The 110,024-nt window shown below is 37.0% G+C and overlaps 4 protein-coding genes across 11 annotated transcripts; 2 read left to right on the top strand and 2 right to left on the bottom strand.

Moving 5' to 3' along the window:
- Positions 1–502: 502 nt before the first annotated feature.
- On the bottom strand, positions 503–17,100 carry LOC121316583. Of its 7 annotated transcripts, XM_041251626.1 has the most exons (20): positions 16,768–17,088; positions 16,539–16,563; positions 16,097–16,134; positions 15,528–15,552; positions 15,076–15,107; positions 14,810–14,834; positions 12,186–12,223; positions 11,616–11,640; positions 11,178–11,209; positions 10,912–10,936; positions 10,478–10,509; positions 10,059–10,083; positions 8,074–8,111; positions 7,496–7,520; positions 7,062–7,093; positions 6,796–6,820; positions 6,363–6,394; positions 5,653–5,692; positions 4,042–4,101; positions 1,555–1,657 (listed from the first exon to the last, which is right to left on the bottom strand). In XM_041251626.1, exons 1-19 carry the CDS (start codon positions 16,894–16,896, stop codon positions 4,082–4,084), a joined length of 663 nt encoding a protein of 220 aa, XP_041107560.1. In that variant the 5' UTR covers positions 16,897–17,088; the 3' UTR covers positions 1,555–1,657; positions 4,042–4,081. The 7 variants fall into 7 exon arrangements, with proteins under 7 accessions (XP_041107557.1, XP_041107558.1, XP_041107559.1 ...); XM_041251623.1 differs by lacking the exon at positions 6,796–6,820 and having other exon boundaries at positions 503–1,657; positions 16,768–17,094; XM_041251627.1 differs by lacking the exons at positions 6,363–6,394; positions 6,796–6,820 and having other exon boundaries at positions 1,553–1,657; positions 16,768–17,094.
- An 8,707-nt stretch (positions 17,101–25,807) lies between these two features.
- On the top strand, positions 25,808–56,050 carry mmut (methylmalonyl CoA mutase). 2 transcript variants are annotated; one of them, XM_041253366.1, is made up of 13 exons: positions 25,808–25,911; positions 26,293–26,750; positions 28,699–29,066; positions 29,480–29,637; positions 30,204–30,375; positions 30,996–31,244; positions 31,783–31,894; positions 35,410–35,525; positions 40,207–40,322; positions 46,727–46,858; positions 47,651–47,798; positions 53,380–53,547; positions 55,379–56,050. In XM_041253366.1, the coding sequence occupies exons 2-13, from the start codon at positions 26,348–26,350 to the stop codon at positions 55,505–55,507; spliced, it is 2,271 nt and encodes a 756-aa protein (XP_041109300.1). In that variant the 5' UTR covers positions 25,808–25,911; positions 26,293–26,347; the 3' UTR covers positions 55,508–56,050. The 2 variants fall into 2 exon arrangements, with proteins under 2 accessions (XP_041109300.1, XP_041109301.1); XM_041253367.1 differs by having other exon boundaries at positions 25,904–25,925.
- Positions 56,051–69,809: 13,759 nt separating this feature from the next.
- Positions 69,810–76,300, bottom strand: LOC121316581 (opsin-5-like). Its single transcript, XM_041251622.1, has 4 exons — positions 76,131–76,300; positions 72,494–72,787; positions 71,404–71,729; positions 69,810–70,611 (listed from the first exon to the last, which is right to left on the bottom strand). The coding sequence occupies exons 1-4, from the start codon at positions 76,201–76,203 to the stop codon at positions 70,276–70,278; spliced, it is 1,029 nt and encodes a 342-aa protein (XP_041107556.1). The 5' UTR covers positions 76,204–76,300; the 3' UTR covers positions 69,810–70,275.
- A 13,159-nt stretch (positions 76,301–89,459) lies between these two features.
- On the top strand, positions 89,460–107,050 carry LOC121317433 (cell division cycle 5-like protein). Its single transcript, XM_041253365.1, has 16 exons — positions 89,460–89,633; positions 92,595–92,698; positions 92,819–92,980; positions 93,372–93,499; positions 93,909–94,008; positions 95,876–96,094; positions 96,428–96,572; positions 96,923–97,111; positions 98,189–98,337; positions 98,715–98,877; positions 99,884–100,048; positions 100,241–100,321; positions 100,557–100,799; positions 101,381–101,578; positions 105,985–106,197; positions 106,290–107,050. The coding sequence occupies exons 1-16, from the start codon at positions 89,589–89,591 to the stop codon at positions 106,395–106,397; spliced, it is 2,412 nt and encodes an 803-aa protein (XP_041109299.1). The 5' UTR covers positions 89,460–89,588; the 3' UTR covers positions 106,398–107,050.
- Positions 107,051–110,024: the final 2,974 nt, after the last annotated feature.

Below are 110,024 nucleotides of genomic sequence, written 5' to 3'. Positions count from 1 at the left end.
TCTATGGACGTATGTGTCAAAAGTGGAACTTTTTGGCCAACATGGGCTCTGTTACGTCAGTCGAAAACCAAACACTGCATTCCACAGTAAGAACCTCATACTGTCTCACTCAAAGATTCCTTATAAGAATTAATGTAGAATCATTTTCCCCTCTTAGTATCTGTATCCAGTTAAAGAAACAGGCTGGTAACCTCTCGGAATCCAGTGCCTGAGCATAAAACAAACAGCAGGAACTAAGTCCTTATCAGGAACGAACGGGAGTCCACGGCATCACAGCTTCCAGATGACTGGCGATAGAAAAGGCGTGACTGACCAATGAGAGAGGGCTGTGATTTTTAGGTCCTCAATGGCTGATCCCAGAAATATTACAATGTTAATCTTCAAAAAAGATTTACTGTGATTTTAAATGACAAATACAGTTTCATAGTGACTTGACAAAAATATTTATTTAAAAAAAAAAGTTATTTATTTAATAAATTTGTTAATGACAGTAATTCTCTTAACAATTTAATAAATATCTAACCTTAAATATTTCTGGTGTCGGGAGTGGAGTGGGGCACTTGTTGCCTGAGTTCCTAACAGAAACTGCAACCAACAGAGCATTTGTAGCAAAATGTTTTGTGGTATGGTATGCCAATTTTATCTTTTTTTCATGAACCTTCAAGCGTGTCGTATAAAAGAGCAACTTCGAAGCTGTCTTTAAAACAGGGCCCAAGTTACTTCATGTGAGTCATATAATCTTGTTTTAATACTACGTTTTGTCCTGCATTAGCTATGGCAGCACACAACATTTAGATTTACTCTGTTAAAAAATATATGATCCGAGGTACAAAACACTCTTATGAAGTGCTTATCAAAGGTAAATAATGTTAATTATGGTGGGGTGTTAACAAATAGCAAGATATGAACTTAGTTCCTGATTTACTTCTGAAATATCTGTTTAGGCAAATAACTGGAAATGTATGCTTCATTGCAAAATCTGCCTTCAAAGTCATCCACCATGGAACCAAATTGTCATACTGATGTTATAAAATATTATCATTTTATCATCTCTGTCATTCTATTACACTAATCCTAGCCTCAATCGTAACTTTAACCTAATCATTATTGATAGTTGTCGCCGTGTAACAAAATTACAGGTAACACTTTTTTTTTTTTTAACTATGCTATATTTATAAAAAAAAGATAATTTGTCTCTAAAGCCTTTAACATTCAAAGTGGTCCTTCCAGGGTAAACCACAGTCTTTCCACTTCAAACCGTGGTCCTTCCGGGACCTTCCTTTAGTATGTCCCATTTTTCTGTATAGATACTGTATAGCACTAGTTACATTTTGAAGTTTCCCCTTATGTGCTTTTCCTTGAAAAATCTGTTGCGTTTAAGAACCAAAGTTAAAGACATGGAGGCATTTATTGAGACATGTTCTGATAGTGTAGCAATAGCATGCGTTGTAAACTGTGTGTGAGGAAGGGTTGAAAGTACAATACACTGTGTAATAAGAAGATAGTAAAGAATATAATCAGCTCCGAAATGTTGTGTTTAATACATAATCACTTTTGTTTTATTTCAGAATTTCATCAACAACATATTTAAATTCAATTTTTCCATTCATTTATTCACTTCCTTAAGTTCTGGGGTTGTCACATAATCTTTGTGTACCTTAAAAAAAACAAACAAAAAAACATAGTTAACAAAACAGTAAAGGATAAATTGGTTTGCAAGCAAAAAGCGCTGACAGTTTCCAAAAAATATGTAATGTTCTGAAGTAAAAGTTATACAGCTTTATAATAAGCACACTGGTATTATTATCCTGGGTTTCCTCAGCAAAAAAAAAGACGGTTTTCACAGATAACATGGCTGTGTAATCTCAATATGCACCTGATTTGGTATTCTGTAACAAACAGATTATCCAGCCTCGGCTACAGATCTGATGCGATGGCTAAAGCCCGAGACAGACAGGCGTGGTGCGCCACCGCTGTGCATGTTCACTGCACGGTACCGCTAGCCTGCACCCGGACACACAGGAGCAGTATGCACTACGCGGTACACTAGTGTCAGTAGCACACTGTAGGCTATGTACTCGAATGTAATTTACATTATGGCCAAAAGTTTGCATCACCTAGTAGAATATTAGGATGCAGACATAAATAATAATAAATAAAAAAAACCTATAAACTTAATTTTGATATTTTATTTAACATCATGCAATCTAAGAAACTACAAAATAGTATCTCAAAAGTCTACCAGAAACTACAATAGTAGTACAGTATTTCATGTTAGATTTAGAAATGTCACATTTTTCAATTTTTGGAAAACTACAAAGCAATATGTAATTTTCAATATGTCTACGTAACATTGTTAATTCTACAGGGTGTGATGCAAAACGTTTGGCCATAGATGTAATGCCCCCTATATAATCTACTAAATAACAACGCTGGTTTGTTTTTCAGCGTTGTTTTTCTGCAGGTGTATGAAACGATCGATCTGATTTTAGAAAAGAAACACACAATACCTTGCTGACAGCTGCTATATATCTTTACAGCCAGTTCAGTAAAAATACATGTAGTATTGAACTGTAGAAATAATAAAAAAGGCAGGAAGGATGCTTAGCAAGGGTGACTGTGGCAAAGTGCCTGCCTCTGTGTGTATTTTCTGTTATATGTTGTGTGTTAATGTTGGTGTATAGTCATTGGTACACAGGATATAAACGGGTCTGTGTAACACAAGTGTTTTAAATGTATATTTGTATTTAGGCACGAGGATTGCACAGCACTTCACGTGCAAGTAAAAAGTAATAATATGTGAGCACGGGGAATTGCACTTTATTAATTCACGTGCAGTTGTACCGTGACTCCAGTTGAATGATTGATTAGCAGTTGAGTCTCGGTACAGCTGCATAAAAGCAGCATGTTTTCACTCACTCTGGGTTGTGTGTTCGGTGAGTGGAGAACGGGATTGGAGACGGAGGTAATAATAATTGTAATAATACTAATAAAGTTAAAATATCTGCTCACCGTGTTTTGTTTAGTGTTAGTCGGTTTTGTATGCCTGTTTATTTTGGCTACCAGTGCCATTTTCTGACTATCTGTTCATTTATTAAATGCTGACCAAGACCATTCGCTCAGCTCCACCTCTCTGTCGTTTATTTCCTGGTTCCTGTTTCTGGTCTGACGTCGCCCACTCCGGCTGTCTTTGTGACACTGATGTATAAAATACTTACCTGCCTGTCCTTGTATGAAATATAGGAGTGATCAAACACTTCAGGGTGCTTGGACCTCCATAGAAAGCAGTTTCATTCATGATTTTTCCTGGTAAGCATGTGTTGTCAGCACTTGGCTGTGATTGGTTAATCCACTGACAGTACTGCATGGCAGCTAGAAAAAATCGTTCTGGATTCGATTTTAGCGGTACCACTCAGCGTCACTGCGGGACTAGCGGTATTGTCCCGCACTGATCTGTCCAACACAATATGAAAGCAATGGCAGCGGTACAGGAGGAAGAATGCCTTGCATGCTGTACCGTGCCACGCTTGCCTGTCCCTGGCTTAAAACATTTTTATCTAATCCCTTACTGAGCTGTCAGTCCATTTCTGTTCATGGAGGTGGAAGTGTCTTTTCTGTTTGCCAATCTATGGTTACTACAAGACTATAAACGTGTGCTGTTTAGTTCACAAACAAGTGAAAGAAAACCTATGTCCAATCACGGTCCTGGAAGTCCATTCCACTCCAGGTTTAACAGGTAAAATTATATAATGAACTAGTTTAGGGTCTGGATGGAGGTTTAATTGGTTCAATTAGCAGAAAGAAATACCAGGACCAGAAGGCCCAACTTTGGACTCCACTGGTCAGATGTGTAGATACAATAAAGTGTTTTTATTTTATTTATTATTATTTTTAAATAACCCTTAACAACGTATGGCACAGATCAACTTAATTATGCAAGGGGTAAATGTTTGTAAAAAGTCAGGCAAATCAACAAAAAGCACAAACAAAAATGCGGCAAATTAACCCTTCAGCATTTGAACACATATCCAATGTACTTACCTGTGACGTATCGGCTCTAACTGGATGTTCTTGGTGGTGGTCATGTTGTTTGTTTAGGTGCTACAGAGTAAATAAAAACAAGTAGACTTTAATTTATCAGAGAATTCAATGGATTGAATACAAAATATATTATAATATGAACAACTATAGACACCAATGTTATACATACTACTCAACGTTTGCTAGGCATCAAGATTTTCAACAATGCTGGGGTTAATACTGTGCCATTCATGGAATGACTGCTTGTATTACAATGCAGTTTAACCTGTGGAAATCGATCCATAACAAAGATTCATAAGTGTTTAACTGGCTATCACATTTCTCTGACACCCTGAAAAATCTGCAGCAGTTCGAGTAGTGCTTAGGGCTCTGGACTCTTGACCAGAAGGATGTGGGTTCAATCCCAGGTGGGGGTACACTGCTGCTCTTATAGGCCTACTTCATGTTTGGTTTGTCCAATGCAAATGCCTAAAGTGGGTATCCTAGCAACGTGCTAATCTACCATACTAGCACTAAAAGAAGCGCACCCAAGGTTTTAATGCAAACCGGCAACAGAAAACTTCAAACTGGGTTCTAATTTAATGCATCCATTCACCAATATGTAATCAAAGCTCAGGAAATTTAAGGACAGATGATCAATAATCGATGCATCGATTAATTGTTGCACCCATAGTATTGAAACATCGTGTACAGTGTGCTTCTTGTTGGTGAGTATGTAGTCAATTTCATTCTTCACTCCGTTGGGTCCTCTCCATGTCCATTTCCTAGTGGGTTTCTTTTGGAAGAAGGTTCATGATGAATACGTTCTTGTTCTCTGCAAATTTGACTAGTTTGTCATCCCTCTCGTTTCTGTCGCCATGTTCAAATTTGCCAACCGAATTCTCGTCCTCTTGCTGGGCTCCTATTTTGGCGTTGAAGTCACAGATGAACTTATAGGGGCTCTTCCCATTTTCGTGTAGTTCTTGTACTTCATAAAAATCTTCGACGTCTTCATCCGAATAGCTTGTTGTTGGTGCATATACTTGGATGATCTGAAGTTCATACTTCTTTGAAACTTCCGCTGTCAGTCTTGAGGACCTCTCTGACGTGCTGTCAATCTTTACTCCGTTATTCTTGATTCTCTTGTGGACAATGAATCCAACGTCCTACGATGTCCCATTTGATTCTTCCAAGTTCTTCTTCCAACTCTTAAAGTCTTCCTTCACCTAAAAGAGATCTGCAGTTGTACATGTCAGGGTCATTGTTCTGTAGCATCCTAAAATTCGTGATTCTTGGCACCCTCTGCCTTCATGCCTAACCGGCCGCTGCCTTGGTCGGCGGCAATCCAGCCTCTGGGGAATGAGGGCCATGTTTTTGTCTGTGCTAACATGGGTTGGTCATAATGGGTTGGCGAGTGCCCCTTCCCTTTGGTTGAGTATGTTACTCATGCTTTCACAGCATGGTTGAACATGCCAGATTGAGGGGACCCCGCTGTACTTCGTCTTGAGAACCCGTTGTCACCCTCCTGCCACTTTGAGGCAGATAGATCTGTATGTAAGTGCAATACATTCATTATAAACCACCTACACTTTAATGAAAACACAACTTTCAAAAATTACTTTAATCACAAACCTGTGTCATAATCAGGGGATCCAAGGTCATGGTTATCATGCTAGATAAAATGAAAAGGGAAGAATATATAATGATTCATAATGCAATATGGATCACAAAAGAGGAACTTGGGTTCATAGAGAGTTTTGTGATAATGCAGTAGTTATCAATCTTATATCAGTTAATATAAAGTGTTCAATAAAAAAAAAAAAAAATTTAAATATGGAGTAGATTTTTTTTTTTTTTATAACAAAGAATTACATTGAAGCATAGCAAACAACCCAATATTAAGTTTTAATAATTTAGTCTATTGGCTTTTAGTCAATCAAAATGATAATGTAACACTTAAGCACTTCTGTCAGAAGAGTCCCCAAAAAACATCTACATAAAAGGAAAAGTATACCAGTATTGCTACATGGTTGCATTTTTATATATGTATTTATGAAATGCAACCAGCTACGTAAATCACTGCCAAGGCTGCTTGAAGACCAAGGTTTTTATTTGATATATAAATAATACTTTTCAATGGAAATAATGTGACTGAATTTCAGCAGTACTGCTGCTCTCAGTTTTGCTTTGGATTGGTGAATTACAAATCCATGAAAAGGTGAAAACATTGAGAGTACATGCATTAAGCCACCGGACCTGCTAGGTAGTGTCCTCAGGCACACTGGATAATGGAGACCGTGTTATTTATTTTGCAATGGTACAGAACTTTAAAATGTGCTTACCTCAGAGTTGTCATAATCCCCAATTGTTGTGTCTATGGATAATGCAACAAATCATTAAGATGAGTATTTCACAGATAATTATATGTGTGTGTGTGTGTGAACTACTGAAAGTATTTTTTGAAATGGAAAAACATTGAGGATATAGAAAAATATTCAGCAATATTTCAACAATTCTTTTTTGGATTAAGTTCTTCCATTCATGTATCAAGAAATGCACACAACATTACAGTAGATATATAATTAGGGGTTCCGATTTTAGGGTTGAACGATGAAGTAACAATTTCTACCTTCAATGGAATGAAACATACCATATTTCATACAAAAAATATAATCTCACTCATAATGTACTGTATATAACAGTGAATTTGTGATTAGTTTTCCAAGCTAAAAAATGTAACTATTGCACTACATATACATTGCAAAAAAACTTTACCTGTTATAGCATCTGGAACATATGTCTGAAAAATACACAGAGATATTTCAACTGACTTGGATACATTTAAGTTGGGAACCACTGTTTCTATTATGGAAAAACTTGTCCAAATACTCTTTGATTTACATATTGTACCACAGATTATATAGATTATCAGACGAGGATTTGCTCAGTAGTGTCCAATAGTGTCCTCAGGCACACTGGCTAATGGCACTGAGACCGTGTTGTTTATTTTGTAATGGTACAGAACTTTAAAATGTGCTTACCTCAGAGTTGTCATAATCCCCAATTGTTGTGTCTATGGATAATGCAACAAATCATTAAGATGAGTATTTCACAGATAATTATATGTGTGTGTGTGTGTGAACTACTGAAAGTATTTTTTGAAATGGAAAAACATTGAGGATATAGAAAAATATTCAACAATATTTCAACAGTTCTTTTTTGGATTAAGTTCTTCCATTCATGTATCAAGAAATGCACACAACATTACAGTAGATATATAATTAGGGGTTCCGATTTTAGGGTTGAACGATGAAGTAACAATTTCTACCTTCAGTGGAATAAAACAAACCGTATTTCATGCTAAAAACATAGTTTATAATCAAAATGTACTGAATATAACAGTGAATTTGTGATTAGTTTTCCAAGCTAAAAAATGTAACTATTGCACTACATATACATTGCAAAAAAACTTTACCTGTTATAGCATCTGGAACATATGTCTGAAAAATACACAGAGATATTTCAACTGACTTGGATACATTTAAGTTGGGAACCACTGTTTCTATTATGGAAAAACTTGTCCAAATACTCTTTGATTTACATATTGTACCACAGATTATATAGATTATCAGACGAGGATTTCAGTTGTTCAAGAATATGAATATGTTACCAATTAATACTATTTATTTATTAAATGCAACCAGCTATGTGACTCACTGCCAAGGCTGCTTGAAGACCAAGGTCTCACTGCCCCATTAGCTTGTATTTAAATACATTTAATGTAGAATAAACTAAAACATGTATACCATCGTTTTTATTTGACATATACATAATACTTTTCAATGCAAATAATGCGATTGAATTTCAGCTGTTCTGCTGCGCGGTAGCATCCTCAGGCACACTGGATAATGGCACAGACCTTGTTGTTCATTTTGTAACGGTACAGAACTAAATGTTTAGGCCATAAAACAAAGCAATATACCATAATAGTTCTTTTAAAGTGGAAAAACAAGAAATGCTTATTTTTCAGAATGTTTTTTTTAATTTGCTTACCTCCAAGTTATCATCTCCTATTGTTGGGTCTATGGATACTGCAACAAATCATAAGATTAATATTTCACAGGTAGTTAAAGAAGCTGATATATACCGTGCCTATAGAAAGTCTATACCCCCTTTCAAGATGTTTACTTTTTGTTGCCTTATATCCTGGAACTAAAATGCATTAAAATAGTGGGCCTTTTTTTTTTTCATTTACCTACACATCCTACCTCACAACTTATAAGTGAAAAAAATATTCTAGAAATTTGTAGAAAATTAAATTAAAAACTGAAATAGCTTGGTTGGATAAGTGTCCACCCCCCTTGTAATAGCAATCCTAAATTAGCTCAGGTGTAACCAATCGCCTTCAAAATCACACACCAAGTTAAGTGGCCTCCACCTGTGTTAAATTGTAGTGATTCATATGATTTCAGGATAAATTCAGCAGTTCCTGTAGGTTCCATCTGCTGGGTAGTGCATTTCAAAGCAAAGACCATGAGCACCAAGGTGCTTTCAAAAGAACTCTGGGACAAAGTTGTTGAAAGGGCCAGATCAGGGGATGGGTATAAAAAAATATCAAAGGCCTTGAATATCCCTTGGAGCACGGTCAAGACGATTATTAAGAAGTGGAAGGTGTATGGCACCACCAAGACTCTGCCTAGATCAGGCTGTCCCTCCAAACTAGATGACTGAGCAAGAAGGAGACTGATCAGAGAGGCCAATGGCAACTTTGCAAGAGCTACAGGCTTTTATGGCCAATACTAGTCAAAGTGTACATGTGACAACAATATCCCAAGCACTCCACAAATCTGGCCTGTATGGTAGGGTAGCACGAAGGAAGCCATCATGCAAGAAAGCCCACCTTGAATCCCATTTGAAGTACGTAAAAAAACACACTGGAGATTCTATAGCCATGTGGCAAAAATTATGTGGTCTGACGAAACTAAAATGGAAATTTATGGCCAAAATGTAAAGCGTTATGTTTGCTGCAAACCCAACACAGTCCATCAACCAAAGAACACCATCCTACTGCGAAGCATGGTGGTGGCAGCATCATGTTATGGGGATATTTCTAATCTGCAAGGGCTGGGGCACTTGTCAGGATAGAAGGGAAAATGAATGGAGCAAAGTACAGAGAAGTCCTTGAGGAAAACCTGCTGCCCTCTGCAAGAAAGCTGAAACTGGGACGGAAGTTCACCTTTCAGCATGACAATGACCCAAAGCACACAGCCAAAGCTACACTGGAGTGGCTAAGGAACAAAAAGGTAAATGTCCTTGAGTGGCCCAGTCAGAGCCCTGACCTAAATCCAATCGAAAATTTGTGGCATTACTTGAAGATTGCTGTCCATCAACGCTCCCCAAGGAACTTGACAGAGCTTGAACAGTTTTGTAAAGAAGAATGGTCAAATATTGCCAAATCTAGGTGTGCAAAGTTGGTAGAGACCTATCCCAACAGACTCACAGCTGTAATTGCTGCCAAAGGTGCTTCCACCAAGTATTAACTCAGAGGGTGGAGACTTATCCAATTATGATCTTTCAGTCTTGTATTTTTATATATATATTAATATATATATATATATATATATATATATATATATATATATATATATATATATATATATATATATATATATATTTTTATATATAACTAATATATATTTGTGTGTGAACTACTGAAATTATTTTTTGAAATGGAAAAACATTGAGGATATAGAAAAATATTCAACAATATTTCAACAGTTCTTTTTTGGATTAAGTTCTTCCATTCATGTATCAAGAAATGCACACAACATTACAGTATATATATAATTAGGGGTTCCGATTTTAGGGTTGAACTCGATGAAGTAACAGTTTCTACCTTCAATGGAATGAAACATACCGTATTTCATACAAAAAATCTCACTCATAATGTACTGTATATAATAGTGAATTTGTGATTAGTTTTCCAAGCTAAAAAAATGTAACTATTGCACTACATATACATTGCAAAAAAACTTTACCTGTTATAGCATCTGGAACAGGTGCCTGAAAAATACACAGAGATATTTCAACTGACTCGGATACATTTAAGATGGGAACACTTGTTTCTATTATGGAAAAACTTGTCCAAGTACTCTTTGATTTACCTATTGTACCACAGTTTATATAGATTATCTTCTAAAACTTTTATACCAGGGTTTTTATTTGATATATAAATAATACTTTTCAATGGAAATAATGTGACTGAATTTCAGCAGTACTGCTGCTCTCAGTTTTGCTTTGGATTGGTGAATTACAAATCCATGAAAAGGTGAAAACATTGAGAGTACATGCATTAAGCCACCGGACCTGCTAGGTAGTGTCCTCAGGCACACTGGCTAATGGCACTGAGACCGTGTTGTTTATTTTGTAATGGTACAGAACTTTAAAATGTGCTTACCTCAGAGCTGTCATAATCCCCAATTATTGTGTCTATGGATAATGCAACAAATCATTAAGATGAGTATTTCACAGATAATTATATGTGTGTGTGTGTGTGTGTGTGAACTACTGAAAGTATTTTTTGAAATGGAAAAACATTGAGGATATAGAAAAATATTCAACAATATTTCAACAGTTCTTTTTTGGATTAAGTTCTTCCATTCATGTATCAAGAAATGCACACAACATTACAGTAGAGATAATTAGGGGTTTGATTTTAGGGTTAAACGATGAAGTAACAGTTTCTACCTTCAATGGAATGAAACATACCATATTTCATACAAAAAACATAATCTAACTCAAAGTACTGTATATAACAGTGAATTTGTGATTAGTTTTCCAAGCTAAAAAATGTAACTATTGCACTACATATACATTGCAAAAAAACTTTACCTGTTATAGCATCTGGAACATATGTCTGAAAAATACACAGAGATATTTCAACTGACTCGGATACATTTAAGTTGGGAACCACTGTTTCTATTATGGAAAAACTTGTCCAAATACTCTTTGATTTACATATTGTACCACAGATTATATAGATTATCAGACGAGGATTTGCTCAGTAGTGTCCAATAGTGTCCTCAGGCACACTGGCTAATGGCACTGAGACCGTGTTGTTTATTTTGTAATGGTACAGAACTTTAAAATGTGCTTACCTCAGAGTTGTCATAATCCCCAATTGTTGTGTCTATGGATAATGCAACAAATCATTAAGATGAGTATTTCACAGATAATTATATGTGTGTGTGTGTGTGTGAACTACTGAAAGTATTTTTTGAAATGGAAAAACATTGAGGATATAGAAAAATATTCAACAATATTTCAACAGTTCTTTTTTGGATTAAGTTCTTCCATTCATGTATCAAGAAATGCACACAACATTACAGTAGATATATAATTAGGGGTTCCGATTTTAGGGTTGAACTCGATGAAGTAACAATTTCTACCTTCAGTGGAATAAAACAAACCGTATTTCATGCTAAAAACATAGTTTATAATCAAAATGTACTGAATATAACAGTGAATTTGTGATTAGTTTTCCAAGCTAAAAAATGTTATTATTGCACTACATATACATTACAAAAAAACTTTACCTGTTACAGCATCTGGAACATATGTCTGAAAAATACACAGAGATATTTCAACTGACTCGGATGCATTTAAGATGGGAACACTGTTGTTTCTACTATGGAAAAACTTGTCCAAGTACTCTTTGATTTACATATTGTACAACAGATTATATAGATTATCAGACGAGGATTTCAGTTGTTCAAGAATATGAATATGTTACCAATTAATACTATTTATTTATTAAATGCAACCAGCTATGTAACTCACTGCCAAGGCTGCTTGAAGACCAAGGTCTTGCTGCCCCATTGGCTTGTATTTAATGTAGAATAAACTAAAACATGTATACCATCGTTTTTATTTGACATATACATAATACTTTTCAATGCAAATAATGCGATTGAATTTCAGCTGTTCTGCTGCGCGGTAGCATCCTCAGGCACACTGGATAATGGCACAGACCTTGTTGTTCATTTTGTAACGGTACAGAACTAAATGTTTAGGCCATAAAACAAAGCAATATACCATAATAGTTCTTTTAAAGTGGAAAAACAAGAAATGCTTATTTTTCAGAATGTTTTTTTTAATTTGCTTACCTCCAAGTTATCATCTCCTATTGTTGGGTCTATGGATACTGCAACAAATCATAAGATTAATATTTCACAGGTAGTTAAAGAAGCTGATATATACCGTGCCTATAGAAAGTCTATACCCCCTTTCAAGATGTTTACTTTTTGTTGCCTTATATCCTGGAACTAAAATGCATTAAAATAGTGGGCCTTTTTTTTTTTCCATTTACCTACACATCCTACCTCACAACTTATAAGTGAAAAAAATATTCTAGAAATTTGTAGAAAATTAATTAAAAATAAAAACTGAAATAGCTTGGTTGGATAAGTGTCCACCCCCCTTGTAATACCAATTATAAATTAGCTCAGTTGTAACCAATAACCTTCAAAATCGCACACCAAGTTAAGTGGCCTCCACCTGTGTTAAATTGTAGTGATTCATATGATTTCAGGATAAATTCAGCAGTTCCTGTAGGTTCCATCTGCTGGGTAGTGCATTTCAAAGCAAAGACCATGAGCACCAAGGTGCTTTCAAAAGAACTCTGGGACAAAGTTGTTGAAAGGGCCAGATCAGGGGATGGGTATAAAAAAATATCAAAGGCCTTGAATATCCCTTGGAGCACGGTCAAGACGATTATTAAGAAGTGGAAGGTGTATGGCACCACCAAGACTCTGCCTAGATCAGGCTGTCCCTCCAAACTAGATGACTGAGCAAGAAGGAGACTGATCAGAGAGGCCAATGGCAACTTTGCAAGAGCTACAGGCTTTTATGGCCAATACTAGTCAAAGTGTACATGTGACAACAATATCCCAAGCACTCCACAAATCTGGCCTGTATGGTAGGGTAGCACGAAGGAAGCCATCATGCAAGAAAGCCCACCTTGAATCCCATTTGAAGTACGTAAAAAAACACACTGGAGATTCTATAGCCATGTGGCAAAAATTATGTGGTCTGACGAAACTAAAATGGAAATTTAGCCAAAATGTAAAGCGTTATGTTTGCTGCAAACCCAACACAGTCCATCAACCAAAGAACACCATCCTACTGCGAAGCATGGTGGTGGCAGCATCATGTTATGGGGATATTTCTAATCTGCAAGGGCTGGGGCACTTGTCAGGATAGACGGGAAAATGAATGGAGCAAAGGACAGAGAAGTCCTTGAGGAAAACCTGCTGCCCTCTGCAAGAAAGCTGAAACTGGGACGGAAGTTCACTTTTCATCAAGAAAATGACCCAAAGCACACAGCCAAAGCTACACTGGAGTGGCTAAGGAACAAAAAGGCAAATGTTCTTGAGTGGTCCAGTCAGAGCACTGACCTGAATCCAATCGAAAATGTGTGGCATTACTTGAAGATTGCTGTCCATCAACGCTCCCCAAGGAGCTTGACAGAGCTTGAACAGTTTTGTAAAGAAGAATGGTCAGATATTGCCAAATCTAGGTGTGCAAAGTTGGTAGAGACCTATCCCAACAGACTCACAGCTGTAATTGCTGGCAAAGGTGCTTCCACCAAGCATTAACTCAGAGGGTGTAGACTTATCCACTTATGATCTTTCAGTCTTGTGTTTAATATATAATTAATATATAATTTTTATATATAACTAATATATATTTGTGTGTGAACTACTGAAATTATTTTTTGAAATGGAAAAACATTGAGGATATAGAAAAATATTCAACAATATTTCAACAGTTCTTTTTTGGATTAAGTTCTTCCATTCATGTATCAAGAAATGCACACAACATTACAGTATATATATAATTAGGGGTTCCGATTTTAGGGTTGAACTCGATGAAGTAACAGTTTCTACCTTCAATGGAATGAAACATACCGTATTTCATACAAAAAATCTCACTCATAATGTACTGTATATAATAGTGAATTTGTGATTAGTTTTCCAAGCTAAAAAAATGTAACTATTGCACTACATATACATTGCAAAAAAACTTTACCTGTTATAGCATCTGGAACATATGTCTGAAAAATACACAGAGATATTTCAACTGACTCGGATACATTTAAGTTGGGAACCACTGTTTCTATTATGGAAAAACTTGTCCAAATACTCTTTGATTTACATATTGTACCACAGATTATATAGATTATCAGACGAGGATTTGCTCAGTAGTGTCCAATAGTGTCCTCAGGCACACTGGCTAATGGCACTGAGACCGTGTTGTTTATTTTGTAATGGTACAGAACTTTAAAATGTGCTTACCTCAGAGCTGTCATAATCCCCAATTATTGTGTCTATGGATAATGCAACAAATCATTAAGATGAGTATTTCACAGATAATTATATATGTGTGTGTGTGTGTGTGTGAACTACTGAAAGTATTTTTTGAAATGGAAAAACATTGAGGATATAGAAAAATATTCAACAATATTTCAACAGTTCTTTTTTGGATTAAGTTCTTCCATTCATGTATCAAGAAATGCACACAACATTACAGTAGAGATAATTAGGGGTTTGATTTTAGGGTTAAACGATGAAGTAACAGTTTCTACCTTCAATGGAATGAAACATACCATATTTCATACAAAAAACATAATCTAACTCAAAGTACTGTATATAACAGTGAATTTGTGATTAGTTTTCCAAGCTAAAAAATGTAACTATTGCACTACATATACATTGCAAAAAAACTTTACCTGTTATAGCATCTGGAACATATGTCTGAAAAATACACAGAGATATTTCAACTGACTCGGATACATTTAAGTTGGGAACCACTGTTTCTATTATGGAAAAACTTGTCCAAATACTCTTTGATTTACATATTGTACCACAGATTATATAGATTATCAGACGAGGATTTGCTCAGTAGTGTCCAATAGTGTCCTCAGGCACACTGGCTAATGGCACTGAGACCGTGTTGTTTATTTTGTAATGGTACAGAACTTTAAAATGTGCTTACCTCAGAGCTGTCATAATCCCCAATTGTTGTGTCTATGGATAATGCAACAAATCATTAAGATGAGTATTTCACAGATAATTATATATGTGTGTGTGTGTGTGTGTGTGTGTGTGTGAACTACTGAAAGTATTTTTTGAAATGGAAAAACATTGAGGATATAGAAAAATATTCAACAATATTTCAACAGTTCTTTTTTGGATTAAGTTCTTCCATTCATGTATCAAGAAATGCACACAACATTACAGTAGATATATAATTAGGGGTTCCGATTTTAGGGTTGAACTCGATGAAGTAACAATTTCTACCTTCAGTGGAATAAAACAAACCGTATTTCATGCTAAAAACATAGTTTATAATCAAAATGTACTGAATATAACAGTGAATTTGTGATTAGTTTTCCAAGCTAAAAAATGTTATTATTGCACTACATATACATTACAAAAAAACTTTACCTGTTACAGCATCTGGAACATATGTCTGAAAAATACACAGAGATATTTCAACTGACTTGGATACATTTAAGTTGGGAACCACTGTTTCTATTATGGAAAAACTTGTCCAAGTACTCTTTGATTTACATATTGTACAACAGATTATATAGATTATCAGACGAGGATTTCAGTTGTTCAAGAATATGAATATGTTACCAATTAATACTATTTATTTATTAAATGCAACCAGCTATGTAACTCACTGCCAAGGCTGCTTGAAGACCAAGGTCTTGCTGCCCCATTGGCTTGTATTTAATGTAGAATAAACTAAAACATGTATACCATCGTTTTTATTTGACATATACATAATACTTTTCAATGCAAATAATGCGATTGAATTTCAGCTGTTCTGCTGCGCGGTAGCATCCTCAGGCACACTGGATAATGGCACAGAGACCTTGTTGTTCATTTTGTAACGGTACAGAACTAAATGTTTAGGCCATAAAACAAAGCATATACCATAATAGTTATTTTAAAGTGGAAAAACAAGAAATGCTTATTTTTCAGAATGTTTTTTTTAATTTGCTTACCTCCAAGTTATCATCTCCAATTGTTGGGTCTATGGATACTGCAACAAATCATTAAGATGAGTATTTCACAGATAATTAAAATGACTGATATATATATATATATATATATATATATATATATATATATATATATATATATATATATATATATATATATATATATATACACACACACACACACACACAACAATCAGCAATTATCTGGTGGATTAAGTTCTTCCATTCATGTATCAAGAAATACACACAACATTACAATAGATATATAATTAGGGGTTCTGATTTTAGGGTTAAACTCGATGAAGTAACAATTTCTGCCCTCAGTGGAATTAAACATACCGTATTTCACACAAAAAACATAGTTCATAATCTAACTCATAATGTACTGTATATAATAGTGAATTTGTGATTTAGTTTTCCAAGCTAAAAAAAAAACAAACTTTACCTGTTACAGCATCTGGAATAGGTGTCTGAAAAAAAAGAAAAAAGAAAAAAATATATATATAATTTCAACTGATTGTGATACGTTTAACATGGGAACCACTGTTGTTTCTATTATGGAAAAACTTGTCCAAGTACTCTTTGATTTACATATTGTACCACAGATTATATAGATTATCAGAGGAGGATCTCAGTTGTTCAAGAATATGAATATGTTACCAATGAATACTTACTGTAGTCACATTGGCTGCATACAGGACCAGCACGGCCAGGAGTCTAATTGCGGATTTCATCATATTGATTGTAATTCTGTTTCTTTGTCTTTGTGGGTTCTGCAACAGTTTTATATATAGCTTTCCCATTTTGAAGGTGTGGCTCCAAATAAATTTCCATGTCAACCAACGAACGAAAAGAGATTAAACAATAACATTTTTTGTATTTATCTTGTGGTTTTAGTAAACAACTTTCTTAACTTTTTAACGTACATGTTTAAAATGCAAAACACTTGGGGGTGGGTGGTTTGAACAACAGCAGTATTTTAAACCTTCCTTAGATAATTAAACAGATCCGGACAAGTTCTAAAAAAAGTGTTTTCTTACAATACAAAAAAATTTGCTTTTATATAGTGCTCTTCATACATCCCAGGGAGCTTTACAATAAAAACTTTTAAAATAATTATTCAGCATTTACTGAGTGCAAGCTTCAGCTAGGAGGATATGACACTAACAATTCCTGCAAGTATTGAGGGTTAATCCGAAAATAAACAGAAAACCAGTGCATTGATTTAAGAATGGGAGTGATATGTTGTGAGAGGCTGGTGTGTGTAAGCATTCTACCTGCAACGTTTTGAACTAGTTGAAGCCGACGCAGCTTAGAATTAGAGAGGCCAGCAAACACAGCATTACAATAATTCAGACGAGAAAGAACAAGAGCATGAACCAACATCTCAACATCTTTATCACATAAAATGGGTCTGTTTAGCAATGTTCCTCAAATGATAAAATATGCCTTCATAACAGAACTAATGTGGATATCCAAACACAGTTCTGAATCCATAATAATTCCTTAGTTTCTCATGCAGTATTACATGGTCAGAAGATTACCATCAAATGAGACTTCAATACTAGATGATTTAGCTAGTATTTGGAGACCACTAATGTAATACCTGTGTTTTACTAGGATTTATTTTCAAGAAGTTTTCAGCCATCCATAATTGAACTTCACTCAGGCACTGAGATAGCAAACTGCCAAATCTGGTTTTGTAGGAAGGGAAGAATACACCTGAGTGCCGTCAGCATAACAGTGATTCTTGTCTTAATTGTATTAGTAAGTTCCTTTTTGTACAACTGTAACTCTTACGATTCAGTGTTTCTGGTCTTCAACATTAACTGCCTACAGGAAAACAAACACTTGAGCAAAAACCAAATACATCAATCATGAGACCTGCTGTGCATCGATCCATTCATTTGATCTGAACCAGGGTGCGTCTGTTTAAAATAAGCAAGCTTAAAAGGTTTGTGCCTAATTTTATATTTAAACAGTAGTGGTGGACAAAGAATTGTTACAGCTTTTAACTATTTCTATATGTATATTTGCATTAGGAGATTGCAGTACAGTACAATAAAAATGAGTAATTACCATAAAGGCTTGGTTTATTTTTCCACATATAAAAGGCTTGGTTTATTTACAGTGCCTATAAAAAGTCTACACCCCCTTGAACATTTTTCACATTTTGTTGTGTCATTGTCTCAGAGTTTCATGCATTTAAATGAGGATTTTTTCCACTTATCTACACACTATACTCCACACTGTTAAGGGGAAAAAAGTTTTTATTGAGAAAAAAAATTATATATTAAAAATACAAAACTGAGACGTATCACAATTAAATAAGTCTCCACTCCCCTGAGTTAATACTTAGAACATAAGAACATAAGAAAGTTTACAAACGAGAGGAGGCCATTCGGCCCATCTTGCTCGTTTGGTTGTTAGTAGCTTATTGATCCCAAAATCTCATCAAGCAGCTTCTTGAAGGATCCCAGGGTGTCAGCTTCAACAACATTACTGGGGAGTTGATTCCAGACCCTCACAATTCTCTGTGTAAAAAAGTGTCTCCTATTTTCTGTTCTGAATGCCCCTTTTTCTAAACTCCATTTGTGACCCCTGGTCCTTGTTTCTTTTTTCAGGCTGAAAAAGTCCCTTGGGTCGACACTGTCAATACCTTTTAGAATTTTGAATGCTTGAATTAGGTCGCCACGTAGTCTTCTTTGTTCAAGACTGAACAGATTCAATTCTTTTAGCCTGTCTGCATATGACATGCCTTTTAAGCCCGGAATAATTCTGGTCGCTCTTCTTTGCACTCTTTCTAGAGCAGCAATATCTTTTTTATAGCGAGGTGACCAGAACTGCACACAATATTCAAGATGAGGTCTTACAAGTGCATTGTACAGTTTTAACATTACTTCCCTTGATTTAAATTCAACACTTTTCACAATGTATCCAAGCATCTTGTTAGCCTTTTTTATAGCTTCCCCACATTGCCTAGATGAAGACATTTCTGAGTCAACAAAAACTCCTAGGTCTTTTTCATAGATTCCTTCTCCAATTTCAATATCTCCCATATGATACTTATAATGTACGTTTTTATTTCCTGCGTGCAGTACCTTACACTTTTCTCTATTAAATGTCATTTGCCATGTATCTGCCCAGTTCTGAATCTTGTCTAGATCATTTTGAATGACCTTTGCTGCTGCAACAGTGTTTGCCACTCCTCCTACTTTTGTGTCGTCTGCAAATTTAACAAGTTTGCTTACTATACCAGAATCTAAATCATTAATGTAGATTAGGAATAGCAGAGGACCTAATACTGATCCCTGTGGTACACCGCTGGTTACCACACTCCATTCTGAGGTTTTTCCTCTAATCAGTACTTTCTGTTTTCTACATGTTAACCACTCCCTAATCCATGTACATGTGTTTCCTTGACTTGGTGGAAGCACCTTTGGCAGCAATTACAGCTGTGAGTCTGTCGGGATAGGTCTCTACCAACTTTGCACACCAAGATTTAACAATATTTGACCATTCATCTTTACAAAACTGATCAAGCTCTCAATTTCCTTGGGGAGCTTTGATTAGGGTGACCAGGTGTCCCGATAAATTCGGGATTGTCCCGATATTAGTGGCTTTGCCCCACGTCCCGATCGAGGTACTGTAGGGATGCCATTTGTCCCGATTTTTAGAGTAAACGTTGAAAACCCAGGCGTAAAATTTGAATTTCTTATTTTCTCCTCAGGAAATTTCATATATGTTGCTGCTGTACTGTCTCGCGGTGCAACAGTATACTGGTTTAGAGTTTGCTGTTTTTAGTGAGTTGTTTGCATTGCATCTATGCGGCTATCCCATCACGTTAACCTGCAATCATATGATGCGGTATGCGTCATGTGCTTTACTTGCTGAGCCTGGTTTTACTGGCGAAGTGTCATGGTGGCTGGTGTTATTGAAGAGCCTGTCACTAAAAAGCAAAAAAGACAGTGCAGGTACTAAATGTTGTGGGGGAAAAAAAAACTGGATTCAATCATATGACTTTGTGTTACAAAGGCATTTTTTAAATTGTGTAAAAAAAGAGCGCGACATCACACAGCGGCGAGTTGGATGTTAAGCATCACGTCGGTGGGATACAACAGTTGAAGCTTGCGCGAGTAATCAAAGCTAAAAAGCAGTTCTACAGTTATGCAATCTGCAAAAAGGATGTTATGCGCATGGCCAAGTCATGCAGTTAGGATTAGGGTTATAATTAGGATTTCGCTGACATTTCGCAGACCTGTTTAAACATTAAATACACCTAAATGATATTTCATAGCACTATAAAAACCTAACAGTTATGGTACTTGCTTCCTTTCTAAAACAGAGTGCTGCCATTTGTTAAAAGGCAAGCATGCAACATCTACCAACAGTGCTGTCGACAATCTGGTGTGGATTTGCCCATACATTGAGACTGCACGTCTGCATCCACTGAATTGGTTGGAAGTGTAAGGCAGTTATACAGATTTGGAAATCAATTAGAAACTCGGCTACTCAAAGGTACCTGGCATTCTTTAATAAAGTCTATATATGCAGCACGTTCGTTGTCATGTTATTTGGCCCATCCAGGAATTTATTTGATCAGTACCGAATCAAAACAAGAAAACAAGAAAACAATTCTAACTGCGTTTAAAAAGTAAACAGCAGGTTTTTTTTTAACCGAGGTAACTGTGCTTGATTCAGCCTGTAGTGCGGATTTAACTTGGCTATAACCGACAGGAATACTTTTTTGTCTGCGCTGAATCCAGTTTGGTTTCTGAAAGCTGTTGTTTGTTTTACGTTCTGTTCAGCAGTCTCTGTAGTAGCCTTTTGTTTAATGTGTGATTCTGAAGCTAAATAGTGATCGATCGTATTTTCTTTACGTCACAAGATGTGCAAAACAATTACCTCCATCTGCATGTACAGTTTATTTGGGAACTGTCGTGACTCGATCCACAGCCGAAAAATATACTTTGCTTGTTTTGCCTTGCTGTCCATTTTTGGTATTTTACGTACAAGGCTGAAAACATTGTTGTCATCTGAACAGTAAACAAAGTTAACCGCTTTGGAGTTTGTATATACGTTTTTGTTTTTGCCTAAGTGCAATGCACACAGGAGGGCGAAGGAATTAAAAAAAGAAGAAAGTTACGTAGTTTGCATGGATTGCGTTGTGCAGTAGTAGTTCATTTAAACAAGGTTTCTTTCCTCCCCACACCAACTGAAAGTGTCCCGATTTTTCACTCTTGCGATCTGGTCACCCTAGCCTTGATGGACAGCAATCTTCAAGTCCTGACAAAAAATTTCGATTCAATTTAGGTCAGGGCTCTGAGTGGGCCACTCAAGGACATTTACCTCTTTGTTCTTTAGCCACTGCTGAATTTATCCTGAAATCATGTGAATCACTACAATTTAACACAGGTGGAGGCCACTTAACTTGGTGTGTGATTTTGAAGGTGATTGGTTACACCTGAGCTAATTTAGGATTGCTATTAAAAGGGGGGTGGACACTTATCCAACCAAGGTATTTCAGTTTTTATTTTTAATTAATTTTCCGCAAATTTCTAGAATATCCACTTGGAAGTTGTGGGGTAGGATGTGTAGATAAATGAAAAAACAAAACAAAACACTATTTTAACGCATTTTAATTCCAGGCTATAAGGCAACAAAAGGTGAACATTTTGAAATGGGGTAGACTTTCTATAGGCACTGTGTATTATTCTACGTGTTTCTTGTCTTAATTGTATTAGTAAGTTCCTTTTTGTACAGCTGTACCTTTTATGATTCAGTGTTTCTGGACTTCAACATTAACTGCCTACAGGAAAACAAGCACTTGAGCAAAAACCAAATACATCAATCATGAGACCTGCTGTGCATCGATCTATTCATTTGATCTGAACCAGGGTGCGTCTGTTTAAAATAAGCAAGTTTAAAAGGTTTCTGCCTAATATTATACATAAACAGTAGTGGTGGACAAAGAATAGTTACAACTTTTAACTATTTCTATATGTACATTTGCATTAGGAGATTGCAGTACAGTACAATAAAAATGAGTAATTACCATAAAGGCTTGGTTTATTTTTCCATATATAAAAGGCTTGGTTTATTTACAGTGCCTATAGAAAGTCTACACCCCCTTTCAAAATTTTCACCTTTTGTTGCTTTATAGCCTGGAATTAAAATGCATTAAAATTGTTTTTTTTTTCACTTATCTGCACATCCTACCCCACAACTTCCAAGTGAAAAAAATATTCTAGAAATTTCTAGAAAATTAATTAAAAATAAAAACTGAAATAGCTTGGTTGGATAAGTGTCCACCCCCTTGTAATAGCAATCCTAAATTAGCTCAGGTGTAACCAATCGCCTTCAAAATCACACACCAAGTTAAGTGGCCTCCACCAGTGTTAAATTGTAGTGATTCACATGATTTCAGGATAAATTCAGCAGGTCCTGTAGGATCCCTCTGCTAGGTAGTGCATTTCAAAGCAAAGACTCAACCATGAGCACCAAGGCGCTTTCAAAAGAACTCTGGGACAAAGTTGTTGAAAGGCACAGATCAGGGGATGGTATAATATCAAAGGCCTTGAATATTCCTTGGAGCATGGTCAAGACGATTATTAAGAAGTGGAAGGTGTATGGCACCACCAAGACCCTGTCTAGATCAGGCCGTCCCTCCAAACTGGATGACCGAGCAAGAAGGAGACTGATCAGAGAGGCTACCAAGAGGCCAATGGCAACTTTGCGAGAGCTACAGGTTTTATGGCCAAGACTGGTCAAAGTGTGCATGTGACAACAATATCCCAAGACCACCTTGAATCCCATTTGAAGTATGTAAAAAAACACTGAAGAGATTCTGTAGCCATGTGGCAAAACGTTTTGTGGTCCGATTAAAATAAAACAGACAAAGTTACACCGGAGTGGCTAAGGAACAAAAAGGTAAATGTCCTTGAAGATTGCTGTCCATCAACACCCCCCCCCCCCCCCCCCCCAAGGAACTTGACACAGCCTGAACATCCCAACAGACTCACAGCTGTAATTGCTGCCAAAGGTGCTTCCAACAAGTATTAACTCAGGGGGGTGGAGACTTATCCAATTATGATCTTTCAGTTTTGTACTTTTAATAAAGTTTTTATTGAGAAAAAAAATATATATTTTTCCCTTAATAGTGTGGAGTATGGTATGTAGATAACTGGAAAAAAAATCATCATTTAAATGCATGAAACTCTGAGGCACTGACACAACAAAATGTTGAAAAAGTTCAGGGGGGTTTACACTTTCTATAGGCTCTGTATATTATTCTACATATAAAAGCAGAATCTAAAAAGCAAGCTAATGGTAAAAAGTACTGTTGCAACTGTAGACATGGTAACAATGTTTGGACTTAGAAATGAAGCATTTTGAATTATTGTTTAGACTTTGGACCAGCAGAGGCTGTAGTTCTTCTAGTTTAACCTTGTTATCCCTAGTATCTTTGAAGGCAGATAATTTGGTGCAAAGTTGTTACAATTATATTTTATATCCCCACCTAACATGTCTACATTGAAAACAAGTTAACTTCTGCTTGAAAATCCAGTGCAAATCGGCATCACAAAAATAAACAGGATCTTAAAAATAAACATTTATTTAACTATCCTTTCCCATGAAAGATTGTCAACACATAGTATGATTAAACATAGGCAACTGTAGAAAAGTAGCATGCAATGCTGTGTACATAAAACAATGCTTTGAAGAGTTTCCTTCAAACATGTTTTATGTGACTTTTATTTTTTTAAATTATGGCATAATAAGTGTAGGGTGCCAATACTTTTGTCTGCGATTGTATGTGGGCTTTGTTCTTGAGGTCACAGGTCATGGTGAATCAAATAATATAATAGAAAGAAACACACATAAAAGAAGGTGCAACTAAATGTTTTTTTTAGCTTTTACCACCTTTTCATGGTAAAAATCCCACAGCAATTCAAAGGAAAAAGCACAAGGTGGGTAAACTTGAAACCTCAATGAACTGCAGTATCAAGTGCAGCCGTGAGGCTGTCGAACTGATGTTATTATCTGGTCATCTAAACTGAATAATTAATTGACCAATTGGCTGACCACTCAAGCGCGACCTGAAGTGATTGGGAGTACAAGGATGTGGGTTTTGAGTTTTAAAAGTGGGACAGGCCAGGAAAGGAAAAATTCAAACAGGGATGGAAATCTGACTCCAGCTGCATAGCAGTTTAATATTAATACCTGACATGAGTGAAACTGCTATGCAGTAGAAGTCTTAGAGTCCATCCTTGAAAAACAATACATGTTTCAACACAATGCAGTCATTTTTTAATGATTGCTTTATTATTAAAAAGAAAGGCAAAGGATTTTTTTGTTTGCTGTTGTATTTTTCGGTGTAGATATACAAATAAAATACCAGTTTAGTTTGTGGATAAGATTATGTAAAAATTATTTGCCAGCTATTTTGAAAGTGTAGGTCTGTGTCAGTTCCATCTAAATGATAATATTGTAACGATCTTGATTAACGCAGGCTGGCGCATCACAAAGCATACCGCCGATACGATACAAGGAGCTTATATCGGGTTTATGTCTTTGTGTGTGATTACGTCACCTACCAGCCCTGCTGCTGCCTTCCCCCGTGTACGCTACACTCTCCCCTGCCAGCCTCAAGTCTGCCCCGGACTTGCTCACCTGGCTACAGTCCGACGAGGAAGTATCGGGGTACCTGCATCCCACTGCTAACCACACATTGGTGATCTCGGTTAAAGCAGGCAGGTGCATCACACGGGACGAGGCAATCCACACACGCCGAGGGCTGGCGCGAACCCGGGACCTCTCGCCCCGATACCGCTGCAAAAGAGTCGGCTCTTTTGCAAGGAGCGTTTATGGTGTTTATGTCGTTGTGTTTAGTTACGTCACCTACCAGCCCTGCTGCTGCCTTCCCCTTGCACGCTCCAATACAGTAGATCTTTGAGTACTGGAGGACGTTAACCAAAAGGTACTTTATTAACCTAACCAACTTTGTGATAACATCGTAAGAACAACTTTCAGTAAATGCAACGTTTCCCAAACCTCTACATGATTCCAAACTTGGCTGCTGTGTCATTTTGTAACCGGAAGGTTTGTGTTTTGTTTGCCCTCCAATACCCAGTGCTCAAAGAGCTAGCTGAGTTATGTGTGGTTTCCTGTCTATTATAATATTACACTGTTTGAACATAGTATTATCTACAGTTGCATATTTCAAATATGTTTACAATTAAGACTATAACAATAATCAATAAGCCAGCAACCTACATACACTGTGGCTTGTGTATGCACATCGTTGAAGATAACAATCTAAATGTATTCAAGCTTTCTACTTAACTGCATTTCTTTTTTTTTTTTTTTAATTAAATGTCTTTATAACACAACCTAGGTATTATGATTGTCAGGATCATCCGAACTACAATGCAAAGCTGCACAGGCAAATTAATGTGAAAATAGTGTGTAATATATTTGTATGTATAATTTATATATTAAAAAAAAAAAAAAAAAAAAAAAAAAAAAAACATTGTTTGCTATTTTAAGGTGAATTAAACTAACATTAGTTCACAGCACGCCTGTAACTACACTACAACCGCTTCAACAACGAATCACGTGATTTTACTACACTTCCTTTAACAGTGTTTTGGATCCAGGTTCAGGGTTTGGAGTTCAGATCTCCATTCTCGTATTTAATTGGCAGCTTCAGCCTAGTTTGAATTTGGATTGGTTCTCTCCACTGTCAAGCGTGCACACCCCCCTTGGCGATCCAGATCAGTGATTCCTCCTCCTCCTGCTGTAGCTACCAATGCAAGGTCAGGTTTTAGGAGTGTGTATTGTTTTATTGTTTCAGTTACGTTAAATGTAATGTGTGATCATTTCTTGTAATGTCAAACACAGAGACACAGATTTTTAAATTAGAAATGTATTTTGTAGCATGTAATGTAGAATGTTTTTAAACTTTTCTTCCCCACCTGTACTGGTATTGCAGATAATATTGATTGTTTCAAAGGTTGTTGTCAAATAATGCCAATGTATAACTTTCCTTCACTAAAAGCATAGATAAAGTTATAAAGTAAACACTTTTCCATGACAGCATGTTACGTGTTACACAATGTATTATTTTGTAAGAAAAGTAATATTCTTGACTAGAATCATTGCTAGTTAATAATTTCACATGTGGATTTATTTTACAGGCGCGTACCATATGTCAAAATAATCACGAATACATAAGGCCTACCACTACTAGCTATGCTGAGAGCAGGAAACGTTTTAGCGGCCTTCGCATCAAAACAACTGCTTAAGTCGAGGAGCACGGCTCCCCGGCACCGCGGTTCAAACTCCAGACTCTTCAGGACAGCGATTTCTTTACACAGAGATCAGCTGCACCCACAATGGGCTGCCTTAGCAAAGAAACAGCTCAAAGGGAAAAACCCCGAAGACCTGGTCTGGCACACTCCAGAAGGGATCAGTGTGAAGCCAGTGTACACACGGGGGGACACGGAAAATATCCCAGATGAACTTCCCGGAGTAAACCCTTACACCCGAGGCCCCTACCCGACCATGTATACCAACAGACCGTGGACCATTCGGCAATACGCTGGCTTCAGCACCGTGGAGGAGAGCAATAAATTCTACAGGGACAACATCAAAGGTATTGTATTACAGTAGTTAATTACATTCGAGAATATATGTGTTATGTGTTGGGAAATGCATCACATGACAAGCTAAACTAAAAATACTTAATGATATTTCTGTGTAAAGCCTGACAGCCCCGAAATTCTGAATAACTGAATACATACACCTGACGTACTGTATTTCTTCTGTCAGAAGTATTCTGAACACAGCAATTTTTTTTATGCAGTACGGTGCAATTAATTCACTGCATGTTTTTTTTTTTTTTTTTAAATCACCACTTACAGTTACTGCCTGTAAAATTATTTAAATTTTTTTGTTTGAAATATACAATATTAATGTTATAAAAATGCAAACAAATAACCAAGCAACTTAAATACTACAGCTTAACGTTCGTGGCGTGCTCAGCAATTTCCAGAATTATTGAGAAATTTATGGCATTTTAGTTCCATATTGGTCACCACGAGTCGTTTATATATATATATAAAAAAGTGAAAATGTTATATTGAGTGCTTGCAACATGCAAAAGTTTGTTTATAGGCTGAAACTTGCCCTTTTAAATTGTGAGCAGATAGGTTTGTTGATTGTTTGAATAGTATTGGCCCTTTAGAAAAACAAATTCTGAGCTCAGGTGGTGTCATTTCATAACAGTGCCAGCTGTTTCATATCAGTGGTTAGCAGGGCCTCACAGCGCCAGGGTCCTAGGTTTGAATCTGGCCTAGGAGAGGTCTATCTGTGTGGAGTTTTGCATGTTCTCTTTGTGTTCATGTGGGTTTTCTCCTGGTTCTCCGGTTTCCTCCCACAGACCAAAGACATGCTGGTCAGGTTGATTGGTCATTTTAAATTGCCCTCAGTGTGAGTGTGTGTGATGCCCAGCGATGGGCTGGCATCCCATCCAGGGTGTACTCCTACCTTGCGCCCTCTGGCTCACCGCGACCCTGTAAAGGATTAAGCGGTTATTGATAATGGATGGATAAATAGCCATTTGAAAATAAATGATTTTAATTCACGCAAGAACAGCAAAATATACGACCCGCTTGAGTAGTGAAGATTGCCTGGTTGCTGTCGGCATGATTGAAGGCAGCCTGTCTGTGAGAGAAGTTGCCAAGAGAATGAGATGTTCTGCTTCAACAATCAGCAGACTAGTCCAGAGATCAGGAAACCTGCTCTGTGAAGGACAGGCCACATCCTGGAAGGTAGAAGGTCACCACACTAGACCAGGACCGTTATGCTGACTGTTATGGTGTTCACTGCCAACCGGTGGGGTGGTGCAAGTGTGATGATGTTGGGAGGAATATCCTTTAACACAAGAATGCCTTTGGTGCAGATTAAGGGCAACCTTACTGCTCAGAGATACACTGACAAAGTCCTTGAGGCAACATTTTTTTCCGTTCATGCAAGCCAATTCGGGAGTGTTGATTTTCCAGCACAGGTTTGCGTCTTGGCTGTGTGGAGTCGCTGGTCTTTGTTGGGGATTCCACAGGGCATGTCTCATTGATTCTGGTCTTCCCAACGTTTTGGCAAAACAAGCAGGAACTGTTTCTCTCTCCTGGTGAGTTGAAGCAGGCACTTGCAGTGGCCGGTAGCTCGCTGACATTCGCTGTTACATTCTTGAGTGTAAAGAAGCAATTAGCTTGGTCATGGGATTGGATGACGTTTCCCTTCATATTCTAATACTATCACTAACCTAGCTAATAAAGATCCTTACTCCTAAATGTTTTTCTAGGTACATGTTTTAAATGCAAGTGTCACAGCGGGGCATAGTTACTACTTTTTTGAAAATGAATGGTTTATTGATTTTTATTTATTTATTTTTATTTGTTTATTTTTGTCAGTTTATGTTCATATGGTCACTAGGAAGTTCTCTTTACAAAAACGTTGGTAACTCTTGATGATTTACTGTACTTCTACCAATGGTGACAATTATCATCATGCAACTAATAATAACATTTTTATTATTTATATAGCTGGTCAACAAGGACTTTCAGTAGCTTTTGACTTGCCAACCCACCGAGGCTATGATTCTGACAACCCCCGAGTTCATGGGGATGTTGGTATGGCTGGTGTTGCCATAGACACAGTGGAAGACACCAAAATGCTCTTTGATGGGATCCCCTTGGAGAAGATGTCTGTTTCCATGACAATGAATGGAGCTGTGATTCCGATCTTGGCCATGTTCATCGTGACAGGCGAGGAGCAGGGCGTGCCGCTAGAGAAACTCACAGGAACCATTCAGAATGATATTCTGAAGGAGTTCATGGTCAGAAACACCTACATCTTCCCTCCAGAGCCTTCTATGCAAGCCATAGCTGATATCTTTGCCTACACATCCAAGGTATTGCTTTAATATTTTGAGTTGGACTTCACCATCGATTTAAGGAAAATATGTGTCTACCTGACTTTAATCTCCAGTATTCATGCCACCTCCAATTCTACTGAAGCCACATGTGCAAGTACATCTCGGGTGCTTTTTCTACAATATGTGCATATGAGTCAGTCTTTTTTTGTATTTACAACAAGACATTTTTAAGTAGATAGCATTGAACTTATATAATGGAGTATGTTTTAGTGAATAAAGTCTTCTGTGTTAAAGAAAAAGCATGGCACCTTAACCTGCTGTACAGTTTATATTTTTAAAAAGCACGTGATCAGATTCAACTGAATATGCTTCTCAAAGATTTCAATACTTGTTGTTTAGGCATGTAGGTTCACTTCTTCTACAGTTTCTAGTTTTGTTTTTCCAAACAGCACATGCCCAAATTCAACTCGATTTCTATCAGTGGATACCACTTGCAGGAAGCTGGAGCAGACGCTATCCTTGAATTGGCTTACACCATTGCCAATGGTTTGGAATATTGCAGAACTGGACTCAGAGCTGGCCTGACCATTGATGAGTTTGCCCCACGGTAAGTAGTCTGCTGGAAAAGTTTTAGGGTCTTGTGCAACACTGCATTAAAATCCCTAGGAATAGTATGCCTTGAGTCAGCCCTTTGTAACATTGTCTATCTGAACCTGAAACATGTTAGTGGTATAAGTAGTAGTTTACACACAGCAACCTTCACAGAGCCAGGAGATTTGAAACCTCTTATAAAATCTGAGACCAGAAAGCTGAAAGTGTAGTGACACATGTTATACATGTAACCTGAAAAAATGCTGCTATTTTTTTTTATTTCATTTTTTGCCTTCTGGATTGTAGGTGGAATCACAAAAATAAATAAAATAAAGTAAAATGCTGTATCTTTATCTGCTGCAAATAGGAGAAGGCATATGTTGCAGAAGGCGTATGTTTATTTGCCTCAAACTGGTGTACTGGCAAGCAGGCTCAAGGCCAGGAAAGCTTGTGACCTGTCAGAAAAGTACTTCTGTACAATGTACATATCCCACTGGAGCAGATCATATTTATGATAAAGTGCACAGAAGGTAATCTAGCAGCAAATAAGCACCATGCAATAATAAGATTGTTGTCTTCCAGATTATCTTTCTTCTGGGGCATTGGCATGAACTTCTATATGGAAATTGCTAAAATGAGAGCAGGGAGGCGACTTTGGGCACATTTAATAAGCGAGATGTTCAAGCCCAACAGCCCAAAATCCCTACTCCTGAGAGCTCACTGTCAGACGTCGGGATGGTCACTCACTGAACAGGTTAAGAATCACTATTATCATCATTATGGATTTTATTGAATGTTTTATTATGTGTATTTCTTTGACAAGAATCAAGTGAGGCATTCGAGACACGTTTATTGTTTACCTTTGGCGATCTATTCCAATTGTTGTGTCTCAGTCAGTCACATGGTTCTGTGGTTATCCAATGATTTTCTGCAACAGGGATCATTCATAACAGAAGCAAAAATACTGTAAGGGTTATTGAATTAATGTATTTGCTTGTACTTTGTTACATTATTGTGCGTAACACTTCAGAGGGTACCCTATGTAAAGTTTTAAATAATTAGCATTTCAAGTGGAGGCCCCTTTTTATGGTAGGCTTTCAGATGTCGACCTATAAGCATGTATTGCATGAAGAACACATTTGGGTATGTATTTAATGTGGAAATTGATTGTTCCCTTTCTTTGCTGTGTGGAATGATACTTGCAGGGATTTGTTCTCTGGCCAAAGATTTACCGCAATGTTATACTCCTCTTACAATGTGTTTAGTGTTTGTAAATTTGTAAAGTTGTATTTTTATTTAAATTTAAAGAAATTCAATTTTAGGGCGTTGCGTTTGAAGAATCTTGAAGAATCTTTTTTTCCTTTCTAATTTCAGGATCCTTATAACAATATTGTCCGCACTGTGATTGAAGCAATGGCAGCAGTATTTGGAGGCACTCAGTCCCTGCACACCAATTCGTTCGACGAGGCGCTGGGGTTGCCAACAGTCAAGAGTGCCCGTATTGCCAGAAACACCCAGATTATAATCCAGGAGGAATCGGGTATTCCTAAAGTAGCAGACCCATGGGGAGGCTCGTACATGATGGAGTCTCTTACTAATGATGTCTATGATGCTGCTTTAAAGGTAAGCTTTACAAATAACCTCACCTCACCTCCCCCAGGTAATGTTTTGTTGAAATTCACAAGACAGAGATTGACTCAAATCTATAATCTGCATACACATTAATATATTATACAAACCACTGGGTTCATTCAACACATTTCAGTATCCATCTCAGACTTCTGTTTTATGTTTGTAGACATGTTGAGGGGGTGACATGTTATTACTGGACAATTGGGGGTTGAAGGGGCATCTGGGAAATGTGTGAAGACAGTTTTACTGGAGGAAGCACAGTTCTAAAAATGTGGACAGTGGCCTTGGGTTGTTTTTTGTCACTGATGCAGATACAGTATGTTTTACATTATACAGCAGTATGCCTTGCAAAACTTTAGGGAGATGCAGTGTAATTTATTCATAGTTCAGGAGCTGCTTGTTAGTAATATCGTACGATCTGTTATAATCTGTAGTGATGTATCGCAATACACAATGAACTGTTTAGACTGGAATTACTGAGGCTATTGTATAATAAAGCTAATACATGTTTCTAATCTTTTAAATGCAGTTTATAAATGAGATTGAAGAAGTGGGGGGCATGGCAAAGGCCGTGGCAGAAGGAATCCCCAAACTGCGGATTGAAGAGTGTGCTGCTCGCAGACAGGCTCGCATTGATTCAGGTAATGTCATGTAAAGGACTACGATATAGTAAGTGGCCCCGGCACCTTGACATGGGTAGACCTTGTATAAAGCTCAGCAAGGGTTGGTAGCTGTTTTAATCTACAGTGTCATCTATCATACATGTGTTGCAAACATGGAGTACTTGAGAATACAGATCGGTGCATTGTAAATGTAACATTTTGCAGGAGGTGTGATGCTGTATCTAGAGTATCGTATTCGACACAATGGTTATTGCACTGCATTTGTTCACAATTACCCCGAGTATCTTGTCAGTTTACCTCTCTTTCGGTAACGGTTAGCGATAAAGGTAATTACATTTTCCCCAAATCCTATAAGTCCTTCCAAATAAAGTTAATTTCTGTCATAACCGCTGCAGCACTTTGTATAATAATTCACTCTGCAATTCCTTTCGCCTTCATTAAGCCAGAGTGCTGAATTTGATTGGCTGTAGTGCCAAGGTATTGTTATAGCCTATAGAAACATAATTCTGGCTCTTTAAAGTATAATAGGGTAAAACAAGTTGTTTAAATTGTTTTATATTGTTAATGACTGAAACAATGCTAAATCCAGTTTTTAATTCCTATATTGTGATTGATTCTGCATTGTGTTACTACAGTAGTTTTAAGCATTCTCTCCTAAAGTTGATTCTGACTAATACTCCGCTAAATTCAGGGATTGTGGAATTCCAGCTGTGTTGTACTCTATGATTTCTTCATTCCAAGGCATGTGGGGCTGTGGCTGTACTACTCTGAGGGAAAGGGAATAATGTAACACTGCTGTTGTCCAGATTCCCCAAAAAATGGGAATTTTCACAGAAATTGTGAAAACTGTGATAACTGTAAAAAAAAAAAAAAAATACAGATTTACCTCTATAGCTATTCATAAAAAGCTCTTGAGTTCACACAAGAATGTGAATAACTTGGAGAGCAAAACACTGTTTCATTATTGAAGAAGAAATAGTGCTGTATAATATGAGTAGTATTATATCTTTGATGTAATTGCACTGGTGCAAAATATTCTGTTTTTTAAAATTGAAATCTTTGTACACTTGAGGGAGGTTTTTTTTTTTTTTTTTTTAAGCATGTGCAGATTAAAAAAAAAAAAAAAAAAAAAAAAACACAATCTGGCTGAGCTATTCAAATAGATATTTAACATTCAAGGCTACCCTTTGGAAACATTTGCATTAAAACCGGTTCTACATTTATTTGTCTGAACATAAATCATTTCTATAATAATTCTTACATATGCTTTAACAGTTAACTTAAGTTAATAAAAAAGTTCCTGGAATTTTCCACCTACATGTATCCTTTTTAACCCCATGTGTCTGAGACTAGCACACTGACGTTTAAGAAGGTCATCTAAATAGATTTTATATGACCCAATTAAATATACATTCCTAATTTACTAGAACTAGGTCTATGGAAATACTGTGTTGATCCTTAACATTTTAAACACCCTGCCTTATACCGATGACTGTACTGTACATGTATTGCGCCCAACGGTGGATAAAGTGAGTTTGATCTACTTTTAATGTAGTTAAAGATTAAAGCTAATCTTGGTCGGTGAAAAAGTTCTAAAATAAGAGCCCTGAGAAATTCGAGACTGTGATAGTCTGCTTCCCCTTTCTCAATATTTTCGCACTTGAATGTAAGTTTTCTAATAAGTGTTTTAAATTAATTGTTGCAAACGTTTTTTTTTAATATATAATCTTATATAGATATTATCATATATTTAAAAAAAAAATAAAAAAAAATATATATATATATATATATATATATATATATATAAAAATTCTGAGACTACCAAAAAATTCTGAGAAATAGGTTTCACCTTTTTAAATGTGCAGTCAAATGCTTGGGTCTTTCACGATACATTTCAGATAAACTAATATATGTTTAGGCACTAGATGGCACCGTTGTTTTTTGGGGATTGGTGTTTAGACTAAGAGCCTTGTCACACATGGTTTCCAAATTATTGCAGTTCAGTTTTTTCTGTTTATCTTAATTTATCTGTATTTCTTCTAGTGAAGAAACTTGTCGAGTTACGGCTTTCTGAATTTAAAAAAAAAAAAAAATCCAGCAAATGGCCTTACATCTGAACCTTTTAATGAAAAGCCCCTCTCTGACTTGACCATTTATTTCTATGTAACTCGCCTCAATTTAACAGCAACTTGTGGAGACTGTAAACTCCACTGAGAGTCATTGGTCTCTGCTGTGGGTGGTGTTTTTGCTTTTAGCTGAAATCCAGATTGAAATCTCAATCTAATTTTAAAAGCCCTGGAGATCATTCTTTGCACTTCTGTCCTCGCAGGAACAAATCATTCACACCGCATTGGGGATTTATAAAAGAACATTTAAAAATAGTTTTGACTGAGCTGTGAACCTGTTTATTACCCATTAACACAAAATGCTCAATATCATTATTTACACTTCAAGTGTTTCCCTGCTGTGTTTTTGTTTTCTCTCGTTTCACCAAGTCAGGTTCTTCCAGCAGCACAGTCTGAGATTTTACTTTGTGGTTCAGAAGCGTGGAGGACAGCACTAATGATAGTCTGCAGCATAGTTTTAATTGTTATGAATTGAGTGCTTTCAGATAGACTGCAGGTTAGGTTTTAAGGTGTTCTCAATAGCAATGAACACAATGTATCAGTCTTCTGCTCGCTAGAGCAGTGGTTTTCAACCTGTGGTACATATGCCAGTACTGGTACGCATGACCGGCTTGCAACTGGTATGCATTGGCAGTTGTTCTTTATGACAATATGATTCCTCAACCACAATACTCCTTCAATGGCATTGTCGTAATGTATCTGTTTGTACCACTGAATCACAGGAAAAAAATGAAGTGAGGTATGTGTTTTGAACTTTCAAAGTTACTGATAGGGAACCGAAGCAGCCAGTCTGTGCTGTTGATTGTGGTGCTCTTGTCAAATAATGAGATGATGCCTTCACATTTTCAATAAGAAAACAGGTTGTAATGGGGTAGGTCTCTGTTTTACAACAGCCATTTAAGGTTACACGTAGTTACTGGTACTGCTAGAAGCACTAGAGAGATGTATACTTGTATATGTGTGTGTGTGTGTGTGTGTGTGTGTATATATATGTGATGTGTGTGTGTGTGTGTGTGTGTGTGTGTGTGTGTGTGTGTGTGTGTATATATGTATATATATATATATATATATATATATATATATATATATATATATATATATATATATATATATGTAATATGTATATATATATATATGTATGTATAATATAATATATATATATATATATATATATATATATATATATATATATATATAAGCGAATAGAGAGATGTATACTTATATATGTGTGTATGTAACATTCAATCAAAACAATTAAAGGGAAAGTATACATATCCTCCAAGTGTGCCTGGATTGTGGATTGAATGAGGTTTATAGCTTTGCCCCAGATTTTCCACACTGCAGCCTAGTGATTTAACCATTAGACCAGATATGGGTTTACAGTTTTGCCATTCTGCATGTGTTTAGGTGCTGAGGTCATTGTAGGCGTTAATAAGTACCGTCTGGAGCAAGAAGAAACAGTTGAGGTGTTGGCGATTGATAACACTGCAGTGCGCAACAAACAAATTCAGAAGCTCAAGAAGGTAAGGCTACATACAACACTGCTTTTATTTCTTCTAGTAAGGCAATGAGATGCATTTGTAATATCTGCGCTGTGATTACTGATGGTAATAGTGCGGCAACCCTGCATACGACAGTCGCAGGGTTTAGCAATCTGAATTGAAATATTGATTCCAATGGTTTAAACCTAAACAGCATTGATTTTTAGTTTTAGTATCATTCGAAGGCAACCAGATTGTGTGTGTTTTATTTTTTTTGTACAGAGATCCGATCCGTAATAAGTGTTGTTTTCAAATATAACACATCAGAAGATAGCACATTCAGAAGGTCAGGTAATTTAACCATAGAAATAACAAGGGGAAATAACAAAAATCAATGGAAGTATTGACCTTACACCTTGTATTTTAGAGAACTGCAGTCTGTTAGAAACTTAGGACTTAAACCTATTTAATACACTGTTGTGGAAACCATAATCACATTTTTCACCTTTTGTTGCTTTATAGCCTGGAATTAAAATGCATTAATGTTTTTTTTTTTTTTTTTTTTTTTTTTTTTTCATTTTACACATCCTACCCCACAATTCTAAGTGGGGGAAAAAAAAATTCTAGAAATTTGTAGAAAATTAATTATAAATAAAAACTGAAATAGCTTGGTTGGATAAGTGTCCACTCCCCTTATAATAGCAATCCTAAATTAGCTCGGGTGTAACCAATCGCCGTCAAAATCACACACTGTTAAGTGTCCTCCATCTGATTCACATGATTTCAGGATAAATTCAGCAGTTCATGTAGGTTCCCTCTGCAGGGTAGTGCATTTCAAAGCAAAGACTCAACCATGAGCACCAAGGCGCTTTCAAAAGAACTCCGGGACAAAGTTGTTGAAAGGCACAGATCAAGGGATGGGTATAAAAAAAAATATCAAAGGCCTTGAATATCCCTTGGAGCACAGATAAGATGATTACTAAGAAGTGGAAGGTGTATGGCACCACCAAGAGCCTGCCTAGATCAGACCGTCCCTCCAAACTGGATGACTGAGCAAGAAGGAGACTGATCAGAGAGGCTACCAAGAGACCAATGGCAACTTTGCAAGAGCTACAGACTTTTATGGCATGGACTGATCAAAGTGTGCATGTGACAACAATATCCCAAGCACTCCACAAACCTGGCTTGTATGGTAGAGTTGCAAGAAGGAAGCCATTACTCAAAGCCCACTTTGAATCCCATTTGAAGTATGTAAAAAAACACTGAAGAGATTCTGTAGCCATGTGGCAAAAAGTTTTGTGGTCTTATTAAACTAAAATAGAACTTTTTGCCCTTAATTCAAAGAGTTATGTTTGGCACAAACCCAACACAGCGTATCACGCAAAGAACACCATCCCTACTGTGAAGCATGGTGGTGGCAGCATCATGTTATGGGGATGTTTCTCATCGGCAGGGACTGGGGCACTTGTCAGGATAGAAGGGAAAATGAATTGAGGAAAACCTTCCCTCTGCAAGAAAGCTGAAACTGGGACTGAAAGCTGAAACTGGAAAGTTCAAGGGGGTGTAGACTTTCTGTAGGCACTGTGTGTGTCATATGTATATATATATCAGTACCATTCAAAAGATTGAGTACACTTGCTGGAAACTAGGTTTTTCTCATAATTGACAATATTTGATGTCGTGTACATTTCTGTAAATACTTGAAAATGAAAACACATGTTACAATATACAAAACAAAACATAAGGAGTATCCAAGCAATGTTCAAGGAAATTGAAAATTATCTCTAAATCTTGGATTCCTCAAAATAGCCACCTTTTGCCCTAATAACAGCCTCACAAACACGAGGCATTCGGTTAACAAGTTTCAGCAGGACATCACCCGACATGTCTTCCCAGCTCTTCTGCAGCAATTCCCAGAGATGTAGGGCACTTTTGGGTAGCTTTGCTTTGACTTCTGTCCAGTTCGTCCCATACAAGTTCTATGGGATTGAGGTCTGGAGACTGGGCAGCCCAGGCCATTAGTTTGAGTTGTCCTTCACTTTCCTTCTTCGCCAGATAGTTCTTGCACAACTTTGAGGTGTGTTTCGGCTCATTATGTTGCTGAAGAAAGAAGGACTGCCCAACTAGCCGTAATCCTGATGGAATGGCATGCTTTTGAAGTATGTTATGATTTCCATGCTGGTTGAGCTTGCCATGGACTTGGTAAAGATCACCAACTCTGTCACCAGCAAAGAATCCTCAGACCATGACACTGCCTCCTCCATGCTTGACAGTGGTAACCACACATGCAGAACTCATGCGCTCACCCTCTCTGCGTCTTACAAATACTTGGCGGTTGGACCCAAATATTTCAAAGTTTGCACAAGACCTACTTCCACTCCTCAAACGTCCAGTTTCTGTGTTTTTTGGCCCAGGCAAGTCTCTTCCTCTTATTCTGCACTCTTCACAATGGTTTCTTTGCAGCAATTCTTCCAGTTAGGCCAGCTTCACGCAATCTCCTCTGAACAGTTGATGTTGAAACATCTGTACTTCTGGTAGCACATTTAGCCGAGCTTGTATTTCAGGGGCAGTTAATTGCCGGTTTCACAGACTTGTGACTCGAATGAACTTGTTCTCTGATTCTGAGGTCACCCTTGGCCTGCCTTACCTTGTTGAGTCCTCATGAGTGCCAGTTTCTTCAAATCGTTTGGTCTTGGCCACAACAGTTACAGACACTTGCAAAGTTCTTGCGATTTGTCTTAAAGATTGACCTTCATTTCTTAAAGTAATTACAGACTTCTCTTTTCTTTGCTTAACCTAGCGTATTTTGCCATTTTCTGCTCCCTTACATTCAGGAATGACAAACTTGTGCCTATGCTACCTGCATTTATAGTAATCGTGGACCCTCGTCTGTTAACACTAATTGGTGACAAAAGGTTAATTAGGTAACATGCTAGTTAACTCGGAGAACATCTAATAAAGACACTTTTGTACTTAGGCCAGTGTTCTAACACTGTGTTATACACATTTCAGACTTTTAACTGACTTGGGCTTCAGACTGAAATCCCCTTGCTTTGTGTGACCATTTCATTGAAATTGACAAGATTTACATTTTCATTTAAAAGTTTAATTTTTGAATGAAATTCACTTATGATTATCAGCTTATGTAAGTACACATATCATATAATGAAATATTAAGTGTTTATAGACAAGTCTATGTAGTTAAAAGCATAGATAATCATGAAAAACCTGGTTTCAAGCAGGTGTACTCACACTTTTGACTGGTACTGTTTTTTTTTCTATAGTGCATATTATTGTTTTGTTTAACCTTTTATTTTGGCCCTTGTTTGTGTGCTTTGTTCTTTATTGATTAAAAGTGCACATACGTGCTTGAACTGCAGCTTTCCCTGATTCTGAGTCTTATTTGTGATGTTATCCTGGTACACTGCCCATTTCTATGATGTTCTATAACCAGCGCAGACACATACAGAGGGTCCGCGCAGTCTTGTAATAAGGGCAGTGTTATAGTGAAATGCAGTCTGAAACTTATATAGGAAGCTAGAAGTATAAAATAAAATAAATGTTTGGCAAAGATCTGTGCACTGTCAGTGCAGTTAAATGAGATGTACCATTTAAATTCTAGTGATGCCGAACAAGTCATACTAGACACTGTACTTTTATAAAACACTGATTTTATCCATGTTATTATCGCTAATTTCCACCTAAGTACAGTATGTCAATGGGTGCTTTAAGTAACTGAGCCACTCAGATCAGCTCAGGGAGAGGACCCACTCAACGGCTCCCTCTGAGCAGCTCAGGGAGAGGACCCACTCAACGGCTCCCTCTGAGCAGCTCAGGGAGAGGACCCACTCAACGGCTCCCTCTGAGCAGCTCAGGGAGAGGACCCACTCAACGGCTCCCACTGAGCAGCTCAGGGAGAGGACCCACTCAACGGCTCCCACTGAGCAGCTCAGGGAGAGGACCCACTCAACGGCTCCCTCTGAGCAGCTCAGGGAGTGGACCCACTCAGAGTTCACAATGAAAGAGGCTTCCACTAAGAAATGACCACTAGTGGCAGTTGTAAAACTGCACACACCGTGTTGAACGATGGTATGCCAGGGCCAGCAGGATTTATTGCAGGTGGTGCTCCTGAGTGGCTATCGAGGCAACTCAATAGATTGTCTTAGTTGTACTCCTGGTTGCTTCTGTAGTTTTCAGAATGGTAAAAAAACATTAATAACATGGGTTGTAACAAAACTATTTGCAGTCGTCCCTTAAAAACTCCTCCACCGTTTTTAATGTTTAGTGAGTCCTCAATATTGTATAAAGCAAATATGTTATTGCATACATTCTAGAACGTACTACAGTAAACATTTTGACCTATATACGGTAATATTACACAGCTACACTAAAATATGTATTGTACTGTAAATGTACTGGCTGAGTTTCTGCTCGTAGAGAATAATTCTATACTGACAAGTGCCACATAATTGTTTCTTTTTATTACACAAGAGAAATTGCACATCAGTTTGGTTTTTTTAAACTAAGTGTACATAATAGTCAAAAGGTGGTTTCAGTGCACGTTTTTTTTTTTTTTTTTTTTTAAAACCTAGTCCTTTTTAGCTTTGTGGCTTTAAAGAGTGTTATTATTGGGGACAATGACTAATGGATGTTTCTCACAAAGCCACCTCACCAGTGCTACTGTATGTTTCAGCCTACATGCTTTTAATTGTGTTCTCCTCAGGTGAGAGCGAGCAGAAACCAGGCAGTTGCAGAGAAGTGCCTTGCTGCCATTACCCATTGTGCTCGGACAGGAGAAGGCAACCTGCTGGCTCTCGCAGTTGAAGCAGCGCGGGAAAGGTCAGTAAGCTGTTTCTGTTGATAGTGGCTGTGGCTGTGTTTTCATTTTTAAATTCACCAGGTTGCGTTCCAAATTACATGTTCCAATTGTCGTGGGCTATCTACAGGACAAAATGACTGAACCAGTATGTAGCCAGTAAGATAGCTGCAGCCTGGAATAGAGGTATACTTTATCTGCCTTTCATAATTCAATTCTTATTAAGCATCCATGTGAGGGGAGCTTGTATGACTGCTGCCACTGTCAATATACACATAAACCATTTAAGCTTGCCAAGGATGGAAATAAGACTCCCATTGCACAGCAGTTTGATCCATTCCTGGTTTAACTATGTGTTTCGTAAGACACACCTGAGCTTGTCACCTTATACACTGGGGCTAATCAAGCTCGTAGTAAAACTTGGAGTGGGTGAACTTGCTATGCAATAGGAGTCTCGGGGCCCTTTTCATACATAGTTTGTAAAGATCACATTTTCATATAATAATAATAATAATAATAAACCTTTATATAACGCAATTCATGTACAATGCAATTCAAAGTGCTTTACATACAGAAAAAAATACAATAATAAACAGTAAGAAAAGAGTACAATTATTAAACAGAAGTAACAATAAAATTCAGAATAAAACAAAACATAAAAATGTTATGGAAAAGCTATATTAAAAAGGTATGTTTTTAATCGAGATTTGAAGATTGCAGTTGAAGGTGAATCTCAGATAAAAAGGGGTAAGGATTTCCAGAGTGTGGGGTCATTAAAACAGAAAGCAGCCTCTCCCATCCTTTTGCCTTTCACCCTCCGAATACATAAAAGGCCAGCATTTGCAGATCTCGGAGTGCGTTTAGGCTGATAAGGAATTAGAATATCATTTAGATATTGTGGAGATAGTCCATTCAGTGCTTTAAAAACTAGTAATAGAATTTTAAAATCAGTTCTGTAATGCACAGGAAGCCAATGCAATGATGCCAACACAGGCGTAATGTGAGCCCTTTTTTTTGTTCTAGTTAGCATTCTAGCAGCAGCATTTTGCACTAGCTAGCTATTATTATATATATAGCTATATATATATATATATATATATATATATATATATATATATATATATATATATATATATATATATATATATATAAAATAAATACACACACACACACAGAGTAGTGTGAAAAAGTATTTGTCCCCTGTCTGATTTTCGGCATTTTTGCACATTTTTCACATTGAATTTGGTCAGATGTTTTTGTGGGTTGTAGTAGCACATAGAGGGAGTCTGAGAGAAGAAATGACTCCAAAGTTTGGTGGTTCTTTAATTTGTTTGGTGTGCAAGGTAATCAAACATGCAATCTTCACGTGTGAAAGTTCTTGCCCCCTAGTTAACTCAACCCAATTAAAGGGGTAATTAGGTTCAGCTGTTTGAATACTTTGGGCAATCAGGCGTGATTTGGGCCAGCCCTGCCCAATATAAATCTGACTAACTCTGGCCCTTACCATCAGCGTGAAGTTGTCAGCACACAGGTTCTAGAGCAGGGCTTCTCAAACTGGGTCCTGGGGACCACATGTTTTCATTCCAACTCTGCTCTCAATTACATAACTAGACCCCTAATTGAACTGATAATTTGCTTAATTAGACCTTTTTACTTGTTTTTAGCTCTTGAACAGTTGCATATTTCAAGTTAACTGTAACACTTGATAAGTAGCTTGAACTTAAGAGCTGAAAACAAGTTAAAATGTCTAATTAAGCAAATTATTAGTTCAATTAAGGGTCTAGTTAAGTAATTGAGAGCTGAGTTGGAATGAAAACCAGCAGCCATATGCGGTCCCCAGGACTGAGTTTGAGAAGCCCTGTTCTAGAGGCAGATAATGCCACGATGAAAGAAAATTTCTGAAGACCTCCGGAAAAAAGTTGTTGATGCCTATCAGTCTGGAAAGGGTTATAAAGCCATTTCTAAGGCTGATCAATAACTACAGGAAGTGTTTTGTTGCAGTTGTTGCTACTAAAGTTGGTGTAATCAGTTATTGTCTAAGGGGGTGATTTATTTTTCACACGGGGGCATTGGGTGTGGCATAACTTTGTTTAATAAATACATGAAATAAGTATCAATTTTGTGTTATAGTTCACTCAGGGTCCCTTTGATCTAATAAAAGTGCTGATGTGCTTTTTTTCTAAAATGAAAACAAAAACCTAGCTCTCTTCGAGCACTAACTACACAATTCAGGAACCTACTTAAATAACCGTACAGGTAAGCTGTTTACCGGTTGACAAAACCGCACACAGTTTCACAACACACAAACAAAAAAGCTTCACACGGTATCCTTTTCTGCTGCCAAGGTAGGTTAAAAGAAGAGTCGTCATTCAATAATAGAACCGTAAGAGTAAGGAATATTTTTTTCAACAGTATTGGACAAAGTTGAAGATACCCATTCCCAGAATGCCGCCACGTCCGGACACTCCCAAACATATGCAAGAAAGTGCCCAGGGCTCCCTGGGGACAACATGTACATACAGGGGTAGGGATGAGCTTCGTTTGGTAGCATCTACGAGGGGTTAAATATATTCTATGAATAAAATTAAAATGGATTAGTTGATGGTCAGGATTCTTGGAGGCACAACTCAGGTTAGTCCAGACAGTATCTCAACATATTTGTTTGTTTGCTAAAGATATTTCCTTATTCCAGATATTGTGAAGCACCAGAGGTTTATATGAGGCCTGTATAGATGGGTATGAAGTATGGAGACCAGCCCCCTCGTTTTACCCCCTGTGTGTGCAGCATATCACGTAATGCATGAGGTGGCAGTTCTGTCCCCCAGGGTATCCCATATGCACGCACTGCAGAGCGGAGACAAAGATAGAAGAAGAAAGAAGTGCCTGGTAAATTATATTGCAATTGTAAATCTTGGAATGTGCGATGACAGTTATCTTAAAAAAATATCCTCAAGTGTATAAATCTCCTTGTCCCTCCATTGCAGAAAATAAAAGGGACGACCGACTGATAAGAGGGTAAAATTATGAAATATAGGCGAGGTACATTTTGTTTGAAGTTTTGTATATTTTTCCACTAAGGGCATACAGTAATTAGGTGAAAGATTATGGGACCGAAGCGTAACTTGCATTGTTTGAGGGGAATGCCAGAATAGACTAAATCTTTTTATGGAAATACTATATTTCTTCTAACTGTCGCCGTGAAACAGAAATATTAGGATCAAACCGGACTGAGACGGGTTGCAGGACAAAAGACCAAAAGTAATATTTGAAATTTGGCAACGACAATCCTCCTGCATATAAATTTAGATATCAAAGAGCGTAGGGAGTGGAAGCATTGAACTGAAGAAGTTGATTCGAGGCAGTACATTCATTTTTGTTAGAGAGATATGGGCTTGGAGAGAGTTCAGGAGTTGCGCCCATTTGTTACTTGTTTAAAAATCTTATTAAAGTTATTAGTTGTGGTGGAATATAAAGAAGGGTAAATTTCTACACCAAGATATGTAAAATGCTAATGACTGGTATATTTGAGGGTAAAAGTGTCCCTCATTACACCATTTAAGGGCATTAGGGCAGGCTTAGACCAGTTGATTTTGTACCCTGATAATAGACTGAATTCATCACAAATATCCAGTAGATGTGGGAGAGATTGGGAAACATTTAACAAATAATAAAATATTGTCGGCGTACAGGGAGATGTGATGTTGCGTGTTCTTGACAGTGATAGGAGTAAAAGTAGGAGATTGGCGGACCACTTGGGTGAGTGGTTCGAGTGACAGGGCAAATAGTAGAAGGGAGAGCGGGCAGCCCTGGCTGGTGCCCCAAGAGATGATAAATTTGGAGGAGTATCTATTGCCTGTGAGCACCGTCGCTGAGGGGTTGGCATATAAAATGTTGACCTATTAATAAACTCTATGCCCAGACCATAAATAATCCCATTCCAAATGGTGAAAAGCTTTCTCTGCATCTAATGAAAGGACAGCACAGGGGGTAGGATAGCCGTATGAATGACGTGAAGGAGGCGGTGGACATTGTCTGATGCTAGACGGGTCTTAATAAATCCTGTTTGATCATGATGAATCGGTTTGTTTGTGTGTGACTCAAGTCGACGTGAGAGCACCTTAGCGTACAATTTACCGTCTGCATTTATTAATAAGGGGTGATAGCTAGCACATAGAGAAGGGTCCTTGTCATTTTTCAGTAATAAGGATGCGTTAGCAGGGTTAACATCTCTATGAAAAGATCCCAACCCATCTCAACAGCCACCTGCACCATCTCCAGTAATAGGGGTCTGTCACAAAGACGCCTGCAGTGGGTGACATCAGACCAGAAACAGGAACCAACACAAAATAAACAGTTTGGTGAAGCTGAGCGATTGTTTGTGCTCAGCATTTCATAATGAAACAGACAGAAAATAAAAAGTTGTAAAGACAAACAAAACGCAGGACACGGCACTGGCAGCCAAAACAAAGAGACAAACAAAAACGAACTACACAGACAAACATGGTGAGCTGCTATTATATACGTTACTTTTTTTACTTTCTCCTCTCCACACCCGTTCTTCACTCACCGAACACACAACTCCAAGTGAGTGACAACATGCTGCTTTTATGCAGCTGTACCAAGACTCGATTGCTAATCAATCATTCAGTTGGAGTCGCGGTACAACTGCACGTGAGTTAAGTGTAATTTCCCGTGCTCACATATTACATTTTACCTGCACGTGAAGTGCTGTGCAATCCTCGTGCCTAAATACAAATATACATTTTAAACACTTGTGCTCGTAACCCATATTTATATCCTGTGTATTTTATACATAAACACCAACATTAACACACTACACGCAACATACAACACAAATAAATAGCCCAGGGGCGGGGCACTTTGCTGCAGGGTCCCAATTGATTCCAGAAAGTAAGAAAAAATTCAGGTGGTATACTATCAACCCCAGGAGACTTATCCTTTCTCACGCCCTGAATAGCTTCCATCATTTTGTCTAAAGAAAATGGAGCCCTGAGTGCAGCGGATTCCTCATCAGAAAGGCACGGTAATTGGAGGTTTTGAAGAAATTGCATATATTTATCTCTATCATAGGGAATACCAGAGCTTATAATTTAGAATAAAAGGAGCGGAATTGAGAGTTTCTGTACAGGATCAGACCGTCTCCTTGTGGATTTGACAGATGAAATATCAGCAAAACTTTCATTGATGCAGAGCCTTTGGGCTAGCAGATGACTAGCTCTGCTCCCATTAAAATAATAATTGTCTATCCCTATGAATAAGGAATTCTGCGTGATATCATAGTAAGAGATTAAGCTATTTTCAGAGAAGGGGTTCTGTAGAGTATGTTCTAAAAAAGCCAGTTTGTTTTCAGATTCTTTGATTTTACTATGATGAGTCTTGTTGAGATTAACAGCAAGTAAAGTAGAAATATCTTTAACAAATCCCTTAATTAAGTCCCACAAGATACGTGGGTCATCTACAGAACTACGATTGAAGTTTTAGATTTAAATAATACTCGGAAGGATTCATTTTGTAATAATGTGGTATTGAAGCGCCATCTTGTGGCTCGAGTCAGAGTGTCAGTGAGGACGAATTTACAGAAATTTGCGTGTTGATCTGAGAGTGACATAGGGAGTACATCAGTGTTATGTACCGCAGAAGAACATCGTTGGAGTACACAGAGCTGGGAAGCGGTGGTGGTTTACTTCATTTCTAGGTGGCGACGAGCTGGCTTGGTCGTCAGTTCAGCAGTTTCCATTTCATCACCTTGAAGAGAGGGTCAACCAGATGGGTCCTTGCATCCCAGAAATTCAGCGATGCCAAGTGATAACAAAAAATCCAGTGCTGCTAGTGCAGAGTGGAACAGACGAGGGTCCCCTTTATACAATCATAAGTACTGCTGGATACAACAGAAAGGCTTGCAAGAGATTAGGGCTGAGAAAATGCCCTCCTGGGTCTTTCTAGCCGCCATAGCTCTGTTTTTGCCTGCCTAGGTCAGAAAACCACAAAGGGAAGAGATTGACGTAAAAAAAAGTAATTGGATCCGCCCCCTCTGCTCCCTCTTCAAATCCTACCAGAGGCAGATTGCACCGTCTGTTCTTGTCTTCAAGTTTGACCAGCATAGATTCCAGGTGATCCATCCTGGAGTCAGAGAGTAACACTGCTTTGGAGTTGTCATCCACCACTGATCGGATAGAGGATAGGTCCGTTTTAACATCTTTCAGCTCTAGCGTAAAATTTGCAAAGCCCTGCTGTATCGAGCTCAACTTGGTGTCATTTTCATCACACAGCGCTGTGTTCTCTCCCTGGGAGAAGTTAAAGTTTTATATGATATTCTTTTGGTAGCATGCACCTTTTTAAATGTCATAAACTATTTATTTGATTGATACTGTATGCTATAATAACTGATCTCAAATTTTACTTTTAGATGCACTGTTGGAGAAATCACAGATGCAATGAAGAAAGTGTTTGGTGAACACAAAGCCAGTACCCGGATGGTGAGTGGGGCTTACCGGAATGAATTTGGGGAGAGTCAAGAAATTGCCAAAGCAAATGATAGGTAAGACCGACAAAACTGTATAATGATGTAAAAGAGGAGGAAAATGTAGAAAAAGGCCAAAACAGGGTTATATTTAGGGGCTGAGGATGAGCTAGCTGGAATTGTAGCTACAGTCCAGGTTTGGCATGAGCATCACAGAAGTGAGAAATGTGTAATAGTTAATTAAGCAAACCATCTGTTTGGTTTCTTGCAAAATTGCTAACAAAATCTTGCAGAAGTGTCATTCTGTTGATGCAGTAGCCTAATAGAAAATAAGATGTGACCCTTACCTACACCTGTTTTGAAAGCCATCAGACAAATAATACTTTTGGTCACTAAGAGATGAGATTTGGCCTGGCAATGTGGGGAAAGTTTATTTATTTGGCTGCACGAGTTATGTATGTAATGAAAAAATGGATGTAGAACAAAGCACCTACAATCTGAAAATGTTATTACCTTTTATAATGTTTCTGTTTTTGATTTACAAGGATTCGGCTTTATATCGCACTATACAAGCTAAATCTCACACCTTACTTATGTGGTGTATTTAGTGTGTCCCTTCTTTAATGGTGATCGCTCCCAATCAGACATCACTGATGCACACATTTGTGAGGAACACTGTGGTATTGTTCCTTTGCTAATCTCAATTCCAGTAACTGGGTCAGATTTTAACACGTGCATTTTAAAATGCTCACATGATTATATACCGTAGTTCAGCAACCACTTATCTCAACATTTCTCCAGGCTGATGTCTGTCATTATGTCACACTTGCATGGTAGTAAGAGTATCTTTTTTGCTCCTTTGGCCTGCAGGATTGTGCAGTTTTCTAAACGAGAGGGGCGCAATCCTCGTCTACTGGTGGCTAAAATGGGACAGGATGGGCACGACCGAGGTGCCAAAGTGATCGCTACAGGTTTTGCTGACTTGGGTTTCGATGTTGATATTGGACCACTATTCCAGGTACGATCAAAAATATATCTGTTTTCCTTAACAAAAGATTAACAGTACAGGTAATCCTCGATTTACGACGAACTTACCACTCTTTTGCATTATTACCCTGCTTCGACTTTACAACATCGATACGGCATTTACGACACAGCGAGACCTGAGCCATGCGTCCTGTGCGAAACCTAAGCTGTGAACTCTGTCAGTGATGAGGGGCTTAACTTCTGTTTCTTCTATTTAACTTCTTAACTAATTTCCTGCTAGGAGTACCACATACACACACTGAATTCATCATTGGAAAGCCCTTAGTCTGTACTTTTAAACAATCCAGGTAGGTGTCTGAGTAATATGCGTGTAATCACCAGGCTGAGTGTAAAGAGTTAAATAAATATTTGCATGAGTCCAATATAACAGGTTATTTTTGTAAAACTATTATCTGGCTGAAGTCAGGAACGCAACCCCAATTTATAACATTGTTCCTATGGGAAAATGTGCTTCGACTTACGACACTTCGACTTGCAATGCGACTTTCAGAAACCAAGTGTGTCACTGCCTGTACAGTTAAATACGTGAAAAGCATGCCTTTTATGTCTTTTCATTAAAAGAAAAAAACCCACAAACATTAAAACATATCTCTTAATTCATGCTATCAATAGTAGGGGTGCAACTAATAAGATTTTCTTGGCCTATACTATAGCCGATGATTATCTGCCCACATCGGCCGAAAACGATAATAATAGACAGTGCAGGTAAGCTATTGTAAACTACTAGAAAAAGACATAAGGCCTATATTTAAACTGTTTTAGATGTTAAAAAATGAACAGATATCATTTACTTGTTATATTTATGACAAAAATTAACATAGTATTATGTTGTGTGCTTGACAGCAATTTATACATTTGTTTTATAAGTCACACAAAAATAATTTTGTATTTGTACTAGTAAAAAAAAATATATAATGTGATATTAACTTTTACTTGCTGTCAAACATTGTGTGTAATAATTTTCTACCTGTACTGTACAGTAGAAAAGAAAGAAAGAAATTCAAATACTAATATCAGTGTACGTTATCGGCTAAACTAACAAAATCTGCAGATAGCCGATTTGTGATTTATTTATTTGTTTATTTTTTCTTTATGTTGGTGCCATGCCGATAGGCTACCGATTATCAGTGCCCCCTAATCATTAATACTAATATGAGTTCATTTGCAAGATTAAGTCAGACATGGATTTTCATTTCAACACTGTTTACTGCACATAAGTGGTCTGCATGTGTGTTTTTTTTTTTGTTTGTTTTGCTTTTATTTGTACTTGTGCAAATTATGTTGCTGCTTAGCAACAGGGTTAATGCAGTGATCCGGAGGTCTTAAAGAATCCCCTTGATGCTACTTGGAAAGTTATTAGCCCTCCAGCTCATTCATTGGACACAAAGACTCAGTACATGGCCTCGATAAATCCATCTTTCTTTGTGAACCATAAAAGACATGTTTATGGTGGTGCAGATCAGATTTTTATTATAATCTCAAATCGCTCAAGCTACTTATTTACATTTTTTTTTTTAAATAGCAAAATGTATAATATAGCCATTGTAAATATGTACTATGTAAACATGTAGGAAATATCAAATGCTCTTATTAAAGGAATACACATAATTTTGACTAACAGTATGTAAATAATAGATCAATACTTTTTCATCCTGTAAAGGTACTGTACCTATGAGATTTGGAATAAATAAAATACTGAATCTTATCTGTGCATTTAAATTTCAGAAAGGTAATAATAGTTTGCTTTCAAAAAATCTAAAGCTAACCTGCGCCCAACCCACCATTTTGCACTGCTTTCATAGTAATGAAGTAAAGTATAGAAGTTGTTAATCAAGGTTTTACACTCAATTCAGAGTTTGAGAACTTCCCATTGATGTAGTACAGGAGTCTCCAACCCTGGTCCTGGAGAGCCCCTCTCCAGCAGGTTTTCAAGGTGTCTTTACATCATCAATGGTTAAAGATCTGGAACACCTGTCAATCTTGAATAATTGGTATAACTAAGTAACTGAGAGCTCGGTTAAAATGAAAACCAGAAGACCCAGTAGCTCTCCAGGACCAGGTTTGGAGACCCCTGATGTAGAGTATAATACGTGCCAGGAATTCCTTCAAACTAAACTCTTCCAAGTGAAGGAAAAACTTAATACCTGAGAAATGCATTACTTCAGTAATGGTTGTGCTGCCCAATACAAAAACCGGTTCAATTTTGCAACTTTACATGGCAAATGCCCTTGTTATAGTATTGGGGGAATAGTCAAGCGAAAGACTACAAAAATGAGCTGGCAGCATCCCACTGATGGCCAGATTGTAACCCCTGAAGACATCTGTTCATTCTGCAAGACTGCATTCATAACATATCCTTTATCTTTGTATCTGGAAAAGAGAACATGGCCAATGCTGAACACTTAAAACATAGGGTCAAGTCCACATTAACAACAAAGGGCACTAAATGCCGGCATAGATTCATCCCCATTTCAAGTCTTTTCTCTCTCCATAGACTCAAACTGTAAGTGTCTCCTGGGATGGCTCTGATAAATCCAAAGCTGATGAAGATGCAGTTTTATATTAGAGAGGAACTTTAGTTTCTGTCATCTATGTAGATATGTATCGGATGGGTATGATTGGAAATGTCATGCACTGGAAATCACAGCAGTATCGCTGGCCAGGGAAAGGTTACATTCTTTGTAGTGTTATATGCCCTAGTCTCACTTCTTCTTCCTCAAGAGGCTACAAGTATCAGAAGCAGGATCTCAAAAAGACTGAAACTGGATGATGTGGATTCCCACTGATGATGTGTTATGCATTTACTCATGTCATCCGATTCAAATTAAAGTGTTTGTTGCCTGAAGATTATTCAGGTTTCTTGCACAGATGAAGCAGAGACATTTGCTTTTTCTTGGTCATTTTGTGAAATTTTAATTTTGGGGGGGGGTTCATCTGAAGGTCAAAGGTCAAAAACCTGGTTATGGTGTAACTTCATTTTGTTTTCTTTCAGATGTATTTTGTATACATTTTTGGGATTTGCCATGCGATTTTCAATAAAATGAAACGGCTCTAAGAACCAAGTTCGGTGTAAACCTGTAACCTGTTGGTTTGTCACAGAATGACCCAGCCTTCAGTTTACTCAATGATTGTTCAAGAATCAAAAGAGCAGGCCTAAATTGATGCTGGTGGTTAGAGAGGAAGGAGATGCCCCAGGCTGGGCCCTGACCTCTTCCAGGATTCAGTAGCTTTTGGCTTGACAGTGAGACTGAAGGTCTGATCTTCATTCCTACTGATTGGTAACAAGTCGTGGCAGGACCTAAAGGTATACTCAACAAAGGAGTTCCTTTTAAATTATATAACTTTTAATTTTGCATTTCTTCAGCTCAACAAAAAGAAAAGGTTAAAAACATCTGTCAATCCACCAGATTCATAAATATTCATGAACAATTTCATTCTTAAATTAGATACAATATTTTCATGAATATGTTTTTAAAATGTGCATTAAATGTTTGTAAGCTTTTAAGAATATATTTTTGATCATAATATTACAATTAATATTCATGCATTTGTGAATATTAATGGGAATCTCACACAGTTTAACAAATTGAAATCCGTGAAACTGGGGTCAGTAGACTGTTTCCTAGAAATGGTTTGTAAAACTCTCTCCTTGAATAAATCCTCGTCAGCAGAGAATTTCTTGAACAGTTTCAGAAAGTTCATTTAATACATATCAGTGTATTAGAGGAAGACATTGAACAATAAAAAGAAAGTGCTTTAAAAAAAAAAAAAAAAAAACAGTAGCTTATGCAACAGTTAGTTATGATTTCTTAATTCTATTTTAAAATTGACAAAGAAAAAATTGAATTCCATTATACCTGCCAAAAAATGTTGAATGGTTTGTAATAGTCATGTCTTCTGTATTAAGCAATTATTATTTATTTAATCTGTTTAATAACTGAGTTCAGTGATTAGCAATACTTGATTCTGTTTTTTAAACACGATTGAATCAATTTGTAAATGCAGAGTGATAAATCGCTCATGTTGTACTGGTTAACTTTCATGACACTCAGATTTTTCTGTGACACTGAGGAGCTTTTTGTGCCTAAAGACATGGCATTTTCCGGGTGATATTGGATTTATAAATTCATCAGGGCAAAGAGTTTGATCTTTTAAATGTGTGTAATGTGGAAGATCAAATACCATGTCTGTGGTAGTGGGGAAAACAATAGCTGGCAGGTTGCAGTCCCGAAATCAAAACAAAAATATCATCCATTACTGTAGTTCTGTTTCAGGCTGCAGTGTGGCAATAGTGCAGGTGTGTGCGCTCCAGGGGTGTGTGCTGGCTCCGCGGCTTCAGCCCCTGTGTTAATCCTCCTCTGTAATAATGACAGACACCAAAAACAAACAGAAGCATTCTGGCCGAATTAGCATTCGACGTAAGGGGCTGTACTCGTGTAGTTTTGTTCTCTTTGTACTGCCATACTCCTCCCTGTGATCAGTGCTGTGCCACACTCTCCAATCACTGCATGTTCCATGGCTGATCACAGTCTGGTTCCATCTTGCCATCGAGTCGGCCCATCCCTGTCGGGTGGTAGATTTGCTGCTCAAATTCCTTCTGTCCTGTTTACAAAGTCGAATGAAACCTGCTACAGTTACAGATGGTGGTTTGGTGAAGGGCTGAGTAACTACAGTGCTTCTAGATAGGCTCAATTGAGGGCAGGTGAAGTGAATCGTAATGAATTCTGGCTGAATACCACTGGAGTAACACCTGAGTAACTTATGCACTTCCCCTGAGTTCTAAAGTCATTAATTTTGAATTCAGCTCTTTGAATTCATGCGGATGGTAATTACCCATATTCATTCCATGTTAAGTTGTAACACTTGATGTTGATCGCATGCATTCATACCCTCGTACTCAGCCACCAGGGGATTGTGAGATGTGTTCATTCATGCAGGGATGCATGCCTTATACATGTGATCAACATCATTTGTTGCAAAGGAAATGCCTGGAAATATCAAAGCACTGAAATGTGTACAGTCCACTATAGACCAGCAGTATAGATGATAAAATGATTCAACTCTGCATGAACAGCGACATAAAAAGAAAAGGAAATGTATTTTTTTGCAACCACACTTTTCACTTGGTTGGATAAGTCCAGGTTTCTTGGAGTCCCTACCTTTTCCCAAGTGCTTCTATACTGTACTGTGCAAAAGCAGATGGTTCAGCACTCTTTTTTGCTGAGGAAATGTGGATACTATTATGAGTTTAATATTTAAATATATTTTTTATACTAAATTGAAGGAAAAAAACTGTTTCTGTAAATAATAGCTGATAATAGAGAAAAAAAGGCAGTTTTTTTTTTTTTTTTTTTTTTTTTTTTTTGAGCCCTAGTTGCAGGTAAGCCTGCTGTGAAGGAGAGATGATGGCAAGACGTTAGTGTAATATTACTCAGCCATTTGTTTTAAGACTTTGATTCTTTTCACTTGTGTAGACTGAACCACTAACGAAAATTTTAAAACTAATGAATTACAAAAAAAAAAAAAAAAAAGTTTCTTTATTTCTTTTTCAGACTCCTTTGGAAGTAGCCCAGCAAGCAGTAGATGCTGATGTGCACTGTGTTGGTGTGAGCACCCTGGCAGCTGGCCACAAAACCCTGGTTCCTGAGCTCCTCAAAGAACTAAAAGCTCTTAAACGGCCAGATATCCTTGTGATCTGTGGAGGAGTCATCCCTCCCCAGGTAACCTTTGTTCTTTTTTAACCATAGCTTAGTGTTACTAAACAGGCAGTACTGTTTAAAACAATGTGATAGGGTAGTGTCACGGCCCAGGCTGGCTACCGGCAGGAAATAAACCCAGAGACAGAAACTGCAATTTTAAATCGCTCTCGCTCACTGTATTAAACAGAACAAACAAAACACGGCATGAGGGCCAAAATAAAAGATGAAACAAAAGAAAAACACACTTGTATACTGGGCATTAGCCCTTATTACCACAATGCAAAACAATACAAAAATCAGAGGGTGAAGTTGGCGCGTTGGTCAGTTTTCTTGCTCGAAATTGATTTTTAATGAACTTTTTTTGGGGGGGGTTACATATCGTATTTGCCAAATTATTAGATGCACAAACTTCTTATTCACTTTGGCATTTGAGTGGAAACAAAGCCAGTGTCAGATGGACTTAATGGATTTTATTACAGTGCTGCCTATTTGGGAATATATAACCACTGTAATGGGTCAAAATTAATCGGCATACTCAGAACGTACCTTGGCGTGACATTTATTCAAGCATTTGTTTCTAATTTGGTCAGAATTAGTCAACAGTGTTAAGAAACCTTTACCAGTAACCTTTACAGTTGTGTGTTTTTTTGTTTTTTTTTTAATTTATTGTCACATGCTGTGACGGCTGGCTCACCAAACAGACCCACTTGGGTTCTTTTCCCTTCTAAAATCACAGACAACACACAAGATTGAAAGAAAAATAGCGCTGATGCGCAACTTTAATAACAAAAATAAGCAAAAAACAAAACAAACGCCTAGCTCCTTCGGAGCACTGACTAAACATTCGTTGCAGGTTCCTGACTAGCTCGCAGGACGGATATGCCGTTTACCTGCCAAAAAACACACAAATAACAACACAAGTTTCACACGATACCTTTTCAAAACGACTGCTCACACCCACAGTCGGGCTCCTCACTCAGCAGCCCCGAACAGACTGGCTGCCTCTTAAATACCCTGCACCTGGCTCCAATTTACAATTAGCACCAGGTGCAGGGGATTATCTAAACAATAAAACAATTAAACAATTACAAACCCTTAGCCCATTCACCCAAAAGTGCATTTAAGCAGGGAGGATTTTAACCCCCTCCCTGCTATCTCACAGATTGGGGAAGAATATTTCATGGTGGATCAAATTCTCTCATACGGTCATGTATTTAAAACTGTTTAATTAATGTATCTACCGGTAATAGAAACAATCAGCTGGACTGTGTCTTCAAAGATAATAAGTCATGTTTGTTAGTCGACCTGACACAGAAGTTTCTATTATTCAGTACAAAATTTTAAAAAATATATATATGTATATATAGAAATATATTCATATATATATATTATATGATATTATCTTATATATATATATAATATATATATATATATATATATATATATATATATATATATATATATATATATAAAAACACTGGTAACTGTAGGAATCAACAGAGAGGTTGCAAATTGACAGACTGAAATCAAGGTTCTATCTAAAAAGAGGGTTTGAAATGAATCTGTGTCGAAGCATAGTCTGTTGAAAATGAAAGTCCAAGATCCACCAGCTACAATAGTCACTGAATTAATAGATTTAACATAAAAAATGTACAAGTTTTATTGCTATTTATTTTAAACATGTACTTGTGGGATAAACAGAATATTGAATAATCGTTTGTGATATATGGTTTTTATTCATTTTAGGAGGATGTCTTTATGTTTACTGGGACATCATCCTGCGGCGAATAAAAATCGTATCCCACGAACGATCATTCTGCATCCTCTATTTATTCTGTTTGTTGTTTTCCAGGACTATGAGTTCCTGTTCGAGGTGGGCGTTTCTAGCATCTTTGGTCCAGGGACACGAATTCCACAAGCTGCCATCCAGGTCCTTGACAATATTGAGGAAAGTTTGGAGAAGAGACAACAATCCATGTAGAACGAAACTTTACAGATAAAATAATGAGTCCATCATGTTTTAAGACACATACAATAGGTCAATTTGAAGCATCTGATGCCTAATAGTTGGAGTTTTGTTGTGTTCTTTGTACTTTTGAGCAAGCTGAGCATTCTTAATAATGTAACAGTCGGTTAGTGCTGAATTTAGAAGTACTTAAAAAAATGAACATTTATCAGCAAACCATTCCTCTAGTCGGAAAATTTGTCATAAAATGTTAGTTTATTTTACTATTTCTAAATACTAAACATTCATAATCTGGGTGAAGAAAAAAGATGTATGTAGGGTGCTCAAATTGACAAAAATGCTGTAAATCAAAGCATTTGGATTACGTTGAAATTAATTTAGAATATTTTATCTTTGTTTGCTTGTTCATTGTTTTTTAATTGACATTTAAATTTAAAAAAAAAGATGAATGTGCTTTAGTTGATCTGCTCTTTGTATTATGTTGTTTTGCTGATTTCTCGGAAAATTTGCTACAGGCACAGAACAAGAATTGGAGGACAAACACTACAATAAAAATTTTAAAAAAAAATGCCCATAGGCATCACTGTTGAAGCCCATTATGTTTTTTGTTTGTTTTATAATTGATATTTCATAGTTTAATTAATTATTTGATATGTGCATATAGACATCTCATTGTGTTCCCCGTGGCTTGCTCTGTGCCAGTACCAAAATTCAGTACTCTACATTGAGCATGTGTGGATATATCCTAAGCGACTTTATGCACAGTATGAAGTATGTGGTGTAAGATTTATTAATGTCTCAAGTGGAACATCTATAGTACAAATCCCATAAAATCAGCTTAGATATAATGTGTAAAATGTGCATTAAATAAATAGTTTAAAAACCAATTTGCTAATTCATTGACGCTGTTTTTGTAATTGAAGATGTAGTCCTGTTTAGGTTAATTGTTCTGGATGGGGAACAGATACTGTTCTTGCACAGAGATGCTTCTAGATCTAGCAGGCTTCTATTTTGCATAGATGCCCACTGGGAAGTTGAAGTGCTTAACTAAATTACATTTTAAAATCAATCCACGCATAAATACTGGCTTTTTCCCTTAACATTCTAATCTACAACTCATCTGATAACATAAAAAGCTCTTGAACATACTTTCTGACACTGGTCTAGAGACAAGGGAAATCATGTCTGTGACAGGACAACGTAATGAAGGCTCAGTTCGCAGCTACTGGTCAGCAAATCAACAGTGAAGACACGATTTTGGTCCACTATTCTGTCATCGGCTGGATCCAAACAACACCCTCCCTCAAAACCAGCCAGTCAAACTCCCAACCCTGTTTCAGTTCTTTCCGCACCAGCTAATCCACTCCCTCCTTGAATGACGCCCCACCTCCAACATCAGGTTTAGAGTCTGACTCAATACTAAAGATCCCAATGAATAAATGTGTCGTTTTTCTATTCTAATTATGTTAGTGGCTATTTTCCCCAGTGAAATGTTAGCTGGCGAAATATCAGAAGTTCAAGGTAAATATAGGTTTTCAAAGTTTTTTTTTTAAATAGAAAATAAAGAAATAAAAAGTTTTTTAATACCTATAGAGCCCTCTCGATGCGGGCTCCACCATGTGGTAGATGACCTTGACTTTTGTTAGCGTCCTCGTCTACGGCTCGGGACGCATAACTCCAGTCGCGTTCAACTACCAAACGGTAGAGCCCGCATCGATGGGCTCTATCGCTTAATTATAAAAACCTTTTCCTCAGGAAAAGAGATTTTACTGAGATTTAATAAAATTAACAGATTTACTTTTTCTCTACTTTTTTTATTTTTTTGAAAAATGAACTAAATCTAGGCAGTTTACTGGGTTACAGTGAATTATGCAAGCACAAACAGACGTGCAGTAGGCTCAGCTGTAAACCAGCGATAGCAGCATCTCAGGTCATGTGAATGCTCTACTTTAATCAAAAAGCCTCATCGCTAAGGTTACACTGTTGACTTAATTTATCTGAAACTCAAAGATATGGATTTCAAGACCAGCATCAGAAAAAAAAAAAAAAAAAATCTTTAAATTATTAGTTTTTCTTTCAATCAGCATCCTGTTTATTTTTCCTCTTCCTCTAAAATGGTCATTTTTATGTCTTAAGTAAAACAGCGTAATTTAATTCAGTGAAGGGGTGTTTACTTTGAAGGGAAACTGAGACCAACTGTTATACGGATAGTGTGGCAGTACAGAGTTTTATCAGCTAAAACAACAAAACTAGGGTGCAGTCAAATCTTGTTAGGAGAGATTAATGCTGACTGTACATTGAGACACGTTGAACATTTTTTGATATTACTTGAAATACAGCTTGCAATGAATGTGCATAAATAGATGCAGTTATCGCATAGCAAATTGAAAGAAATAAAGGTTGACATCGTCTTCTGACATCACAAAAGTGGATCTTTAATTCACAGAAGTGGAAAATAGAGCCCACTCTGTTTTTGTTTACAGAACACATGTTTTGCTTGGGTTTCATACTTTTAAGCACGTTAGGGAGGGAGTGGGGCAAAATATAGACATGCCCTTACCCTTCATTCCCAGCCTTCTATTCTTGTCTTGTTTTTGCTTTGTTTGTTTTTTTAGGAGGTTTAAATAAACCTCCCAAAAACCTTGATTCTGGTTGACTTTCCACTCTGTTGTGGAAAACAGATACATATGACTGTACAGCAATTGCTCCAGGCTACCTTGCATTACCAGTCTTGTCTTGGTTGGTTTCTTCACCCCAGGGAAGGTCTCCAACCCTGGTCCTGGAGAGCCCCTATCTAGCAGGTTCTATAGGTGCCTTTACATCATCAGCTAAAGATCTGGAACACATGTTCATGTTCAGTTAATTTTACAATGCATTAGTAAGACCTCTAGACTATTGTGTTCAGTTCAGGTCACCTCGCAAGGTTATGTGTGTTGGATCTCCATAAACATTTTCTCTCTCGACAAAATTGCTGCTTTACTGTTAGCCCCGTCATGAAAAATCTGGGCGTTTTGTTTGATTCTGAATTACGCTTTGATATACATATTACATTTATTTGTAAATCTTCTTTTTTCCATCTTAAAAATATTGTATGTGTCTGCTCTTATTTGGAACCGTCTGCAGCGGAGACCTTGATCCAAGCCTTCATTACCTCTGCTTATTGCAGCGCCCTTCTGGCTAGACTTCGACAATGTGCTGTTTCCAGGCTTCAACTAGTCCAAAATTCAGCAGTTAGATTATTGACTCGTGTCCTGTTGTCACATAACCCTTGTTTTGTCCTATCTTCATTAGTTAGCACAAATTCAGAGAATAAACTACAAAATGTTATTACTTACATTTAAAGCATTACATGGCCTAGCACCCTTCTATCTTTCTGATACTCTGTTATGTTCCTAGTCAGGTGCTACAGTCTGCGGAGGCTGACCTTCTTAGTGTACCATCTGTTCCAACTGCCACATATGGGTCACGTTCTTTTAGCCATCTAGCACCCACACTATGGAACAACCTACCTTGGGACATCAGAAGCATCCACTCTCTTCCCCTTTTTAAAACATAAAAACATTTTTGATCAGGTTTTTAGTTAAAATTCTTACTGTAGTAAATTGTTTTTGTTGTATTTTTTTGCAGATTTTGTAAAGTTCTTTTTTTTTTTTTTTTTTTTTTTTTTTTTGCTTTTTCCTTTGCTGACTATGTAAAACGCCCTGAGATGCTTCCTCTGGATATGGGGCACTCTATTAATTGTAAATTTGATTAGATTGAAAAAGAATATTGCTACTCTGGTTTAAAAGGCATGCCATATGCACACAGGCTAAAATAATTGAATATATTCAGTCTTGAACAAAGTAGACTACGTTCAGAATTCTAAAAGGTATGAACAATGTTGACCCAAGGGATGTTTTTGACCTGAAAAAAAGAAACAAGGACCAGGGGTCACAAATGGAGATTAGATAAAGGCATTCAGAACAGAATAGGAGGCACTTTTTTTACACAGAGAATTGTGAGGGTGTGGAACCAACTCCCCAGTAATGTTGTTGAAGCTGACACCCTGGGATCCAAGAAGCTGCTCAATGAGATTCTGGGATAAATAAGCTAATAACAACCAAACGAGCAAGATGGGCCAAATGGCAGTCTCTCATTTGTAAATTTTCTTATGTATTCACAAAGCTTTAAGGACTGCTTTAAACATTTCCTTTTAAAGAAATGTTTTTTCAAAGGCCATTCTTTTTAATTGTACTATTTTTAAAAAAATTGTTTAGAGAGGTGATTTCTCTTAATCTTCAGAGAATGTTTTTAAACACCTTAAAACACATTCATTACTTTGTCCAAAAGTGACAAAATTAATGGGTTTAGTATGAATCTTGGGGCATCTTTAAAAAAAAATATATTAGTAGAATTTCAACCAAATATTTGGAAAAACGTCAAAATCCTTCTTTCTCTTCAAGCTTTGTGTGGGATTTTCGTTAATTGTTCTGGGCGAAACAATTCATCATAGTTGCGTCCATGTCGGTGTAGCAGGTGTATAGACAAAAAGATAATCTCTTAAAAGCAGATTCATGGCTTAACACAGTCTCTGCTAACACAGCACATGCAGTACTGCATGCTAAATATATATATATACACACACACACACACGCACACAGTACCAGTCAAAAGTGTGAGTACACCTGCTTGAAACCAGGTTTTTCATGATTATCTATGCTTTTAACTACATAGACTTGTCTATAAACACTTAATATTTCATTATATGATATGTGTACTTACATAAGCTGATAATCATAAGTGAATTTCATTCAAAAATTAAACTTTTAAATGAAAATGTAAATCTTGTCAATTTCAATGAAATGGTCACACAAAGCAAGGGGATTTCAGTCTGAAGCCCAAGTCAGTTAAAAGTCTGAAATGTGTATAACACGGTGTTAGAACACTGGCCTAAGTATAAAGGTGTCTTTGTTAGATGTTCTCTGAGTTAACTATCATGTTACCTAATTAACCTTTTGTCACCAATTATTGTTAACAGGTGAGGGTCCATGATTACTATAAATATAGGTAGCATAGGCACAAGTTTGTCATTCCTGAATGTAATGGAGCAGAAAATTACTTTAAGAAATGAAGGTCAATCTTTAAGACAAATCGCAAGAACTTTGCAAGTTTCTGTAACTGCTGTGACCATGAAACGATTTGAAGAAACTGGCACTCATGAGGACCGAACAAGGTCAGACAGACCAAGGGTGACCTCAGAAACACAGAACAAGTTCATTCGAGTCACAAGTCTGCGAAACCGGCAATTAACTGCCCCTGAAATACAAGCTCGGCTAAATATGCTACTAGAAGTACAGAAGTTTTAACATCAACTGTTCAGAAGAGATTGCGTGAAGCTGGCCTAACTGGAAGAATTGCTGCAAAGAAACCATTGTTAAGAGTGCAGAATAAGAGGAAGAGACTTGCCTGGGCCAAAAAAACACAGAAACTGGACGTTTGAGGAGTGGAAATCGGTCTTATGGACCGATGAGTCAAATATATATATATATATATATATATATATATATATATATATATATATATATATATATATATATATATATATATACACACACACATATACAGCTCTGGAAAAAATTAAGAGACCACTGCAAAATTATCAGTTTCTCTGGTTTTACTATTTATAGGTATGTGTTTGGGTAAAATGAACATTTTTGTTTTATTCTATAAACTACTGACAACATTTCTCCCAAATTCCAAATAAAAATATTGTCATTTAGAGCATTTATTTGCAGAAAATGACAACTGGTCAAAATAACAAAAAAGATGCAGTGTTGTCAGACCTCGAATAATGCAAAGAAAATAAGTTCATATTCATTTTTAAACAACACAATACTAATGTTTTAACTTAGGAAGAGTTCAGAAATCAATATTTGGTGGAATAACCCTGATTTTCAAGCACAGCTTTCATGCATCTTGGCATGCTCTCCACCAGTCTTTCACATTGATGTTGGGTGACTTTATGCCACTCCTGGCGCAAAAATTCAAGCAGCTCGGCTTTGTTTGATGGCTTGTGACCATCCATCTTCCTCTTGATCGCATTCCAGAGGTTTTCAATGGGGTTCAGGTCTGGAGATTGGGCTGGCCATGACAGGGTCTTGATCTGGTGGTCCTTCATCCACACCTTGATTGACCTGGCTGTGTGGCATGGTGCATTGTCCTGCTGGAAAAAAACAATACTCAGAGTTGGGGAACATTGTCAGAGCAGAAGGAAGCAAGTTTTCTTCCAGGACAACCTTGTACTTTGCTTGATTCATGCCAAAGCTGCCCGATTCCAGCCTTGCTGAAGCACCCCCAGATCATCACCGATCCTCCACCACATTTCACAGTGGGTGCGAGACACTGTGGCTTCTAGGCCTTTCCAGGTCTCCGTCTAACCATTAGAAGACCAGGTGTTGGACAAAGCTGAAAATTGGACTCATCTGGGGGTGCTTCAGCAAGGCTGGAATCGGGCAGATTTGTCTTTGTGAAGAACACATGAATCAAGCCAAGTACAAGATTGTCCTGGAAGAAAACTTGCTTCCTTCTGCTCTGACAATGTTCCCCAACTCTGAGGACTGGTTTTTCCAGCAGGACAATGCTCCATGCCACACAGCCAGGTCAATCAAGGTGTGGATGGCATTTAGATAAATGTATTTATCTAAATGCTAGAAGTATCAGAAACAAAATTCTAGAACTTGAAGCTACTGCACTAACAAGTAACTATAATGTGATAGGTGTTACAGAAACTTGGTTGTCTGAGAGTGATGGGGACGAATATAATATTTGTGGGTATACACTGTATAGGAAAGACAGGCAGGACAGAAGAGGAGGGGTAGCGCTATACATAAGAAACAGTCTTGAAGCCCAGGTGTTAAACCTGGACAAAGAAAATAAAGCCGAATCAATATGGGTCAGAATAATGGACAAAAATTCAAAGGGCATAATAATAGGAGCATGCTATAGACCGCCAGATTCAGACGGTGAGCAAAATAACCTGTTATACAATGACATTAGAAATGCGTGTAGCAAAGGAGAAGCCATACTAATGGGGGATTTCAACTTCCCCCAAATAAAATGGGAAAACCCGGTGGGTAGCAAGAAGGATGAAATAGAAATGGTGGAAATGACAAATGACTGCTTCCTAACACAATTTGTCAAGGCACTGACTAGAGGGGAGGCATGCCTTGATTTAGTCTTTTCAAATAACGAAGACAGAATAACTAAAACAGAAGTCAGAGAACCATTGGCAAACTCAGACCTCATTTGAAGTGTTTTTTAAAACCCCCAAAGTAATGACTAAAGCTAAGGTTTACAATTTTAGAAAAGCAAACTATGAAGGTATGAAACAAAGACTAACAGAAGTACATTGGAGTAAAACAGAGAATACACCCACAGAAGAAGGACGGTTGTTCTTCAAAAATGTAGTACTAGAGGCGCAAAACAATTACATCCCTAAAGTAGACAAATCTAAATGTAAAACTAAATTGCCAAAATGGTTTAATAGATCAATTAAAAAAAATATTCAGCGAAAAAAGGCACTTTACAGAGCATTAAAAAAGGACCAAAAAGAAAGTACACAGAAAGAGTACACAGAACTGCAAACGCAAGTCAAAAAGGAAGTTAGAAAGGCCAAGAGAGAAATAGAAATGAACATTGCTAAGGGAGCTAAAACCAATTCCAAAATGTTTTTCCAATATTACAACAGCAAGCGAACATTCAAAGAGGAGATTAAATGTTTAAGAGATACAAATGGCAAAATCGTAGATGAAGAAAAAAAATAGCAAATATATTAAATGATTACTTTTCACAAGTTTTTACAAAGGAAGATACTGACAACATGCCCCACATGTCATCCAGTTCCTATCCAGTTTTAAATAACTTTAGCATAACTGAGGCAGAAGTGTTAAAGGGACTAGGAGCTCTTAAAATAAACAAATCCCCTGGGCCAGATGAGATCCTCCCAGTAGTACTCAAAGAAATGAAAGAAGTAGTTTACAAACTGCTAACCAAGATCATACAGCAGTCTCTTGACACAGGGGTGGTACCGACAGACTGGAAAATTGCAAACGTAATACCCATCCACAAAAAGGGAAACAAAACTGAACCAGTTAACTACAGACCAATAAGCCTGACTTCTATTATATGCAAACTTATGGAAACTATAATAAGATCCAAAATGGAAAATTACCTATATGGTAACAGGGTCCTGGGAGACAGTCAACGTGGTTTTAGGAAAGGGAGATCGTGTCTAACTAACTTGCTTGATTTTTTTGAGGATGCAACATCGATAATGGATAATTGCAAAGCATATGACATGGTTTATTTAGATTTCCAGAAAGCTTTTGACAAAGTCCCGCACAAAAGATTAATTCTCAAACTGAACGCAGTTGGGATTCAAGGAAACACATGTACATGGATTAGGGAGTGGTTAACATGTAGAAAACAGAAAGTACTGATTAGAGGAAAAACCTCAGAATGGAGTGTGGTAACCAGTGGTGTACCACAGGGATCAGTATTAGGTCCTCTGCTATTCCTAATCTACATTAATGATTTAGATTCTGGTATAGTAAGCAAACTTGTTAAATTTGCAGACGACACAAAAGTAGGAGGAGTGGCAAACACTGTTGCAGCAGCAAAGGTCATTCAAAATGATCTAGACAAGATTCAGAACTGGGCAGACACATGGCAAATGACATTTAATAGAGAAAAGTGTAAGGTACTGCACGCAGGAAATAAAAATGTACATTATAAATATCATATGGGAGATACTGAAATTGGAGAAGGAATCTATGAAAAAGACCTAGGAGTTTTTGTTGACTCAGAAATGTCTTCATCTAGACAATGTGGGGAAGCTATAAGAAAGGCCAACAAGATGCTCGGATACATTGTGAAAAGTGTTGAATTTAAATCAAGGGAAGTAATGTTAAAACTGTACAATGCATTAGTAAGACCTCATCTTGAATATTGTGTGCAGTCCTGGTCACCTCGCTATAAAAAAGTTATTGCTGCTCTAGAAAGAGTGCAAAGAAGAGCGACCAGAATTATTCCAGGCTTAAAAGGCATGTCATATGCAGACAGGCTAAAAGAATTGAATCTGTTCAGTCTTGAACAAAGAAGACTACGTGGCGACCTAATTCAAGCATTCAAAATTCTAAAAGGTATTGACAGTGTCGACCCAAGGGACTTTTTCAGCCTGAAAAAAGAAACAAGGACCAAGGGTCACAAATGGACATTAGACAAAGGGGCATTCAGAACAGAAAATAGGAGGCACTTTCTTACACAGAGAATTGTGAGGGTCTTGAATCAACTCCCCAGTAATGTTGTTGAAGCTGACACTGTGGGATCCTTCAAGAAGCTGCTTGATGAGATTCTGGGATCAATAAGCTACTAACAACCAAACGAGCAAGATGGGCTGAATGGCCTCCTCTCGTTTGTAAACTTTCTTATGTTCTTATGTTCTTATGATGGAGGACCACCAGATCAAGACCCTGTCATGGCCAGCCCAATCTCCAGACCTGAACCCCATTGAAAACCTCTGGAATGTGATCAAGAGGAAGATGGATGGTCACAAGCCATCAAACAAAGCCAAGCTGCTTGAATTGTTGCACCAGGAGGGCATAAAGTCACCCAACATCAATGTGAAAGACTGGTGGAGAGCATGCCAAGATGCATGAAAGCTGTACTTGAAAATCAGGGTTATTCCACCAAATATTGATTTCTGAACTCTTCCTAAGTTAAAACATTAGCATTGTGTTGTTAAAAAATGAATATGAACTTATTTTCTTTGCATTATTCGAGGTCTGACAACACTGCATCTTTTTTGTTATTTTGACCAGTTGTCATTTTCTGCAAATAAATGCTCTAAATGACAATATTTTTATTTGAAATTTGGGAGAAATGTTGTCAGTAGTTTATAGAATAAAACAAAAATGTTCATTTTACCCAAACACATACCTATAAATAGTAAAACCAGAGAAACTGATAATTTTGCAGTGGTCTCTTAATTTTTTCCAGAGCTGTATATATATATATATATATATATATATCTATATATATATATATATATATAGCTCTGGAAAAAAATAAGAGACCACTGCAAAATGATCAGTTACACACACACACACACACACACACAACGATTCGCAGAAGTATTCATCCCTGCAATGTTTTCACATTTTGTTGATAAATTTAATATAAAATGCAAATAGAATATAAAAAATTAAGATTTACAGAGAAAAAAAGATTAATCTCAATTGCATAAGTATTCAACCCCTTTGATACATCAGCCCTAAATCAGCTCAGGCGCAAATGATTTGTTTGAAAGGTCACAAAATTTGTGAAATGTTTTCAGCCTGTGTGTACTCAAAGTGGTTTAATTGTAGATAATTTCCCTCAGGTACATAAAGACTTTCAAGCTGCAACTCACATAGTGATCCAACAAAGCAACCATGAAGGCCAAGGAGCTTTTCGAAACAAGTCAGGGATAAAGTGATAGATAGGCACAGAGCAGGAGAAAGGTACAAGAAAATTTAAAAGGTGCTGATTATCCCTCTCAACACAATGAAGTCCATCATTAAGAAGTGGAAGATGCATCATACCGCCCAGACACTACACAAATCGGGTTGCCCTCCCAAACTGAGCAGATAGGCAATGAGGAAGCTGGTTTGGTATGTCACTAAAGCCAACAATGACCTTGAGAGATCAGCAAAGTTCTGTGTCTGAGATGGGAGTCAGTGTTCACACATTAACAATAACCTGGTCCCTACACAAAGCTGCTCTGTATGGACGGGTGACTGAAAAAAAGCCATTACTCAAAAATCCTCATCTTAAAGCACATATGGAGTTTGCGAAAAGCATGTAGATGATAATGCAGACATGTGGAAAAAGGTTTTGTGGTAAAGATGAGACAAAAAATTTACTTTTCGGTATAAATTCCAAGCGTTACGTCTGGTGCCAGCCCAACACTGCACATCACCCAGTCAACACCCTCCAAGCTGTCAATCATGCTGGTGGCAGCATCATGTTATGGGAATGCTTCCCTTCAGCAGGGACTGGGAAGCTTGTCAGGGTAGAGGGGAGAATGGATGACAAAGTACAGACGAATCCTTGAGGAAAACTTGTTTGAGTCAGCCAAGAAACTGTGGATGAAATTCACATTTCAGCAGGACAATGACCCACTGGAGTGGTTCAACAAGAGAGTTATTGTTGTTGAATGGTCCAATCAAAGACCTGAATTGAATTCAATTGAAAATTTATGGCGAGACTTGAAGATTGCAGTCCATCGATGTTCCCCAACAAACTTATCAGAACTGGAGCAATTTTCCAGTGAAGAATGGGCAAAAATGTCACCATCCTTCTGTGTAAAGCTAGTAGATACCTATCCAAAAAGAAATCCGAAAAAATAAATAAATACGTAATTCTTTGGCAAACCAATATTCAAGCACAATATTATTTTGGTGCCAAAACTGCAAGGTTGATGCTTTTAATGCCAACCAAAAAAGAATTAGTTTCAATCATAGCGCTTTTCATAATAACCAATTAATGGAATTTTAGATACAAATGTTGTTCAAATCAAAGCCTAGTGGGGAAGCTGCCTCCTTCACTTCCCCAAGGTTTTTTTTTCTTTCTCTGTTTTGTGCAATCAGACAAGGCTGGTGGAGGTCTTTTGTCTTCTGGCCCTAATTTTTTATTGTTTATTTTTGTCATGCATTCAGTATGAAGTGTGGCCCTGGGATGACCTACTAGTATCATTTAATCAAGTTTTCATTATTTCAGTTGATCAGTGTCAAGGACTTAATTAGTTTAATTTATGTAAATCATTAATATGTCAGCAGGCAATGGTTGGACATATTTCCAAAGCAATTACTCTACTCTTCAGTGAATTATTCTTATTTTGTTGAAAGGAGAAATGACTAATGGTGAGACACTGCCTGTACATTAAAAAAAAAAAAAAAAAGTTTAAATAGCTTTAAATTTGTGTGGGTGTGTTTTTTTTTTTTTTGTTTTTTTACTGTCCATTTACAAGATTTGCAATAATAAAAGTGTTAAAATGCTTTAACTGAGTTCAGTTCTGTTTACTTGTAGCTCAGGTAAAGGCATATTAACACTTCAAATCAAACCTAATGTTCCCTTTCAAGTACGAAATGTAACCATTACCTCATGGGTACTAATTCTTTGATACTGTCTAACCTGAATAGATATTCCAAAGCTGCACGTAGTGCCCCGCCCCCACTGTAAAAGAGGCAACAGTCAGTGGTACTGTGCATCTGATAAAACAATACCTGCAACAATGAACAGCAACCAAAAAAAGACAATTGCAATCGTCCTGCTCTACTGGAGAAAGAAAAAACATAAGATCGCTGTTGCTCCATGACACCCTCAAGAAAAGAAAAAGGTATGGCAAATATCATCGGCTGATACAGGAGCTCCGGTTTGATGAAGGCAGATTTCAAACCTACTTTCGGCTTGATCATGTCCAGTTTGATTGCCTCCTTTCAAAAACTGGGCTCACTATTACAATAATGGTGACGAATTACAGGGAAGCTACCAGCCCAGCAAAGCACCTAGCAATATGCCTCAGGTGAGTTTTGGATAATTATATTAAATCATGTATCTGACTATATCTAACCTTTAACAAATATATTTAAAAAAATATTTAATATGTAACTACAATTGTTTGGATGTGTATTATTTCAAAGGTAATGTTATTTGCCAAGGCTCAAAATCTTTCACAAAGTAATTATTGGAAAATACTTATGAGCAAAATATGAATAACTTTCAAGCTGCTCTGTTAAACTTTCTTTGAATTCAGGACAATAATTAAGCTTCCATTTTTCAAAACTCTTCTTGTTGCAAGTCTGCTCTATACACACACACACACACAAACATAAAATAAAATCTATATAAATGGGGAGTCTGTTACCACCAGCTCTGCTACCACCACTGAACAACCATCCATGCAGAGCATCTGCCGTGTGAGCAGCAATAACGCCACAAGGGAAGCGCTTGAAGTGAGAGATGCTTTCAAAACATACTTCACTTCTGCGCCTGGTGAAGTGGCATGGCAGTACAACATTGTTGTTTTTTTTATGTTTATTTTCCAATATACTGTACTGTCTGTTTTGTTTGTCTACTGTATTTCCATTTGTTTGGCATATTCCTAATTTGATAATGTAATCATTGGGTAGGTTTTGTTAGATTTTTCCACATGGAGAATTGTGTCTAAACCCTATGTTTAGCTTTCCATTCTGAAGTGAGCTTGCCAGTGTACTTCCATGTTCCCTGGCAATTGCTTCCCAATCCCCCAATATGGCCTTTTATACTGTACTTCAGTAAAACTATGCCAGCTGCTGTCGAAATCCCTTGTCGACAAACACTTTCAATGAGGTACAGAAAGATGTATTTCATCCAAATTAATTAATTTAATGTAATAATAATAATCTCATGGTACCCCAAGTTAAAAATATAATGTACATTTTTTTTTTGTTGTTAAAATTGTTAAAATATAATAAATGTACACCAAATAAAACATTTGCTTGGTCTTTTAAAAGTTTGTCTGTCTGCAGTTTAAAATTGTTACTGTTACGTTTCTCTTTTGTACTTTGCACATCTCAAACTATGTGTATTGCCTCCAGAGGTTTGAATTAAGTGGAGTTCACTGTACATATATTCAGCTCTTAGTGAAGTGGTTAGTTGTACAAGTCAAGATGCATTCTGCCTCACTACTGAAGAATAACCCACAAAAGATTTAATTGGTATGGTTTGACGAGTTCCTATTTCGGTATTATCTTTTTTTATTGTTGTGACCAGGACAATGTAAGATGTGACAGCGTGGTATTGATGCTCAAACCTAAGCCTGTTGTGGACCCAAAATACAGGATTATCCAGCTGTTTAGTTTCTCCCCAATTTGAACTAGCAATTTTAAATGACACCTCACCACTGCAACCCATATAGCAGTCCAGGAACGAGGATCAACAGGCATTCTCTGTATATCTCGTCAATCTCCTCTTCTGATCCAGAAAATCTAAGTAGCAAAATCCTGAAAGAGAATTTAACCTGGCTTCATTTGACAACTGACCTGTTAAGCTTTATGTGCTGCAGTGAGTGAGATGAACCAAATGCAGCCCATTATCACCTGGATAACCCAATGCGATCCAACTCTTTTTCCACGGGGACATTTATCCTGAATCTACAAAGTGAATGGTCTGGTGAAAATATGTGCATACAAGGCTGCTATTGACAGGGATCTCTTTAAATCATAATCCAGATTGAACATTCAATAAAACGTCAACAAGCTTACAGTTGCCTTATTCTTTTGATTTTGGTGCTTTTATTTCATAAATACAAAACAGTGCCCAGCAAGCAGTCACATACTGTATTCAGTCAAAAACGTGGCAGACAAAATTACAATGACAACAGTGAAAAATACACAATATGGTATATTCAATTAAAATAACATAACATGGTTTAAGGGAACTGTAGCTTTTGTGTTGAGGTCTAGATGGCCATTTTAAATCTTTTTGTGCTCTTTCAGGCTGTAAAATGCTATGTGCATTTCAATGCAGAGGGAAATTAAGCAATACTGTAGTTTCAGAAGCATTATAACTGCTCCCTTTTAAGTTTGCACTGGTTGTGAAGTACCCTGTCCATGAACAGTCACTGTATGAAAGTTAGTGTAATGCAGACTGACTGATAGATGTAGTGTAGTAGGTACAAGGTGTTTGATTCACAGCTCTAAGAGTTCAGCTTTGTCTAGATTTGATTAACGGTTGGAATCTTCTGCAATGGCAGTGTGGTTTATCGTTTTTCTTTTACCATCACAAATCACATACACTGGGTTTTCTGCCATGTTGACTGTGTTGAGCAAATCATTCGGCTTTCTACAGAAGCAGGCTAGCATTTTAATTTCTCTCCTGAACGATTTGCTGAAAATGTAGTAGATGAAAGGGTTGTATGCTGTGGCGGACTTTGCAAACAGACAGGGCAGCAAGCTCACTAGAGGTGGTATTGAGTCACTGGACCTGAACATTGACCAGAGGCTGACTGCAGCATAGGGAGTCCAACAGCCGATGAAGCCAACACTGATGACCACCGCCATCTAAAAGACAATAGACACGACAGAATTAATTCACAGCCCAAACTGATCTCTTTAATGAGTGAATGACATGAATTAAAATCATATTCAACAGAATGCCACCACCTAGCGTTTAAAATAAAAATACACATGTTGTCTATAACGTCTGATTATTCACACTTTGTGTTTCATTTCTACTAGCATAAAGGCATAGAAAGAATCACTGCAGTTTTTTTTTTCTCTCAATATCAGTTATCCAGTCCAGTAATTATTAAATACAGACAATGTGAAAATGTGACTTTCAACTTGCACTGTAGGGTTAGCTGCCATTAAATTGTAAAGTTTGTGCAAAATATTCACAACACAAGCAGAAAAGCTGTTTCTCTTTGCAAGATTTTACAATCTCAGGTCTGATTTCTGTTTACGGTTACATATATACGGTAAGTAAATTTATCATAAAATACAAAGCACTTAAAGGGAATTTCCAACACACCAATATTTGAAGTACATGTTCTGTATGCTCGTAGGATGCAAATAACTGTTTCCTGAAATGTAAATGTAAACATTTTATCATGGCTTTTTTTTTTTTTACTCTTGGGAAGATATTAAAATGTGATTTTTTTAATTATTAAATGTAATGTACATTTCAAACATGGTATTCATGCAAACAGTCCATTGACCTGCTTTAAAAAGGTTCTGTGCAGCATTATATAATCAGTGAATTGTCTTATATACATCCTCACAAACAAGCATGCGTGCACACCCCTAGAAAATATACAACATTTTACTCATAGTTACCAATACTGAAATACATACAGCTGTCAGCCTCCATTCTACTTTCATTGCATTGGGCATTTGGTTCCTGTTCCCCATTGACTTGTATGCTTTATGAATTTTCCATACTATTCCAAAGTAGCATATGATGATGGTCAGAGCTGGTACTATTGTGCAGAGTGTGAAAATGCAGACAATAAATGTAGATCCGTTGACTTTAAATTCACCCCAGGCGATAGTACAAGATAACCCAAATGGTTCAGGACCATACTTTCCCCAGCCGAGTAACGGAAAGACAGCCCACATCAAAGCATAGAGCCAGGTGAAAAGAATCATAATAGACACGTTCTTCTTGCTGATCTTCTCACCTTAAATAATACAAACATCTCATTAACATGACAGAATATAAAGTATGGTAATACAACTGTAGCAAATCCATAATTCATCCCAGGGGAGGGGGAAGTGGGTACTGCACACCAAAAGATGTTTTAACATTATGTACTAAATAAATTATGCTTGCTGTTTTTATTAGTATAACTGTAGCACTACAAAAACAAGAAGTCTTTGTCAGTGTTTTTAGGGTTTTTTATTAAGGTTAGTATTATTAGTTAGTATATTTAAGGGTTGGTACACACAGACTTCAAAATATAAAAAAAGGATTAGAAGGGCTAATAAGTATTCACAGTCCAGCCGGGGAGCATTTAATAATGGCAAAGGTCTATATCCCTCTCCCTAGGGACTAGGCCTGCCACAGTATTTGAGATCTTATAATGAACTAATACAACTTGTTTTACATAATTTATTTGCTTTACTTTTTTTTTTTTTTTTTTTTTTTTTTTTTTGCAAATTCACCATATTTCAAATTCTTACTTTTAATTTTATGCACACCTGTGAATGGGATAGAGTGGAGGCAGTTGCACATACAGTGTGTCCAGTATGTACAAACAACACCTCAATAAAACTAAACAAACAAAAAAGTGTTTGTCAATGTCACAAAAGACTAAAAAGATCTCTATTAATATTCTATCATTTCAAAGCCTTTGCTCTTTGAAGCTACTGTATTTTGCTGTCAAATCATTTATTCTTTAAAGATCAAAGACAGCATACTAATTTATCAGATATGTGAACTCACCAGGAACTCGCAAACTCGTTGTGACTATAAATCGAGTTATAGCCATCATAGTTAAAGTTATTATGCTGGCAACTCCAAAGAAGAATCCCATTAATCCATAATAAATACAGACGCCATCTCCTCCCAGCCATCTATGGTTCCAGGCAGAGGCAATGGAGAGTGGATACATGCTGATTGTCATGCCAAGATCAGTCACAGCTAAATTCACGCTCAGCAGCTCTGGGGGCTTCAGGTGGGAGGATCTCTTCAAAGCAGTGACGAGGACAGCTATATTTCCCAGGACAGACAGGACAGCTGGAAAAGAGCAGGGGTTAAACAGAATAAACATCAAGCCAAGTTTAACAAAAAGTAGGAAATATGCTCTATGATGTAATGGTCAAAGTGAATATTGTTTTATAACAAATAAAATAAAGGTGTATCTGACAGGATTGGATTGCTCCCAACTTACCATTCCTAGGCCTAGGGACAGATGATGTGTGTTCAGAGCGACCCACAGCTAAGCTGCATCAAGCTTGGGCAGGAATATATTGTATATCGGCAGACATGCAGAATAATAATGACTACATACTTGAGTGAATAATTTTGTTTACAGTTTCTTGATGCAAAAGATGTATTACTGTAGGCTTTAAATGTCATAGTAACAGATATTTAACCAGCATTCATGCAGGTCTGACGTTTCATTGAAAAAGAACACATTGAATATTTTATTAGTTCTGTGTGAATAATACTCTTGTACAAACACTTATTGGCCTGGAGAATCCTTAGATTGAGGAGCTATTGAATCATCCACTTAATGTGAAATAATTCACACAATTTTCATTAGTTTTGACACATTTTGATTTTAAATCAAATACTTAGCCTTAGATGAATAGATCAGGTTCACTGGGGTCCATTCAATTGCTCTAACCTCTAATACCGGCAGCCCATTTAAATGTACTGTTAGATGTTTGGTATGTATAACCTTCATGAACTAATCAATTGAATAGCTCCCATTAACTAGTTTCAATTTGGCCATATACAAAACTACAGTAGGCAACATCTCTATGAACAGGCTACCTGGTTTTACAGCCCCTGACTTGAAGAAAATTGAAAAAAAGTCTTTTGCACAAACAGCATTCTTGCACCAAGGTGTCTTTGAGGCTGCATTCTCATGACTATGTTAACTTTAAATTATTAGCCAGGTTACTATTGTCATAGTAAAGTATACTGATTTAATTGCTACATCTTGGGTATTTGCTGTTGAGCGTAGCATCCTACCTTATGGATATATACATGTCAAAATTCAAAAAGAGCAACATTTTTGTATTATCTTTACAATAAAATGTTAAGCAGACATCTATGAACTATTGTTCTACTGTGGGTTAAAACATTTGACTGATACGACTTTAAAATTATTTAGAACAAAAGTTTCTGAACACTTTTATTTTGTAATATATTGACAAATATCCAGTAATGTATTTTACAGTATATACAGTAATCCATAATATATTGTAATACATTAATCCATATATTAGATTATATATATATTGCAGTATATTTTGTTTCAATAAAATATAAAAATGTATACATCTTGCATTTGGTAATAGATTTCCTTTGCTTAAGAGTTTTAAATGAATTCTTAATTTAAATTATGTAAAAACATCATTCATTTAAATGATTTATTCTAGATTTCTTTTTTTTTACTAGATGTGTGCAGGGAGATACTTAGGGAAACGATTGCTATGTGATGCAATTACTCGTGCTGAGTCTCAACAAGGCATTGGCTGGCATTAGTTCATTTGATTGATTGCTCATCATTGTTCAGTGATTACAATCAACAACACAGGATTGCATTGTAGTCTGTTATTTCTATAATAGAATATTATTAATTGTGAGTCAAATGAACATTTCGGAAATGTTTGACACAGCAGGTGGAAAAAGGAAGAAATTAAACGACAGCTAGAAGTAATTCACTTGCGGAAGAAACTATTAATATTACTTTTACCCAGGTAACATTATTTATACATGTACACTGTGAAGGAAAGGTACCGTAGATTAGAAAACGAGATTTAAGGTCCTCTGCTGTGCAATTTTGGATTTCAATTTGACCATATTTCGATTTTACATTCTTGAATTTTTTCTTTAAATTCCCGTTTTCTTTAAAAAAAAAAAAAAAAAAAAAAAAATAATAATAATAATAATAATAATAATAATAATAATAATAATTAATTCATTTCATGCACTGGTTCTTTACATCCAATCCATTGCTTGATCTGGGTGAATAAAGCATTGCTTAAATTATCAATATTATGTTAAACTATTGCAGTTCTCACAGCATATAATTTAAACACCAAAAAGGCGTGGCGGTACATTGCACTAGTTTTAGTACCTGTGTAATGTCAGAAAGTGGTACTTTGTCAGCTTGTTATACAGCTGCAATCAATTGCTATAGTCATAAGGTTTGTAGGAAAATTTAAAACTATCTAACAGTGTAATGTCTGAGAAAGAACGACGGAATCCTTGAAGCAATGTATCGAATTGAAGGATTTGTCTGAAACGCTCTAACAGACATCACTATAGTTTGTGCAATATGACAATTGAAACGAAATTGTGTTTTAAATAAATGCGATTGTTACATTTTTATTGTGTGTTTGTGTTGTACTTGGTAAAGACCTTCTCCTCTTGCCCAAATAAAATAACCTGGTCCTAACAATTTAAAATATTTAACTTAATCTGAAGGTAGTGCCTTCAGCGGAGTAGACGGCTACCATACATTATAAACCCAGCCTACCCCCCCGCTACATTAGTTCGTTAATAAAAAGGTTATTTTCGTGCACGAAAAGGGTCGAAACATACTCGCTTACCCCATGTGGGATAAGAGATTGAGAGATATTTTAGTTATTAAAGCAAATACATACAAGCTGGTGCTCACAAATTTTCTAAGATGAAAGGAACGACGCTACCCCCTTTTCCTTTGAGTTTATTCGTGATTATCTGGGCAAACATGTTATTTAAACCATTGTTTATACTTTCGACATTCACATGGTTGTGATTTTTTATTTAGCAGTTTATGTTCATCGGTTCATATTTGTCATCTGTGGAAAGCAGGCATAACTCGAGGTGGTATGAAATCTGGTGAGGTGTAATCGGATGGACACTCTAAAATAAAGAGTTAAACTGTATTCTTACCCCTGGCTCTTTTTGTAAAGCCCATGCAATACATGACATCTTATTTATTTTTTTGTTTTTTTTCAATGACCAGAAATAAGAGTTGTGTAAAGTCTCTATGTGCTACTCTAAAACGAAGGTTTTAAAATATATACGTTGTACTAGCGGTAGCTACAGTATGTAACTGATATTTTTGAAAATGTAATGTAACTGGGATATCGGAAATAAGAGCAGTTAGGTTAGAGTTAAAGCATCCACCCACACACAAGTTTCAGTGAAAACGACGACCATAAATTTACACACTTTTTTACTATGAAACGCTACTTAGTGGAACGGCTGTACATTTTGAAGCTACCTCTTTTTAAACTGGTGCAATTACTGCCTCCTTTTTCTCATTCATGATGATATTTACAACAGAGAATTTTCAATGCAAAACTTTGCCCCCCCCCAACAAAATTCAAAAAATAATAAATACAAGGTTTTCCCTTACCAATAACTACCAGATAAGCACCCGCTCCATAATCTTCAGCAGGTGACAGTTTGGATAAATAGCGATCTTCCATTTGCGCAACTATCCTTTTCCCACCGTTAAATTTAAATATACAGCGTGCGAAACGGCGGTCTAACAATACATAACTGAAATACACAAACACATAAATAGTAGATTACGAGGAGTTTGTTTGAGGATATCACTAATGCACCTGTCCCTCAAGACCCCTGCTGTGTTTCTGAAAGTGCTGGTACAGAACAGGCAGTAAGTATCCATTATGTTCGCTCCTCCTCTCCACCACGAGGAATAGATGTTGTGGGCAGTCTCTTGTTATGCTTTGATAGCTTTCTCCTTTTTTAAAGTCATATCATAGATGAACAAAGCAGGGCTGTGGATGGTAAAATGTATTCACATCTTATTCTCAATTTTGATTTGGACTGTGTTATATTTCATGTTTACGTGCAAATGCAGGCGTACGCAACAATTGTTTTATATATATATATATATATATATATATATATATATATATATATATATATATATATATGTATGTGTGTGTGTGTGTGTGTGTATGTATGTATATATATATATATATATATATATATATATATATATATATATATATATATATATATATAATTCATGGGATTGTTATTAACTTAAAAAAAAAAAAAAAGCAAAAACAAACCACAGAGAGCAATTTAGTTTGTTTGAATATAGTATATGATGGCTATGTATGAGCACAAAGGTTAATTTATAAACACAATAAGTAATTAATAAACAAGATGGCTAATTTATGGTTACTTTATAAACAAGATGGGTTGTTCTTTAGTTTTGGTATGGTTGAGACATTAAATAGAACTGTGGATGATAGCCTTGAAGTCCTTTTGCTGCACATCAGAGTAACGAGTAAAGCTATGTTCAGACTAGGCTGAAAAAAAAAAAAAAAAAAAAAAAAAAAAACTAGACTGATTATGTCTAGATAGAACAGCTTTCATGAGAGTACAGTCGACAAACTGATTCTATAATGGTTTGCTTTTCCAAAAATACTGTGTCTGCCTTTTTGAGTAAAGACCTGCCTGAATTACACATTCTCACACGAGTTGAATGCAAGGAGGAAATCTGTTCAGTGCAGGTCCAAAATGAGAAAAAGGACAATAATTCATTATAAAAGCAACATAATGCAAACCAGCCCAGAATTATTGCTAATGTTAGACAAAGCCAAAAAGCAGGTGGAAGCTGCACTGTAAAAAATGTCCGTAAATTCAAACAGTGATGGTAAATTGCCTTCTCTTATAAAATGACAATGTACGTTAAATTTAACAGCAAATTACCTTCATACTAAAAAGAAGAAAAGGTGTTTATTTTTTTACAGACAATGTACTTAATAAAACAGTTTTTTACATTAAAAAAGTAAAAACAGATATTTTCCGTTGTTTTAACAGACCACGTTTCTTTTAGTAAATACGAGGCGCGATTATTGCTAGTTGAAACCTGCTGCTGCTGTGGCGGCTCTGTAACGCATATAAACTTTTTTTTAATTTTTATTAAGAGTTAATTTGCTGGACTTTACTAATCGTGTGTTTTTATGATATTTTACTGTAAATGTATGGTTTTTAAATCTCTAAAAATGATTACCCAAATGTATATAAAACCATGAAGTATGATACTATTTGTACACGGTTTTACCGTAATAACATCAATGAGCCGTTTTTGACCACTGGCCTGCCGTTGGTTGGATTTCCTTTGGGTGGTGGACCATCCTTGATACACACGGGAAACGTGAAAAACCCAGCAGCGTTGCAGTTCTTGACACACGTCTGGTACCTACTTCCATACCCTGTTCAAAGGCACTTAATTCTTTCGTCTTGTCCATTTACCCTCTGAATGTCACACATACACAATCCATGTCTCAGTTGTGTCAAGGCTTAAAAATCCTTCTTTAACCTGTCTTCCCTTCATCTTCCCATCTTCATCTTCATCTTCATCTACACTGATTGAAGTGGATTTAACAGGTTACATCAATAAGGGATCATAGCTTTCACCTGGATTCACCTCCTCAGTCTATTTCATGGAAAGAGCAGCTGTTCCTAATGTTTTGTACACTCAGTGTATATATATGTGATGTGAACCATGTTTGGGGCGTAAGTCTCTACCAAGTTTGCACATCTGGATCATGCAATATTCATCCATTCTTCGTGGCAAAATTGTTCAAGCTCTGTCAAGTTGGATGGGGATCGTTGGTGGACAGCAATCTTCAAGTCTTGCCACAGATTCTCAATCGGATTCAAGTCCAGGCTTTGACTGGGCCACTCTAGGAAATTCACTTTCTTGTTTTTAAGCCACTCCAGTGTCACTTTGGATGTGTGCTTGGGGTCATTGTCCTGCTGAAAGGTGAATCTCTGAACCAGTCTTAGGTCTTTTGCAGACTGATGCAGGTTTTCCTCAAGGATTTGCATGTATTTAGCTCCATCCATTATGCTCTCTACCCTGACAAGCTTCTCAGTTCCTGCCAATGAAAAGCATCCCCATAGCATGATGCTGCCACCACCATGCTTCACAGTAGGGACGGTGTTACCTGGGTTATATGCTATGTTGGGTTTGCGCCAGACATAACGTTTTGCCTTTAGGCCAAATAGTTCAATTTTTGTTTCATCAGACCACAAAATCTTTTGTCACATCCTTTTAGAGTCTCCCACATGCCTTTTTGCAAATTCTAAGCTAGATTTTACATGGGCTTTTTTTTCAGAAATGGCTTCCTTCTTGCCTCTCTTTCATACAGGGCAGATTTATGGAGTACCGCAGCTATTGTTGACACATGGACGGTTTCTCCCATCTCAGCCATGGAACACTGTAGATCTTTTAGAGTTGTTATTGGACTATTGTTTGCTTCACTGATCAATGCCCTTCTTACTCGGCTGCTCAGTTTGGGAGGATGGCCTGCTCTAAGTAGATTCTGGGTGGTGCCGTATACCTTCCACTTCTTAATGATCGACTTGACTGTGCTCCAAGGGATGTTCAATACCTTTGAAATCTTTTTATACCCCTCCCCTGATCTGTGCCTTTCCACAACTTTATCCCGGAGTAGTTTTGAAAGCTCCTTGGTCTTCATGGTAGTATCTTTGCTTTGAATGCACTACCCAACTGTGGTTCCTTACATAGACAGGTGTATTTAATCTGAAATCATGAGAACCACTTTTATTGCACACAGATGGACTCCATTTAACTTATTGTATGAATTCTGAAGGCAATTGGTTGCACCTGAGCTATTTAGGAATGTCATAGCAAAGGGAGTGAATACTTATCTAATGAAGACTTTTCAGACTTTGATTTTTAATAGATTTGTCGTCCCCCCCCCCCCCCCCCCCCCCCCATTTTGTCACACATTGAAAGTATTGAGTAAGTTGTGTAAATCAAAGGAAAAAAATCCAATTTAAATACATGAAGATTTCAGGTTGTAACCCAACAAACTGTGAATACCTCTATTAACTATATATATATATATATATATATATATATATATATATATATATATATATATATATATATATATATATATATATATATATATATGCAGTTTGATCCCATCTGATCCTGTAGTGGGGCCCCCCCTTAACCCCCAAAAAGCTTTTCATAATCCTACAGTAGCCCATCGCTAAACCGAACATGTTTGTCCGACATAAGGAGGTGTCGGGTTTAAAAACAATACAATAAAATCTCACACTCATACAGTTATAGTGCATAATGAATTTTAAATGTAAATCATTGTGCTGAAATAACACTAATGTGTTTTGGGTAGGCTACTGTCACAGAGACGGCCGAAGTGGGCGGCGTCAGAACCAGGAAAAGGAATGAAATACACAAAACACAGGACGGATGAAATGAAATGATGAAGACGCCTGTTGGCGCCGGTTTATTACAAAATAAAAGGTTTAACAAACACGAAAAACACAGGACACGGCACTCTACGCCAAAATAAATAGACAAACAAAAACAGACTAAACTTAACAAAACGGTGCACGGACAGACACTGACAAACACGGTGAGCGGATACTTTCTCCTCTTATCATTACTACTACTACTGCTTATTTCCTCCGTCTCCAATCCCGTTCTCCGCTCACCGAACACCCAACCCCAGTATGTGCCAACGTGCATCTATATATACTATTGTGCTGGGATTCAATTACCAATTAATTATTCACTTGAATCCCAGCACGTGAATTAATAAAGTGCAATTCCCCGTGCTCACATATTACTACATTTTACTTGCACGTGAAGTGCTGTGCAATCCTCGTGCCTAAATACACATATACATTTTTAAACACTCGTGTTACACAGACCCGTTTATATCCCGTGTACCAATGTCTATACACCAACATTTAAACACACCACACGCAACACATAACAGATAATATACACAGGGGCGGGCACTTTGTTACAGCTACACATTACATTATGTAAAAATATAGGCCTAAATCTGTACAATAGGCCTATACAGTATACAGTAGTGTAGTAAAATCAAATGAATCCCTAGCACACTTTATTTTTACTTTAGCTTGCTGCTAATATATCATTGGTGTACAATGCAAATAAAAGATTATTTTAAACTGAAACTAAATTATTTTAGCTTTTTAAAATTATTTTTAATATTATATTTGCAATCTATTGCTCTCAGCACATTAGGGAAACCAAATATGTGTTTTCAAGGCTTGCAAGTACATCCTGACTTTAGTGAAAATTAGGTACTCAAAAATCCACTGAGCACAACTGGCAACGCACGAGAAAAAACAGACTGAGAAATGCCAGCAACAATTGAGACTGTTTTTAAAACATGTTTTCAAAAGTTCTTAGGTTAGAGTTAAAGCATCTACCCACACACAAGGTTCAGTGAAAAAAATTGCCGTAAATTTACACACTTTATTACTATGAAACGCGACTTAGTGGAACGGCTGTACATTTTGAAGCTACCTCTTTTTAAACTGGTGCAATTACTGCCTTCTTTTCCTCATTCATGAAGATATTTACAACAGAGAATTTTCAATGCAAAACTTTGATCAAACCCTCATTTGCACTATCTCCATCCCCTTTTTGAGAATTTATGCAGGAACGCCCATAATTACATATTCAGCTAAGGCTGAACCGCAAAGAAAAACTGCTGCTGCAAAGCATTCCCTAAAAAGTCACTAACAGCATTGTGCATGTTCAGTACATTTCACCCTAGACTCTTTGCAACTGGTTTGCAACTATTGCTTTAGTATACTTTAGTACCCCTACCCCTTGCTGTTGCAAATAACAACGAAATAAACATTTTTCTTTTAAGTAAAATTTTTCTTTATTGTGATGTTTCCAATGACTTTGTGGTTAAGTGTTGGTTCTCAGATAGGTTTGCCATATATAATTTACACAAGAAGATTCCAGCTGAGCGCTTTCTTTTTACATTCTTTCACTCGGTGCACTGTTGATCACACCACTTTGCTGGTTTATCTAGTGGTTCGAAACATATGAATGATGTTGACTCTTCTGAAGCCTGCCCTTATAAAGCGCACCATAGTAAAATTATTGCAAAGTGTAATAAAGCATGTTAAAGAATAGGTAAGCATTGGTATGGTAAAGCAGATTAAAAACATGGCAAAGCAGGGTAAACTGCAGCTTATACAGAGTATAACCATGGGAAAAACTGTAAAAACTGAAATAAATAAATAAATACAGTGGTAAACTTTTGTAAGGACGCTTCTGGAGTATCCACCTATCCTGTGGCATTTACATGTAACTCAAACCGTCAGTCACAATTACTTAGTCCTCAAAGGTCACCATCCGATTACAAAATTAGGATTCACACCCCAGCAAGACAATTGAAATATTATTTTCTGCACAACAATGTGAATTGTACTGGAGCATTTAGTACTGTATGAATCAACCACCTGCTGCTATATTATTCTGAATAGAAAGCAACTGGAAAGGAACTGGAGCAGAGAGAAGATGAGCCCCCCAAAAGAGCAATCCCATTTTACTACTCAGTAAAAACGTCCCAGGCTACCATGCCAATCTATTTTTTATGAAAGCATGCCCACCACCTGTGCATGTACAGCCAGTAAGTGGTGGGCTTCGCAGCTTCATGGCCCACAGCGCAATAGAACGGCATAAACTTGACAGCCTGGGCAAACCTTTTTTGATAAAAATCACCCTCATGGCCGCTTTGGAGGAATACTGTTCTAATCAGCTCCTATGAAGACATGTCTGCACAAATCACCGTGACGTTTCATTATTAACATCTAGAGGAGGTAAGCAGATAGCCATAGAGACAGAAAACACACATCCCCTCAAGCACACACATGCCAGCCCTGCTCCTGCTCCTGCTCTTGCTTTCTAAGTAAACATTTTGCATTAATTTAGATGCACCAATTCATTTTCTACAGTGTGTCGGTCCATGGGGAAAGCAAGCATTCATTCACACAGAAGTCATTTAGGTTATATAATATACTTGGATGCTGCTCTGAATAACAGTAAGTGCAAGATGAGATGAAAGTCAAGTTTTAAAGATCACATATCAATACCAAAATAAAAAGACAAAAAAAGAACACTTACTGGAATCACAGAGGCACATGAAAAGATTGATTTTAAAAGTGGTTGACAATGTCATTTCTTGCACAATTTCTTCAGTCAGATCAGCTTTCTTTATGTAAATAACAAAACCAAACTGATGTGGGACAAAATATTACATTGACATGAGCAGAGACCTATTAACAGAAGTGCATAGAAACACAAAAACTGAAGATGTATTCTTCTATACCCTGCTTCCAAACACAGTTCTCGATATTGTGTGGTGGTAGAACAGCGCAGAGAGCAGGAACAGCAGACACGGACGATTACAGTTTGAGTTCTTTCACTCACACTTTTATTTCAATGAAACAAAAGGAACCAAAGGATTATAACAAATAAACTAAAAATACACTTCAAAACACAAACCAGCACCAAAGCTATACCAGCAGGTGCACAGCCACTGCGCAAACCCTGGTACTCCTCTCCGTCCTTTCTCTAAACTAACCTTGTGAGCTGTCGTCCAGCTCCTCTTATACAGGTGGTCATCCCCAAATTGGTCAATGGTCAACTTCACAAATACACAAATTAAACTGACCACAAAACACCACATGTGTCAGTCTTCTAAATGGGTTTTAATGTAATTAAAAAAATATATATTATTATTATTATTATTATTATTATTATTATTATTATTATTATTATTATTATTATTATAATAATAATAAATAATAATAATAATAATATAATAATAATAATAATAATAATAATAATAATATATTTTTTTTTAATTACATTAAAACCCATTTAGAAGACTGACACATGTGTATAATAATAATAATAATAATAATAAACGTACTGTCTGAAAAGTAGGGTACTACTGTGAAACAGGTGTGGGTGCTCCAACTCAACTACAGACTGTTAGGGTGTTAGTATTGGGTTTAGAATGGCTTTGGGACTAAGACAGAAGTTCCCAGTTATGTTTACAGAAACTATTTTTTAATGTTAGTTCCCTATTTACTTGTCGGTTGTGTTTTTAGAGTATCGCTGTCTTCTGCAGGCTCGGTGAGGACACTATGTCAAAGAAGTGTTATGATGATGATATTGGATAAGTCTTTTGTGGGGAAGTATTTCCATATCAATGTGATTGGTGGGTGACCATTTTTGTTGAATGGAAACAGGGATGTAGCCAGCCATGAACCCCCATCCACTTTGAACTCGTCACAACTCTCAACTCAACTACCAGTGTCAATCACACACTGTCTGAAATAAACCTTGAAGTATCCCATTTACTTCAAATGAAAAAGTCATATGCTTCTAAATACACCAGAATATTAAGGTACAGATGTAACCCCGGTTCTCTGAAAGAGAAAACGACCAAAAATACTTTTGGGAAATGCCTGCTACTGGTAGGTATTCATTGAGCATCCATAACCTAACGTTCCCTTTCAATTTGAAGATGACCACCAACAATACTTTTGGGAAAGCATAACAAAACCGATGCAACTTCAAGGACCCTTGTACCTATTGAAGGTATAGAGGGGTCTACCACATTAAGTCAGTAGAACCTGGTGAAAGTATGCGGGTTAGCCTGTTCTTGTAGAATGCGCGGCCACCCACCCAGACTGAAGTCCTCCCTGGCGGTTGACATACGCCACTACCGACATGTTTCTGTCCAGACATAGACATGTCTCCCTTGGAGCGCCTGGAGAAAGTGCTGGAGAGCGAGGTGAACTGTTTGCAGTTCCAGCGCATTTATGTGTATGGATGAACAGCGGCCCGACCAGGAGCTGCAGACTCCTCTGCCTGCCCAGACTGTAACCCAAGCGAAGTTGGACACATCTGTCTTCACTACCTGACGGCTGTGGATCACCCCTAGCCTTACAATTTCATGCAGGTGAGAGGTTTGCCTCCACCAGTGTAGGGCTTTCAAACATGTGCGAGACATGGTCGGCTGACGGTGCTTGTCGCGTTTGGGGTGTAGCCGGAAGATATCCATCAGACCCAGCAACCTTTGGCACAACACCAGATGTACTGTTGATCCTTGTTGAAACAAGGAAAGACAGGAGGTCCCGCTCGGGAACTGAAGTGTGTAACTGGTGTGTACGGCGGCAAACACCCAAGTGTCTGAGGTGCAGTCGCAAAAATATTGCAGCTGGTGTTGTGTAAAGGGATGGGTCTGAGACCGTGAGCCTTCAGGGGCCCTGCTTAGGCTGCAGAGGCTATGGTCTGGGGCATTGGTGGAACGGCCTCCGGAAGTGTTGTTGCGTTAGGGCTACACGTCCAGCTGGGAGGAGTAACTTTTTGTAATTGTATTTTGCTTGATAAAATGTAGTTTCTTAAACCATCAACCAGATTTGTATCTTTCCATAAACAAAATGGAGCCCTTGTTTCCCTCTCTGCAAAACTGGCCACACAGTGTGGATTAGTTTAACTCTTGATTTCTGGGGAAATGCCCAAATCCTCTCTTCTGTGCTAAGCTGCTGTAACTGCATACCATCGATCCACTGACACTGTACATCAACACAAGCAAGTCCCTGGTGTGGCTGATTTGAGGTTGTAGCGTCTGGTACAGGCACAGATGAAGACATTTAGATGTTTGTTATTGAATTTAAGTTTCTTAAATTCAGGACTGTTGAGTGTTTTGTAGTTATGGATGGTGTCTATCGGCACAGCCAAGACATCGTCCCTCTGGGATCAGTTTGTTTGGATTGTGATCATCTGCTGAACCTTAACAACACATGTTAGCGCTTTCTCTTCTCCCAAACCAGCCTGCGTTATATGTTGCCTTCAATTTGCAAGCTCTCTGCTACTCAAATTCAATTCCCTTTGAATTATCAAGTCCCTACCTGGAGCTACTCAGGCATTTGGAAATGAAAGCCTGCAACTGCAGCCCCTGTAGGAAATGTGTAATAATGGATCCTCCCCCATCACCTAACACGCTAAGCAAACGAATATGTTGTATTTATAAAGCCTCCTTAAAGTTAGACAAAGTAATCCTTGCCATACCTGCTTCTCAAATGTCATTACTAAAGACCATATATATATATATATATATAGTAAAAACATTTTAACCAAATACACTTTTCTTAAAATACTCTTATCTATTACCATTTCAGTTTTCGTTTCCTTGTTTAGCTACAAAAAGGCACAAGTAGACCTCATGTTATTACTTTATGAAAACGTGTCGATGGTCATTGTTTACTGTGAAGAAACTGCAATGGCAAGGAATGAAAAAAGATAAATAAATAAAATGCAGTGTCAACATTATATATATACTATTTATTTCAGGAATAAACAAAACAACGCTTAACTTGAACTGCTCTTTGGCATCCTTTGTTTTGTAGTTCATTCACTGGGGTAAAGTAAGGCCTACACAACGCATTATTTACTCCTGGGATATTTTTCGACTTTAACGTGTACTTATTGAACGTCTTGCAATAAAATAAGGCACACACACAGGGCCACGCCCTCCTGCCCCTGTTGTCTGCCTGTGTTCTGAGCAGTATAATGGCTGTTGTTACGTTTTGAAAGCAGATGAATATCTGAACAAATATTTAAATTATGAGCAAATATCCAAACATGAAAATCCAGTGTTCGTCCCAGCACTAATAAAAATATACTCTTGCATGCATCCTTTTCAGACTTTTTAGATGCCCAAGTACTGGTTATGTCAACACAGAAAATAAGATTGCATGCCAACGTTTATTTCAGGAGGTCAAGACAAACACCCTCGTATTTAGTAGAACATCATTGAACAGATTTGGGAATACAATGGGCAATGGAATGCATAGAAATGACAACAGTGTATTGATACAGCAGTTGGCATCTTGCCCATTAGGCTTTAGTGAGCCAGTGATTTTAAACCCCGGCCCTTGGCAACCCCTATGTTCTGGTTTATATTCCAAGTGATCTCTCAAAAGGGAAAAGGTTAGGGGGACAGTAAAAAAATTAAAACAATGAAAATGTAATTTTGAAGCTACTCACAGTTTAAAAACAGAGAATTTTGTCAAATGCAGTGTGCTTATAAATGTAGACCTCTTCCTAAAGCAGGAGACACTTCTAATAGAGAGGGAATGATACATATCCAGTTTGTAAATGGTGAAATCATTTTTATTGTAGCCAAACACATTACTTATACTGCAGTTGTTTTGAAGGAAAATACAATTAACTGATGTCCTGAGTCGATGAGAGTGAATACAGATACTTTCTGGTGCGCATCACTGCGTTATTGACTACTCCTCAAAGGGAATGATAAATGAATTACTTTAAAAGGTTGAACTGTGAATGCAGCTGTCAATTGTACAATCACATTTCCATTACATTAGAGGGTGTGGGTATGTGCTTCCATAACCAGCCTCATCCACACTTTAGAACCTTATTGTCTCTGACAGTTCCAGGGATTTTCTCTAAATTCAGTAGACTCTTGTTTGAATTAGATGCAGCAGCTAGCTGGAATATTTTAAGGAGGGACTTGAAATTGATCAGTCTGGTTTCTGTTAACATTTTTAGTCATAAATTGGATTTGCTACTAGCTGATATTAGTTAAATCTGCAGAATCCGAAGAATTTGGTATCGTAACAGTGATTATCGTATCTGACAATCTGAATCAATGCAAAAATACTTGTTCAAGTTTATCTTGCAGGGTATGGATTAACATTGTTTTTCAATAATGTTTTCTTGTCATACCAAGACACAGTTGATATTCTATATATATGTGTGTGTGTGTGTGTGTGTGTGTGTGTGTGTGTGTGTGTGTGTGTGTGTGTGTGTGTGTGTGTGTGTGTGTGTGGTAAGGACAGTGTCACAGCTCAGGCTTGTGAATGTCAAGAAATGAGACTCAGAGACAGAACTTGCAAATTAATGAGCACTCTAATAATACAATAAGAAACAATAAACAAAAGACAGGAACAAACAAACCGAGGCACAGTGGCCAAAACAAAAGGTTTAGTCAAAACCAAATACTAAGACCTCCCCAGTCACTTTGGCATTTTAGCCTTTACTCAAGTCTCATTAAACACAGTCTAGCACAGCACAGCACAGCACACCAAGCATGAACACAAACACTAACCTTCACCTCTACCACCAATATTAATGCTAAAACTAATTCAAAACTAAAACCTGTGATCACCCCTTTGATACACCTGTGGCTCAATTTTCAGCTCCAGCCACATTCCCACGTGTTTTTATAGGGAGGAATTTAACCCCCTCCCTGCCACCCAATATTTCCCACACCTGTGCACCAGCAGGGCTTTCACCCTGCCACACTACCACAATATGGTAAAGATATGAGAAGAGAAGAGAATACCATTGTTAGTACAGATTGGGTTATTGTTATTTTGCACTATGTTTCACTTTTATCTTTCTGTGTTTTATTTGTTTAGGTATACAGAGTGGTTATAAAATCGCGCTCTAAGAAATTGAGTAAAGGTGCTGGAATAAATAAAACAAATGAAGTGAGTTTATGTGGTGTGAATTCCAGTTAAAAGAAATATATTTCACAACAGATTAATACATTGAACTTGCAATTTGAACTTTCAATGTCCCTCTTGAAATTGATGTACATGCTTAATGGTTTTAACAGGAAAACATGTGTCAGGACCACATAGCCAGCAGCATCTGTTAACAATTTGAGTAAACACATCAAACAGCTACATCTAATTTGGAGTCTTTTCCCTTATTGCTCTGCTGTCTCCAAGGAGGCTGTTAGAGTTAATCAGGTTGGAATGTTGTGATCACAGCAAATGGGTTAAGTGGACTTTGCTGAGTTTTCACACTTTGTCTTTAGAGAGCATACCACTGTCTTTTAAGCTTTTGAGGTTGAACAACTGAGCATAAAGGTAGCTCTGGGCTGCATCTTCCCACACGTGACACTGTTACTACAGTAATTTGGCGTTAGTGCTGGAATAAAAATGCTAAAAGGGTACATTTAAAGCATCTCTTTTTGTGGGAGATATTTTGTCATAATTCCACTTAGCAGGTGATGTAAGTGTTTTGCACTAGACTCAGAGACTGTTTAATCCTTACAGGGTCTATTTAATATAACAAAACAGCAGTTGAGGTTTTACACGTGCTTTAAAAAAAATATTTCCTTTTTTTTGATCAAATTTGCAGAAGTATTTAGATTGACCGCTATTCAATTGAATCCAAGTATTTTAATTTCAAGAAAAAATAAAGTCCTTTTGTACTTCGTTACACATGTTTTCAGAACTGTGATGGAAAACGAACTCTGGAGTGTGAAAAAGGAGCTGGGGGAGGGGGCGACTGAAGCTGGCTCACCGCCATTGCTTAGGTCACATGCCCCCCTTCAGCAGTATCCCGTGCAGCCCCATAGAAGGGGTGGGGGTTGCTGTCCTGGGCCCCTTCCTTTGCTCTGACAAGAGTAACTGTTTTTTCTTAGTCATCCTGGACTATTTTACCAGTTGCTGAAGCTGTTGAAGGGGTTCTTCTGCCGATTAGGGGTCCCCCAGGATCTCCACTGTTCAATTCCTAAATCAAGCAATCCTGGCACCTCCTTTTGTACTTCGTTTCAATATTATGTGACTGATATTACATTTTTATGTGCTTGACCCTTGGCACAACTGCAATATTGCACACTTATAATCTGGTATCATTACATTGTACATTGCCTTTTAACATTTGCTAAAAAGCACAGCAAAATGTGATCAAGTACAGTGAAAGCAGTACCCCTCCTATTCGCTGCATGGCGCTGTGCCTTCTTCAAGTGCTATCTGTAACAATCTTTTGTAATTTCCCTTTTACTTCCCTTCCCATGGTCCTTTGCCAAAGGAAGTCAAGGAACCATATTGAAAGCAGTGTTGGTCGAAAATCAACAGTGTGTGGAAAATCTTGTTAAATTGCTCTTAAACGTGGTTATTTTAATTTCCTGACGTCGTAGAGTAACTGTAATCAATCTCCAAGATGCCGCGGATTATGATAAAAGGGGGTGTTTGGCGAAATACTGAGGTAAGAGACTAAAGCAATCAGCAGTTAACTACGGTAACATTACATAAATATTTACCTCATGTTGCTGTACGGATCACCATACAAATGTTTTCCACGATGAGACGTTTGTATGCTTTTCTATTTGCAAGGAGATACAAAACCTGTCTGCGGGAGAAATAATGATCAAGTGTGCCATTTTGAAGTATGTTAATTTTCTAGCGAATATTCCAGAATTGGTGTTGGTACATTATGCATGTGTGTGCACTTCGGGAAGTGCGTGCATCTGTAAGAATCGAGGTGTTGGTGTGTCAAAACCACCATGGCTGCTAATGCAAAAGATATCTCCCGCACCAAAATGTCACGTATTTGCAACCACAGAGCACACTTCTCACCTCCAGTCACAGGAATCAGAAACGTAGCATGTCAGGTGCCAGGTACTTGGAAATTGTGACCCCCTGATGTGCACCCTTGCTGCTTTTTATTACCCTGCAAGTCGTTTATTTTTTTATTTTTTAAGAACTTTTATTGCATGTTACCAATTAAGAACATTTCAATTTCCAATAGTTTGTTTAAAACTATGGTAATAATATGAACTATGTGCAGTATTTCTAAATTATTAATTCTCAAACTGAACGCAGTTGGGATTCAAGGAAACACATGTACATGGATTAGGGAGTGGTTAACATGTAGAAAACAGAAAGTACTGATTAGAGGAAAAACCTCAGAATGGAGTGTGGTAACCAGCGGTGTACCACAAGGATCAGTATTAGGTCCTCTGCTATTCCTAATCTACATTAATGATTTAGATTCTAGTATAGTAAGCAAACTTGTTAAATTTGCAGACGACACAAAAGTAGGAGGAGTGGCAAACACTGTTGCAGCAGCAAAGGTCATTCAAAATGATCTAGACAAGATTCAGAACTGGGCAGACACATGGCAAATGACATTTAATAGAGAAAAGTGTAAGGTACTGCACGCAGGAAATAAAAATGTACATTATAAATATCATATGGGAGATATTGAAATTGGAGAAGGAATCTATGAAAAAGACCTAGGAGTTTTTGTTGACTCAGAAATGTCTTCATCTAGACAATGTGGGGAAGCTATAAAAAAGGCTAACAAGATGCTCGGATACATTGTGAAAAGTGTTGAATTTAAATCAAGGGAAGTAATGTTAAAACTGTACAATGCACTAGTAAGACCTCATCTTGAATATTGTGTTCAGTTCTGGTCACCTCGCTATAAAAAAGATATTGCTGCTCTAGAAAGAGTGCAAAGAAGAGCGACCAGAATTATTCCGGGCTTAAAAGGCATGTCATATGCAGACAGGCTAAAAAAATTGAATCTGTTCAGTCTTGAACAAAGAAGACTACGTGGCGACCTAATTCAAGCATTCAAAATTCTAAAAGGTATTGACAGTGTCGACCCAAGGGACTTTTTCAGCCTGAAAAAAGAAACAAGGACCAGGGGTCACAAATGGAGTTTAGAAAAAGGGGCATTCAGAACAGAAAATAGGAGACACTTTTTTACACAGAGAATTGTGAGGGTCTGGAATCAACTCCCCAGTAATGTTGTTGAAGCTGACACCCTGGGATCCTTCAAGAAGCTGCTTGATGAGATTTTGGGATCAATAAGCTACTAACAACCAAACGAGCAAGATGGGCCGAATGGCCTCCTCTCGTTTGTAAACTTTCTTATGTTCTTATGTTCTATGTTTGTATGTAAACGTTTAAACTCTTTGGTTAAATGTACTATGTACGAAGCGTCAGTAACTGGAATCTTTAGATTTTTGTGTTCCTATAAAATTAACTTGAGCGGGTAACAGCTAAGTGGTTGAGATGGTACTAAAGGAATAAAAAAATGAACACAGCATTAACAACATGTTAAGGTACGTGCGGAACGATCTCTTCAGTTTTCAGGTAGCTTAAAATTACATGTAGATGGATGAATGCAGTTTTCATTATTTTGCATTTAAATGTTGTAAACTTATAAATAATTAATGAGCATAATACATTCTCAACAGTAAAGTAATATTTTATGTAAGGGCTGAGAATCACCAAACTGCTTGTGTAATATCTGTTAAAATGTATATATTTCAGAACAATCGGTATACAGTTAAGTGGGATGATAATAATAATAATAATAATAATAATAATAATAATAATAATAATAATAGTAACGTAAGAACTAACTACCAATATATCACTGATACTAACCCTGTATGAAGAGCGCACTACACAAATGTGTGTACTGAGTTGGAGTCCGGTTTGTCGTATTCGACTTTGGGTTACCTGGGTTCTTTTTTGCTCTGATTCTGCAGACAGGAGGGCAAAGTTGTTTTCTCTTGTTGGTTCACCCAACAGCACATCACACATCTGGCATTGTAAAATCAAAATTAACGACCGTGGTTAGTTAAATTGCCATTGGCCGCCAGCATGGCTGTGCCATGGTGTGATGCGGTCACATGAAAAACCTCACCAAGTGCATGCAGCGCATATATACTGTAGTTTCATACAGTACCAGAGCTCCCCAGCACTGTTAATTATGTGCTTTGCTCTTGTAGCTAAATACCACAGTTTCTACATTTAATTCCATATATGTTTCCAACAAATATTATCAGCATAACAAAGTAAAAGAACCCCCCTAGTTTTGTATTATTACCTGATCCACTACTACAAAATATTTGATTTATATCCACTTAGAGCTGCAATTGGAGCAGGAGCATCCACAACTCCAAACAGAAAGCAATGTTAATGTATACCTGACCGTGGAAAGCAAGAGATTGCAACACTGCAGCTAAAGCAAGACTATAGAAGATGTACTGTAGAATTAATGTAAAGCATAGACCAGTTTCATCCCCACTCCCCTCCTGCGTCTGCTGAGTTTGGCTAATAGTTTAAACACACAACGCATAGAAAAACAGAGGTTTGTTGTATGATGTAAACAAAATGATCTAACCACTGCTGTTTGTTTTTGTTCCAGGATGAAATCCTTAAAGCAGCTGTCATGAAATATGGCAAAAACCAGTGGTCCCGTATCGCTTCCCTGTTACACAGAAAATCTGCCAAGCAGTGCAAAGCTAGATGGTAAGTAAAACATTCACAGTGCTGTAATTTAAATGCTAGGTTACATTTATCATGCCTAGATTGTTGTTAAGTATATGCTCGCCAAGTCATGTTTGTTTGTATGGTCTGTGTGTGAAATAGGTATGAGTGGCTTGACCCAAGCATTAAGAAGACAGAGTGGTCACGTGAGGAGGAGGAGAAGCTGCTTCATTTGGCTAAGCTGATGCCAACTCAGTGGAGGACAATTGCTCCCATCATTGGAAGAACAGCAGCTCAGTGTCTGGAGCACTATGAGTTCCTGCTGTAAGCGTCTCCTTCCAAACTGCAAGACATTTCATCTCTCAATATAGATGCCGTTAAGTGCCATAAACTGTAAAGCAAGTGCCGCAGTCTAGAATACCATTTTCTGTAGCATTTTACACTATAGCAGTATCATACTTATCTTTTCCATTTGATATCTGGCACTTATGCACTCTAATTCCAAGTACTTCCAAGAACAGTGTTAAAGGTGTTTTTAAAAAAAAAAAAAAAAAAAAAAAAATGTAAAAACAATAGCTATGTAAGACTAAGTAGAGAGTGCATTTGTGGACCCCTCTCCTTTAATTGCTTACATGTTGCATATATTCACTTCTAAAATCCTAGTATGTACTTCATTAAATATACATTTTCACATTATTAATTGACTGTATTTCAGAGACAAAGCTGCACAGAGAGACAATGAGGAGGATACTGCAGACGACCCTCGTAAACTCAAACCAGGCGAGATTGATCCCAACCCAGAGACGAAGCCAGCCAGGCCCGATCCTGTTGATATGGATGAAGGTACACAATCACGTGAATAAAGTTTCAGGAAGGTGGTGTTGATTTGCATACTGCAATATAATAATATTTACAATATTACCACTAATACAGGATTGATTTATTTATAACAAAAGGTTTTAGCCAGTATTCCTGTATATATTCGTATGAGCGTAACATGCAACCTACAGCGCTCAGTATTCCCAGGTGGTCTCCCATCCAAGTACTAACCAAGCCCAACATTGCTTTGCTTAAGCATTGCATGGTAAGTTCGATTTGAAGAGCTTTTTGCCGTCAGAGACGTTGCCCAGGGGTCACTACAAGGAAGTAGCTCCCCCCCCCCCCAGATATTCCTGATGGTGTTGCATACAAATGATTTTTAAAAGGCTTTCAGTATAAATACCTGCCCTCTGAATTTTCTTTGTTTTCTCAGATGAACTTGAGATGCTTTCTGAGGCAAGAGCTCGTCTGGCTAACACTCAAGGTAAAAAGGCTAAAAGAAAAGCAAGAGAGAAGCAACTGGAGGAAGCCAGGTAATACAAGTGTATTTTTCATGATTTGTTTAGTTTCAATTAGGGCTGTCAATTAATTGCAGTTAACTTCTACGATTAGCATGTAATTTATGTGGGAGATTTTTATTTATTTTTTTAACACACGTTAATTGCACTCCTGTCTAGTCCCTCTTAATTTATTTCCTGCTGCACCATTTCAGTGCATGCCAGGACTGAACGAGTGTATTCATCGTTTGAATATAAAGTTAGTCACGGAACTGCATTATGTAGCAAATCACTCGAACTGAAGGACTTGTGAATGGGACGTTTTATTTTTATTTTTTAAAACGTCCTGACGGTTCGTTGGATAGAAAGAGGGTTATGTGAATCGACTGTCAAAGTGAGTTCCAGTATCACATTTGCATCTTGTCTACTATACCACCTACGTGATAAATATGCTTTCACAAAATACTCTAGTTTCTGCTACAGACATCAACAATACAACAACAAATGAAACCCGTCCGTTTGGACAGAGTACTCTTTTAGAAAATCAGGATCGCTGCAAACCCATGAATCAAGCGAAGTACGATAATGTAAGTTTAAGCAGTGCTGCTGGATAGCTGCCCACTGCAGCCCCATTAACATTGTGGCTTTGTTTTATTTCATTAACCACTTTTATTTTGAAACAATATTATTTACAATCATGGAGGATGTAACCGTTACTCAGTGCATGTTTTGTTTTATTTAGGCAATTCCAAGTTATTAATACGAGAATGTAAAATTATTAGTAGTATTTTAGGTTTTTCAGTTTACCGTGGTTTAGGTACATTACGGTGTTAATACCGTCCCTTTTATTCTAAACCGCAATTATCGCAATTCCTTTATACGGTTAACACATTTTTCGCTTACTTGTGCAGTGTCGTGACGTGTAGATATAAATCCAATAACACGTTCTACTATTAAAATCCTTTTTTTTTTTTTTTTTTTTTTGCTATACATATTTTATTTATCCGGTTGAAAAAATAAACAACTCATCTCTGCTCTTAAATAATAACCTTTGGTACATGTTTGTGTTTTAAGCAGTAAGACCGATCATTTACCAATTCTATTTACCATCAGCTAAACAAAGTAGGTATTTATTTATTTAATTTTGTACATTAAAATGGTTTGACAAACTACAGCACCACATGATTTTGAGCAAATAGATCTTAATACTGTTGCAGTGTAACATTGAGAGTGTACAACTTTTGCTGTTTTTTTTTTTTTAAATTCTGATTCTTTATTAAACATACCAAGTTATTTGGCATAGTAAAATACCAAATACCAAATTTAAATCATTCCATCAAAGGAAGTGTGATTTGTTGTGAATTACAGTAATTTAAGTGATTTATGTTAGTTTTTCTTCATTTAAGCCTTTATTTTAAACTTGCATGATGTACTGTGTACCGTGATATTAAGGTTACCACGGTATTATTTTTTAACGGTTATCATACCATGCAAAATTTTATACCGTCACATCCCTACATGGCTGCAGTAATTGTATCAATTAAATATCCATAAACCGAGTTTTAATTTTTTTAATCTCAAGATTAATCACTTGACAGCCCTAGTTTAAATACATTAGTCTAATGCAGTTAGTCCTGTTGAAATCAGTGTTTGCAACACCAATGTTTTTATCACTAAAACCTCCCACAAACATTAAGTACATATTTTCAACAGCTGTAGGTTTTTTCTATACCTTATTTTAGTTTTTTAGTCAACTATATTGATTCAGGTACTGATCGTACTGTTCACAACTAAGCACAGTGCACCACCTGACCTTACCACATCCGGTCAATTAAAATTTTAATCTTTTGTGTTCCACACTTCTTATGTTCCTTTCTTTTGTGCAACAACTTGTTCTACATAGACGACTTGCAGCGCTTCAGAAGAGAAGGGAGTTGAGGGCAGCTGGCATTGAGATACAAAAGAAAAGGAAGAAGAAAAGGGGTGTGGATTACAATGCTGAAATCCCCTTTGAAAAGAAGCCAGCTCAAGGTTTTTATGACACTTCAATGGAAAATTACCAAGCCTTGGAGCCAGACTTTAAAAGGCTGCGCCAACAGCACCTTGATGGAGACTTGAGATTGTAAGTATTCCTACATTTGTTGGTGACCAGTCATGTAAACCAGTGGGCATATGACCAGTAAACCTCTTACTAGGTGAATACCAACACTAAGATTTAATTAAATTAGCAGTCATAGTATTTAAAGTTGTCACCTTCCATATAAAACAACACATGGCTAAACAAATGATCTAATGGCAGTGTTTAGATTCCAGAGTCTTTTATAATGACTTATAGATGTATGTATTGAGAATTCTGCATTATTGAACATGCAGAACATATTTAGAATCTTATCTGTGGTGGAATATAAAACAAACGTATGCACTTAATTTCCTGTAAAATCATATTGTATTACAGTGAAAAAGAGGAGAGAGACCGCAAGAAAGATAAACAGAAGATAAAGAAGAAGAAGGAATCGGATCTCCCTTCTGCTATTTTGCAGACTAGTGGAGTGTCAGAGTTTACAAAGAAGAGGAGCAAATTAGTTCTCCCCGCTCCACAGGTATGCAGATATTTTCATCAGGGAGCAAATGTTTAGCCTCTTCATCAATGTAGTATTTTTTGTGTTAAATAAACAATAATCAAGACAAAGCAGATACATGTTTTTGTTTTATAGTTTTACGTGGAGCAAGAAATTGAAATCAGTGTAATAGAAAAAGTGTTAATGTACTTAAGCAGTTGTCTGTTTCTTGATTGTCTTCCTTTTAAAATGTACGCAAACACTAGTTTAGATACTTGGTAGTGAAGCCTTAATGCTTCAAGATAGTGCCTTCATACATGTGTTTACACAGATACCTTCCACGGAATTTGGTTATGCCTTAAAGTCAATTTTTGTTTTTGTTTGTTTTTTAGATCTCCGACTCTGAACTGGAGGAAGTTGTAAAACTTGGACAGGCCAGTGAGCTGGCTCGTCAGACGGCTGAAGAGTCTGGAATTACCAATTCTGCTTCCAGTGCGTTGCTCTCTGAATATAATGTGACCAACAATGCAATGGCACTGCGCACTCCGAAAACACCAGCTGCTCAGGACAGGATTCTCCAGGTAAACTCAAACACTTCAGAAATACGCAACATGTTTTTCACTTGTTAGCACTGAGGAAAAACCTCTGCACTTTTTCACTCCTTCACGGTTTGTTTAGCACTTTTTGGACTTGTTTTTCTGTATGAATTAAATGACTTTATATTTTTGCATAAACTTGACATTTTTTAGATATTTAAAAAAAGATTATTTGCTGCCATATTTAAGTGTTCTGTATGCCGATCAAGTGCATGTCTTCGGTTTAGGAACCGTTTATGATTTATGCACCTGCACTACCTATAGTAAATTGCTGTTTGAGATTCTGTGATCCAGCGCTAACAAAGTTTGAAATAGGAATACACCTTTCTATTAAGTTTTTTTTAAGTTGTAAAGTATACCAGACTACTTTTATTTTCAGTGTCGTAGAAACTGCTCTGGAAAAATGTAATGGCACCCTTCGCTGTGACCTAATATGGCTGCCATATTGTTTTTGTTTTATTTACTTAATGTTTAAATGTTAATTGTAAAGATGGAATTTACCCATCATTGCTTTGACATGCCAATAAAGCACTTGAAATTGAAATTGAATTGTGCCTTTGTCGATTCAAGTGAAACTATCTGAGAGATTGGCTTCATATTCAGGGCACAACTGTATTCTATGATTCTGAGATCAAGTTCTGCTGTTGCCACACTGTCGAAGTCTCTTATTGTGACCTTACTGACTTCTTATTTTCAAGGTTATGAAAACATGGTTTACTAAATTCACTGCCACATTGGTATGGGCAGAGGTTAAAACAATGTAACAGATCACCTCCTGCTAATGTTTTTTAAACTGAATGATGCGTACTTCATGTAAGTACTTTATCTTTACAACCGCTTTTTTTATAAATCTGTTTAACTTCATGAATACAAACCATTCTATCAGAGGTGCCGTTTCCCTTGCATTATGTCCTCAGGGATGCTTAGTTCCCCATTTATGTTTTATAGTATTGTAATTCTTTGGAAAGTGTTTGAACTGATTAGTCCTCACTTGCCACATTAGGCATGTGTGTATAGTTTACACAGGCCATTCCTTTAGCAATGTGTTTCAATCCTGAACAGGAAGCTCAGAACCTGATGGCCCTGACGAATGTGGATACACCTCTGAAAGGTGGTTTGAACACCCCCCTTCATGAGAGTGACTTTTCAGGAGTGACACCCCAGAGACAAGTTGTCCAGACACCTAATACAGTGCTTGCCACGCCATTCAGGTAACCTGCACGTTCACTTAAGATTTTGATATTCAATTTATCTAAATCAGACATGGAAATAAGACTCCCATTGTATAGCAGTTTGATTTATTCCTAGTTTTACTAGGAGTTTAATAAGACACACCTGAGCTTGTTACCTATACATTGGGACCTGCCAAGAACATATTAAAACCTGTCATGGTGAAACTGCTATTCAGTAGGAGTCGTATTTGCATCCCACTTATTAACCCTTTGTGTGCAGAATCAAACATCCAACGGTGCATGTAACAGAAAAATCTGATCCAGAATGTACCATAAACTGCAGCTAGAAAATGTAATAACTTTTCTTGAATTTGTGATTGCGCAATGTTGACTGATCAATTTTCTGTTTCCTCTAGAACGCCTACTAATGGAACAGATGGGTTGACCCCACGTGGTGCGCTCACACCTAAACCAACTGTTGGCATAACTCCTGGAAGAACCCCTTTACGTGACAAGCTCAACATTAATGCTGAAGAGGGAATGGTTGATTATAATGGTCCATCCTATTCTAAGCACATGGTAAGGCTCACACTCCGTTCACACTTGCGGTTTAGGTCAGCCCAGGGCCGCCTTATCTCATGTGTGAACGCTCGAAAAATGAGAAGGCGGCCCTGGGCCAGGTGAAATTTAGACCAGCTTTTTGATGCAGCCTATAGTACCAATGCTGCCTCAGGGCCGGCCTGTCTGCGTGTGTGAACCCAACGCAGGCCATGGGCCGGCCTTAATGTGTCAGTGCGGTGACGTATCTCAAACCACTCCCCTACTAGGTCAAGCGTAGTAGGTCAAAACAGTGTCGGTTTTAAGGGGTAGCACCTGGAACGATGCAGAAATGAACCCTTAGCGGTCCATTTATTGTAGCTAAGATTGTAAATCTCAATATTGATAAATAATGCATACGACGTTGCATATTCAGTCACCATTAATATAATAGTCTGTATTGTGACTAATGTAATGTACATGTCCTTGTTTGCTGCATTTACACATGATCCAATACGATCGCTTCTTTCCACAGTAACCGACTGCACTGTCAACACACGCCTTTATCGTGTCTTATGCAATAAGTACAGTACCAACAGTGTTGCAAAAAATAAGATTGCCATATTTACGTCTGCCAATTTTCCAGCTCAATCTCTTATGTTGACTTCCAGGAATGCAGTGTTTACGTCACTGTTTACATTCCCAACAAGCACTTCGCCGCACTTAGGCCTCCTAAAACCTCAATTGTGAACGGAAATTTTGAGGTGGCCCAAGGCCGACTCACTAAGTGTGAACAGGGTGTAAGAGATGTTTTTATATGATGCACTAATTAAGTATCCACTTGATTAAAATTTGTTGGCAGGTGCATACCTACAGGTATGTGTGTGCCTTAAACCCAAATGTTTATTTGGAGTTTTATATTGAATTTGCTCACAACCACTTCACTTTAGATCCTAGTTGTTAAAGTGAAATGGTAAAGAAAGACTTGAGCATGTATGCGATTTTCAGCATATTGTGGGTATGATGCAGAATTCTTCTATTGCAATAGGAAAGAGAGTCACGTGAACAACTGAGAATGGGCTTGATGGGTTTACCAGCACCAAAAAACGACTTTGAGATTGTTCTGCCGGAGAATGCTGAAAAAGAACTGGAAGAACATGAAACAGACGAGAGCTTTGTGGAAGACGCAGCAGAAATTGACATGAGGAAACAGGTAAACTGTAGGTCTTGTAAGAGGTACAAAGATGTTTGTTTGGCACCAAAAACTGATAAAATGGGAAAACATTGAAAAAAATTGATATAACTAACTTCACATGTTTCATATTCAGGAGATTCATGTTGGGGTGTGTCTAAAAACCCTCTGTAGTAAAAACTGAAATGTATTTCATTACTGGTCTGTTTTCAGGCAGTCAGAGATGCAGAACGTGAAAAGGAATTAAAGCAAAGACATGCGGCTGTACAGAGGAATTTTCCAAGACCATCAGAAGTGAGTTCAAAAACTAATTTTAGGTGTAAATGTTATCCCTTATTCCACACTTACCTTGCGCAAAGTGTTTTTGGGTTGATTTAAGATTGTAATCCTGGCTGGCCACGAGAGTGTCCTGTTTAGTATTACAAATTCTACAAGTTGTCACAGTAATGGATACCAAGATAGATGGACAATCAGATATAACCAATCTAGCTTTTCTGTTTTTAATTAATCGGTTTTAATTTTAATACAGGTAAATGAGACCATCCTAAGACCTTTGAATGTGGAACCACCTTTAACAGATATTCAAAAGGCAGAAGAAATGATAAAGAAAGAAATGATCACCATGATTCACTTTGACTGCTTGCATCACCCCTGCACAGATGCCTTGGGTAAAAAAGCAAAAGGACTGGGGTCTGGATCGAACAATGCAGATCATGTATTATACCTGGAACATAACCTGTATGAAAAAATGCAGGAAGATGATCTGAAAAAGGTAAATGAGGAGGGTTCACAGTTTCGTTCAATTTAATTTGAATGTCTATGCCTTACTCAAATGTTATGCACGTGTAGTCACGTTTAACTGCGCAGGACTCTCTTGGTGGGCTTCATGATGGGTTTCCTGATTTGATTCAAGGTGTTACTTTATTATCGAATACAAAGTATGTAACACTTTTATTAAGGTAAAATGTGTACATTTTGAAAACATGCCTATTATTGAGTTGAGTACACATTTCCCAAGGGCGTGCTTCTAATAAAGTGCCTTTCATCTTCAAGGTTTATTAATAGTGCACTGCTGAAGTTAGCTGTCCATAGATGTGTACATCAAGTTTTGTAAATGCCAGATGTCTGTATTGAAATAATATCTAGCAGCCCTCGAGACAAAATGTCGTAGAGGGATATTGGGTATTGGAATTATTATAGGATTTTTAGGTTTTTAAATTTTAATATACACTTCTCTGAATATCCCTTAATTGTGTGGATCAGTGTATCATTGACTTTTTATCAAATACCAAACTTAAGTGAATGAAAATCCTTTATTAAAAAAAAGTAATAACACGTTTGTGTAATCTTCAGGCTGATGAGCTTTTGGCACAGGAGATGGAGGTGGTGAAGCATGGCATGGGGCATGGAGATCTCTCAATTGATGCTTACAACCAGGTGTGGGAGGAGTGCTACAGCCAGGTGTTGTACCTTCCTGGTCAAGGGCGATACACACGAGCCAACCTGTCCAGCAAAAAGGACAGAATCGAATCTCTGGAGAAGAAACTGGAGGTAAGTTGCAGTGGCTCTGATGAAAACTTAATGTATTTACATCAATACTCCAGCAGGATGCAGCATTGCTTTGTGTATGCATAATCAGCAGTATGTGCATCTGTGAGATGCTTTGAAATAATGTTACACTGTGTTTTATTTAAAATCTAGTATTGTTGTTTATCAGCATTACTAATTTTGGGATCTGTGTGCTCATGGGTTTGACACGTTTTAGTTTGTAAATAGATATATATTTAATAAAGAAAATATATACTTTTTTTTTAATAGTAGAAACCAGTGTCTAACACAAGCAGTCATGTTCACTGGCTGTTCATTAGCCATAGCTACCCTGCATTGCGTAAGCAGTTAATTCAGTTAACCCTTCGTAGCAGAAGCATCCCAGTGTGTTTTAAAATAAACATCTCATAACACTTTGAAGATTAAAGGATATCCTTACATGTGATTTAACCCCTCGCTGCTAAGGTTTTCCACCCCCAGAGCTAGAGGTTTTTCTTGAATTTGGGACTTAATTGTTTAAAAGTCAAGTTTCTCACAGGTCACATATGAAACCTATATATTTGTTTTTTTCAGCACAATCTCTGATATAATTTCAATGATAGAATTTACTGGGGGGGGGGGGGGGGGGGGGGCACGTGTCTTGAATTGCTAATATGTTAACTATCTATGGAGAAAAATAAAAAAAGGAATTAGTATGTTACTGTCATGGCTGCATCAACATTTGTATTAATAAATAGTAATAAACATTTAAAACAGAACATCATCGGGTCAATATGAAACTAAATTCAAAATATAATTTTGAAAGACTGAATCCCTGTACACATGCCCTAATGTTTTATTACTCACTCGCAGCCTTAGGCACCGACATATTTTATAGTATTATTATTACTGTGGATGGTGCAGCACAGCCTGGGACTGTATACAGCAATCAGTAACGATTGATTAGTTCTAAAAATAACTATTGAAAATAAAATAAAATGACACAATATCTCCTGTGGGGCTGCTAAATGTTGTAACCGTCAGGATTTACTCAAACCACGATCCGAAATACAAAACTCTTCAGTTTATTTGACTTACTGGATTCCAGACTGAACAACACAGATAAATCCTATTGGCCAGTTGGGGTACATGGTACATTGGCACTGCTTTCCTCCTGCTTAGGGTTAGAAAAATACATTCATTTCACAAACCACAATGGCTGCTTTTTATGCACAATGCAACTTTATAGTAAAGCACAGGTATGCCTTGGTGTAGACAATGTATTATTATTTATTTTTTTTACTAGATTTTGTACATGTTACGATTCCAAGTACAATATATTTAGGGCTTCTGTTCAGTTTTTATTTCATCTTTTGGTGTTTATTTGTAGCTATTTTTGAGTTCCATGCTTTATTTCGCTTTTTATATACTGTATGAAATTATTGTTTTTGGTTACTTTGCAAAATGCTTGGCCTTTTTGTTTGTTTTTTCCTGTCACAATATAGTAATTCGACAGTACTTGAACACAAGTTTAGGATTTTGCTGCCACTCAGTGGGGTGGGGAAAGGGGTGAAGCCAACATAAATTGAGTAACCAGTGTTTTTCTGGTGTTTATTGGCTATACACTGATTTTTTGTCTTTTTTTTTTTTTGTCTGGTTTTTATCGGTTAAAAACGAAAAGCAGAAGCCCTAACTAATATTTAATGATATTTGTGTTTGCGGCATGTTAAAAGTATTTACTGTTAGCACGGTTTTGTTTTCTTAAAATGAATAAATACAGTATTTAAAGAAATACGTAGTACTTAAACATTTATTCAGTACGTAACAGTTTAAATAGTAATATAACCCAATTTTGTCATTCCTTTAAATTTATAAGTGAACTGCGTATATTTTCCATCTTCTGTGTGAGCTTTTTGCCGCTGACTAAGAGTTAAATAATTTTCTGGTACAATATAAAGTGTTGTACTAAAATGTTATAAATGATCATTGGTTAATATAGTCTGAAAGGAAATATAAGGATACAATGAACTTTCATTATGCACAGTAAAATGGATAACCAAAACTACGCAGAACTTTTAATGGGTTAGAGCTGGCTCCACTGAAACTGCGCTTTTAAGCATATTTTGTTTGGACACATATGGTTAAGTTTCAGTTAATCAAGGAAACGTTTCACAAAGGGTGGGTTTGTTTAATATTTCTTGGCATGGAAAAGAGGGCAGCGACCTGGAATCGATTCACACAGCAGCTACTTCTGAGGGGAGAAAGGGCGGCAGGAGTTTCATTCAGAGAATTAACATGATTTATAGCAGCAACAGCTGCAGACCACATTTTATCATTACTGCGTCAAAACGTCCTTACGGTGTTGGTTCCAAACACAGTTGTCATATGTAGTCTAATCAGAAACACAGGGAAGCCTAAACCTGCTTCTTGTTAAACTCAAGTGAATAAATTAAAATAAGTTATGCCCAGTTTCATCAGGGTTTACTGATAGCGTGAAATTACAGGGTTTTGAATTTCTTACAAGCTCACACAAAGTAAAATATAACTATTTAGTGATGCTGGTTGTGGTTTTTTATTTATAAATACATACATACATACGTACATGTATTATTGTATGACGGCTGTTTGCAACCTGAGCCATTAAAAAAAAAAGGCATAATACCACAGTTGTGATATCAAAATGTGGTAATTCCTCTAGGGGAAAATATACTTGAACTTTGACCCATTCACTCAGCAACAATCAAAGTAGAGAAATTTTCAATAATGATCAACAAAATGAGAACAATGATGGAAACCCCCCCCCCCCCCCCCCCCCCCCCCCCCCATTTAAATTAAAGCCCCCCCCCCCCCCCCCCCCCCCCCCCCCCCCCCCCCTAAAGGCAATCATCCAAATAAAGCAAATGGTTAACGACGCACTGAAACACTACGTTTTTAAAAAACGACGCACTGAAAACACTCGTTTTTAAAAAAAAAACCCGAACTGCACTGTGAACCTATGGATGTACATATGTGTATATATATATATATATATATATATATATATATATATATATATATATATATATATATATATATATATATATATGTGATCCATCTATCTATCTATATCTATAGTCTACTGCAAAGCTGCGTCTTAGTTGGTGCTTATCTTGGCGAAAGCCGAGTTCAAATCAGCATGAAGTTTAACATCTACTCTCATGTAATGGAAATAAATTTTATTATATATATATTATATATATATTATATATATAATATATATATATATATTTATATAAAATGGTACAAGGTTTTTGGCTAGCAGCCGTGTTGGTTTGCTACAAGACATTACAATATGCAACAGAACACACATTTGAGAGAGGAGATGCTGCCAGTACGAAAAACTAAGAAATACCAATGGGAATTGCTGTGTTGCGTATTGTTTAAGTCCCCCCCCCCCCCCCTTTTTTTCTTTTTTCTTTTTGTGTGATTATTCTGAAATTAACCCTGTAAATTGTTTGAATCGACTTGGCTATAGACGACCACTTTTTCTCAAAGGGTAAAGGCCTAACCCACCCACCCTCATTTTAAAATGACTTTAGATACGTAGCCTTGTAATTTTGAGGATGAGGCAGTAAACATTTCAATTGCTTGCTTTGCTCTTGTTGGAACATGTTGAAGCGTATTCCAAATTTTTATTTTTTTGAGGGTACATTTTATATCCATTTGGAACCCTATATTTGTCTAGTTATCTTGCCCCTTTGAGCCTTTATTAGTGTATTTAATTTGATGTGAATGTCACTAATTGTAGTTCAACAGCACTATTTTATGTTTTGATACCTTACTCCAAGCCTTTGCATCAGTAGTTTTTATTTCATTTGGAATGATGCATTCATTCAGATTGCTGTCTTGAGCCTGCTAGAAATCCATATGCAGGCTGGTACATAAACATACTTTATATTAGAAGTCTGCTTTTCAGAAAATAAATAAACTGCACACAGGACATTTGCAGGATCCTTCACTACAGTGTTGGCCTAATAACTTGATCTAATCCTCACGGCATTAAGAATTGAATGTTAAAACAAGTGGGTAGTCCTTTCGTAAGGGCACAAGGTTCAGTGGTGTTGAACCCCAGGATAAAAATAATCATAATATAATTACAAGTTTCGACATTAGCACCTGCTTGCACGCTGTTTTATGCAACAGACACCAGGTATCAGTTTGACACTTCAGGCATTAAATTAAACAAACTACTTCAACAAACAACTGCTAATGTAAAATGATTTAAAGAATTGGACCATGTCACGGTCTTGGTGCTCCAAGCATCAAATGGCTGATGATCGCTGATCATGAATTTGAGTTTTTAGCTGAATCCAAAGTGCCATTGTTTTAAATATTGGATGTCTCAAGTTGTGGAAAGTGTACAGTGCCTTTAGTTATGTATTCTCTAAAAGATCAACAGGGGACACATGACGATGGAGGCAAAGAGGGCGGCGAAGATGGAGAAGAAAATGAAGATCTTGCTGGGTGGTTATCAGTCGAGAGCAATGGGGCTTATAAAACAGATGAACGACCTGTGGGATCAGATCGAACAGGCTAACTTGGAACTGCACACATTCGAGGAGCTGAAGAAACACGAAGACATTGCCATCCCGAGGAGACAAGAGGTTATTACATTTCCAAAGTGCAGATGTTCTGTTGAAAGTGCTGTTCAGCAAAGGTTTGCAGTTTGAACTAATTTGTATGTTTTGTTTGTCAGGCACTAAGAGAGGATGTCCAGAGGCAGCAGGAGAGAGAGAAGGAACTGCAGCAAAGATATGCTAATCTTCTTCTGGAAAAAGAGACTTTAACATCTTCCAAGTTTTAAAGCAAACACCTATTGTGAGGTCTAATGGTGCATGCATCCAAAGCCCAAGAGTTTATTACTGTTTTTTTTTTTTTCTACAGGCTGCAAAACTTAACTTTTCAGTTGTCATTTTCTACAGTTGTGTGTTTGGAAATCGATGTAGTTTTATTTCACAGGCTTGTTGCAACATTCCTCAATTTTGCCATAGACAAGTATGTATCATATTGTTGGGCATTGCAAGACTTATGTTTATGGAACAAGAGACATACATAGAATGAATACATGTGATCTCATTTAAATGTTAAAATCCTATGCCATTTATAATAAAATGTGGTAATTATATTATTAATGTGCAAATTACAGTACTGTTTAAGGTTGCATTCATTTTGAAACCGACAGTGCCACTTCATTCCATGTGTTTGCGAATGAAAGCTGGATTGGAAGAAGCATGTTAAGTCACCAGTTCACCACACAGTATTCATCCAAGGGTAAGCAGGTGATCATAAAACATGCACTAAGCACTGCTTTAAAATAACCTTGATACTGTTATTTTAAATAAATGGGCTAATTGTCCAATCTTGAAATATTATTCTTCAAACTTTTTTAGAAGAGTTTGTATTTGAATTTGGCTTATTTTAGGTTTTTTAGACTTCTGTAGATTTGACTGGTCTATTTTTAATAGATAACACTATGTAACACAGTTTTTGTTCCTGGGTAGTAAGTGTTATTTCCTAAGTGTTATTTAGAAGTGAATAGTTTTTCAAGATTTACAATTATACTGTATTTACAGTATAATTGTAAATCTCGAAAAACTACTCACTTCTAAATCTTTTGTAGTCATCTTTGTATTACTTTAGTATAAATACATGTTAATTTGGATTCATATGTTTTTTTTCTGACTTTATGTGAACAAAAAGACACACATTGCCCGTTTTCCCATTGGAAATAGTGATATTTTGAAATATCACTGTCCTGGTCACAAAAGCAAAGTTTGTGGGGAATAATAACCATGTTCTATACTTTTGAGGCATAAGCAATTAGGAAATAACACTTACTACCCAGGAACAAAAAAAAATAAAAATTGTTACACAGTGTAATAAACATCTTCTGGGCGATGCAGTTTTTGTGCAGTTCAGCCATTTGTAAACTGCATTGGTGATGTTTCATATAAATCTCATAAGTTTATCCCTTGGGTGTTCTGCATCAGTTAAATCTACCATTAAAGTAACTACAAGTCACCCAGATGTCAACAGAGCTATTAAAACAGGTCTGGTAATGTGTCACTCAAACAATGTCGCAAGATGGATTTTACAGAAAATCGTACAAAAAAAATCACATGCCATATCTGAAAAATAAAAAATGCTTGGGCAATGCAAAATGTGTATTTGGCTTATACTTTTGGTAAGGAGGTGGGGAGGAGGAGGAGGAGAAGTAGCCAAGATATAATTTAAAACTTTTTACATTTTTATAACGGTTTGGTTTGTAAACCCTTAATAACCATAATTAAAGCCAATGTATACACCTTGAAGTACATGCTAGTTAACACATCAAGGGTTTTGTGTATGATCTAACTAAACTACAATTTGTTGAATACACCGAATGAGTTTAAAATGTGGATGGGTCCAGCATTGGGAAAGTTTTGGATTCCTCACCACTGAGGATTTGAAACTAAGGTAAAATATTTTTTGGTTATTACTGCCTCCTTGGTTATTTGTTTGTGATATCTTGGAGAGATATTTTCCTTTTCATATTAATCTTTGTCCAAGTAAAAAAAAATAATTAATTGGCTAAACACTTTTTTTTTTTTTGGGTGATGTTTTGAATTTGAGTCTTAAACATTGGAGTCCACTATTGTGGTTCAGAGTAGGTAATATTTTAATTGAGTCTTTTTGTATTGTTACATAGTGCTGAAAGCATATTGTTAAAAGGTTTATATGACATTGCCATATATGTATATAAAAGCTAACACACACACACATTAGTATATTGTGAAGATCATTGACAATACAAATTGTAGCCATGGACCATTGTCTGCCAGATCCCTTATCCACGTGGAGCAGTTTTGGTCTATATCCAATATTTTCTTTTGATACCAAATACTGGTCCACAAAGTCTGCAAAAACAACTGGTGAGACTGACATTTTTGCTGTTTCTCTAGACAATAATAGAATAACTTTCTCTGTCTTTCCATTCGTCATCAGTAATTGATGGAGTTTAGGTGTCCCTAATGACTCCTGTTATGTCTACATTAAACTCATTAGTCTCAATTGGAGGTGATTTGAGATTATTTCCATTCTGGCTTTTTCCCCTTGTGCAAGTAGAATTTCTACGCAAAAAGCAAATTAGTCATTTTAATGATCCCAAATGTTAGCTCTTTGGAGGGAATTGCTGGGGAATTAACAATTATGAACAAGGATTTATCTGTTTTTTGTAATCCTATATAGTGTGTACCATAACAAACAGTTCCATAATTTTACTTTGCCAACGTCTTTCTGGCATTCCTGACTTTTGAAATGTGTTATATTCCCTGTGGGTTACTGTGTCTAATTTTAAACTGCATTTTTATATTTTACATTATCTATAGAAGCCACAATGATTGAGGTTAGGGTGTCCAATTAGTTTCAAAGTGTTGAACAGATTAGAAAAACTGGTTCTAGGTTCACAAAATAAATAACTACTATTGGGAAAGCAGTGGTTTTAAGTTGGCAGTGAAGACATCTCTTGGTATTAAAAAAATAATACATTAATTGAATAACTACCTCTGCACAAATGAGCATTATTGTATACATCTATGTAACGCACGTTAATGGCTGTGTAAGCTACTCCATAACTTTATTAAAATTAATTATGTGCACACGTACACAACCATAAATCACAAGCACCAATTGTAATGGCACTAGATCAGAATTTCTGTATTTAATTACAAACATTGACCACTATTGGCTAAAAAACAGTGTTAAATATCGATGAATCTGTCACACAATCATGCCTGTGTGCAATCTTTTTGCTTGGCCTATATCTTATCCATCTGTATATCATGATCTTGTGTTGTTCACAACCTTCAGCACAGCCACCAAAGCAAGGCTGTAAACACATATCATTTTATTCTATGCTTTATAAATGAAATATTTAAAGTGGAGTATAGCAACTTTTTAAAAATAAATGATTAACAATTAGAGACTGTAAATACACCAAACTGAATAAAAACGCATAAAAAATATACTGTGTAAAATGCTAATGGATCTTTAATAAAATATTATTTCTTTCTTAACATTGTCAACACAAGTAATAGAAAAATTGCAGCAAGCTCGCCCTGCGGATGGATGTGATTAAGTGAAGTCATTTCCCTTTGCTTCCTTTACATTAAAAGAAAGTTTTGGAAGGTAGCCCTATTGGTTTGGCATGGACCTGAACTGCTGAGGTCTGAAGTACTACTAAAAATTGACACTATTTTAAAAAGTGGTCACATTTTACAGGTTTTATATTGCTGGGGGAAAAAAAAAAAATGGGTGTTGAAATTTGAAAGATACCAATTTGAACAGATACCAGTGATTGGTCACCAGTTGGTTAACCAGATTGTTATGATTACAGTCAAGCCCATTACAACAGAGGTGTATGTCGTGCCAAAAAGCTGTTAAATATATATAT

The sequence above is a fragment of the Polyodon spathula genome, chromosome 6, assembly GCF_017654505.1.
Source record: "Polyodon spathula isolate WHYD16114869_AA chromosome 6, ASM1765450v1, whole genome shotgun sequence".
NCBI lineage: Eukaryota > Metazoa > Chordata > Actinopteri > Acipenseriformes > Polyodontidae > Polyodon > Polyodon spathula.
The sequence above is the reverse complement of the archived record's forward strand: the minus strand, read 5'-3'. Positions and strand labels throughout refer to the sequence as shown.

What these genes read in the sequence shown, in the direction of transcription:
- mmut (XM_041253366.1), top strand. Translation starts at nt 26,348, where the DNA reads ATGCTGAGAGCAGGAAACGTTTTAGCGGCCTTCGCATCAAAACAACTG. An exon ending in ATTGATGAGTTTGCCCCACG is followed by an intron (nt 29,638 to 30,203) that starts GTAAGTAGTCTG and finishes GTTGTCTTCCAG; the next exon opens with ATTATCTTTCTTCTGGGGCA. An exon ending in GTTGAAGCAGCGCGGGAAAG is followed by an intron (nt 40,323 to 46,726) that starts GTCAGTAAGCTG and finishes TTTTACTTTTAG; the next exon opens with ATGCACTGTTGGAGAAATCA.
- LOC121316583 (XM_041251623.1), bottom strand. Translation starts at nt 16,896, where the DNA reads ATGGGAAAGCTATATATAAAACTGTTGCAGAACCCACAAAGACAAAGA. An exon ending in TGTTCCAGATGCTATAACAG is followed by an intron (nt 12,224 to 14,809) that starts GTAAAGTTTTTT and finishes GATTTGTTGCAG; the next exon opens with TATCCATAGACCCAACAATA. An exon ending in TAGGAGATGATAACTTGGAG is followed by an intron (nt 7,521 to 8,073) that starts GTAAGCAAATTA and finishes TGTATTTTTCAG; the next exon opens with ACATATGTTCCAGATGCTAT.
- LOC121316581 (XM_041251622.1), bottom strand. Translation starts at nt 76,203, where the DNA reads ATGGAAGATCGCTATTTATCCAAACTGTCACCTGCTGAAGATTATGGA. An exon ending in TGCTTATCTGGTAGTTATTG is followed by an intron (nt 72,788 to 76,130) that starts GTAAGGGAAAAC and finishes GCTCTTTTCCAG; the next exon opens with CTGTCCTGTCTGTCCTGGGA. An exon ending in AACGAGTTTGCGAGTTCCTG is followed by an intron (nt 71,730 to 72,493) that starts GTGAGTTCACAT and finishes GTATTATTTAAG; the next exon opens with GTGAGAAGATCAGCAAGAAG.
- LOC121317433 (XM_041253365.1), top strand. Translation starts at nt 89,589, where the DNA reads ATGCCGCGGATTATGATAAAAGGGGGTGTTTGGCGAAATACTGAG. An exon ending in TCCTGTTGATATGGATGAAG is followed by an intron (nt 93,500 to 93,908) that starts GTACACAATCAC and finishes TTGTTTTCTCAG; the next exon opens with ATGAACTTGAGATGCTTTCT. An exon ending in GTGCTTGCCACGCCATTCAG is followed by an intron (nt 98,338 to 98,714) that starts GTAACCTGCACG and finishes TGTTTCCTCTAG; the next exon opens with AACGCCTACTAATGGAACAG.